Below are 113,195 nucleotides of genomic sequence, written 5' to 3'. Positions count from 1 at the left end.
ACATCAGTAAAGCATCCCTGTGGTTCAAAGATTATACAGAAAGAGACGCTGGAGCATCTTGAAAACACGAGACCTTGTGGGGATCATTAAAAGAAAAACAAAAAATAAAACACATGATTCTTTTGCTTCCTGTTTCGACATCTTCTTTTACTTTACCTTCGCTGATGCAAAGGTTTTTTCCTATTATTTAGGAGTGAAGCACAGCGAGTGTGGCTCACTTCAAGCACCAGTTTAAATTGGTGACATAACAGTTAATGTGTGACGAAGCCCATACAGTGACCAAGCTTTAGTTTTTAGAGCTTCCAGCGTAGCCAATGGACTTCCTGCTGTGTCCACCGTTCATTGTTTACAATACAGAAACAGAGTCAATTGTAGTCTTTTACTCTACACGTGGAGCGTTTTCCTGTCTGCAACAAAGGTCTGCTCAAACAGTCAGTAGAACTTGGACTGCAAAGAGAAACAATTCTGCATATTTGCTTGACAAATCTGTTTCAACAGACTTGTGCTGTCTGTTGTGAGCTAACAGTTTTGAGCTAACAGCCGTTATTGTTTGATTCCCATATAGTCCTGAAACACATGGACATTAAGTAACAAAAGTCTTCCTTTATTTTTCTTCAAAGCCCTTTCACTGTTGTGACTGATGTGGAACTTTTCACAGTACTACAAAGCAATGATAACATATCTTTCACACCAGACAAACATGATGTTACCCAGTATTGACAGCTGACCTCAGAAGGTTGCGTGGTTGCTGACCTCAAAAAATGCATCCAAACATCTAAACACCACTGTGGATTTTAAAAAGATAGAATAAGTATGATTTGTGATTTCAGTTATGTAAAGTATTTACTTTTTTATCCAGTTCTGGTTGACTAAAATGAGTATGAAAGTTTAAGTTGATTAGTAAATCTGTCTTGATCGAGCATTTAACCCAATCCTACGTTTTCCTTCCCAAACAATTTAATGAATTAAAACTTTTAAACTGAACGTCACACCATCGTTTTCTTTTCTGTGAATCCCTCCCTTCTGGCCTTTCTTCACCCATTCCCATCCTCCACTTGACATTATGAACGTATCCAGTCACTGCCAGTAAAGTTTATAGGAACAAACTCTCTTTTGTGATGCCACAGAGCAACGTGAATCCACATCATCCATTTGCTTTTGTTTCTCTGTTTTTCCAGGGCTTTTCTCAGAGTGCACCACTGAAAGGTAGTCAAACCACCATCCAAGCTTCTCTATTCAGTTCAGAAAATGGCTTTGATGCTTTTGATTGGGGCGTTATTGTCCGATTCCTTTTCACTTTGACCTGCTGATTCATTTCTTTGTTGGTCTACAGAGCGTCAGCCAACAAAAACATCAGGAAGAGCTGAGATGTTAAGAACAGGGAGGGAGTTTGGACACGTTGGGAACAGGGTCATGACGTCTGGTTTGTGTCAGCAGTAAAGCTGCCTTCACCTCTAGAAGAATGAGAGTAAGAAACCTGAAACTGGATTTCAGTGGGATTAAATTCTTACAGTTCAGTAATGTGACGTGTTGTTCTTGCAAATGAAAAATTACCAGCTTAGTAGGTTAGTTTCGTTCTAACTGGTTCTTAGTATGTTTGTTCTATAGTGCCCTGGCTTCATTCACATTTTATATTTTAGGAAGCTGAAGCTTTCCTGGTAATTTTCTATCAGTGCATTCTCATTTTTTTCTTCTTCTTCATTTTAACACAAACTTATAGTCATTTCAGCAAAAGGTAAATGATCAAATTTAATGTTTAGTTACAAATATGAAATAAAAATCCTTGTTAATGGTTATTATTAACATGCAATTAATAGAAACAAGCAGTTTTGCAGTTTGCAGGACTGGTTCCTGATTATTACACATAAACTATCCCATGTGTCCAGGTAATCTTTAACAGGTTATCAACATGGAATTAGATGGAAACAGACACTTTTATATTTTGCAGCCAATTTCTGGTTGTTAAACAGAACCGAACACGTTTTCTGGTAATAAGCAACCACATTAAAGGCAATGTTTTTATTGTTAGCTTAGAGCAAAGAAAAATGTTGAGGACATAAACTAAGAGTAATTCCAGCATTATAATATGTTAACATTATACTAATATGATGTCATCATCCAGTATTACCTGGTTATTATGGGGTTATTACCAAGTCTCACTATAAAAAGACTAACGCAGAGCTATTACCATTATATTGCTAATATACTATTATGTTGTTACCATTACAACACTATACTATTATTAAATGGTTTTGCCTCATGGGTATACATTTATTTCAGTATTATTACCTCCAGTTTGTGGCCCATTATTACTATTCTTACTATACTTTGTATTTCTAATATCCTGCTCGTGTCCACCTTATTACCCCAATAATACCACAATATTACCAAGCTGTAATAGTGCATAAAGTTTAGCCATCCCGGACACACTCACAGTTTGATGGTTCAATGTCTTCCCCAAGCTAGACTTTGGCACATAGAGTTGAGGAGCCAGCAATTGATCCAGCAACCTTCCGACTGGCAGGTTCCACGTTTTCAATCCATTTCATTTCATCATATGTTTTGCTCCTTAGAAGGTGAACTAGTGGTATTATGTTCCAGGCTGTGATGTTCTGTGCCCAATCAGTGTCACTCTTTCAAAAAGCCTAGATTGCCCATGACAATGTTCATCCGCCAGTTGCTGCCATTGAAGCATAGTGTTGACGCAAGCATTTTCTCTCAACCGGATTGATACTATGCAGACTATGTTATATGTGCACTGTGCCAATAATAAAAATATCTAACTACAGTGTTATAAACAGTTCAAATTAAGTGATATTTACTGAATATTCAAATGTCATCTAATAATATGTTGGGATTTTTACTAAGAGGTTAAAACCTGCACGTGTCCCTTTGTCAAATTACAAACTGTTCCATTTGTACTTTTGTTTCTATGCAGGTTGAACAAACATGATAAAACATGTTCACTAGCAAACTTTATAGGTGCCAGTAGGCAGATTTTGATAGTTTTTTGGCGGTGTCAGTGTAGCTGATTCCTCACGTGTGTTTTTGTGTATACCCCAAGTGATTCATTCAACTCCTTTAAGACATCAGTGTTACCAATAAAAAGTGCAATGTGTACGATAATAAATTTAGTAATGAAGGTTTTTGGGGGTTTTTTTGAATTCCTATTTCTTGAAGAAGCATTATTCCTTACCAAACCAGTTTTTTGAAAACACTTTATTTACCACGTCACCTCTGCCTGCACTGGTTTATAAAGTGAGTAAGCAGATGTTCATTTCAAGTCAAGGCTGAACATCTCACATGGTTATCAGTGGACATATGCTGACCAACCACCACAGGAATCATATTGCGTGTGTGTGTGTGTGTGTGTGTGTGTGTGTGTGTCTGTGTGTGTGTGTGTGTGTGTGTGTGTGTGTGTGTGTGTGTGTGTGTGTGTGTGTCTGTGTGTGTGTGTCTGTGTGTGTGTGTATATGTGTGTGGGGGAGTGAACCACACAGAGACAAGAAGGGAGAGAAGGACTGAATGAGCTACACGAGGTCTGGGAATAACAGAGGGGAGGCAGATCCAGAGAGCAGAGTATACTGTGAGGGAGTGTGATGTGAGTAAAATGAAAGGGTAAAGCGGTCCCATTTTGCCTGGCTGTGGGAAAAGAGTCACATGACAGCTGCACCCAACAGTCAAATTCAGGGGGAAGAAAAATCTGCATTTATTGTTTTTAGGTTTTTATAAAAATGGGGATCATTTTCAAGGACAATGTGAGGCTTTATTCCTGGTGGGATTTGAGAGAAGAATGGAGACAAAAAGGGAGGGGGACAGAGAAAAAGAGAGATTGAATACCTCCTTGCGGCAGCCTCCTAATTGGTCTCATTACTGTGTAACTTCCTGGTGAGTGCAGGCCGCTCTGACCTTGGCCTTTGAAATATAGACCTATTGCATCTTAAAACTAAGGGCTCTGTGTGTGCCACTCTGCAGGCATGTATGGGATAATATGTGCGTGCTCAGAGGCACTCCTGTGTTTTCATGTATATGAGAATAAATGCCTGCAAGTGTGGGAACTAGTGGTGATTCAGCTACTGTATAACTAGACCTGTATATTTTCAAATACTGATAAAAATTTTGTATATTTATCAAAGTTACAATTTTTACAAACTTTTACAAACATGAACAGAAAGTTCTGATTTAGCTACTAACAGTGGGTCTGACTTTGTCTTTGGAAGTCTGTAAATACAGGGTATAGCTTCCCCTGAGTATAGACGATGATATGTAGGGCCTTTTCAGGTTCTTGAAGGCACCTGATAACTTTCTTTTTGTAGTTGCTTGTGAAGTCTGGTTTTAAGGCTTCATAGGTGTTGTTGTCACTGAGGAGTGTAGTAATTTTTGTGTGATAATCCGATGTGTTGAGAAGAACAGTGCACCTTCCCTTGTTGGCTGGTAATATGGTGATGTTATGGTCTTTGCTCAGTCTGTGAAGGTTGTCAGTCATCCAGGTCATCGTAATCTAAGGAGCTCAGAAAGCTGTGCAGTGGCTGAAGTCTGTGGTGTAGAGGGTGAAGAGGAAGGGGGAGAGGAGAGTCCCTTGTGGTGCCCCTGTGTTGCTGATTACCTTGTCAGACACACACTGTGGGAGACGTACATATTGTGGTCTTCCTGTCAGGTAATCAACAATCCAGGACCCAGAGAAGCATCAACCTGCATCGCTGTTAACTTATCACCCAGGAGGGTCGGCCTGATGGTGTTGAAAGCACCAGCAGTTGCTCTTAGAACTGAAGAAGCTTCTCAGATGAGAGGTGAAACGTCTTCAAGAAACTTAAAGAAGTCCAGACGCTTTTCTTTCCGAGCTTCTTAGACTACAATGACCTGGATGACCGAGAACCTTCACAGAAACTATTGACCCACTTAACTATGGATCAAAAGAGTTCATAGTAAGCATGGGCAAACTTTCAAATAATGATATCTTTTATGTACTTCCGTGAGCCAAAGACTCCAGACATCAGATTGCTCTGAATGTTTGTTTTCAGAGAGCAAATAACCTTAATATGGTAATTCAGAAGAAAGCCTGCTCAAGGGGAGATCTGTTGCTGTAAAAATGGTGTCGCTTCAGCAGTGTACCATCTCTCCCTGCTGTGCCACTTCAGTTCTCTTTAATTTGAATATATTAAATAGTCCTGCGTGTTTTAACAGATTAACTATTTCCTTCCATTGTAGACACACTTTTGTTTACTTAATTGTAAGAATTATTTGGTCTCCACCTTGCTCTGTATCTCATTACAGACACTCAGCTTGACTGGAAAAGAGCTATATAAGTACTATACCAGTCCAGACCTTAACAATGGAGTTCACAAATGCCATACTAGTACTATGATTCCCTGAGAAGAACACCCTTATTCTGTACATTTCTTCTCTCTCATTATGACATCCTGCTATTCTTTGCACCCTTCTGTTACAGAAAATGAACGTTTGCCCAGTAACTGCACTCCCAGCTGCTGCAGATGTCTCAGAGGGCCTATAGATAGACTCACTCCAGACTGTCAGACCATACTCAATACTGGAATTAGCATCTAACTACACACCGCTGAACTGCGGCACTTAGACGGCAAATATGTAGACAGATATAATTAAAAAGAAAATCACACTAAAAAAAGAATGAGAAAAAAAACATGGAGCTCTAACATTTTATTTCCCAGTCTCCAAATTCTGCAGTTAATCAACGCAGAAAGCCAGTTTTATGTTTTCATCTTCTCTTTAATAAGTATCACATTGCTACTTGGCAAGTTAAAGTTGACCTGCAGCTTCTTTAATCCATGGAAAACTTGAGTCCAAGTGACGCCTAACATCTGTTTAAACATTGTTGTCATCACTGTGTCTGTATGCTTTTCCACCTGGATCTACATGAATAACTATGTGCCTTCAAAATAGCTCATTATCACTAAGGTAAATCTAAACCTATCCTCAGGCAACCATTCCAAAAAACAAAGCAAAGCAAAACAGCACTCAAAAACATGGGGAGGATGGTGTTTATAAAAAATATATTCAGCTAGTGCGGTTTTTGAATTAGTTTGATCAGTATAGGTGGAGCACAAATAGGAGTGTACATGGGTCTAGAGGTCAGATGGTGGGAGTGAGAAGCAGGTTAACAGATGACCTACGGTGTATCTGTCTCTCAAAGAGGCCTTATTGATGTGTTGTGAAGCGTAGTTGCAGATAAACAACTGGCGACATTCTCTTATTCTGACATGTCACAGCTTGGTAGACAGTGTACTGTATGTCCGCCCCTATGCATTATTCTGTCCTCACTCCCCAATTACACAACCCGCCCAAAGCTTCAATGTAATGTTCTGTTCATCACACACACGCACACTGCAGCAAACAATGAGCTGATTGACAGCAACTCTGGCACACAACCCACAAACTTATGCAGACAAAAGCCAAAGCGATGTACATACTGTACTCAGACATTTATCCAGTAACAGCACTCACAGCTGCTACGGACCCCACTGACAGTAGAGTGAATCAGACCCTAGAAACACCCAGTCACATAAATATAGTAAGATAAACAGACTTGACAAGCTGCTAAATGAGGCTGCTGAGTTATATAAAGCCAGTGGCCTATTTAAGACACCATGTCTAATGCAAATGCAATCTCATTCCTTCACCTGAAATTAGACATGCAAGCATAGCTAAGAAAAAGTAGCACGAAAGAATGTGTAGAAAAGCAGTGAGAACAGCTTGGTGACATTTTGTGTGTCCGTGAGCTGATGGAAAGTGGGCAGGATGGAAAGGCTTCTGTTTTATGGCCTGGTGATTGACAGAAGGCCTGAGGCTGCAGACAGAGGAGATGACATAACTGTGTGTGGTGGTGGGGTGGGGGGTAGAAAAGATAGTGATGGACAGAATAGTGCAACTCTTGGCAAGATATTGAGGAGGCAAGTTTTGAGGAGGAAAAAAAAGGTTGTATAGAAAGGAGACATGGGAGGATACAGGGGGAGGGAGCACACAAGAAGGGTCAGAGGAAAGAGATAAGGAGAAGGGAGGTGAGACTGAAAGGCGTGTGGAAAAGTTGAGTAAAAAGTGTTCAAAAGAATAAAAGGAGTGGTGGAAAGATATTGTAAATCTTTTGCTAGAGGCCGGCTATAAAATCTGTCTCCAGGATTAATTGCTGTGAAATTTACACCTCGGCTTTGTCAGTCTTTCTGCAGCGTTGACGTCAGTCACTCAGTCAGAGGGAGAACAGCTAAGAATAAAGAGCAGCTTTGAAAAAGATCACCTGCTTGCCATAAACGCTGCCGCGAAAGGGACATTTACTGGAAGTTAGGCACACACACACACACACTCTCGCTGTCTCTTTGAAGGATTGCTATGGTAAAACTAGTGAACTTTGCTCTGCCATGGAATAGAGCGAGGCTCTTCTAGCAATATAGATAAGAGCCTATGTGAAAGGCCTATGTGTCAGTGTGATCATGTGACCATGTATTAAAAACAGGTCTGGAACAGTTTCAGATGTTCATTTATTCTTTAAGGTCACTCTCATACACACACTGCACCACAGAGCAATCTTATAAGAATTTTTTGCTGACATTTAGTTTGTCTTAGGTCAAATAAATCAATAAGCAAGAACAACATTCCCACTGACCCTAGATAGAGTTAAAGGTCTCTGTGTGCAGACGCCGGCATACTGGAACTGACGCACTGCAGGGAACACAAGTATAGTCAGACGTAACTCCCACAACCCTGAACTAGATAAGTGTTTAAGAAAATGAATGGACGGATGGACTCTCTGTTTGATCTCCATGCTTTGAGGTTTCACAGACCTTTTCACGTATTTTTCGTTATGTAGCAAAGTGTCAAGAGTTTCACGCTGTTGGTACAGTGGGGGAAATAATAATTTGATCCCCTGCTGAATTTGTAAGTTTACGCACTTAACCAGATATTTTAGAGAAACAGAATATCAACCAAAATCCAGAAAAAACACATTATGTAAAAATTACAAATGGATTTGCATGTGTGAAAAAAGTACTTGATTCTCAACCAAAACATGACTTGGGTCTTGGGGGAGAAACCCTTGTTGTCAAGCACAGCAGTAAGATGTTTGTATACATCTCAGGAGGGATTTTGGCCCGCGCCTCTTTACAGAAGCTTTTTAAATCCTTTAGGTTTCTTGGCTACGGCTTGGTAACTCAAAGCTTCAGCTCCCTCCAAAGATTTTCTATTGGATCGAGGTCTGGACACTAGCAAGGTCATGCCATGACTTTAATGTGACTTCCTCCAAACATTTCTTCATAAGTCATCAAACTTAGAAATTCAGCAGGGGATCAAATTATTATTTCCCCCACTGCATACTGGCAGACATTGGATAACTTGATATTATTCCATGGTTTTCCAAGTGTATTAACCCTTTATACCACCTGACAGTGTGGTTCAAGCATGAAAATAATGTTTTCATAAAGTCTCTGTTGAAATGGCAAACATACCATTTGCTGACTTTGGTCGGCAAATAAGAGAACCTGAGAATCTTGTTGTCAGGCAACTGATCGGGCACACAATACAAACCTTATTTAAGCTCATTAATACTGAGTGAAGATGTGCTCAGGAATTGGTGGTGATGTCACTATTTAATGATGACTCAAAGTTACCCTAAACAAAACAGAAATGAGACACCCAACCAGGAAAGAGGAGATTCCTCATGTAAACAGTGGTGACTGATGATTGTGCTGGTTGCTGTTCAAACAGCAAAAGCTTCTCTTTTTTCCAACATTTTTTTCCAGTGACAACACCTATGAGATTTCTTTCATGCTAGTCAGTGAGATTGCAGATTAGCTCACACACAGACTTGTGTTTAAACAGAGAGAAAAAAGTAACTTAATTTCAACCACATTTTATACATAATTTACTTTATGATCATTACTCTTGTGCATTTCATGAGCAGCTCCCTTGAGAGGAGGACACTGGAGTCGATGATAGCTAGAGCATGCAGCGAGATTACACTCCCCTGCTGGGACACATAAAGGGACATGTCACTCCGCTGAGAGGAGAGCCTCTTTAAGCCCAATCTCAGGGGTTTATCCTAAAGCTCTGGGCTTTAAACCACATGTAAGTCATAATGCTGAATTTCAGATTTAAGGATGTGGTATGCATAATACTGATCACATTTTTAATGTTTTTGGTTCGATAATGTCTCTCTTTATGGAACTGAAATATCTTCGCAGTGGCTACTAAATGAAGTCACATCAACATCCTCTGGTAATTTGGAAATGTTCGTACATTAAGACAAACGTGTTCCTGTTTTTTGTTTATTAAATAGCAGCTCTCTAATATTCCCTATGCCCCACATAGCCTTCAGTCTGTTTGGCATAAACACTGGCACGTGCTAGATTTGATCCAAAACAACCTCTTTGTTCAAATATGGTTTGAGTTCATTCAGTGCAAATAGGAGACACGAAGGCGCAGCGTTTCCGAGTTTGAAATCGTTACAGTATTTAGGATGGCATTTTGTTTCAGCTCTTCCACCGTCTGCCACACTGTCTCCATTATCCCTTCAAAGCAAATAATCTCAGCAGGCAAATTATTTGCCCTGCCACAGCAGCGTGTTTGGAAAATAAAGATTTCGTCAGCACCTTCCTGTTTGCAACGTGACCTCCTTATGCAGGACGCAGAGGCTTTGCATTTCAATCAAACACAGGCACGTGCTGACTGCTACAGATGCACACAAACAGGAAAAGACAGAAAGAAACAAATGCCTGTGTGTCGCTTTGATAGTCAACCAGCACGATCAGTACACCGTGAATCAGCATTGTTGCCGCTGCGACTAAACATCACCTACTGTCACCTTTATCCAAAGTGTTTCCAACTCTCCATCTTTTCAATATTCTCCTCTGTTATTATCACGAAGCATCATCTGGTTCAGATTTCTGACATTTCGCACATGAAGAGACAAGTGCGCTGACTATTCTTTTGCAAGCTAGTTGCAACAGATTCAGGGCAGGAAGGCTCAAACTAAAGGATGATCAATCTTTCCTCCTCCTCACATTTAGTGTGGGAATCCCCTGACAAATGGTTATCTGTGTTAGGAATCTGCCCTGTACACTATCATGTGTCACACATATACGCAGCACGCATAACATATACACATATATGACAAAACACACACATGCTATGGCCCACAGCTGCTGTGGGTCACTTGTTTTTGTCAATGTGGCCCATGTCTTCTGTCGCTTGAGTGAAAACCAAAGCTTGTCTCAGGTTACTCTCAAACATCTGTCACTCTTGACTCACATGTTTCCATTATTGTCTTTGTCACTCACAACCGAGCAAATAGTCTCAGTTTGTCTCAATCAACTTTCCATTGATAGGAATGGGATTTTCAGAGCGTCTCATCTGTAAAACCACATGTGCCACCTTTAGAGTATTAAATCTAGGAATAGTCATAACTTACCAAAGCAAAAGTAAAGAAGTACTCAGGAAATTGTTTTCTAAAAGACAATGCATCTTCATAACTGCTAAGCATGTCATTCTAAACAGTTATAATAGTTAGTATTCTGCCTTTGCACCATGGTGCAGATCTTGTAATCATGTTTTTTTGTTTTTTTTTTAACCTGTCCCGTTTGGTTCTTTTGCCATCAGAATTATTGTCTAAAGGCGAAGAAAGATGCCCAACGGATTTACTTTATCAAATTGACCATCCCAGCCTTGCTGTAATGGTCCATTTGATTCACCTTTTATTGTTTATTTTATTTTCACTTGCTGAATACGGGACAGACTTGACTGGGGGAAGGAAAGGGGAGAAAGAAAGAGGGAAAGAAAAACAGCGGGGAAGAGGGACGGGGGAAAAAGGGCAAAAAACCAAAAACCAACAGAATAAGCAGACAAAAAATACATATATCGATCACCTGGATCACCTGTTGAGAAAGAAAGAAGAAAGCAAGCAGAAGAAAACGAGAGTAATAAACAAGATCACAATGATCTATGGGAATATGACAGTAAATACTAAATATTAAACATTATTGTGCAGCACGTAAGATCGACAGCGCACAGTGTGCTTTGAGGTAAGAGCCAAAAAGGGTGTAGTTTGTGTGTGATCACCTGTGTGTACACCTGTGAGCATGGACGCGCTTGTTTTTTTTAGAAGGTTCCTTCATGTAATGATCTGCTAGAGGGTGTGGGGGGCCACTGCCCCGTCCTCCAGGGCATGACGCAGGTATGGAGGAGATCAAAACTCCAGACGTCCAGAGGCCCCCAGAACACAAGAGACCAAGGAAGACCAACAGAGGGGCAGCTGCGTCACTATCCCAGAAAGAGCTGAGGAGAGTCCCAGATGAGGGGTCACTCAGCAGCCGCGGAGCAGAAGCCAGGGGGGTTGCAGTGACGTGCCCGTGAGCTCCGCCGGCAGCCAGCTGTGCCTGAGTGACCGAGCCCCGGGCCGAGAGGCCGAGGGCACCCCGCCTCCGAAGTGGCCCAAGTGAGCCCCAGGCTCCAGGCCCCGATAAGCAGCCGCCAAGGAGTGAGCCGGTGTGTACCTGGGTGCCCACCCCCGGACACAGAGAACCACCAACGCACCGATGTCTGAGGGCGTCCGCCACCGGCAGGGGAAGTGGTGGGGGGAGATAGGCCTCCAAACCTTGGAGGGCCTGAGATGTCCCCAGAGAGGTGGCGTCTGATACCCAACCTGACATATAGACACAGACATACAGGCACACACAGATACAAACATCCATTCCCACCCTCATGCTCTCATAAACAATTATTCCACACTCAACCAACGTGGAGACAGACATAAAGAGACGCTGTACACACAATCACTCTCCCCAAGCGTACTCTAAGAACCGGGTCTGGGTACCCTTGCCCCTGGAGGGGGAAACTGCACCCAGACCCAGGTGGTGTTACCCTTTTCCCTGCGGTGGGGAGAAGCAGACCGCAGACAGATCTTGTAATCATGTTGAATGTACATGTTTGAAATAAAAATTAACTGAACTGAACTGAACAGATTATACTGTCACAAGAGCACGCAGCGTGGCTGCTCAGGTATTGGATAAAGCTAAGGAGATGGTTCTTCCACACAAAACCAGCAAAACTGTTGCATTCGGGCCTTCACTTTATACTCTGAAGTACCGTCATGTACATTTGCATCAGTGTCGACATCGTTATGGCCTTATCATTTGTGCCATATGTATATATTTCCATAGTTGAGATATTTATCACACAGAATGCGAGTGTCAAATTTTCCATATGCAAATGTTATGTCAAGTTTTTTGCATGATGTTTCCCATTACTGCTTTCTGTGTTTAAGGATCCATCCTGAATTGGATACATGGAAGAAAGTGGTAACATCTAGTAGAGATTGTGTGTTTTAAGCATTTAATATATACTACTGTAGGATTTCATCTACAGCAGGGATGAAACTCATTCTAGCTTATGGGTGACAGACCAGTTTGACCTTAAATGAGCCAGACTAGTAAAAACAATGGAATGATTAAAAAAAAACTTAAAGTGAGAACATTTGAAAACCCTTTAATGAACAAAAAAAGAAGAAAAAGAGCAAAAAGATGATGATAAACAGTCTGAAAACAGTTTTTAGAAAAATAACTCCACTTTCAACAATAAGCTCAGTTAAAATAACACATCACACTGGATCTTTACAGGCAAAAAAAATGAGCTTTTCAAACTACACAACTGCAGGGTTTCGAATGTCAATATCTAGACGTGCTTTTAACGTATTGTATAGTTGCACTGCTGCACCGGTAATATCAGCACATGTTGTTGAACAGCTGAATATATTAACGACTTCACTGCAGTTTACACACATTTTAAAACCATCCAGTTGGCCAAACTGGACCTTTTGGCAGGAAGCTTATGGCCCCCAGGCCAGATGTTTGACACCTCAGATCTTCAGAGATCGACCATAGTAATAAGATTATCACATGATTAGTATGTAAATATCATCATTTGCAGAGTTACTAAAGCTAAACATTGTGTAGCAGAGATAACCATATGAAATGCAATAGAAGTGTAAAACAGCAAAAGGGGACATGTACAAATGTCTCATATCTTAAGTCATGTATTTGTCTTTTTTGTTGTTGTGAGTATGAAACTGTAGCTCTCCATTTTACTTTGTGTTGGACAGAGAGTTTATTAAAGCAGGTCACGAGGGGATAAAATATTTGTTCAGAGGGATTTAAAGACTTGGTATATTTGCATTGTGCCTGCTCTCTTTATATAAGGATATCTAAAACAACAGTGAAAATATTGGGAACACAATATCTCTCTAGTATCAGACTGTTCACCAAAACCCTCTTTGTTTCTTCAAGAAATTCCCCATTGCGCTGATTCCAAAAAAACCATCCCCGCTGCTCTCCTTAATTTGCTAAAACCACTTTTTTTGCACGTGAAGGCAAACAATGTACACCTACGACGTTTGTAGGTGATAATGAGCTGCTCATCCTCACACGACCTTTTCACATGTGATGAAAGAGCAGCTCATTTAAGATACAATAATATAATAGGATTGTTTTATCTGAAGTTTGAAAAACACACAGGAAGTGCAAACACCGATACTCAGTTTAGAGTGCAACTGACCATAGTCTCAAAGATTTCCTCTTTTGCTTATCTTTGCATCAATTGATCAATGGCTCACGTCTTTTGCAGACATGCTCACACACACATACACACATTCCTGTGCTGATATGAATGGGATCCATTGATAAGTCTCCCTTTGAGGCCTGCTTCCAGCATCAGTGTTGTGCTGAGCAGGTAAGTGGTGGTGGGTAAACTGATCTACCCCCGGGCTCTGCTGCACCCCACCTCCTCATTCAACTGCACAGACACACACGCGCACGCTAAGACACACACACACCACTGCTATTGTTCCCCCCTCCATGTTTTCCCACATCTCCTTACTTCCTGGGCCCCAGTGCTACCTGCCGGCAAATTCCTCCCCGGGTCCTGTCAAACCCTTTTGTGTTCACTCTCTTTGTTCTTCTGCTTCCTCTGTCACTCTTTCTTTATTACCTTATTTGCCTGTTTCCTCTCTTCGCCGGTGTTCCCTTTGTTTGTGTTATGTCTTACATGCCACACTCCAACAAATAAAAATGAAGACTGGGACAAAAAGCATCTTTATAGACTATTAAATGATAAAGCACATAGTATTCAGTTCTTTTAAAAGCGCTGGAGATATCTAATAAAAACACCAAACACAGCTTGTACATTTTTCCTACAGCTGGAGCTCATCATGGGTCATTTTCACAGAGTGACATATTCTTTCATTACTATAAACAGTCATTGTAATTTATTTTGACTCAGTCCCACATGCAACTGCTCCTCTGAATTCTGATTAAATTTAAAAAATGTGTATTAATCCATATTTACACTTAAAATAGTGCTCCCCAAAATCCACCTTTTCCTCATGCTTGAATAACTCTTTGCTAAAAAGTACTGTGCTGGCTTTTCAAGAAAATTACATTTGTAAGACAAAGTTACAAAGGAAGAAATGTGAAGTTTCTTGCATGAAATATTTGCTGTCTTTCGTTCACTATATTTTAATTTTCAGATGCCGAGAAAATACCACGACATCAGAGTGCATCAATAGCAAAACATGAGGTTTTAAAGCCTGATGATGTCCTACCACACTCTTGGAGCTTTATTAATGCACTTCCCCGTCTAAGCAACGCCCTACGCTCATTATTTAGTAGGCGATAAAAAGAGGTTTACAGCACAGGCACGGAGTCAGTCTATCTTCGCTTCATCGGTCATGCTCACTCCTACACTGACATAATCACTGAATCCTCTAGCAACAGCTGACTTCAATCGATGCGCCTTTTAATCTCTTGGATACAGAGTTACAAAATCACACAAATCAAGACTCCGCCCTCAGGTGTGGTAAGAGAAATAAAAGAACAGAACAAGCTTTCTTTTTTCCCCCCCGAATGTCATGACAGTGTTTAGTCTTTCTTTGTCTCCAGTCATATAATGAAGCACTTAGTGACTGCAACACCCATTCACAAAGTTTAAAGCCCCCGTCACCCCCTCCCCCTTTCACTGCCCCCCCATCCTCCGCTGGGTTCAAACTCCTCCACCACCAACTAATATGTCTCTCTGATCTTCTTCCCCTTTTCCTAACCTGCCATAATGCCGTCCCCTCAAGCCTTAGCCCCACACCCCTCTGCCATCCCATCCCCAGGGGGCCCCCGAAGAGTCTGACTGGGTGGTCCCCCACCCCAGTCCAATCCAACCCCCTCTCTTTAGGGTCAAAAGTCAGAGGTGAACCCCAACAGTGTGTGGGAAACGTGCTCTGCCATGCGCTGGCTGGGCCAGCCTAGAAAGAGAGGAAGGAGTTCAGGCTGCTTTATTTCCTCTCTGGGCCCTGCTAGAACTACTTAATGGGGCTTTGGGGTCAGTGGGACAGAGAAACACAGGAGTTGTGTTGGTGTTGGTTACAGTTTTGATTTATTGGAACAATTTCTTCTCCAAACGTGAGCTTGTTTGGGTTGAAAGGGAGACAGAGGAGACAGGATGAGGGGATCAAGAGAGACGCCGTAGAGGATGATGGGGGAGATTGTGTGTGTACTTGTCTCTGTTCATGTGGTTAAGTGCAGAAATGTGTCTACTGTCTGTATATGTGTGTGGCAACCAAGATCCGTTGCTGAGTGTGTGTTAACTTGAAGCATTTATTAGAGACTGTCTAGCCAGTGCAGTGTCTAAGGAGCTTAAAGTGATTTATTTGTAGGGCTATAGAAGCTGGTTATTTTACTGGCAAATTGTTGTGTATTTTGGGAAATGATGGCCTTGATTCTGTCCAGCAAAGGATAACAAGCCCGACTGGCAAGCAATACCTGGCTGTGCTATAATTAAAGTTCTGGAGGACATACTGTTCAGTGTTTTATTGTGCTGTTTAAATATTGACAAAAGGTTCATTCTGTGGATTTTGACTGAAAGTTTTGGATTCAAAATCATGCAACACATTAAAACATGCATAGATAAATACACCAGCAGCGGAACCGCTTGCATAATTCACCCTTGTTGGAATACTATAAGACTCACAAACAAGGAAATATTTACAATGTGACTTTCAAGTACTGAATGGTTTTTCAATCTAGCACTAGTCCAGAAAAGGCCTGCTATATACACATATACTGTACATCAAGCACAGACAACTGGGACAATTTTATTCAAAGGTTTAGTTTGGAAATGGTTTTATAGCCAGACAAACACAACCTTTGCTACAGATATTATATTGTATAAGCCTTCACATATGTGATTGCAGATATACCAAGTAAACATAACTAAAGTTATGTTGTGTAAAATGTAAATTATTTAAAAAATGAAAGTGGTTCAAAGACAACATATCAGATGCTGACGCAGATAATTTTGAAACATTTTAAATAAATGCTTAAATGAACTTTGATGCCAACAAGGCATTTCAAAGAAGTTGGATTAAGAGCATGTTTACTGGTGTCTGACATTACCTCTTATTTTAATGACACTCTACTGTGCACTTAGTACACTTGTAATTCACCTTGCCCATGTTCTGCCAGCTTTATTGGCGTCTATACACACTGTGCTTCAGTTTAACATAGCATAGTGAAAGTAATCTAACCCCCATAACGAGTCTTCATAAGAAACTCAACTTAAATAAAATTTCTTGAGTCTTTTTCACGCTTTGTCTTTGGAAAGTGTTGGGAAGCTACAGACATTCTCCCAGATATTCCACTGTGTAGCAGAAGATAGTCGATGTCAGATCTAATTTCGCTATTAGAAATATTTGGTGAGGTTTTGGAGAAGGATGGCACCAACTGTAGATGCACAGTGGCGGGATGTACAAAGGAAACTCTCTCGCTGTGAATTTACCAGAAGTTACCTGCCCTATTCACACATGGGAGTAATTGGATATTGGACACCGAGTTGTGCTGGTGGTGTGGCTGTTTAAAATCTGTTAAAAGTCCCCAAATGGCCAATTTGGACATTTATGTTCTCATTTTCAGCTCTGTTGATCTCCAGAAAAGTTCAGGTCTGCTCTGTATGTGTGGCTGTGGCTCATGAGGTAGAGCAGGTCATCTGCTAATCTGAAGTGTGATGGCTGGAACCCTGGCTGCTCCAGTACTTATGCTAAAGCAAGATGCTGAACCCCAAATTGCTCTCGATGCATTCATCGGACCGTCTATGTGTAATGAATGTCAGAAATAACTTAGACATAGAAAAAAGTGCTTGTGTGAATGGGAGAAAAAGAAATTTTGTATAAAGGATTTTGAGTGCTCCAAAAGAAAAATGCCATATAAGATCCGGACCTTTTATTTAAGAAACATGGCTGCCATGGCTCCTTTTTTTGTTTAGTTACATATCAGTGAATGAAGTGGTTTGTAAACTTTAAAAGGCTCTGCTGGCCTTCCACTGTCTCTTATTTCTTGCGGCGGATTGTCCTGTCGAGCTACATCACAATAAAACCTTGGAGTAGAATACAATGAGTGGAAGCTCAAAGTAAACTTCCTGAGTTTCTCCTACTATGTTCTTTGTTTCTATTTAAGCATCCAACAAAAAACATCTAAAAATAGAAAGACATGTGAGGCTCTCCTCACTCACACTGCTCTCTTCCCGCACGTGTGGTGATGATGTTGTTGTCTTGTGTAGTTTGAATGTATGTGTATTTTAATTACCAGCTGGCTGTGATCTTTACCTTTGAAATCCTATCTCTGATCTCAAAGCCGTGATCAATATCAGTAGACAAGAGGACAGTTTTATAGTTTTGTATGTATGAACTAGGTATTTGTGTGCATGTGTGGTGGGGGGTTTCTGAGAGGGGAAGTGACATCATGGAAAGTGACTGCTGTGCAAACAGAGGCTGCAGCCCCCAGGTGGGCTCTATGATTAAGAGATTAGTGAGGAAATGAAAGGGCTTCAGTCACACACATATGCAGACTTACATACACATGCAATAACGAATCCAGTCTTTAGTGTGGATGTATATCTATAAATTAGCCGTGCGTGTGTGTGTGTGTGTGTGTGTGTGTGTGTGTGTGTGTGTGTGTGTGTGTGTGTGTGTGTGTGTGCGTGTGCGTGTGCATGAGTCAGTATGTCTCTAGAAAGTAAAGGAAGTTAGCTCACAGTGGTTGCCTGTCCTGGCTGGCAATCGCTTGCAGCTCTGATTCAAGAACAGAACAGAGCTGATTCAGCATGGCTGCAGGCAAACAAACTCCAAATAAGCCTCCTCCGACATCCATTCATCAGCACGTCGTGAAACTTTCCTAATACTTTAATTTCATTCCTCATGCTTGACATTTAAAATTCACCTGAGAACACCACCCACATCTGACATTTTCCACCTGAGCGACTCTTTTTTCCCCCCGTTGTTTGATGATTTATTGGCCCCGTGTGCTGTGTACTCCTGTTGCTGGTTACATGTGTGGTGATCAAAGAGAAGATCTTACGTACTTTCCACTGCAATCACAACATCAGAGCAGAATTTTGCTTGGCTTCTAATCAATGCCACGTTTACATGAGAGAACAATTGTGCTTTTTATTGAAAACTTTTGCACAAGGGATGAAGAAGCAAGCATCTTGGGAGGTACAGGCCACATGGTGCCCATATGCTCTCGTATTGTTTACTGTAAGGTAAAGTCGCACCTTAAGCAGAAAAACACCAAAAGGTTCTCATCCAATCAGCTGCTGGACACGGGAAAGTGATCGGCAGCTCTGCACTGCTGAAGCGTCCTGCTGGGGAGATCCCACGAGAGGTTATTTGTTTCTGCCCCAAGGGGCATGAGTAGGTGCTCTGGGTGAGCGGAGGGGAGGGGCGGTGCCCTGTAAAGAAGCTGTCATAGCCTAAACGATGTGCTTTTGAATCCGGAGATGAGCAGGTTAATCAGAAACTAACCGTGTGAAATGAAGAAAAGTGTCTGAAAGTAGTTCAAAGTGGTAAAAATCATAGCAGGATTGAGTGGATTAAACCCTGATGCGTGTTTACACTTGTGTGTGTAAGAGGGACAGTGTTGTCATAGTGACTAAAGAAGGGATCGACTAAATTGCCACTTTCCCAGGTGAGCTCAAAAGAACTTCTGAGCCCCCTCAAAATGTGTCACATCCACAAAAGCTAATCCTTTTGCTCCATTGTGTCCTGTTCTGCCACCAGTCAGGGCCCTGGAGGCTTACCACTCAGTGCAGTGTGGCCAGCTAATCTAATCTCAGCCTTCTAAAAGCCTACTGTTGGAAAACGATTTAACTTTATTAATTGAGAGCCCTTTGAAGAATTTAAGTCACCCTTCAAGGAAATGAGCCTTTATGAATTCATCCTGCAAAATGGTGACAGAGAGGATAAAGGCAGAGGGAGGGGGCAAGGGGGGTGGCCACGTTTGGCCACGTTTACCCTTTTAATTAAACCAAGGTGACAAGTCTGCGGCTAATGTTTGAAGTGGGCACACAAGACCGAGATTAGATGATGAAAAGTTAAAGCAAACACACGGAGAACCACGCTTCTTCTGGAAATGAGAGTCAGTTTTGTTTGTGCATACCCTGTGATTTGAGGTAAGTAGCAATGACAAGTGAGAGGAAGTAAGGACAGAGCTGCAGCTGGACTCCTTCAAACTCAAAAGATAAACTTATCATCATCACTTCACCACAATAAGGTGTTTTGTTTTTGGTTTGGGGGATTTTTTTTATCCTTAGCTGACCTCGGAAAGATGGCCTGTGTTATTATGCTTGCGATTTTGTTTAGACTGTCCTGCACGTGAATCTCAGTCAAAGCAGTTGCAAAAACACACCAAAGCTCAGTCTAAATAAAATAAACAAAGGTCAAATATAGATATTGTATCTAAAGTTTTAGTATTTTGCAGTATTTACATTTCAGTTTAAAGTAAAAATCCATATTTAAATATTAACAGTCTGTTTTTTGGACAACTTGTGTGACGGTTGATTTCACTTGTTCATTGTGACTTTTTGCTCACTGCTTTGCTTTCTCTGCCACATTTTGTGTGCTGTTTTATTGCCCAGAGTTAACTGCTCTGATGACAGGGGCAGTTAGTGACTAGCTTGTAAACATAAAGAAGCATTTAGACACATAGGAGTGCTCTATAAATCTCCTCATTTCTGCAAAACCACAGTAATTGGATTTCAAAAAGGTATTGATCATGAAATTCATTATTTTGTTAAAATAATCCCAAATATGAATTCCTGTGTCTCAGCAAGGTTCTTAATCTTGTGAGGCTGCTTATTTGGAGTGAAGCATGAATGCAAAATAATGTTATTTGTGTGAAGAATTTAAAAAATACACTTTTTATATACCTTTAACTTTCATGAACCATCATTTGGTAAGTAATTAAACATCATCCAGTCTTATACACGAGCTACACACTGACACATTAAAGATTCCTCTGCAAAAAAGGAAAGAGTGGAATAAAGAGAACGGCAACATGAGGAGGAGCAGAGGTTGTGTTTGGGGCTTTTTGAGAGGATGTGGGATGAGAACACAATTAGAGGAGCTTAAAGGAGGACAGCAGGGAGGAAGCCAGCGAGGGAATGAGGGTGAAACACACACTCACCTGCACAGGCGTCCAAACCAAAGCACAGGTGTTGCACACCTGGCCTTTTGGATTTCCCCACAAGCCATAGATTAACCCACTTAGTGAGGTCAATGACCCTCTCTCCTGTTACTAATAGGGGAAGATTTTGTGAGGTGGAATTAGGACATATTAGCAGGCTTATGTGGTGGAGTGTAGTCCACTTCCTTTAATTTTATATATAATGTGTAGAGCAGCTAATGATCAGTTTAATCAAAATAGTCTTATTTTCTAATCATTCATTTATTATTTTTACTTGCTCATAATATTAAATATTCAAGAATACTCATATTTCATGCTGAAAGCAGCAAATTATCAGACTTATAAAAGACTGAGGTTTTCCATTTCATTCTGCACTAATTGCATAAGAAATGGATCAAACCTCACTTTGTTTTGTTAATTTCAGCCAATTCAAACACTGTATGTCAGTGTTATCCATATTATTTGAGCTCTGCAAAATTAATCAATTAAAAATAGCCAAACCTGAATATTTTTTGCAATGAGTCACTAGCGAAATGATTCTATCCTCTTGAGAAACAAAAAAGATGTGCACAGGCATATCTCTGCTTTGTGGATATATGGGTGTTATGGTCAATGATGTCATCTATCATAGCCCCTGACATCATCCTTTTGGGGCGAGTGTTTTCTCTCACTGACACATTGCTACGGGCCGGCCAAGGGCGTGCACGAACTTGCAAGAACATACAAATGAACACCATGACTCGGACGGAGTGTCTTCTTCACATCCACACTTTTGGATTTCATTAGTCATTGACCTACATTGTACCTGTTCTCCTGGGATATTTGGGGGTGTGTTTTTTTAGATGTGTTTTAGCAACAGACTCTTGTCATAAATTAAAGAAAAACCTGAACCACTGACCCTTAAAGTGAGATGGCTCTGTTTCACTTGGGGGGGGGGGCTCAGTGTAATTCAACAGAAAGTTGGTGATCGCTTTTGTCCAGAGATTTACTTTGTGGGAATTGTCTCTTGGGGATGATAATCCATAGGAAACAGGTCTCAGTGAATGGTTTAATGCATATTTCTTTTACAGGCACCAGATCTCATCCCTGAATACCTGTGTGGAGATTTTGGACTCATCTGTTAGCCATCATCCTCAACCACTGTAATTAATCTGTGAATAAGGGATTGTCCTTTGAATGAATCAGTAATTTCGGCAGAATTACTGAAACTACTGTTGAGCCATCAGCTCAAGAGTAGTGGTTTACTAAGACACTTTATGTCTGTCTTTCCTTTCATTTATACCTCATGTGTAGATGTATAACAATTTAACAATTCACTACATAATTAACCTTCAAGGCAGGGATTTGTCTGACACATGTATTCATTTCAGGTAATACACAACCCTAGGCTAGAGCAGGAAACGCAAGTTTTCTTCACACAACAAAGTGCCATAATCAAATAATTAAGGGATTATATCTGTGTGGAGGAGATAAATTCCCATGCTTTTTGACACATGTGAGAGGAAGGGGGTGGTGCAGAGAGGAGGCTGATGTGTGTGCGCCTCAGGCAGGGATATGAGACTGCTGGGCCTGTGTGAGAACGTGAGAGATAACCCCTAAGATGGGTGAGCTAGTGGCAAAAAAGAGATTAGGTAATTAATTAGTATGTAACCTTATCGAAGTTGCTTTTGTTCTCCGAAAATAATACATGTGCACTTTGGAGTGTCAGATTATAGAGATCGAGGCTTTGTGTGTAGTGGGGATTTCCTCCTCTTTACAGACAGAGCTCTCCTATGTAGAGTCTTTCACTCTCAGAATGCATCATTTTTTTTCTGCGACATTGTTCTGCGCACTTTTACTGCCTTTGCGCATTTGCCTTGACGACCCGTTACATAACGTGCTAGTTCACTTTATCATAAACCGATCCGAAACAGCAGTTTTCACTCATTCAGGCATAATTAACCCACAAACGCTTCACACTAATCCAGATCTCAATCTTTGTGCACGTCCGCAGGCACTCGTGACTTTCTGTTGTTTGTTTGTTTGTTCGTTGGGGGGGTCATTGGCAAACTGTTTAATATAATTAGTTTGCAGTTATTGACGAATATAATCTACGCATCCATCTGATGCGTGCCTAAAAATGACGAATTATTAATGACGACGTATTATTTAACAGACTACAGTAGCAGCAAGGGTGACTTCATCTAGTGGGGGACTTGGGGAGGAGGGGGGGTGCAGGAGGGAAATTGGGCCCGCGTGCAGGCTACGTGCAGTTTGGCATGTTCACGCTTGGCAGTTTATGGACCTTTCAGTAACAATCACATTGGCAGAACATTCCTATATGAAGAGACGCTGGTTCTCGTTGTTTGTGGTGCAGGATAGAAAAAAACAGAAAAACACTGAGAGTCTCGTTCAGAGGTGCGCAGGCATGCCACCTCTAGCAACTCTTTAACTTTTTACCTGGAGGACCTGAAAGATGATCTTATGAATCAGATCTGTATGAATTCCACACATCGCGAATGACATCATGCAAAGATTCCTCAACAAGTTTCATCCAGCAGGCACGCACGCTGTCACTGTGACTGCTTATTTTAATGAAGCCAAGAAGAAGACAAGGAACAAATCAGGACATGTTGCTAATTAAAATATCAGTTGTTAATGGGTTTTCCCCCACCCCCACCTCCCCTTTTTTGTGATTTCAGCAATGACTTTTGGCCAGTGATCTGAAACTTTATTTTTGCAACATGTGAAAAATAAGATGTTAATGTTAAACTCTGGGTAAACCTCCAAAAAGAAAGCATGTTTTGAGCTACAGGAAACATGGTGAGGAAAACGGGGTCTTATTGTTGTCTTTCATGCTACATTCACTCACTATTCCTCTTTCCTCCCCAACAAAAGAACATCTCATCACTCCAAGGAATACTGAGCACTTTCTTTTACTTTCAAATGTTATTTCTGCATTATGCAAGGAAAAGTTTGACTACTTTTAAATATTTTTTAATAAAGCTTTTTGAGAGTGGGAATTATCTTTTTGTTGTTGTTGTTGGGGGGTTTTCTAACTTTTTTTTTTTTTTTTACATTGCGTGTTTTACGCCTACAGCCAGATGGAGAAATATGAGCTGTTCTTAGCTTTGAATATCTTTCTTTAAATGAAAAAAAATGATGTTGTGACTGAAATAGAAACAGCATGAATTTTTTTTGCTTTCCCAAAACACCTGCCCACAAACAACCATTTGCTCCTCTCCTGTTCCTCCAGGTTGGGGTGTGACAGTGTGAAAAGTGGAAGGAGAGCAAAACGGGTGATGTGGAGGTCATGAGAGGTGAATTTCTGCACTGAGAGAAGAAGATTTATGCGAAAGCTGCTGCTGTTTGAGAGAGACATAACACAGCAAACCCTGCCTCTGCTCTTAACCCTTGACAACATGACCTTACGCTCTTTCCAGCTGACAGCTCTTTAAAACAGATTTTATGTAAACTGAAATGAACCTCGTAACAGCAGATTGGTTTTAATTATATACCCCTTAAACTGACAACAGGGTGGATTTCAGAAACACATTTATGTTTCTGACACTCAAAGAACTTTTAGTTTAGTCGTTGTGAACTCTTTAAAATCTTCTTTATGTTTTTATTTTCTGCATCATTCATTTACTCAGAATTAAAGGGATCGTAAATCCTCAGCATAGTCAGCCAACTCATGTGGAATGGATTTAGTGTACTATGCAAATACTGAATATGTGCAGAGTTAATATTTGGCGTCTCAGCTCCAGACTCGTTATTTTCCCAGAAATACAAAAACAAACTCATAAGAACAAATGATTAGAAATAGGTCCAAATCCAGAGACCGAGTCACAATAGTCATGCAAGTCCAAGTAACAAAATCTGGGCTTTTTTTGCAATGATCAGTGATACTAACCTTTGGAAAGTAAAAGAAGAGTCACCTCCAACACAAGCTGCGAGCAGACAGAAAACGTCTGCTTTCAGTTACAAGTGGCAAACACCGTATATGAAGGCTACAAACAAGCTTATACCAAAAGCTGCCCTGAAGTAACATGATCAACTAGTTCACTGGTCACTGAAAGAATCCAGGCTTGTTACTGTTTTGGGTTTACTTGTCCCTGAACTCCAAGACATTCTTGGTTTCTTTTGACACTCATTCCTTACCTCAGTACATGTACATGGCCACCTGCAGAGTGAAATTAGACAGAGTTCAGGTTAAAAATAGTACAGACATACTTACATGTCCATTACATTAGCCACCAGCAGCTGTTGTCTACAATGAAGTCTTTATAATGATCATACTGGGACTTCAGTATAGGTAACTGCAAAATTCTCAGTCCTTATTTCAAGTAAAATGTATCTTTAATTTTATTTTAAGCTAACAAGTGCCACAAACTGTAAATCTTCAAAGGTCTTGGTTATTTTAGTCCAAACTTACAGTAGCCTATTAATGGAAAGAGCCTTACAACTGCTTTATTTCAAAAGGCCAATAAGCGGTAAGGTCACTAACGACTGCAAAAACATAAAAGTCTGACTGCATTGACAACTGCTTTCGAAAATGTTAAGGAGGGCATTCATTTGGGAACTTTAACTGTATTTCCATAGGTTTTGCATTAGCTTTTCCTAATGACCTCCCCCATGGCCACTGATACTACACCAAAGTAACTGAGAAGCAGATTGACAGAAAAGTTCCAGTTTTTTATCTACCATAGAAACAAAATTTTACAGGACAGTCTGGGCAATGAACTTTTTCTGCAATTTTCCACATTTATTTCATGAGTCCAAATACTCTTTAATATGTAGAAAAAGAGACATGCTGTTAAAATTGCACTTCTTTTTCTCATATTAAAATATCTGAGGGATTAAATGACAAAAACTTCTTTACACCAACAGAAGGGGGCATGTGACTGGCATGCCCCACTTAAGATCAAAGTGGGCTTTATGTGGCCCATAATGTAATATGAGTTGAACATTCCTGCATTAAAAGATACAATTTATCATCTGTTACTGATCACCTGTTTAAGACCTGCTCCAACACAGTCTCCATGTACTGCTACTGCCCTAATCACAGAGAAATGGATGGGCATTCGGCAAAGCAATCTGGGAAACTCAAATATGCAGATCCACTCAAAAATAACTTTTATTGAAATATCATTTGTAGGGTTTCTTCCCACAAACAATATCGATAGAAGGAATTCAGCAACACAAAACTGTTTTAGGTTTCTCTGTTCCTACTCACCTGTCCACAGCCCCCTGTCTGCTGTGGCATCTAAGAAGGCTGATTCTAACTTATTATGAGGTACATTGTATTTATGCATATAAGACAGAAGTAAATTCAACTAGATTAAAGGTGTTTAGTAATCTCCAGTGTATCCACTCTTGTTTTTGTAACTGCACTGATTCAGTCAGCGTTATCGAGCCTTTTTAAATATCTTAGCAAAACCCAAATACAAAGGGTGCATGACAGAAGCTAGTCATTGTGGTTTTATTTTCATTGTCAAAATGCAGTGCTGTAAGCTGTTATCTATTTTTAGCTGAATGTAGGGGACCCACAGCGTTACATCTCTTTTGATGATGGGAAGATGAAAGGGACATGAAGTATGACCAGCTTAAAGGAAGCTGATATTTATGATATGAGAGACTGCTCTCCTTTATGTGTAGCCCTCAGTTTGACTGTAAAAGATGCTCTCTTTTTCTTCTCACTCGTTTCAAACACTGCAGCCCTCTTCTGTAAATGTGTCACTCCCGTTCCCTTTACTTACTGTGATTCTGATAGCCCGGGGCTTCTGCTCTCATCCTCTTGTGTGGATTTAAACAGAGCGACGTGAAGTAGAAGCTGAAGTGAATGCCCTGGTGTGCAAACAAACAGTTGCACAAGGACTACTGTGCAGAGCAGGTATGCACATAAATACACCCCCTTAGTGGGAAGCAGAGCTGTACTAGTCATTCTCCAAACTAGCACACACACAACAGTCTGCCTGTTATGTTTTTAACAGCTGGGTTTTAGTTTTTCAGACTTTAAGTTCTGCATAGGTGAAGTATGTCATCACGAATCCTTGCACGTGTTTCACTCATTAATGCATTCACACCTTTCATCAATTTACAACACCTTGTGTTTTAATAGCCCTGACTTCATAAACTTAATGCCTTTGTTTTCTTTCTAAAACAGCAAGAATCCATCTGTTTTACTGTGTGCTATGACTCATGTGACAGACACCTTTATATTTACAGTGATGCCAGCCAAATACAGAGCTCACCTGTCTCCAACTATGCCCTGGAACATGACTCATTGTTTGCTGTAAACATTGTAAATGTTGTATGGTTTATGTGGGGATTCCCTAATGAACGCATTTGTTTTGATCTGGGATTGAGACTGTCTGGATTGGGGCACGAAGAAGTCTTATTTCTGCACCGTTTCCCTCCCTTTGTGTTTCTGCTTTCTGAACGGCATGTGAATCCAGCAGGCAACTTTTCTATTTGTCTGAACTGCGTCAGCACAGCCCAAGGTCAAAACTCCCAAACATCCCACACACAGATATTGCAAACACCTTGTTTGTCCTGCAACCCAACAAATATCAGCTCTAGTGATGATACTGCAGTGAACAAAAGGACAAGGAAAAGGACAAGAGAGACAAAGATACAATGAGCATTGGGACACCCATAAAGGAAAAGCGCCTAACGGAAGCACACCCACCTGCCCACCTCCCCCCTTTTCTTTCAGCCTGCTGCACACCTTTGAGGCCAGTCTTTCTGTAGCCCACCTTAGGAAAACATCCGTGCCCCCACACGATGTTGAGCCTTGTGTTTCCTTCTGTCTTTAATCTTAGTGAAAAGAGCTTTTAACAAGGCCAGGGAGGATGAGTGGATCTGCCAAAGAAGAACAAAGGCAGGGAGGGACTTGGAGAGATAGTAGCAAAGTGGAAGGCTCTGTAATCTATCACCTGTTGCCCTTGGGCAGCCCTGTACTCCCTGGGCCCTGGGCTTGCTGTGAGTTCATCTGTGTATGTACGTATATCCAGGTATGGTAAGGTGATGAATAAATAAGCAAAGAACAAGAACAAAACAGATATTCTGGATTCTTTCAAAACCTCAGATTGCTTCAAGTAATTTTCTTCACAAGGAAGCAGTTCTCTGCTTGCCAACCACTCCACACTTATACCAAACTCCCATATCACAGACATATTTTGACATAGCGTATTTATGTGCTGTTTGTTTGTTTGTTTTTTTGGTCAAGATAATGGGATTAATGGAGCAATATATCAGTCTCCATAGTGCACATATGAAGAAAAAGTGCAAAATTAATTTACAGTAGCATTTAAATTAGAAAAAGTATGCAAAAGTAATTATGAAATACATCAAAATAGTCACATCACCTGAGGTTATACTCAAACTCTAGTGTTGTTAGAGGGATCTATTTGGGTTTTGCTACATTTTGCTGCCTCTTAAAAACTCAGTTCTCAAGTTCCACTATCTTTGTCTGCCATCTTGTGGCTTCCTGTTGCACGTACCGTAATATAGCCTATATCCTGTACAACATACTATATGGCCAAAAAAGTATACGATGGCTTCCCTCTGCTCAGGAAGAGGACATTAATTCTGTGAGAGGCAATGCACAAGCTCACTCTACTTCTTATTTCCACACTATACTGTACAATATTGTAGCAATATTTCGATGTCGTGTCATATTACATTTATATTACATTTACTCGTATTATTTATTTATTTAGTTCCATCTACCTCATGTCTATTTCGTGGTGTGTTTGTAATTGATGACAATGTGTTGCTGGAACACTGTGATTCATAAATAAACTATCTGTAAAAACTATAAAGGAAAAAATCTGGTCTTGATCTGTCTTAAAACAACGCGCTTTGCTTTTAAGCTTAGTTAAAGTTGGCTAGGCTTCACGCTTCTCTAACTGAGCATCATTTTATGTACTAGTCGTTCGTTCATTAGTTTAAAAGTACAAATGAGAACTGTCTATTCGTATAATTCACTCAGTTTCTGTGCGATGCCAGTGTCCGTGTCCTTTCAGCGTGTTCGTCTCTTCTCTTAAAATTCCAACGTGGCCAATAACACATGAACGCAACACCACTAGATAACTAATGACGTAGCGCGTAGCTGCCGTACTGGTTGTGGTCGAAGCAGAGGAAGCTGGGAAAGGATCAAGGAAACCTCTAGCATCGTAGATAAACACCGTAAAGAGGTGTGAAGCCAGCGGGCACACGGCTGTCACAGTACTAAAAGAACAGTAAAAGAGTCCGACTGAGTCCTCCATACAGCGAGGGTCAACATGTCTGAGACATACGGTATGTTTGTGTGGAGTAGGCGGTCATTTAATGCTTGCTAGCGGTTATGTATGACTGCTTCGTGTTCTAATGTGACAGACTGGCAGCGTTGCTATCAGCAAACTGTAAGATTAGCTTAGCTTAGCCGCAGGCTAAGTTGCCACCTCACCGTGTCTGTGGATTTTAATAGTGATAATTAACATTCAGTGCTGACACTTAGGTCAGTTAAAGTGCTTTGGTTGGATTTCTTCGTGTGTATTAACTGACACCCCTGTCGTATGATGGCAGCGTGCAGTGCTTCACGAGCAGTAAGGAGAAAAAGATGGTGAGACATATCAACGAGTAAAAGTTGGCCGAACTTTAAACAAAAGCCATTAATAGCATGTGTAGAGACGTTGAGTTAACGTGAACTTGGGGAGATTCAGGCAAATTGTGTGACCTTGCGACAGGAAAGGTTGCTGCGATTTGATGTATATTTTTACTTTTAACTGTTAGCTACAAGGCCTGTAAGAGGAAGTTTGATAGCGATGGTTGATCATGCATCGGTTACCTGCAAGGCAGACGCTGCTTGGTGTCTCACTTGTGTAATACATCTGCTTCCATGCTTATTTAAAGTAACTCCACTCTTGCGCTTGACACAGATACTTTACAAATGAATCCTGACAGCATGAATGCTGCCTGCACTTGTCCATGATCATTCACATAATGAGCAGATACAGAGATGTATTCATGGTCTCATAAATTCATTAAACAGTACTCTGTCTGATAGTCAGTCAGTAAGCCTGACACTGCAGAGCCATTTGTTATGAAATGGCACACCATCATCCTCTCCTGTTGCACTCCCAGATACACTCTCTCCCTCTGTTTATACTTGTACCCTGTCTCTCTCTTTCCTCATATGAAACTTTATCCAAGAGGGGAACATTTATGGGAGAGTGCCAGCACTAATGGGAGCTGTAAAAGACTTTTATTGATTTTTTTTTTTTTTTTCCTTCTCTCTCTCTGTCTCCTCAACTGTCTCATCTGGAGGATCAGAAGTCGACAAAAAAGCATTATGAATTCAATAAAGGCCTGTTACGTGTTTTAAAATACATAGTTTTCACTTATAATTTGAGTAATTTCAATATCAACATAAGAATCATTCATTAGTTTATGTTGGTCTTACAGAATTTGGCACATGTAGCAGGGGGAGAAGGAAAATATTGTAGTAGTACTCCTTTCATTTAACTTTTTTGCTGTTAGTTTTTATTCATCATTACTTTTTATATCGAGGGATCTCTCACCCCCCTCAAAAAAACAAAAACAAAAAAAAAAAATCCCTGTTGAAGTTGTCAGAGATGGGAGGGCTCACCCATCACACTGTAAGCGAATGCAGATAATTGTTGTTCTCCTCCCTGGGGGGGTATTTAATATTGATGGGTGAAGAATAAAGTAGCCTGAGAGGCTTCTCTTGAGGGGGCAGTGCTGCAGTCCATTCTCCCTGTTTTTGACATTATTGATGGCTTGATTGTTGTCCACATCTCACACAGGAGTATACAATGTCTGAGAAAATGCAGAAAGGCTTGGGCAAGCTTTTAAAACTGAGCTGTCTGTCTCTGATTTTTGTCAGCACTGTCACAGCCACTGAAGTGTGGTTGAGATGTTACACTGACTGCTATTACACAGAAAAATAAGCGGGTGTCGACACCCTCTCTTTGTTGCAGCTACTCTGTTACTGAGACTTTGACCTCTGGCTTGTGTTGCTTAAGAAAACACCCGCTTCAACAAAGGTGCACCATGAACTGAGCTGGCGGAGGTGTGTGTCAGTAAATGAAGGTGGCTCATGGAGCAATGACATAATTGGTTTAAATGTCACCCAGAGAGTAAAGATTAATCTCATTCTTTGCTTTACTGTTTCTGTTGACTTTGTGTGAAGCTGGTGATATCAACAGCAGCCAGTAATCACTTGCCAGGCTTTGTGCTTTCAGAACCTGTGTTTGAGCTCAAAGTGAAATTGAAAATTTACTTTAAATTCAACCTGAACAGGTTCTCAGAAGGGAAGCTGTAGTTTGGCATCATGGTTAACTTTCACATATTTAGGAGCACACTATCACTTCTGCATGTCTTGCATTTCATTTACTACCTCTCTAATTATTTATTATCTTTTACTTAACCGGTTAAATGTCTGTCTTTTATGCGTTTATATATAGAGAGATACCAGGCTAAGATAGCTGGATAGATCGAAAGTTGCAAGATAAAGCTTGTGAAGCCTTTGGAATTACCTGGATTACTCACTGATTGCTCATGCAGGCTGGTCTTTATGTAAATCACAAGTATAGCCAGATGAGACTTGACTAATCTAACATACAAAGACTTTGATTCACTTAAGCACTAACCTTTCATGTCTTGTTTCATCCCACTCAGGAAGTGAAATTTTCTGTTAGCAGTTTGTCTCAGAGTGCCGTATCATGCCTTTGAAAATGATAGCATGGTAGAGGTAGCATCATGGTTTTGGGCTGCCCTTGGGATCTGGATGGCCTGTAGCCATTAAGAGAACATTTAATTTAAAATTATATCAAAAAATGTTCTCAGTGTAAGAACAGAGGAGCAGTTCATGACCCAGAGCTTGAAGAAGTTGGGTCACGCAGCCAGACAGTGACTCAAAGCAAAAGTAAAACAACAGAGTGGTTCAGAAAGAAGATTTTTGGGGAGTGATGGCCAAACCGCAGTCCTGACCTAGTTGAAATTATGTGGCCTGACCTCAAAAGGGAGCAAACAAATATTTATGAACTGAAACGGTTCTCTTGGGAGGAATTCTGCATCATTCCTCCCAATCACTGTGTTGTGCTAGTCCCACAAGCTGTACGTGAAACACATGGTCAGGTCTTTACTGCTACTGCTTAGGTGATTAAGAAATTCTGAAATCCTGGTAATTCCAAAGCCTTTTTTTTTTTTTTCTTGCAACTTGGTTTTCATAGCTCATCAGCATAAATTCACACACATGCAGCCACTTTTCATACCTAACTCTCCTTATCAGATCTTCCAGAATACCGGTCAGAACTGCAGTTCAGCGTACATCCAGTATGCAAACACCCCTCTATGTTATCTTTGGCCACAGCACACAACGGCTATCTGTACTCTGAATGGGTTTGCATGTCAAGGGATCAAGTCATTATGGATCATTTGCGTTGGCTGGATTGAGCCCTTCAAAGAAAAGACCCACTTTCCACAACATCTGTGCAAAAGCCTGCCTTTGGTTATTCAACCCGCGTGCAAGTCTGTTACCCTAAGCTGTGGTTAATAATGCTAAAGCTCTAACCTTGCTCTAATGACATGTGTTATTAAGTGTTGGTGCTTTTCTAAGGCTTCAGATACTCATTTTCAACCTCAGACAAACAAGTGTATTAAATTAGAATCGTAAGTGGCAAGTTAAACTGATTACATGCTAGGTGCTTTGTGATTAGTAGGCTAATTTGGGTTTGGCAGGATACTATGAAAGTAGTAGCTCAATGGGATTAAGAGGAAGGATTGTCCCTGAGGATGGAAGTGCAAAGAGTAGCAGGTTCTCCATTGATGTTGGCATTGCATTGATCTCTACCTCCTTTTTTGTGCTTGCAGACTTCCTGTTTAAGTTCCTGGTGATTGGCAGTGCTGGGACGGGGAAATCCTGTCTCCTCCACCAGTTCATTGAGAACAAGTGTAAGTTCTAAAACGCTGCATTTCTAAAGCTTAATACTGCGCAGACACATAAATCGACACGTTCACGAAATTATTGTAGTCATTTTCACGAGTTGCATATTGACTAAACAGTTAGTCTGCTGATGATCTGGAGAAAATTTTTCATTGACTGGTATGAGTCAGAGTACAATGACAGGATGATGTGGGCATTTGTTGACCCAGAATAAAACCAATCACCACAGTTCTTTGCCTCACACTGTCCTTCAGAAAGAGAAAATTTTCTGTGTGGTTAAATGGGGAAAAATTACAGTTCCTGTAGACTTTCTCTGGCTAACAATGGCCAAGTTTACACAGAGCTTGAGGCTCTCATTATATTGTGTTAAAATGCTCCATATGAAACTTTAATTAGTTTAAAATGCAAATTGAAACGTCAATTCAGTTTCAAAGGGGTGGTTTAAAAAAAAAACAAAACATGTCAACACTCCTCCATGTACAGAGTCACGCTCATGATTACATTTAATTTGATTAAGATATCTCAGGGGTCCCTGTGGATAGAGAAAGAGAGGCTGGGCAACTTGGCACTGTTAATCTAATCTGCAACTCCCTGTAGCTTATAATGTGGATATGAGCTATTTGAAAACAGTAGCAGAGGTCTTTTAAACAAGCCAAACACCAAGTATTACACATGTAGATTCTGATGTAGTTTCTATTATAGCAGTGGATCCCTAGCTTTGCATGGGATAAGTACATAATTGCGTAATTACAAAGACTGCACTGTAGTTTTTTCATTTGTTTTCCTGCTCCTTTAGGTATATTTCACATTCTCCCTTTTTTTACACTGTTTTCTGTTTGTTCCTGCCGCAGTTAAACAGGACTCCAACCACACCATCGGTGTGGAGTTTGGGTCTAGAGTGGTCAACGTTGGAGGAAAGACAGTCAAACTGCAGATCTGGGATACTGCTGGGCAGGAGCGATTTCGGTATCTACCTTCACAATTTGCCTAAAGTCACAAGTCCCAGCTCCACTGGGATAATAAAGTGTCTGACTGATGATAACCGTTAAAACGATTGGACAGTTTCTCCTGTCAAATCTCACCATCTGATCTTTTAAAGGAGCCTTTCCCCCCCCCCTCCATTTTCTCCGCAGCTCTGTTACACGCAGCTACTACAGAGGAGCAGCTGGAGCACTTCTTGTCTACGATATTACCAGGTAAAACAACCACTGACTTCACACTCCCACTTCCTTTTCACAAGTTTCTCTAACAAAGTGAGCTTTTTGTTTGCTGTGATAATGGGATGTAGATACTACAGTTGTACCTTCATTTTCCCAGAATAAAAACTAAATGTTTACTAAGACTCCCAGAAGCAACAAAATGTAAGGTTGTATTTGGTGTGGGCACTGGCATCTGTGATTAATTCAATATTTTAAATGTGGCTACAATTGAAATGAAATTTTAGACTTAACTGGAAGCTTAGTTTATTTTTGAGTGCTCATATTGCTTGTAGTCCATATAGCAACTAACAAAAGGAGTCACATTGTGCCTGTACAGCCTCCAGAAATCGTGCTGTTTAATGACAGACCACTCACATTACTGTATTTCATAAACTCTGGGTTGTAAAATCAAGATGGACTGAATGCAGTAGTTTGCTTTTAAGAAAGTATGGGCTTTTGTTGAGGGGAGGTGGAGTGCGGACTGTCAAGAGCTGTAATATAGAGGCATCCTCTGTCAGGTAGCGGCTGTAGAGGAAAGCAGAAGTCCATCACAGATGGTGTCACCTGACACACACTCACACAGTGAAACAGACAAGTGTATACAATGAAACTAGAGCTACAGCCTCATGCTGAAAACAAACTGCAACAAAAAATTGGGTAAATAACATGAATAAAACATAATGTCTTACAGTCGAGAGACATACAATGCCCTGACTAACTGGCTGACAGATGCACGGACACTGGCGAGTCCCAACATTGTTATTATCCTATGTGGCAACAAGAAAGACCTGGATGCAGACAGAGAGGTGACCTTCCTTGAAGCTTCACGCTTCGCTCAGGAGAATGGTAACTAATGATAAATCTGTACATTGATGCATTTCAAATCCTTTTCCCCCACTCTTACAAGTATTTTTGTTCTCCCACACACAGAGCTGATGTTTCTAGAGACAAGCGCGCTAACAGGTGAAAATGTCGAGGAGGGTTTCTTGAAGTGCGCTCGCACCATTCTCAACAAGATAGATTCAGGTACACATTGTTTTTCTTTGTTGCAGAAGTGTATCTGAGTTGGATGTTTTCTGTTAGAATTTAGTGGCTTTTCCATGTTGTTTTTTTTTTTTTTTTTTTTTGTTTGTTTGTTTTTTTTGTTTGTTTGTTTGTTTTTATTTAATGCTTTTAGAGCTTGAGCGCATGAAGTCATATGGATCTGACATTTTTAGAGTATACATGTCTGTATCACTGATGTTTCTCATTGTGCTTCACTCAAAGGCGAGTTGGACCCAGAGAGGATGGGTTCAGGTATTCAGTATGGAGATGCTTCGTTGAGGCAGCTGCGACAGCCCAGAGGCACCACAACACAGAATAAGCAGCAGTGTAATTGCTAGGGGTCGGGACCCACCCTCACCCCAGCCCACAGGTCCACACAGACAGAACTCCCCCTACAGGTCAGTAACTTATTAACTCATGTGACCAGTGGGACTTGTAAACTAACAGGTTTTATCTGTGTTAGCGTTGATGTGGGCGTGTCGGTGCTTACTTTGTTTCCTGTTCTCAAACATCTCGGCTCCAGGTGTTTTTTGGTGTGTGATCGTCCTTCCCCCTCTCCTTCAGTTCCACACACCTTGGATCACCTTGGGTCGTGGAGATCACTGCAACCTATGACCCTTGACCTCTGGTAAGAGTCTCTACGGCTTACCTGAGTGGGTCGGTTTTGCCCTTGCGTTTGGACAGCATAACCCCTTGGTGTGAGCAAAGTGGAAATGTAAAAAGACATCCTCCACCATGGTCTCTGTTACTTACCAGACAAGGACAAAGTCAAGGGTTGTGTGTTTGGGCTGCCCTACTGTTGTGTGGTGTTCTCTCTCTTTTTTTTTTTTTTTTTTTTTTTTCCCCCCTCTCTTGCTCTTTGCTTTTTCATTCTGGTTTTAGCAATCCCAGAAATACTTTCAGCGTAAACATATCATTGCTTGTAAATTATTATTGTTAAACTCTTTTGTGCATTCAACCTGTCCCTGTGTGGGTCATTAGTTGTTTTTTTTTCTTCCTAGTTTTAGCATTCATAAAGACATCCCTTACTGTTTTTTTTTTTTTGTTTGTTTGTTTGTTTTTTAAATCATGCATCATTAACTATACTTCTCATAAATTATCAGTAATGGAAAACAAATGATAAACATCACATATTTTGGGGTACAATTTACACTAGGTGTGATGCAAATCCTTTCAACTTTGTCCTGTTATTTTAATTTTTTGTAATACTACTTATTTAAAGTGAATGTTGAATCTTGGCTGACCTTGAGTTTTCAAGCCAGTATAGTGTTTGAGTCCTAAATTAAAAACTTTTGGGTTGCACTGTAGAGTGTTGGCCTTTGTAGTAGACCAGATGGGGGAATGATCCTATCACTTTGTTCTACACCCAAATAGGCAAGCCTGTGGGTCAGGTTGAAAGCACAAAAAGAACTTTTGGTCTTTATTTAAACCAAAAGTCCACCAGTCTGTAAATTGAGCTTTATCAGATTCACACCATGTTTAAATTCACATGTCCAGTTATAGTGATAAATTGGCATTATAATGTTTTTGACTCCTGCTGGGCTTTTCTCCATGACATCTCTTAGATTCATACATGCACATACTGTATAAGACGTCACAGGAAACCACAGTTGGCTTTTGCTTGTTTTCTTTGGGAAACTTTGGTGCCGCCCAACCAGCCCCGTCATTGAGGTTTGACCTCAAAAATCATGCCAGGTTGTACGTTCACTTCTACAGGATTCTGTTTTTAACCTTCCAAGTAATCACTTCTCTTTAAGCTCTGGATATCAGAGGGGGGAAAAAGACAACACAGTTATTATTAGACCATGTACTCCCAAATCATCTTCATTGTGATCTGGCATTGATTGTACAAGTGGAGCTGTATTGGACGGATAGATACTTCCTCATTTAACATCTTAACATGCTAGTCAAAATCTTCCATATGTGCTCGTTTGAGCTGTGGTATATGATTTGTATTATTTTATTTTTTTATAGTCGGAACAATAATCCCAGGTGCTCTATTGATAGGGCCATTCTCACCCTAGAAAACACCACCCCCATCAATTTTCTGCCTAAGATGAAGTTGTTGTTTTTTTGTTTGTTTGTTTTTTTTGGCTATCGGTGACCCTGACCTTCTAAAAGGAAAAGTGGAACTGATCCATGCCAGCAAAGTGGCCCTCTCAGTATAACTGAGACACCACATCTCCTCAATGTATGGGTCAAATTCCAGGTTTTTCCCTTTAATATCTCCCTCTGCAGCTCTGCTGCAAAATGTCAGTTTTGTTGCACCACTGAACTGACCCAGATGTTTTCTCTTTAGAACAGACCTTGTATTACTCTAGAGAGAAACAGGGGAATTTCCACAGAAACACAGTTTCCTCTCTGCTTGTAACACTGACAACATGGTTTGTGGTGCTGCTGGAGGAAAATGAGGTTGCAAGTTAATGGCTTAGAAAATCCAAAGCCCCTGCTCTGCTGTTTAATCAAAGGCACCGCTTCTGTCTGAATCACTGTCTGAGAGCAGGTCATACAAACCAAGCCAAGAGGAGCTCAAAAACAAAGTGTGCGCAAACGTATTTCTCAAGCTTCTGTGTTGGCATATGTTCTCCCAGACAAACCATATGTGTTTAAGCTCAACTGAGCCAGCACACTGAAAGGGCAAACATGAGATCATATAGGACATCAAGAGACAGATGGTCAAAACGCGTCGCTTTCATAAAATATTTGCATAGCATGATAGTTTGTCTCCTTCTGCAAGTGCACTTTTACTTTTGAATCTGTGTTTGTTTTGTTTATATGCTGTAACTATAGAATTGTACATTTTATTTTACTTGAACTGTATAATGTAATAAATATATTAATTTTAGATGTTATCTTTTTTTTCTTTTTACTAAATGACAACTGAGATTCTTCATATGGTTTCATTTTTTTCTGATGCTGTCAGGCAGCAACAAAAAATGGCGTAATAGTTTGATCTCATGCTGTGTGAGATTTGATTGGTTTATTGCTCCCTGCTGACGTGGAGGTAATGATGGAAGGGTGTTGACTTTGTGAGCTGTAGGTGGCCATCAGCAGCAATTCTGATCACTCGTTCACAGGCTGTCATCTATGCCCAGTTACTGAGTCAACTGTTGAATTGTTAGCTTGCATTCATCTGTATGTATTCGCTGTACAGTTCATAAAGATAATCAGAATAGCTATATGAACATTATTTTCTCATTTGTTCCAGTATAGACTCAATAATGTGATGAACGCAATCCAACTCAGTTGTTGCTTAGTAATGTTATATAATCTAACCTAAATACTACTGTACATCTCAAGTAACCTATCCTGTAAATAAGATTTGTCTATTGTCTATTAAGGGTGAGTGTTGCTCATTGATTGTAATGATTATGCAATTCCCAGTAAACTGCTTGTTTTTCATTTAACTCTTTTCACTGGCTTCCTGATTGTTACTGCTATCAGGGTTTTTCTTTTTGGCATTAAGCCACTGTATGCACTCGGTTATTGCTCAAGGGCGTTGAAGTGCATCGGATCCTGAATGTTGGTAACCCCACCCCTCGTGCACAGCAACGCAAGCAGCATTTACAAATCAGATTTATAGCTAGCTGACTTAACAGACCTTGAAATTTAACAATGGGTCCTACTAGGTACATGATTCATTTACCTTTGCCTGCCATTCTTCTGTCAAGTCATTTCTCTCAAAGGCAGTCAGGTTGGGGTTAGGATATCAGAGGACTCATATGATGAAGAGTAAATGCCCTCTGTCACAATTGTCTGGATTTATGCTGTTGGGTCGATGGAGTAATGGCCAGAGCGGTTTAATGTAGCTCAAGTGGATATATTGAATGATTTATTGATTTTTAGACAGGCTATCAAGATGACCTCATAACCACATTGCAAATTCACCGAGGGAAAGGATTGGTTTACCGCTAGATGGCGCTGACGCATTAGAGGTTTAAATCTGAATTTTAAAGACTTGTTTTTACATGTTTCGTCAGTAGCTTTCAGTGTTGTTTTATATGAAATCAGCCCAACAGTTTTAACAGTGTAGCATGACTACACGTTTTAAGACATCAGGAAAAAGTCAAGATCTACACCTAATAAAATCCCCTCTTCCCAGAATATTAGGTCAGATACTGAAACCTTTGCATTACTTCATCTGTTTATTATTTACACAAAGAGGGAGATACTGGCATAAGTGAACGGGAGACAGTACTACACTCATCACTTTCATCAACAAACTCACAGGTGGACAAGAAGGGAAGCAGTACATATTTCACTAATTTAAAAAAAAAAAAAAAATTCAAAACTTGAATACATGAAATCAACTTTGAGACCTGTGAATAGATATGGTTAAAATTAGATTATGACCATGTCAAAGATTTAGGCTGAGCAAAGGGATGTGAGTAAAAGCTTTTTTTCTGACTAAGAGGATTTTAAGTGGAATTTAAAATTCAACTCATTTTATGCAATGCCAAAGGAATGTATGGAAATACTGTGAGCAGGAACTACTTGTGTTCACAATATTCAACACAGGCTACACTGTATGTACACACCGTACAAAGCAATTTTCACATTACTGATTTATGTAAAATATACCTTCTGTATCTAGGGATAGTTAAGTGTTCTTAAGAGTAACCAACCAGCACCATTTGATGTAACGAGCTGCATTAAATGATGAAGATCATTTCAAAAGCAACAGAAATCATCACAACATACCAGTGTGCAACCATTGGATGTAACATGACCTATACTATTGACCACCATCAACCATGAGGACGTCTGGACAGCACAGGTTGCCATAACAAACTGTCAGAACGGCACTCGTTCTAAGCACACTCCATTCAATTGAACTAGCTGTGCTGGGTCAACTGGTCTGAAGAGGTTTCTATTTGTAGTTTGCCTATACTCCAATCCAGATATAAATTGCACAGCAGCCATGATGAATATCCTAAAACTTCCAAGATCCTGCATAACATTACTTATAGAAAAGGCTGCGAGGCAATCATAAGTTCTCAATGCACACGGGTCATTATAGGCAGTCTCTATGGTGCTTGTTAGTCACAGTAGTGCCATTAAATAAATGTTTAGGTTAATGAGAGGTGGACATAAGGAGGGCAGAAGAGAGCAGCGTGACACTTGTTTCCACACTGCACAGAGATAAATGCAATTACTTTGTCGTTACTACAGGAATAATTCATTTCTGTGGCCACTGGCTTGTGGAAGAAGAAAAACAGAATATAGCTGAGTGTAACTAAGGCAGTATATGAAATGTTAACATGTTGAAATGTGCTGTATAGCCTTCAAGACATCCTGACCAGTAAGACGGGTGCAGAATATTGCAACATATAGACTTGTGACAAAAGATTAATTGGACTCATATCCATATGTAAACAATATTAATCTTCTTTACTAAACACCCCCTCCCCCTTTTTCCCTTGAAGTCCCAGTAAATGTTGGCTCTGCAGAGACAGGAACATGACAAATGTCCATTTCAGACTGATACAAAAAAAGGAGCAAGATGTTTTGGGTGCCAGGGCAGCAGATTAGTATCCAGGTAAGATAGATGGTTATTGACTTTTTTTTTTCTTCTTCTTTTTTACTCGAGTGACTGGAGCATGAGGAGCTGCTTGAGGACCTTTGTCTGACTGGTCTCCCTGATCTCCCCCGCCAGGAACATCTCATCCACCACCGTGTACACCTTGAAACACAGTTCAGAGGACAGTGAGAGCCCAACACTGTGATGAAACTGAGGATATTAAGACGATTCAAAACAGAGTACAAATATCACAAAGTAGTCATCTAGCCTGCTATTTGTCATCGTAGTGTAAAAATAGCCAGAGTGACAAAGAAATTAACCTGACAAGATGAGTCACTCTTCTTTCCATCACCTGCTTTTCTCAGGTGTGTTGTAGTTTGTGAAAGAGGTTGTAGTTGTCAACAGCTGAATTACCTTATTTGTTGGTTTCTGGCCATGTCATACATGAGCGGTGTTAGAGTAAAGCATGTGGGCGGATGTTCACATGCTAGGTAATTAGCAATTAACACTAGCGGCAGGTGGGGGAAGGGAGTTTAAGCATTTATGGAAAGAAAAAAAAAAAATCCACCCCCACTACAATAATTAAGATAAAAAAGAAAAAACCTAGCTGTGATTATTATATCAGTTACCATGGCACTATACTAAAAGAAGCACTTTCAGAGCTCTCTTTTGTCCTCCTCTGTTCAAGGTCTTTTTGATTGGATATTAAGACTCTTAAAAACAAAAGGGAAGAATTCATTTCTCAATATGCTTACCTTGTAGAAGTTGAACACAAGGTCCAGCTCACACACATTGTGGAAATACTCATTGAGCACCTTCAAAGAAGCAAAGGAGCAATTGAAAATACAGACCTTCAATTCAATCAGATAAGAGTCCAAACAGACTACTGTTAGTAAGACACACACACACACACACATATCTTAATGTGATGCACTAGTGCAGAAATTATGTGATGCTGTAGCAGCAGCAGAATCCACTTGAAAACCATGTAATACACTTATATCTACTACATCTAAAATGTGGCCATTTAAAATTAATGTGAGTCTGGCCTCATCTCGTTTCCACAGGAGATCATTTCGAGCAGTGATATGGTTTCATTTACAAAGCCAGAATTACTGACCCCTTGTTAAGTATTTGCTACAATGAATGTTAAAACCAGCCTGTGAGCAAATCCTGCTGTGAGCTAATGGTAAGTGTGGCATGGTATCTTTTATGAGAATATTTTCACTGACTGAAATAATAATAATTAAAAAAAAATCCTTCACTGGTTTTTAGATGGGGGCTTTATGTAATAACAAGCTTGCCAGCTAGAAAGTAAGACTGCTCATTTTGGAAATACCGTAATGTGCATTCCTTCACAGTCAAACATTACATCAAATGACCTTCACTCCCGGGTGCTCTGGACAGAATATGGTCTGCTGTTTGTCTTAGCTTGTGGCAAACACTAGATTGTACTTTAAGCTCACAATTTCAGTTGCTACCACATGATTTAAAGACTAAATGATTAGAAAAATAAAGAGATGTTAAACTTAGCTTTAGAAGAAAGCACACTCAAGCTGACTAATGTGTCCAGACAATCACCATGATCTACCTATGCTCTATAAATCACTGATTAAACTAAATGCAATAACTTGATAACAAAGAGTTCAACCATTTTAAAAATAACACCAACTATCCCATATCAACTGTTGATTAAAGTCCATGAAGGCAGCATAACTTGTCTCGAACCTGATGCACCACTGAAGACTAGGTGGTTAAAGCGACATTGAATTTTGGAGGGAATTGTGAGAGCAGTTTGAGGGCATTCACTAGCTATGGCCTTGTGTTTGTAGCAGTTAGGTCTTTTCTTGAGTTGGCATGTGGTATTTAGTTATGTCTATGTGTGAACATACCGTTTTTAACCTAATGATAAGGTGAGTGTTTTGTGGTTCGACCTTTAATGTTGTGGAGAAGTTGGTCAGTTTCATTTGGATCACTTGTAATTGTTGCTGGCCAGGTAATGATGGTAACTGTGGTGTAAATGCACAATTGTTGATGTGATCAACGTGGGGAGCGATACTGAATTTTGTGGCTATAGTAACCTTCTGTGGTATAGAACCACTTGGTATGTGACCATTTATGTTGTGTGGACAACAAATCGCTTCTGGTTGGGATTATTGGTTACTACTATTGGTTTCAGTGGCAAAGATTTTTTTGAGTAATCATTTTGGTTTGCGGGTGTTATACTCCAATTTGGGTTGATCGCATGTTACTATCGTGTATGCAGTGTAGCGATTTGTGTTATCTTCATAATGATTAAATCCATTTAAATTATTTTAGAAGGACCAAGTTTTGCTGTGTAGTGGTCAGACAGTAGCTGTCTTTAAATGGGAGTGGCTGCAGCTCAGGAGGTAGAGCAAGTCATCTACTGATCGGAAGGTTGGTGACTGGTTCGATCCCTGGCCCCTCCAGTATGCATGCCAAATCCACCCCAAGTTGCTCTCCCATGCAGCCACCTGAGTATGAATGTGTGTGATTGGTAGATAAAAAGCACTTACGCACAGAAGAAAGTGCTTGTGTGAATGGGTGAATGAGGCATCTATACAGCGCTTTGAGTGTTCGGGGAGATTTTTGCTGGCTTAATCTTCTTTCCATGGTTGATTTTGCTTGATTGGAATAAATTTGCCACCGTTGCAAGGCACACGTGTTGTCCTGCTTTCCCTATTTGTATTTCAGATCTAGGATATCAAGAACCAGAAGACTCCAGAGGGGTATTTCTTTATTTGGGGATCTTGGAGGAACCTTTTTGAGTAGGGGAGGTGGTACACCCATCTGCAACCTCTACTTCTCTTGCAGTGACAGTGGCCAACTGTCTACACCTGACGAGATTGGATAAAGCCATGCCTGAGGTTGGCTTAGGAGGATGGCACTTCTTGTCTTTATGCTCTCTGGCCTTTCATTTTTCGCTGAAATTTTAAGTACTTTAAAATAAAACCAGTGTTTTTAGAAACTGTGGTATCAGTCTTCATGCTGTGACTTTTGAGCCAAGTCATAAAATAGTGTAATGCTGCCTTTTGGCACTGCAGTGTATCTATGTGGCAAGGCGTTATCAAATCTATCAATATTTTAACGATAACATTTTTTTCCAGCATGGCATAACACTAACACTAGTCAAAAATGATACACCCAAGACTGTAAAATGAATGTGACGTAAACATAGCTTTAATGGGTTCTGGAATTTGTACTGAAATACAGTCATGCTAAAAGATTAAACTATAGATACAAGCTGTGGTATGAGCTTCAGCTAAATCAGATTTATAGAAAATAATCTGACTTCACTAAAAACTATGAATAAGTTAGACTTTTAAAAATGCAGAAATTCAGGTAGCACTTTATTCTGAATTTAAAGCATCGTTTATACCTGAGTTATTTGAAATCCAAAATGGCGTTCACAATTGGAAAACAATATTATAATAATGTAAACTAAATGATGTGCTCTTCAGAAAGGAACAGATAAAAAAGAAAACATATCATCTTTTAAAATTGGACATATGTATGCCATGGAAGAAAGGGTTTATATCTGCATAACTACATTTGATCTTTCAGTTTGAATTTCACAGGTTAAATTATTTTATAGATACGTGCCTACTGGGAATATGCTTCAAAAATAGGGCATTCTATAGTATAATGTTGTAGTTCTATAGTCTTATACAGATTTTATCAGCAGGAAGTCAGATCACAGCATAATGGATCTCTGCTACCGATTCAGTTTTTACAATTGTCCTCTATTAAGTGGAAGGTAAATACTTGAATAACAGTATCATTATGTGGGCAGGGGAAATATATCAAAATAAAGATATTTTTAAGAATAAATGGCAGAATTGACTAGCTGAATATGGGATGCTTTGAGCCAGGGTGAAAACTGTGAATACCAGTGGAGACTGATGAAAGAGGCAATAGGGGAGTTTGTTTTTCTTCCTGTTCTCTCTGTTATGTAAAGATGAAAAAATAATATTGAAATACATGTGCATTTAGCTATAAATGCACATATATTTCAATATAGGTTGGTAACTAATATGTGGATTGTGTTTAGCTGTACAGAATAATGCTTAAGTAATTTATTTTCTTTCTTTTCTTTTCCTCTGCTTCTTTGTAATCCAGCTTTTATTTTATTATTTTTTTTTACTTTTTCACTTCAACTTCAAGATTTTTTACTACATATAATTTTACTGCAATCCTTACAACCCAGAGAAGTTCTAAAGGAGCTCCACGCCAGTGAAGAATGATAGCCTCTGAACAAAATCATTGAGAGATATTCTTGAAAACCATCAGACCATGACAACTAAATTATCATAGCTCACTTACTAGGTCTATATACTGTGTGTTTCATTTACCTCTACGAAGTTGTGGATTCCCTCGAGGTATGCCAAGTTATTATCAGTCACGTCCACACAAATACAGAAGTACAGACCAGCATAACGTCTGTAAATGATCTTGAAGTTCCTGAACTGTGAGAACAACAGAAAAATCCTCTTAAGAGCTTAATCTCGCATATTGTGACAACAGCAGCAGATTTACCAGGGCTGAAGCTCCCACGGTAAGGTAAAACACACCCAGCATGCATACATTCATACTGATTTTTTTTTTAATAGCATTAAAAACCTGATCCACAAAACGGGTTCTCTTTTCTTTTGATGTTGTATTCCACTAGAATTTCATTCAGTTATGCATATAACATTAAAAAAAAAAAAACATGCTAAGAGATAATGCCTGCAATATCTATACACCGAAGGAGCTGAGCCAGCTGTGTCATTATACAGGATTAGAGAAAAGAGGTTGTTGCTGTTCTAGCATGTCAAAGAATCATTTTAAAAAAGAAAATGTGGGTACATGTGGCACTGCCAAATCCCATACCTCCACAAAGTTGGTGTGCTTGGCATCTCTGACAGTAACGACAGCATGCACTTCTTCAATCAACTTCTGTTTCTCATCATCATCAAACTGCATGTACCATTTGGCCAGTCGTGTCTTTCCCGCTCGGTTCTGGATGAGGATAAAGCGGATCTGTAAGAAACAAGACAAAAAAAATAAATAAATGAGGCATTCTTTACTTGTCCTGAACAAGTAAGCAGTTTGATACTGACAGAATTATGAAACTCCCAAAAATGACTCACTAGCAACACACAATATAATCTTACTTTGCCTATTAGTAGCTGTCGTACACATGATAACTTTGGAGATACTTACCATTTAGGCATCCAACTATTTTAATATGTAAGAGAAATTACAAGTAACTGTAGCTACCCTTAGCTTATCTACAGCTTATCGACAGTTAAACATAGTGTTAGCTAAACCACACCCATTCATTTTGACAGCATCATTTTTCGGAGAACTCGGCAAGGTAAAAACGATCTATTTCAGTAAACTGATAGTTGATCTGTTTGGTAAAACATCTTGATTTTAAATTGTTGGCGTCCCAGTTAGCTTATCGTTTTCTACTCACTGAATGGAATAGCCGATCTGGCGAACTCTCAGATGCTAGCAACCAAACGACAAATGTTCCTGACATGAGAAGAAAATACAACATAGTTCGTTTGAGACATATTTACCATTTTCGCCTCCCAAATATGGACCTTAGAGACTCCAAAGCAGCAGGTTCCCAAGCAAGTGTGCAATAATTTTCACATTAATACATCGATATTTTATGACCGCTCGTCCGCTATCTTCTCCAAGCTAATAGGAAGTGGCAAAACTATGGCTGCGTCACGTTGCATGATGGGATTGTAGTTTTTGTTGTTACATTTAGAAGCAATGGGTTTTAATATAGAACTACAACAACCAACATCACTGTGTGGCGTCTCGTATTGAGTCGTGCAGTGGATCACATGAGAAGCAAAGAGCCCATCTCTCTAAATATTTTTGTCGTTTTTCGTGTTTGTTTCAGGTTTTATTCTTTTCTGAAAGAACTACCGGAAGCACTTCCTGTGGAATAATTTCATAAGTATTGCATTCCACTTGTTATCTATTTTTATAGTATCCTAATACTATAAACTTGATTAAAAAAATATGTCACTCTTCTCTTGGGCAATTTCCTGTCAGTTCTTAGACTGGTTAACACTTCTTCTTCTTTTGGCTGCTCCCTTTAAGGGTCGCCATAGTGAATCAATTTCCCTTCATCTCCTATCTCCCTTGCCTAGCATACTCCTCTGTCACACCAGTCCTCTGTATGTCCTCCTTTACTACATCCATTAACCTTCTCGATGATCTTCCTGTTGTCTGCCTACCTGGCAGCTTCATATTTAACAACCTTTCTTGAATATATCAGCTATCCCTCCGCCTCACATGTCCAAAACATCACAGCCTTGGCTCTCTAACTTTGTCTCCAAAGCACTTCACCTGAGCTGTCCCTCTGATATACTGATTTCCTATCCTGTTCCTCCTGGTCCCACTCCCAGTGAAAATCTGAGGATGTTCAACTCTAACTCCTGTCTTTTTGTAAGGGCCACCATCTCTAAACCATACATCTATATCTTCCCTTTCACTCTTGCCGCTATCCATCTGTGAGAAATCACCCCTGGCACTCGTCTTCACCCACTCCACCCTGCCTGCACTCTCTTCTTCTTCTCTATTGTGCAATGTCTGTCACCTTCACTGTTAAATCGGTCTCCGTCTCATTCACACGTCTATTCTGTCTGGCTTCTATTGACTTTCATTCCTCTTCTCTACAGAGGATACCTCCACTTCTCCAGGCTCTCTTCCACGTGCTGCCTGATCTCACTACAGATCACATCATCATAGTCCAAAGAGACTTTTGTCTGCTCTATTTGTTTATACACATGGTGAAAATTGCTCACATACAGACTTACTAAATGTAAAAAAGTCCCCAAACATGATAGTGTATTTGTCACATACACAGTTAATCAAACTGATAGTTTTATTTATATCCACTTAATTATATTAGATTATTGCGTATAATTAGCATAAAGACGTATGAACAAAAAGGAAGATTTGTAGAATACAAAAGATTTATACCGAAACTCATTACAGGCTGAAAAGCAGCAATAGCCTATATAACTTATTTGCAGCCCCTTGAGGTTACATTATTTTTGGAGGTTGTTTTCTGCAGAGTCAGAGTTTGTTTACTGGTGTGCTTGGGCAGCCAGTTCACCGCAGAACATTGCCCAGACAGCTTGGACAGCTTGCCTCTGTTCTGGGTGTTTAGGGAGTCAGAGGTGGGGGGGATGGGGGACTGTGATTGTCAGGGATTGCACAACTGTGAGTGGAGGAATGCGCTGCCCTTGGGACTGAGACATATTTTAGCTGCAGATACAACGAGGACTGAAAGTGGGATGGAAAAAATAATAATAAAATGAAAGAGGAAACAAACCAGTGATTAAACAAAAAGTGCAGTGTTTTTCTTCCGTATAATGCTTGCAGCTGTGTTTTGATACTGCCGCGTATTTTAGAGTAAAATAAAAATAAAATTTGCCATGGTGGTTATATAAGAATTATACGCATAAACAGCACTGCATAGCAATGTTTTGTGATAGTCGCAAGACCTTGGCCTGTTTTAAAAACAAGTGGAGGTAGGCGAAAGGGATGTAAAACAGAGGCACATTATTCAACACACACTTTGACCCCAGCTAATCTTGGTTTGTGTGATTGGGGTCATGCAAATATTGCTGAGAACCTAGTGAGTAATGCAATGGGACAGAAGCGTGTGGACTTACTCAAACAGAGGACAGTGCACCTTGAACCCTGTTTGACTGTGTATTTAATGGTGGGTCACAATTCAAGCTTGTCAGAACACACATAGTGCACATTATGTACTTCAATTTAATAACTTATGTAAGAACAACATAATTTCTTTCCTATTTTTTTTTTATTACAAATGATTTTCTGCTATGTTTTGATTCTGCTATCCAACACTCCAGGAGGTTGAATACAGTAATAAACCTTTAAACACGATGGCTCTATTGTTTACAATGGTTTAGTCTTAAATATCCCCTAAAGTGCCAAATTCCAGTTCAAAACAATAAATTGAGTTCTACGGCCACACAAACTATTTGTTTTCATATCACACAGAGTTTAGATTACCAGATCGGAATTGCATGTTCTTGAGAGTTCAAGGAAGGACTAACAGGGAGAGAGAGGAAGCGAGTGAATGAGAGAGAGAGAGAGAAAGAATTTCAAGAGAGGGTCTCACTGCTAGACACTAAACATCTGTTTGAGCTATTAGTACAGGCTGTTGTCTTGTACAACACTGCAGATATTTCTCCAATGTATCTCAACTCTCTGCCTTAAAAGCGTAATTTTTTAAATGGCTTTAATCAAAGTAGAAAACACTTCGCAATAACTCTTGACGAGCACATAACTCAGTGAACAACACTTATAATTAGGACTAACCTTTAAGATGATTAATTTTTCTCAGGAAAGGCATTAAACATTTCCTCTCTCTGCTGTTCAATAACAGTTTAGGTGGAAGTCCTTGGGTGAATGCACAACAAATCTATCACAAATGATTCAGCCATTAACTATTTAAATCTATTAAGCAACAGTTCTGTGCAAAAGTCCTCAGCCAATCATCAATGCTAAGTGAACCACTTAGTATTGACCTATGAATCATTCAACCATAAAAAAGGAACCTAACTCAAAAGATGAACCACACCTGGTTTTCTACACATAGCAGATATCAGAAAAATTAACAAAGAGACTAATTAAATTTGTTTCTTTAGACACTTTTGTTACTAGCAGTCTGTCACAATCAAATCATTTTGTAATTAGTTCCTCTCTTGATAAGGTGGCTGTCAAGAAGCCATTCCTAAGGAAAGGGAACAAGAAGAAAAGATCAGTGGCAACAGGAGTGACGGATCCACATTTGAAGTTTTTCTCAGTTGAAATCATCATCAGTATGTGTAGAGGAGATCAGGGCAGGGGTAAAACAGGGAGTGTCTAGAGTCATCAGCAAAACATGGTAGAGTGTTTGCCATGGTTTGGGTCTGCAGTTCAGCGGCAGTGGTGTGAGGGATCTGATGGGAACTGATGAAATCCTGAATACAGAAATATAGAGTCAAATTTTGATCCATCATCAAAATACCATCCCATTAGCATCAGCTTCATTTTAAAGCATGACTATGACCTCAAACACACTTCCAGTGCAGTCAAAGGATACCTAAATTAAAAAAACACATATGGGAACTTTACTGACGTAGCTCATTAGAATAGTTCAAACTTTGTTTTTGCCTTATATACTGTATTTTCACATATCCTTACAGATGTTTCAATAAATCGCTGCACCTATTTCCATTTTCCTGGGAAAATATAAAGAAACGAATGGGTTATTCAAGACCTTTGCATAGTGTTGTATAACTAATGCTTGAATCTGTCCGGGGAAATGGTGGTCAGTTTTGCAAGGAAGTGGTATGGGAGCCGTGGGGGCCATGAACGCAAATGGGCCAAAATAAAATAAATTAATCACAGTCATGATAACATAAACACATTTCTTTTTTTATGCTTAGAAATAATAAATAACAGTTTCATGTTTAACAGTAACCCAAGATGAGGCATTAAAGACATTAGCCCCACTTTGATACAACTCACAAATAAGTCCATGTTGTACAACGGAGCTAGTTTGCTGTTCTTCAATTTAAAATAAAAGAAAGAGCTATAAAGAAACGAAACTGGAAAGTAATAGAAATAGTTAAAGTAACTAGAAGTAGCTGGTTGCTAGCTAAAGCATAGTCACCCTTTGTTTGCATGTGTGTGTTTTTTGTTGTTTCGAATATTTTCAAATATTTCTTTTTAATTTCTAATGTATTCAGCATGTTATATGCCAACTATTTTCTTTTAGTTTAAATATACATACGTATGGAAGAGTATTATGATGGCTCATTTGAAATAAATTCACTGTTGTTCTCGGCTTACTAGTCACCATTAGCTACGCCTTAATAGTGTGGCGGTGAGCAGCGTATCATAAACAGTCTGCGTTTGTTGTAATTGTGTATATTTACCGCTGGGCGAGAGTGTCTCTCTGTGAAGAGCATGCCGCCATTACTGGGAAGCTGGGGGAAAAAATAGACTTAAACACAACGTCACACATTTATCCTGCAAGGGGCTTAACATCAGAAAGGGAAAAAAACACACACACACACACAAGGCTTTCGTACGAACTGTTGTACTCTTCCAACAGCGGCGCTTTTTTGTAAATCAAGGCTGATCCTTGTGGTCGCGTTTCCTGCGGACTCTTTTTTTTTGTAAATTTTTGACACAACAAAGGAAATAATAATTGGTCAAAACAACGTGGTGGTGAACCAAGAAGGGAAAACACACCGAAACAGCGCTTTCCAACGCCGGCCCCCCTTTTCTCCTCCTCGCAAGACGTTTCCAGCCGTGGTGAAAAAAACTGAAGTTGAGCAGGATTTTTTTTTCCTGCCCTTTTCGCTACTAGAATTTACTTGTATTTTTTCCAGACTGGGAGAAAAGACAAACCATCTATGTATCTCGTGTCTGAAAACTTCAGACTGATGTAAGTGAACACCCTATGTGGGAAGCAATGGACAGACAGCCTGTTTACTGAAAAGGCGGAAAATAATCGATGTGAGAGCTTGTAGGGAGTGTTTTTGTCTGGTTTTTAAAGTATTTCCCCGGCTGCGGGTCGCAGAGGAGCACGGAGAGGAAGAAAGGAGCGGACAAGAGCAGGACAGAAACGGGAATGATATGGTATGTAGACTGTAGCTTTTCGGCCACGATTGTGTGTGTGTGAGTCAGTGTGAATAAGCAGTTTTTAGACCTAACTAGTATTGGCAAAAGGCATTTTAAGGCGTTCACCTGATTTTACTTCTCCTAACATTGCAGCTTGGGTTGCAGTGAAGTGCTGCGAGTAACAAGAAACTGGGAGTTAACCCCAGTCCCCCTCCCCTCCACGGGGGCTGGCTTGATTTGAAGCCCGTTAATAGTAATCATAATGACTGCGTGATGATACGTGTGTGTATTAAAATAAAAGGCGTTCTTATGCAGGTTAGGGGTTAGCGTGTGCTTGTTTAAATGGGACGTTTACATAGGAGAAAGGGACTGAGGGGGGTGGGGGTCTTAAAAATGGATCCTGTCCAAACCTTACAATTGTTTGGACAACAACACCTGGAATGCATTGGTCTGTCAGACCTGGAGAAACTCCAGGCTATGTCTGAATGTAAGGGGCAAACAGGACTTGAAATCGGGGTAGAGCAGATAGGATGTTTGGGGTAGGCTGAAGATTGTTAAACAGTTGTGTCACAGCATGTTTGCATGTTCAGTTTATTTCTTACTATGCTCTGCTTTAAAAAAATGACTTTGTTTTAAAAAAGCTTTGTTTATTGTAACTTCTTACATTTAAGTCGTATGTAAGGTCTTAATATACTACGTTTTCTTCAAGCAAAGATATTTTAGCCTTTATCGAATGTATCATTAACTTTGTAAATGCCAAAGCTGCACAGGGCTGTCTATTTCATATAGTTGGCTAATGCCTGAGGGTACCTGTACTAACTTCCTCATTTCCTTTACCCAGCCTGTCACACAAAAGGCTGTGTTCTTCCTAGAAAGCATATAAAACATGTCAAGTTATTTCTCACCAATCTCAGGTGAGAATATTTATGTTGGCTCGCTGAATGTGGAATGTCCACCCATTTGTCCTTTGGTTCTGGGCTGGTTAGGGTGACCTAATGGAGACAATTAACACTATTAATCTTTTTTTATGCCAGGACTAGTCACCAGTGTGTCACAGCCTAATCCTGCAGCAAAGTGGTCATTGCCCTGGAAGCCACTCCCTTTTCTTTCTTTCTGTTTCTTTCTTTAATTTTTTTTTTTTTTTTTCCTGTGAGCCCTTCCACTGGACTTTGGTGCTTTTAATTCAAAGAGTGATCCTTCTACATGAGGCATTTAAGACTGACTGACAATGGCTGATTTTAAAGCATGAGATCTCTGTGTAGCTTTATGACGTTGCCTTAAAACAGAGTATCCATTGGTTTGATCTGTGCTGCTGTGTCATTGCCAGTTAAAGGAGACATTTTAAAACAGGAACCTTGATAATGGGTATGTGCCTTTGGTGTTGTGCATCCTTTTCAAGCAAGTAGGTTGAAGCACACATTTACTAGCTGTGCTTGGATATGTGCTTTTTGATGAGTTTTCCTCCCTTTGATCTTAATCAGCCTTGTCAGGAAGACCATACTGAGGAGGAGAAGCACACAGACTCGTATGCAAACTTTTCTTAGTAAGATGGTCTCTTTGCGCTCAGGTAAATGCATTAACAGCTGTCAGCACTTCTGTTCTGTGCTTGATTGGGCCCTTTGCAGTGCAGTCACACCTCTCCAGGAAGCCTCTTCTTCCCCTAATAGCCGTGCCATTTGCCCAGGCAGCAGGCTAGCTACCAGCATACCCACTCACCCCTGTCAGTCTGTCTCTGGGATCATGTTGTGAGTCCTGGGCTTGAACATGTTCCCGAGATTAGAGGAGAACAGGCTTTGTTTGTCAGCATGTAGGCCAGAGATGAGAATGCATCCTTTGATGAGGACACTGTTCTGTCCCGTATTATGTGAACAGATAAATCCCGGGTTTTTCATGCTTTGCAATAGAAGCAGCATAGGAGCACTTACTCCTTGCAGCAAATCTAAGATGTCAGCTCACTTGTTTTCTCAACAGTGGACCAGTGGGGAAAAAAACGAGGAAAGGTAATTAGAAATTACCTGAGCCCTGTAGTGTGAAACATTACTGAATTCACTAAGCCAAGCAGTGATTAGTTTATTTCAATAGGGCGAAAGTGTCTCGGGCTTGTAACACAGCACGGGCCGCTTTGCAGTGTCGACCCAGACGCTTAGATTTCTACTGTGCTGGCTGAATTAAATGGTGGACTTGCACCTGCTCCAGTTTTACTGCTTGCATACCTGTCAGAGTGAAGTTACTCCACCTGCCAAGCATGGAAAATTTTTTCCTACTCATCAGAAAACGCGTCGTTCGCTAAATCTCGTTCCTCTTGTATTACAAGAGAGGTTTGCTTGCGAGTCACTGTAAGTCTGTGTTTGATGGAGAAAGGAGCTAATTATAGCGGGCAGCTTTGGAGTTTGGTGGACCAGATTACAGTCACTCTCCTCTCAATGGCTGCCTTGTTCTAGTGGCTGATTATTAGGCAGAGAGAAGTGCATTCTGGGATGATTGTATCTGAATTTCCATTAGAAAGTGTGCCTGCCTCAGTTGAACTGAGGTTCTCTTCTCTCCCCACTGTTTCGGCTCTCTTGCTCATTACAGATTTGCAGATGGGCACAGGCTGATATAAAGGCCTCTGTACTGTGGCCCTGTTCTGTTCCAGAGCCAGTTTAGCTCTGTACCCTGATTGACCAATTTATTTACGAGGGAAATGACCCTGTTTTGAGGGAACAAAAAGATTAGAAAGTATTACTAATATTCCTATTCATTGGCCCTTTTTAACAAATTTGTGATCTGAGAATATTAAGTTCAACACAAATCCATCATTGTTGTACATTTCTAGATAAAAATAAGGGCTTTGGATATGAACAGTGGTTTGAATGGTGGCTGTACGGTTCTATTGAGGTACTTTAAAATAGCATTAATGTTTAAAAAAATACAGTGCTGACAATGTTTGAAATTACTGTGACCGTCGAGATAAAGGACCACAGAGGAATGGTGACCTCTGGACACGAACAGCCCTGTTTTGTCTTTTGCAAATGTGATTACACAACAGAAGGACGAGAGCTGAACATGAAGGAAGATCTTTAGGAACGAGGAAAAGTGAGAGAGTGACGCCACAAAGTGGGTTTTCAGTTTTTGGGTGGGGGGGGCCGCTACAAGGATGTTTGAGTAAAGTAAAGTGTGAACAAACTGCTGCCAGTTTCTGCTTCAGGCTGTGTTCCTGGTATGTGCCCTTTCAGCTTTGTGCTCAGGGATCAACCAATCAATGGCAGCCATAAGTAACCCTGCTGCTTGGCTATTGGACACAGCTGAATTCCATGACTCAGCACGGCCGTAGATAAGATGTTATGATTGAGGCTCTGCCAATAAAACGAGGCCACTGCCCGGAGTTCAATAGGTTGGACTTCTGCTTCTATGATTGCACGCACAAAGTTTGCACCACCTACACACACTGCCAACATGGTTCTTATCCTTAAAGTTCTCTGAGGTTTATGGACTATGCAGGGCACAAGCTTAAAATGAGAGATTTGTCATGCATAAATACACGCTCCATTACATTATCATGTTAAGGGTATAATGGCCTCTGATGGTTTTTTGGATGAGTCATTGTTTATACGGACTGTTGAAAGCCTGTAGACATTTGAAACCTCTCTCACTCAAAAAAAAAGGCAACAAAAAGACTGCTCTGAAATCCACCTACATAAGTATTAAAGGATAACTCTGAGCATGTTTGCAATCTGTGGATGCATACACGCTCACACGCTCACACTCATTTCCCACACTAAAGCAACACTTGGTTTTCATTTTTGTCTTAACCTGTCGTGCTGACCTAGCCCTCATCTCATTCGCAAGTCCTAATGCGTTATTGCCAAAATTGGGCTGGAGTGAGCAGGAGAAGTCTGTGTTTGTCATTGTTTGACTTTTTTTTTTCTGGAGCTTCTCCCCCCGATGTTGGTCCTGAATTTCCTGAAGGAAGTCCACTCACGATGCCTGGTCATGTGTTTATGCAAGGGGGATGGGGATGGAAGGCCAAAAGGAGTGGATAGGGTGGAGAAGAGGAGAGCTGAGGGTCAAAGGTGAGGGTAGGAGTTAGAAAGTGGCAACAATGGAGCCAGTTTTGTTCTTCTTTTAAGGAAGAATGGTGGCAAAATGAGAAGAAAGATTGGCTGTCTGTTAGAAAAATCCAGCATGGTAGCAGAAAAAAAAGATCAAATCCTGACCAATCAGCTGTCATGACTGTTCTGGAAAGATATAGACAAGTTTTAACACAGACCCTCCCTTTGAACTAGTACTACCAAAAAGCCAAATTAGAATTGAGCCTCACTCAGTAGTACTTAAAACGTTAGTGCTCCAAGCACAAAGACAGTAGCATGTGTACATGTATTATTAAAAAAAAATCTACTAACTTAAATATTTAATCCATATATTCAGCGTAAAATAGTTTTAGTGAAAGATTGTCTGTCTTTTTTGAGTTAAACAAAGTCATTTTGATTAACTGGAACTGTTTTGCAGACTTGGCTCACTCCAGTTATTCTTATTGTTTCAATATGAGTCTGACGTCATCATGTTAGTGGTCGTGTTAAAGCAGGCTGGACGAGAGCAACCGCAGATTGTACCAAATATGATCATGAAAAGCAACTACCAGCCAGCACCTGCTTGTCAGGTTTAGTCTGCACTGGACAGTCCCAAGAGGGAGTGTCTGAAATGTTCTTGAGAAGTAAATTAGTTAAACTTTCTTTTCTTTTTTTTGAGGTTGTGGTAACCTCATTTGATGAAAGAGATAAATGAAAAATATGTGTAAGTATAAGTGGGTGTATAGTGTGGTGGTTAACACGTTCTCCTAACATGTGAAAGGTCCCCGGTTCAGTGCTGGGAGGAGACACAAATCCCTGGGAGGGCTGCTTCAGGAAGGGCATCCAGCCAAAGCAAACATGTCAATCCATCCGCTGTGGTGACTCCTTGCAAATAAAGGAGCAGCTAAAGGAAGCTACTTAAACTATAATCACAAGATCTAAACTGTACTTTCACTATTAAGTATATCATCAAGAGGCGTTATCTGTTTTTTTTCTAGCTCTGTTTGCTTATGAGTTTTAAAACTTTCTGCTTGTACTTGCTGTCCTAAGTCGTGGCATGTGCTGTGGGTGGTATATGTGTTTTTAAGTGAAGCAATAGTTTTGTGTATTCTGATACAACTTGTTGTATGTCCATCTTTTGTGAAAGTAGAGAGCGTTAGAGGGCTGGATTTTTCGAACATTTCATTTTAACGGCATGTTTCTCTCTGCAATCTTATTGTTTAGCGGTGGAGCCCTCGGAGCATCACCAGTTGGATTAAATTCACTGGGAAAGAAGGGGGGAAAAAAAAGAGGTTTGTGTAACAGCAACTTGTGTATTTCAAAGAAACTTTGAGGTTGGGCTGTTATCTGTGAAGACTGGCTGGAAGCTCTTTCTGTCAGCCATAATATTGCAACTCAAAACACAAAGCAATAACTAGAATCCGCACCTCAGCTTCTCACCTCAGCTGTTTGCTTTTCATTTCATTTTAACTCATTATTAGCAATAATTAGATTGGGTGGCTAGTTGAATGTGGTGCAGAAATTATTTTAGTGTTTGGCAGTGTACAAACAGGAGACTGTGTGCAGAGGTAGGAAATGAGATGGTGGTGCTGTAATTGGGTTTAGATTTGTGTGTGAGCAAAAAAACCCCCCCAAAAACACCTGCTTTAGGTTTGTTAATTCTCTTAGATAATGATGTTGACGCTGCTACAACATGAGGTTTAGTTTGCATTATCCCGACTTGATGTCTGTTTATCGTGACGTCTCTTACATGCTGCTTCTGCCTGGAGTCCTGACAACTTTATTGGAGGTGTCGGCATACACCTGCGATGCTCAGACAGAGGAGAGGTGGAGAGTGGGAGGCTGAGAAGTGTTCTGTTTCTGAAATATTCTAATTAAGGTTGGCAGCTTTAATCACAGACTGATAAGCATTGGAGAAAAAAGAGAGGGACAGGAGTTGAGAGGAGGGCTTGCAGACCCAGACAACCAGATGTCTCAAAAAGAGGTTCACTGGAAGTTTTTCATTTATGAGTTGTGTAGATTGCTTATGCTGCCCCTTTGCGTCCTCTTTTCTCTCCTGTTTTTTTTATTTTTTTATTTTTTACAGAATGTTTTTGTTTATTTCTGTTCCCATGGCGCCCTCCATCACTGGTTTTTCTTGCCCTTGGAGAGCAGCGCAGTGGTCGTCTGAGCCGCGGTTAAGGACACAGGAAGGGCACCACCTTGTCACTAGACGTTTGCTTCAGATGCCACTTCAGGGGGATCTGGGCAGCACTGTGGCGGCCTTTGGCATCTCCACAGTGAATACGTGCTGACGCTGTCTCTCTCCTGCACATACATGGCTGCACAAAAAAGCCTTGTATCTGGAGAGGGGACATGTTTTACAATGTTGTGATTAGGTATTCTGAAGTTGTATCTTGCCAAAGGCATTTTAACATGTGCAAATCATTACCTGGCTGTTAGTGGTTAGTATTCGTGTTTGATCCAGCTCGACTCAAAATGTTTCAGAACTGGTTGTTTTGAGTAATAAGGGCACTGAAACTGTGTGGGGAAAAGAAACATGTACACTACTTTCTGTACACCCAATGAGAGCAACAGCAGCTGACCTTTCCTCACGCTCATAACATAACTGTCAGTTAACTGTGGTTCTGGCCATTCGGCAGCTATGTGACAACGGACATCATATCCTTTTTAAGGTGAGAAGATAAGGTGGCTGTTCATAGCCATTTGTTATCACAGGCAGTGAGCCCCTGACACCTCCACATCCCTTATCTGGCTTTGTCCCAGTTTTTGGCCCAAGCCTGGGCTCATGCGTGCCCAAGGCTGATGAGTAAGCACTGCTCAGCCTGCGGATGGCTGTGCCTGCCGTTATCGATCGCAGCGGCACCGCCTGTCATCCAGCCACCACTTAGCTAATGATGCCCATGCTATTGTCTCACGGTTTGGAAAACTGCCATTAAACAGAAAGTGGCGGCTGATGGCGGCGTCAGTGAAAATTTATTTTAATAATAGAGGAGACACACCTAAAGCGGGATCCACTGTAGCGTGCTTGTGTCCATCTGTGTAGGTATTTGACTTCACAGAGTGGAAGGATTTGGGGATTTTCAGCCTACACCGATGTCCATGTGCACAGGCCGCCAATAAAAAGCAGTGTTTGAAAAGTGGGTTTAAGCAGGAAAGAAGGGAACTGCGAAAGGGAGACGTTAGAAATTATACCAAAGATCAAAAAAAGCAACAAGAGAAGCACAGACAGTGGCTCCGGTGGACTGTTTTGTTTTTCACGCTGCTCCCACAGATGCAGCATATAGACAAAGCTGTGAATAGGCTCTCTCTAGGTCCAACCCACAGCCATACCACTTGTTTAAAGGAACATAGGCTGACCGATACTCTGTTATGCTGTCCTTATCACAGGCTGTGCTTTCTTTCTGCCCACTCCCTGTCTTTCTGTTGTTGGCTGTCTTTGTTGTGACGCTGGTTGGTTCATCTGCATGAAAGACAGACCATGATTTCCACCAGTCTGCAACACTTTGTGCTGACCTGGTTTTGACCGTGCTACTCCGACTGTTACTGTTGTTAGGCAAACACACATACACGTGTGCTTAATAAAAAAACCCCTGTGATGAATCACGTGAAATGCTTTAATCTAGAGGATATCCGTGACGCGCAGTACTCTTTAAAACTTCTAGACATTTTAGTTGCATCCGTCAGGCAGTCCCAGCAAAGGAAGTTGACTTATCTGTGCCAAATTTAATCTGAAGGGTGAAACCATCCAACCATACAGAGTCACAGATTTTCAGTATTGACACTTATGTTGTAGGCCTCACAGTATCTGGAGCTCAACACAATGGAGTTACTCTAGGATTACATGATGTGGCTGAAGCTACTGAGACAGGATTAACCACAGAAGAAATGCTTGAAGTTTCCCAAGACACTTGGAAAAATTGACCCTGCAACCTTCAAACGCTACATACAAGTATACCAAGGAGAAACTGCGCTGTTTAAAAGTAAAGAGTAGTCGGACTAAATACTGATTTGATTTCGTTTGTTTTTGTGTTTACTCCTCTTTGTGCTTCTGAAAGCAGCCTCGCTTAACAGTCATTAATATAGCTACTGTGCCATTTTAGAGGATTGCACATGGATTGCACATGGATTTCTCTGAGTTGGGGTTTCCTGGTGGTGACATGGGTCATTTCTCTTCTCAGTGCCATAATTTCCCAGGATGCAGTAGAGGCCCCAAGGTCCATAGCTCTTATGTCAGAGTTCATTTCCTGTTGGAGTGCTCCAGCAGCTCCTGATCCACCATTTTCTAACATTCCTGACAAGAACTGGAGTAATCCGTGTCACTTCCCCATCAGTTATTTAAAATGGGTTTTTTCTTGTTTTCGTTTTTTAGAATCAGCTGAGGGAGTTGCGGGGAATTTCCCACAAATTACCCAAAAATTTGAAACCATGTTGAAGTCAGTTTACAGTGAATAAACGAAGTGTAGTTGAAGTGAAACTATGCTTGAAACAGCAGTGTGAAATCATGCATCTAGTTTAAGATTAACCTACTGACGTTAACTTTATGAATCACAGAAGGGAGAGAGTGCAGTGGTTTAAAAAGGAAAGCGTCTCCTTTCACTTCTGTGAATGATTACAAACCACAAACATAACTCGTGCATCTTCATTTGTTGCTTTCCTGACTTGCATGGATATTGTGATGATAAAGGTAAAGAAAACATGGGTGAAGAATGTAAACATTTTGTTTGTTCGAAATTGCTGTTTTTGGTTCGAAGGTTATTCGGAGAGAAAGATGGCCTCACCGAAGCGCAGCTTACATCCGTCAAGGAGAAGACACTGCAGACCTTTGTGGGAAAATGTTGCTGTGAATGCAGTTTGTTGTTGACGGGTTGATTTCCTGTAGCTTAAATCCATGTGATTTCCCAAAAAAACTCCAAAACATAGTTTTGGTGGAAAAGATGAATACAAGACGTTGGCATTTGAGTGGGAAAAGGAGAGAATAATGCATTTATACTGAAAAGAAGAGATGCAGCATTTAGATTTGGCTGAATATCGTAATTGTCACCATTTGCACAGGTGTATGTGACCTTTCAAATCAAATGCAATTGAAATTCGGCATTTACAAACGATTGCATCCATTAAAGAAGAACTCCAGGTATTTAGCGTCTACTTCAAGGGTTTCAGATTTCTGAGAACTTGTGCAACAGTGAAACTGGCTTTTGCATTTGTAGTTTAGTCGGTGTGGATCTTGCATTTCAAGTGTTCAAGCCCAACTGAGTCATTTTCCCTGAATTGGCTAAGCCTTGCCAGAGCCACACACAACTGTTTTTCCACGCACTGTGTAGACCGCAACTAGTAAAAGGACGTTTACATGTGCCCTTAACAATGAATTAAAGATTAACACTTACTAAATGTTTAAAAAGGCGTTTCGAGAACACTGATTGTGTGAATGTGTAACTGAACTGTTGAGGTTTCCAATGCGGTGCAGAAATACAGGATCATATCATATCATATTAATATAGTATTTCAGTATTTGTGAATTTTCTGTGGCTTATAACTCAATTTTACAATGATCCCAAGAAAGAGCGAAGGTGCCTCGCAAGCTTATGTGTCGCTACCGTTACTCCTGCACAAAAAAACCAAAACAGTTTATTCATGTTTATTCATGCAGGCTCTTATGCTTTAAGTCCTGCAGTCACACCACAAGGCAAAGCAGTTAATCACTAACGACTCTGAATGACTAATGGCGTGCTCATCCACCAGCGATTGTGGATTCGGTTTTAAAAATTTCATTTGTTCTCAGTTGTTTTCTGTATTTGGTCATCAAGAGCACATCGATTCAAAACAGCAGGGATTGTGGATAAGAATTCTTAATTTCTGACATGAAAGTTGTGTAAATTACATTTAGGAAATGATTTTAATGTGTTGTATTTATTGCATTACTATGTTAGAGCTAACAAATCTTAAGTCACAGTTCTGCTTCCTCCATAAAACACACCTGTGACACTTTAAGCATTACAAACGCTGATGGGCACTTTTAGAGTTACAATTTTCAGCTCACAAATGCTCTATCTATGTAAGCACTTTGTGGGCATGCCAACAGTAAGGCTTTAGGTTAACCAGAAGGTAACATTAGTGGTATGTCCATGTTGAGACTTTAAGACTACAACAGAATAGAAACAGCATCTGTTAGATTACGCAATAGCGTTTTACACCATGTGCTACAGTTTTGTGCACATACCACATGACTCAAAGTAAGACTTTTTATTTAGAGCACAATATTTTAATTTTTTAAATTATTATTATTTCACCCACAGTTACAGTCCAGCGCTAACTGCATAGTTTCAGCATGAGTTGAGCTTATATTTCCTTCCCATATTCACCGTAGTCACGCCTCATTCCAGGTTTTGGGTTACAACACTTTTTGTGACAGAAAGAAGCAGGGAGCAGATCCTGATTTACTCAAAGGTGCAGTGTAACAGTTAATAATTTTAAACAGACCCAGAAAGGTTTCTGGTCATGTCGAGAAGTTTTGTCACCACAAAAAAACAGTGAAAAATTATTCAAAAAAGTTCCTCGAGCAGCTCTATCACCTGCTCTTTGTGTGTGTGTGAAAATATGCGTGTGCTTTAGAGAGATCTAGAGTCACAAAGAAGTGATTTGGAACTTGAAATAACAAGACTAAGAGAATGATTGTACAAGGAGAAGATCCAAAGTGTATTATATCCATTAGCTTAGGAGTTGACGTAACATGTCAGATTCTTTCATTCTTACATGTTTTGATTGCAGTTCTTGTTTTGAAGCTCTTTGGAAAGATGGATCAAACCAGTGCCCAAGACTAGTTTAACCTGCCCTTAAACAATGATTCGAGGTGTTCCACATGAGCAAGTTTAGGCCCTAAGCAACCCTATTTCAGTAAGAGTCCCATCCACAACTTTTCAGTTTTCGCTTAACAACTTTGTGAATACATCTTCTCTCTGTCTGAGGTCTCCCGGTGTTTGAACATCGTGATTTAGGCTGTAGGAAATTTTGCCGCTCTGACTGTTCACATGCAGCTTTTAGACTGCAAAGCTGAGCTTCCATTTAAGGCCTTGCCTTTTCCTCTCTTCCTTTCAGTCGTGCCTGCTCCTTCAGAGGTTATAGTTGACAGGAGACATGGGTGGGTGATGTCAGCCCTTTCCTTAGGGAATTCAGGGGTCCTCAGGGGTCCTGTGAGGTTGGGCAGCAGCTCCAGACGGGAAACGGTGATGGTAGAGAGGGGAAGGAACAGCTCGCTTTTGTTTTGCTTTGTTTTGTTTTGATCACGTCCGTGCTAAAGAGGGAGACACAGGATGTCGATGGTAATGGCTCTATTGCCAAGAGGGGCTCAGTCATGAGCATTTGTGCATATACATATGTTGGAGCTGTTGGAAATACTTGGCACACCACCAGTTTTCCAGATTTAAGTTTAAATCGCAGTTTTGCTTCCTTTTGCATTCATTTTTTTGAGAATTTCTTTGTTTTTGCTACAAGCGTGTAAAAGAAGTTTGTGTTTCTTGCAGCAGGAGTTTTCCCAGCTTTTCATGCAGAGATTGCATTCGTTAATGCTGGGTCGCTGACTTGTTCAGAAGGTGTATAATATTTAACATCATGTGCTAAACACTTGAGCGGTGGTTGTGAGAGCTCTGCTAGCGCGTGGGGTGTTGCTCCTGGGTCTCACTGATGATGTACCATTGTAAACAGTTCCCACTGCTTGCACAGCTGGGGCACACTTGACAACCTCTGCAGTGCATGTGAAGTGGGATGGGGAGGAGGCAGTCGGAGAGAGCTGGGTTAGCGCTGGGCGGCGAGTGACTGGACTGATACAGCAGCGGAATGCTTCGAGGGCCTTTGGGGCACGATACGAACTGCAAAAAGGAAAAGTGAGTTCAGGGGAAACAAGAGCATAAAACTGATTATAAATGACAAATCCCCAGCTCTTGCAAGCAAACGGTGTTACCTGCTCTATTCCGAGGATGGTAAAATGCAATCACAACAGCTCTGAGCCCAATTCAATCTCCTGTATGTATTCTGCGTGCATGTGTTGTGAGTACCATTGTGTTTGTGGCCTCTCCGATTTCGACAGTGACAGGAAATTTTGCCCCTCCTCTTCACTGTCCTCCCTTCATCCTCTACCCTCTGCTCGCTGCCTGGCGCTGATTGGCTGGAGGGAAAGCGAGGGATGAGGTTTTGTCGTCTAATCTGCCAGCAGATCGCCTCTGATGGGTCTCTGTAGAATGGCTTTAGTAAATTACTGTTCCAGGGAAGGGCAAATCCCTTCTATCAGATAGCAGCTCTCTCTTCATCTCTCCCTCTATTCCAAGTCCCACACTCTTTCTCTTCAGTACGTCAGTCAGGCTCTGACTTTATCTTTTTATCGCCATCTAACTCTCCTGTTCCCTTCACAGTTGTCCACTACTTGTGTTTTTTCTTCTCTTCTCTTCTCCTCTTTTCTTTTCCCTCTCGCTTTTTTAAACTTGAACGCCTCCCGATGCACACCTGTTTGTGCGTCTGCACATTACACCTGATTTTCTGTGCCGATGGGCCTCACACCTGGAGTGAATTAGATGAGCTGGTGTCAGAAAGAGACGCGCTGTGAGTTTTGCTCCGAGGCTACTCATTGACATCGGCACATTACAGTCCCTGTGAACAGTTTCCCCTATTCCCTGGTGTGTTCATGCGTGTTAACAAGATGGACCAGTTTTGAGAGCAGCCATCTTGCCTCTCAGTGTGTGTGAAATTGCACAAGATAATACAGTACATCCTGAAGAAGGGTGTTTGCGGATTAGAGGGGAACTGTTTTATGCATATGGATTTAGTTTTGCATACCTGTGTCACAAAAGATATCGCAGGAATAAAGAAGATTAGGGAGGGAGAAGGATATTGAAAAAAACAAGGGAGTGTTTTTGTCTACCTGTAACTTGCTGTGTGGGTGCACTTTTGCCTGAGGTGGGGAATGTTGCTTGGCATGAAAAGCTGAGTGAAGCCAAACTCCAAGTGACCTCCTGTGTTTTGTTACAGCTCAGTCTAACTCCTCCTCAGTTGTGTGAAACTGCCAGCATTCTTCTGCTCTGTAGTGACATATGGTAGCCAGGCATGTCTGATGTCACAAAGTACCATAGTTTCTGTGATGATTCTCTGTCTTGACAATTTGCAGGTGGCGTATGGTGAAAGGTGGAGACGCCACACGCGAGCACATTTCAATTTAAAAGGGAGATTTGTAGAAAATGCTGCCATGGGAGAGATCACTGTTGTTTCTGTTGAATATCTCTGAGCTACTGAAGCCACTTCAGTATTATACATGCATTATTTGTGTTTTAATACTCACTCATAGGGTGCTTAAATCACTGTCAAAGACACTGAGAGGCACTGTCATAGCATAGAAATGATCCAAAATGCACTGCAGGATAGGCTACATGATCTCAGCTTGCTTTGGGGACCAGGCCTCAGTGTCTCTTAATGCCGGTGGCTGTGACGTCATAAGCGAGGAAGCATAAGTGCAGCTAGAAAGAATAATGGTCTGTGCTGTGGCTAAAAACAAATGGCCATCCTGCTTTCTAATTGTCGCTTGCCAAGAGCTTCTGCCATTGTTTTGTTTACTGTTTATACTTCTATATTTCCTCTTATGTCATACGGAAGGCAAACTGTATGCTGCAGTGACTCATCCCATCTTGGTACAAAGTACTACCTAACCAGCTAGTGCTGGTTTTTACCCTTATATAATACCATATTTTGCCATTAGTAGAAATATATTACAAATATTTCTTGAACAGAATGCCATACCTGTACGTTTTAATTTTGGAATGTTTAAAACTCCCTCTTTTATGATGAGATTTTTTTCTTGGCTATACTGTTACCATGATGTGTTTCACTAAACACGATTCACATAACCCAACCCACTGTTTTGTAACTGTTTTATGAGTGTTTGCGGTTAAAGTAGAAGTTTTGAATCATACACTGGCTTTGATCATTTGCAAGATAAGCGCTTTACAAGAAATGCCAAAACTCTAATCATCTGAAGGAATTTGTCTTTGGCGCCTTTGTGTTGGGGGTAAACACACATTTCTTGACGTGTGGACCTTGCTGTTGCACAAACAATTGTACTTGGTCACCAGTTGAGTCCAAGATAAGGGCGAGAGCACAGTTAACATTGCAGATGCATTATTGCTGCAATAAATAATTCTTATCATTTACTCAATTTTCTCCTGGAACTTCTCCTGACTCGGCCAAAGTTTACATAAATTTGGTGGCAATGATCAAGAGGAAGGATTGTTGTTGACTTTGTCTGTCTACAGATTTAACTGATGCATTCAAGTCAATATTACTCCGACTGGAAGGATATAAGAAACAGTAATGATAAAAGTATATGCACAGTACTGGGCAAACGTGTTGAGTTGCCTGTCATATTTATATATATTTTTAAATATGTATTTTGCTTCCAGGAGCGGTATTGAGCAATAGTTATCCAGGCGTTCAAGATAGAAAACAGGTGCAGAATTATTGAAATATGTTCAAACATACACACAAATTCAGAATATAAGGCAAAAAGAGTTTTCACAATTCTAAAAGAGTGTGTAAGTTGATATTTGGTATGATGGTAATATGATTTGTATAGCGCTTTTCTAGTCCCTAAGGACCCCAAAGCGCTTTACACAACCAGTCATCCACCTATTCACACACTGCTGATGGCAAGCTACATTGTAGCCACAGCCACCCTGGGGCGCACTGACAGAGGCGAGGCTGCCGGACACTGGCGCCACCGGGCCCTCTGACCACCACCAGTAGGCAACGGGTGAAGTGTCTTGCCCAAGGACACAACGACTGAGACTGTCCAAGCCAGGGCTCGAACCGGCAACCTTCCGATTACAAGGCGAACTCCCAACTCTTGAGCCACGATCGCCACATTTATTCTTCAACACAGCCTGAACTCTCTTAGGCAGCTGTCTTGTAATTTCTTTAAGTAGTCTTTAATATTTCTCCAGGCTTCTTGAAGAAGAACCATGAACTTGAAATCTTATGATGCTGGCTACACCTTCCATTTTCTGTCAACATGAACGCACACTGCTTTAATAGTGTTGAAGTCCAGGCTGTTGGGTGACTGTTACTGTTCCATTGTGGGGGTGGGTTGTGTCTATGCTTTTACTGCATTGCCAGTGTGTTTGGGATCATTTCTATGAATCTGGGAAATTATTCTGTTGCCAAGCTGATGCTTTCTAGATGGTATTGCATGGTGGATCAAAATCTGATGGCACCCTAAGTGGCTGAAATGCAACCTCAAATGATGACAGACCCTCTGCTGTGTTTTACAGACTAGCTGCTGTAACGCTCTCCTGAACTTCTCCGCCAAAAAATTCCAATTTAAATTCATCACTCTATAAAACCTGTTTGGAATCATTTTACTTCCAGTTTTTGTGTAATTTGGCATACTTTAGACTTTTCACCCTGTTTTCTTTTCCACACTTCCACTGAAACAATTTCTGGTGAGGCTTTGGCAAAACATTCCTCCATTTGGTGAAACAATTCTCTGATAATAGTCAGGTACAAAGACTGGACTGAAAATAATTGAAAAAGACCTTCCAAAGCCCAAAGAACCGTTGTTCAAGGCCATTTTTAAAAATTGCAAGAAAGTCTGATTCCTTAGAAGCAAAATATAAAATAAAATGAGGGGTGGCAGAAGACCTTTGCAGAGCATTGTGTATATTAATGTTAAGCTACACCTGGATTGTTTATGCCCATAGCTTCTAGTCAGTATTGCTGCTTGTGAAAGTGGATAATGGTAATGTTAATTCTTTGACCTTAACACAGAATGTTTGATTCTTCAGTCCAGATTAATTTTCCAAAGTATTTTGAAAGACTCGAAGGGCTCGTGAGATGCAAAGACAGGGTCAGGAAGAAAAAGCTATAGCTAATGAGAGGAGAAGAGGAGCACACCAGCCAATATGCCGCTGCTAGGGAGCAACCAGATTAGATTAACTGCATATCATAAATATGTATGTCCATCTAAATGTTATATTTTCAAATTATTGTTAGTTTATAAGTGTGTTGATATATTGTGTATCATATACATTTTTATGCTTTATGCTTTGACTTTTTTTGTTAATTTAAACTTGTCAGTCAAGAAGCCAGAGTTGAACTACCCACCCTACAGCTCACATCTGCTACCACAAATAGATTATTGTTTTATATAAGGCTGTTGCAGGGAACATATCTATGCTCTCGAAGCAAAAGATAAGTAATAAGTGTGCATTTTGTAGGCAATGTTGCTCTTTTTGCCTTATGCAGTAAGGCAACAAGTCACCTGTAATTTTAGGGTGTTGCCTGGACTACACTTGCAGGGTAATAGTTATGTCTTATTACACCCTAATAGTGTGCAGACTGGCTTAATTCTTACTGGAGTACCAACATAGATTAGAATGACAGGACTCAGGATGACTCCTGTTCGCTGAACCCCACCCTTTTTATCGACTGTCTCTCCCCACAGTCTGAAAGGAAGCATCTGCCTGCCCCTCTGTCTCCCCGCTCCTCACCACACAAGCTCTCTCCCTGTTTCCACAGCCCACACTGCTATCGCTGCAGCTGTTAGCTATCCAGCTCGCACCGATGTTGGAGCCTCTAATCTCTCTAGCATAAAGGCCATGCAAAGAGAATTTATGTTAGCCTGCCACGGGAATGAAAGGAGAAGCGGAGAATCGTTTGAGCAGGTTGACAGATAAGGCTCTTGTGCTTTCTGTGTGGTGCTTTTTAAGCCATGTTAAGCTGCTTAATTAGACATAATCTACAGACCCCAGACTGAGGCGGAACTAATGAAGTTAAAAGACTCAAATCCCATCCTGCCATCACACTCTCCACTGCTCCACACCATCACCCGTGCTTCTCCGTCTCATCACTGCGCCGTCCTATCTGCTGCCTACCATCGTCCTTCCTCCTCCTCTTCGCAGCACACTCTGCTCTCTCTTCCTCCCTACCATCCCACTCTTTCCTTTTAACACTTCAATCCCACCCAAACATTCTGCCTACGGGACAACCTTAAACCTTGAACACAAATAACTTGCCCATCATCAGCATAGTTTCTTTGGAGCACTGAATTGTTCCCATCTAGCATCAGCAGGATATCCTCAGAAGAAATAAAAAGGTCACATGGTGAACCTCAGAAAGAAATGTTATAAATGGATATTAACCCCCTCCTAAATTCATCTATATACTTATATTTCAATATCGCAAACCAACCATTGGAGTTGTTTGAGCGGATACTTTTTCTGTACATCCAATTGGCAAATCTCATGTACGCACACTGTTTAAGCTGCTTTAGCCGCTTTAGCAGCTTTACCCTGTCATATGTGTTTTCACTGATGCCTGCTCTTTTTTTGGGCTCAGTCTTGTGGCTCCTCTTTCCATCTATACCTAGGCTACTGTTGGGATAGATAATACACTTTAAAAAGCCTATACACCAAAGCATTGTTTTTTCTTTTTAAGGCCGCCATTCTGCATTTTTACAAGATGCTAAAACATCAGAAGTGTGACGAAGCACTGAGTGTCTTTTCCGTGGTGAGCACTGCATGTCTTTCCTATCCAAATGGAAGGCTGAACCATTCACAGGTCAACACCTCCACGGGGCTAAAAGAAAGTCAAACTCTGGGTAGAACGCACCACTTGTTACAATCACTTTTTACCTGGCCTCACAGTACAGGAGGGGTGGGACAAAGTGTACACAACCAACTATTAGGCCCTACTTCTAAGCACTTAACAGCATTCGAGGAGAAGTTACTGCTGCTGGTCTGTCTGTACCAAATGACATCCCCAAACTGCTGCAATTGTGTTATGAAAAATAATGCTTGGAGGAACAGGTTGTTCATTTTGTTCCGTGGGTCTTCCAGTTAAGCAGCATTCAGGTAGAAACGGGTACTTGCAACATATTTCTTCTTTAGACATTTTTGTATCATAGCAATTAAGGCATCACAGCTTCCAGAGTGCTCTCAAATGCTCCCAGCAGGGTGTTTTCAGAAGAGTGTCAGGCGTTTTCATCTGGCTTATTTGTGGTTTATCGAGCTTGTGCTTGTCCTGCCTACATCTTGGAAGGGAAGTTTTGCAAATGCGTACGTGTCTTTGACGTGTGCTACATACTCTATAGTATTAGCTGCTACATGAAGAGAAATCAGCAATCAGCTGTGTAGTAGCCTTTGGGTGTACTTTTCCAGGATAGGTTTCCTCGTTGCAGTAAGTCAAGATGAGAGGAGGATAATGTGACAGTTTACAGCAGCTACAAGGCTGGTGAGATTCTTCTGTGAATGGTAATAAAACACAAATGGTGACTATAGTATCCTCTGCTTTGAGGAATACTGAATAGTAAAGACAGTTCAGGGCCTAAGAACTCTATTCCTATCCATGCAAACGAGCTTCTTATCTAAATTGACAGATGTGCGATAAAGTTCATAAAGAACAAGGTGCATAAACCAGAAAATGTCATGAGGCAGTAATTGTTGCTTTGTCTAAAAATAGAAAAGTGATCGAACTTGGCAGGTGTGGCAAGGGCTTTAACAAGTTAGGCTTCTTTTAATTTTCGACCCATGCAGCACTTTCAAACAGCCTGCCCTTGTTTTTCTGTCCCCCTCCAGTAAAAAGAGGATGTTTTCATGTTAATGACAACACTTCTCTTCCGTAATCCCACCATGGGAAGAGAGTCTGCTCTTCAATATATGTGAACATTTATCTGTAGCTATGTGAGTGATCCCTCATCCACCCATCCACATAGCTTTAAATAGGCTTCGTTAATACATCAGCTTTTGATGCAGCGTCTAGTCGCTGCTTTGGCATGTTTACATATTTCTCCTATCTTCATATCTTGCAGTACCAGCTTCTTTATTTTTACTGAAGCTGAACAGCAGTTGTTCCCTCCACCACCACACACCCTCCCACAGAGGAGTGGCTGCCGTGCTAGCTTGTAAACGCTCATCCTCTGTCCAGGAGGAGATTGCAGCTGACCATTGTTGGGTTTCATCATCGTCATGAATGCTCTGCTTCACTGTCGATGACCTGTCAGAGAATTTTCCTCACCCCATTATCTTTCTGCCTCTCCTCCATATCCTCCTTTAGCCCTCCTTCCCACCTCATCTTACCTCATCTTAACCTATAATGCTCATGGTCATTTGCACTGTCAAACTCATTCTCTTCACTCTCTCTTATGGGTGCTGGAGTATATTTGCATTCATTTAGATGAAGCAAAGGCAAACACTGCCAAATCCTTTAGGATCGAAATTACTTTCAGCTCTGTAAAAATGTAACAGACGACATTAACATTATTGTCCCTGTGCATCCTCCTTCATCTCCTCCTGATGAGGTAAACCTGTCTTCTCCCTCCCCCTGAATTGGCCTCTTTGCCGGCCGGTATCATGGTACTGTTGAGTGGATCTGAGGGCTGCTGCATTCTGTTTTGCTTGATTAGCCAGTGTGTGATGCTGTAGGCAGCTTTGTTTTGTTGCTGAATGGACTGTTCCACTGAGAGCGCAGCAGACGACAAGGAGCAGAGGAAGGAGGGGATGGAGAGGAGAAGGGTGGAGTGGAAAAGGAAAAGCAGGAAAATGCTGAAAAAAGATAAAGGCTATGAGGGAAGGATGTAAAAAGAGAGGTGGGGAGTAGATAAATGAGTCAGGAGAAACGGCTGGAGCAAAGGGGAAAAGCAGAAATGAGGAAAGGAGTGTGATGCAGAGGAGAAAAGAAGAAAGAAATGACCTCTTCTCCTGTGGAGAGGGAAGATAACTGAGTGTTTAGAAATGCTGAGGTGGACAGAAGCCATATCTTCCACCAACACAGCACCTGCTAGTCTGCCTGCCTCCTCCCATTCACTGACCGACTTTCTATTGTGGGTATTTGTGCGCTTATGAGTGTCTTTCTGCGCGTGGAAGTGTGTGTATCTGTGAATACACGTTATTATTCATACAGTTGCCGTGCCATTTTTGTTTCTACCCATAAGCAGACTGAGATTTTGTGCTCAAATATGACAAATCCCAGAATCCCTGCACTGCACCACTTTAATACATGCGTGATGGGCTTTAATAGCTTTTCATGTAAAATATGGAAAGCGGTCTCTTTCCATAGGTTTCACCTTTAATGACTGCACAAATTCAGAATCTGTATGAACCCGTGGGACCTGCAGCTGTGCATCCTTTATAAGTTGGGGTTGAACGCTCTGATCGTTGCACTGCTGGTCAATATGATCATAGGCGTGGTCTTTGAAATGGCACCACAACAGAGGAGCGACCAGGCTGTATCAGCTGAATGATTTAAATAATTAAAAAAAAAAGATAAATATAAGATCCAGATTCCCTGGCGAATAATGTGGTTGCAGTACTTCTGCAAAATAGCGCTGCGCTTCTGCAGCGTGCTGACTGTGATAAACTTTAGAAAGAGATATCTATTTGAAAGTTTAACAAAGACATTCTGTTTGGCAGCCGGCTGTAATTTGCCCAGAAATGTAACAAATTGTGTAAAATGACTTCTTATTGCAGGAGAATTTTTAACATTAACATTTTTAACATTAAGTAGTACCTACATTTGCCAATAGTTGCTTTTGTAACCGCTTCAATGAACAGTTGGGGGTGGGGTTAAATGTTTAACATCTTAATTATCCAAGGTTCACAATTTTAGCCCCACCATATTTTCCTTAGTGGTCCTTGCTCATTCCTACCAGCTTTTTTACAGATACAAATACACCTGTGAATATGGAGGTGGAGCAGCTTCAGTAGTGCTTTCAAATCCCCACCTGTTCCCTTACCGCACCTCATCCCACTTCTCCACCTGCCGCCTGTTTGACGACAACACTGTGTTCATCCAGGTGCAGACAGATGGTGGATGATAAGAGAGCCCAGAAATTTTGGGTTATCTTTTCATTTCAGTATGAAAAAGGATGATTTTTTTTGCTTTCATGCCTTTTTTCCTGTTTTTGTTTTTTGTATGGGTATAATTCATTGTGCTTGTGCCAGCATGCATGTTTGGTTTTGTGGAAGCTGACTGCGCTGTAGATGAAATAAAGCCCACTGTGAGTGCCGACAGGATTGGCTTGTTAGCGCTGATGGGGTGGATGAATGCTGAGTACCGTGGGCTAGGATGGGATGGCAAAATATACTGTGTTTTCTTCGGCTGTACTTGTCTGATTCCTGCAAATCTCTGCAAAAATTCAAGGATGTATACGATAAAATGAAAATATGACAACGATAAGCCCCCTTGAGCTCCCTCTTTGCCATCTCCAAGCCTCGCTTTCTCTTTCATTTCCTTCCTGTTCCTATATTCTCTTATTCCTCTGTCTATTAAGTGATTTTTCTGTTATTGCCTCATCTTGTTGTTCCTTGTCCCAGAAACCATTTTGCTCCCCTGTTATCTCTATATGTTTCCACTTCTCCCTTTTGTAAATGGTCTGTTTAATAGACGATTGGAAGAACACGTATGCATGCTTGCATGCATTCACACACAGGCGAAAGGCTGAAATAAAGAAGCCCCTTATCTTTGCTAGCAGAGACACTTTCATGTGCTCGCATGCAGATGAATAATATATGTGGATACACACACACACACACACACACACACACACACACACACACACGTAACCCTATTCGATTGGGTGTGATGCTGACATGGGCCGTTGTACGGTGTGCGTGTGTGTGTACTTGGATGACTGCTGGCACTGTGAAGGGATGTGGAGTCTCTAGGGGCCTGGTGATGAATGGGAGTGTTGTCACTAGTCAGGTCCAGCTGCCTTTGTGCTGTCTTTATGCTGCGTGTTCTCCTATTATACCACAAGCGCTGCATGTTTGGTGCACAGAGAGACAGTGTGGGCGAGCTTTGTTGTTAATGTGGATTGAATGAAACAATCCTTATACGAGAAGGGTGTTAAGATGTTTACGTGCTGTATGTGTGAGAATAAGCGCTAACACTTTTGATTAATGTCTTTAAGCTGTGCGTGGAACATCTAGACATTCACCCATGTGTACATCTGACTACACACACACCAGAAAAAATGGCTTCTCTCTCTTCATTTGCCTGGATAATTACGTGAGCGTTTGTGTAGTTGGTTTGGAATCGGTTTGAAAGGGTGTCTCCTGTGCCGGCATGTAGATTTTTTTGTTCTTTTTTTTCTTCAGCATGTGAGAAGTGAGCTCTGCGAAAATGCTGTCAAAGCAGAAGCTGGATAATTTGCCTACAGACACATTCATGATACAGTGACGTGTGTGTCCATAAATTTGCCTTCCAGAAGACTAGCTGAATGGTTCACATGGTTTGTGTGTATAAAGACGACTCATATCTCAGTGCAATGGTCAGAGTATGATCACTGTGCACACTTACGTGGAGGGTTATAGATAATAAACCCCAGCTTCTCTGCTGTGCATAGATGAATCAAGTTATGGTTTGTGTTCAGTGGGTGGCACAAAGGTTGTTGTGGGATGCAAAAAAAAAGTTTACATGCTTTATGATAAGGCAGTCAGAGCTGTTATATTGATAAACCTCACCAATAATTTCCATGGATGCTGATTCATGTGCAGACAGTCGATGTAGGAACCTGTGCTCCGGTTGTGTGGTCTGATTTCTGGGTGAGTCAACGAATCTAGCATGACTGTGCATAAATTGCTGCGTTCCCCATCTGGCAGGCATCGCTCTGGGTGCAGTGGTGGTATGTTGTTGCACTGTAGACTGGCTGCTCATGAGGTTCAGCAAGATTACTTATCACTGGAGATTCATGCCCTATCAAGCTTGGCTTACAGCATTTTCCAAATATTATTTGTTCTGCTTTCCGTCCGGCTGTGATGGAAATGTTACTAGTGTAATCTTGGAAAGTGAGGATGTTTGCAAATGAGGATGCAGAGCTTCTGAGCTCTGATAAAGAGTCACACCTTCCTCCTTGTGATGCAGACTTTTCTGCTTAGGTAAAATCACATTTAATGTTTTGCAGGCCTAAAACTAGCTTTGATACATGTGTAGTGGGATAATTTGACACCTATGTGTATGCTCCAGACCTACTATATTAGAGTACAGCATACTTGTCATATTATTCCATTAAACAGCTACTGTTTTTATCATCCAGACAATTTTGTTCATTATATTTCAAGTGATAATACTCTAAAAAAACAGGCGTCAGGCTAAACTAACTCACCTTGCTGTTTATTATGAAAAGCATTTAGTGGTGCAGGTGATAATGACAAAATTACAACTAGCCTCTCTGTTATTGTTAGATGCACACTCACACACACTCTCTCACCTCCCTCTGCATCTTCGGGGATCTAAATGGGAATCTGACTGGAGGTAAACATGTCATTGTGTAGAGCAGCCAACAAACAGACAGCCTGACAGACCAGTTAATGGGGAGATGAAGGGATAGGGTTTAATAAGCAGTGTAGTGGATTTTTTTAAACGGGGCAATATTTACCAGTCTGGACAATGTCTGATTGACTTTAAATTGACCTCGCGGTATCTCACCACATCGTTTGTGTTTAAATTCTACTTATTTAGTTCTTTTCATTCATTATCATTTTCCCCTGATTGTGTCAAGCCCTTGATTTAGCTCCCAGCGTAGGTTGTTTCTACTGAGGGAAGAGCCACACTTGGAAAAACTAAACATCGAAGTGGACTGTGGGACTGAGGCCAGGAGCAGTTTGTTGCCATTGCCGTGCGACAAGGATTTTAAAGATTATTGTACAATAGGAGCTTATAATAGTAATGTAGTCTATAAATTGAAGGAGGAAGATTCTGGCTGTAACATGCTTCAGGTTGTGGCTCAGCTCTTCATTTTTGCCTTCTTTCACTTTCACTGACTTGCTTATGCCTAAATTATGCTTCGGCGGGAAATCTACGTCATAACTTAACCGGAAACCCCTCGTAACCCTGTGCTGTAACCTTCCACGTAACCTGACATAAGGTCAACAAAACCCACAACAACTTAGGGGTAAGCGTGGTTTCTAGTTACGACGTAAATTTCCCGTAGAAGTCTAAATCGGGCTTTCTCTCCCTTTGTACCTTTTCTTCTACCATGGCAGCAACTCTCTAGAGTGCAATAGAAACAAGTCTTTATCTGGCTTAATTCGTTTATTCCTTTCTTTCCGGCCTTTTATCACCCTCCCTCGCACTAGATTTTATCACTAGTAGATGTTTAGCCATAACCCACTGCTATGTAGCTTGACTTTATGAATGAGCTCACTGAAGGTCATTTGGTCACTGTGCGTGACGAAGCTTTGCTCACGCAGCTCACACATATTTCTCTTATCTCTCGGTATGAAGGGGGGGGAAGAAAGTTGTTGAGTGGCTCACGCCTTCTCACCTAATTCCTCCCTCCCCTCCCCGGCTCTCTGGGTGCAAATCCCCATGGAGACAAGAAGGGAAGGAAAAAAGAAAGTACGCTGGAGAGATTGCTAGAGAAACAGAGAGATAAAGAGGAAAAAAAGAGAACTTTAAGTCCCCTGATGTGTGTTGAGTGGCCGGTGGCAAAATAATCCCTCCTTACCTTCACACAACAATCACACTAATGACCTTGCCTGCGCTCATCAGTAGACAGACCAGCATCTTCAGGGAGAGACAGATGGAGTGTGTGAGACGGTGAGTGTGTGAGTGGCCCCCTCCTTTGTTTGAGAGGGGGGGGGTACTCACACATCAAGGATTAGAAAGGCTTAAAGATGCTACGCCTTGGCGGATGTGCGCATTTGTGCATCTTTTGTGAGGTGAGCGTTATCTCAAATGACGTCATCACTAATAGAGAGTGGTGTTGCATTTGAAACACAGTCAGGTACAGAGGCTGCAGGAATACTGGCCCGCTGCTGTTATGAATGGGCAGTTTAAGAGACGGGAGCATGTTCCTTTGGTTCATTTCTGTGTGTCATAATGGTCTAGTGTCGGGCCAGTGCGACCTTCTGTAAACAATAGCAACTCATTACGATAACAATCTTAAGGTTCTCTGCATTTCTTCCGGGCTGTCTGCAACCTCTTGTGGCTTTCGTCGGTGTATGGAGTATGCTCAGTTATGAATAAATATTTTTACATGTAACCAATGTGATCTATACAATCTGTTTGTATAGTTGTTCTTGTAATCCTAAAAAAAAACATATGAAGGTTTATTGTCTGTGGTTCTTTTGACTTTGACTGCCAACTGGACAAAACTAAACATCTGGTGACATCATTCCATGCTTTAAGAACATTGTTAAAAGATATTTTTTTACCGCTATTTCCTGATATAAGTTCGTGCATAGCAAGCAATTCAATTCAGACAATAAGAATTTTCAGGTGATCCTTTCTCATAACTTCTACTGCATCATAGCTTGCTGTGGTGAGTCATAAGCCATGTGAGTTTTCCTTTTTTTTGTAATTATTTTGTTAAAGTGTTACCAGAATGTTCAAGTTTAACCTGTATCTTTTTAATAAGAGGAGTGATGTGAAGAAAACGCAGCTTGAAGGACTGCATTTTTTTTCTTTCTTTTTTTTTTTTTACCCTATGGCAGGAATCCAGAGAGAATTTGGACCCTTATCAGCCACTGTGATTGGCCAGTGGGTTCATATGAGAACCCTGGGACATGAGGTAGTGTGAAGCAACAGTGCCAATCAGAGGGAAGAGATGGAATGGGTGGAGAGAGGAGGGGAAAAGTGAAAAGGGAGTCTTGGCATCATTGCTTAGAACGGGAATTTAATGGTGTGTGCGTGCTTGTGTGTAGGTGTGTGTTAGTTTTCATAAGAATGGAAGAGATGGGAGGGGTGAACACTTGGATTAGGTCCAGGAGAACTGTTGTAAAATCCAACCTGGTTCTTTTCCTGTTTCGCCAGAGAGGATGGTCTAATTCTCACCGCTGCCTTTTCCTGACTTTTTCTTCCTCCGGGCCTGGAGAGAGAACAGCAGACAATGCACAGAAACTAGTTTGAAGAAGATTGAATTCTATAGTAGAAGTGTAACTTCTACAAATGAAGAGGAGGATGAGGTCAACAGGGGTCACGATTGATTATTTATGGCTGCAGCTGTGTTTACGGACTGCCATTGTGTTTGGTGAGCTTTAACAATTGTGCAGCATCGCAGAGTTAAACTTCACCCTTTACTCCTGGTCTCACAGCCTTGAAGCCTCCAAGGCTGTTTTAAAAGATCCAGACTTTGACCTCCAGGTTTTCTGTAAACACAGGGAAGTAAATCTAGACCCAGTCAGATCATCTCTTGCCAAGGAAGTAACAAATACTGACTTAGATGACCACAAAATATGCTCATGTGACTTTTAGCTATTTTTATCTTGGTCCTATAAAACTGTGTATGGTGCAGTTTTACTGTTTAAAATCAATCTGTCTATAGTATATGTGGATTTATGCACCCCGCTAACCACTTAACAAATCAGGTGCATAGGTGAGACTTGCTGGAGTGCTACACTAGTTTGTCTTATGCATCGTTCTCATTCAAAACTGATATTATTATTAAGTTTAACAAAAAAAGGAACAAGCTAACATGTAGGTGAAGTAGATGCGCAGTGAAAGGAACTATTAATTGCGTGCTCAAATGCTACCGCTCAAGGACAATCCCTATTACAGCATCACCACCTATTGCATACATCCATTGGCAGTGTGATTACTGTTGCTTTTGAGTTTATACTGACACTATTCCACTTTCAATAGAATTGCCATAGACCTATTGAGAATATTAGAAAGGATGGCAGTGAATTAATCACAATTTTCTTTTTGTGGTTGTATGTGTAAAATACAAAATGATCCTACTCCTACAAAAATGTTAATCTGTAATTTTAAAAAGTTGACTCTTAGCCTGAAAAACTGCATCCATTTGAGTGTAATGTAGACACGACCAATTAGTTAGCGGAGGCTTCTTAGCGAGCCTCGTCAGGCAAAGGTTGGCCTTGGGCCTTAATACTGCTGCAGCTGCAGACAGCTCAGTGCAGAGTAGCAAAGTCTTGAGCTGTAATGGCGCACCAGTGTCTGTCTGTAGACTGCTTTAAAATGGATGACCAAGCACAACCCCCGTAACCTCTGGACTTGCTGCCCCAGAGCCTGCCAGCTTCCTCCATTCAGACTACAGGAGGAACTCAGGGGTGGTACTCCCACATACAGGCGCATAAGCACAGCTAGAAGAGTTCCAAAAGGTGATAGATTAACATATTCATGTGCTGCTAGAGCTTACAGGCTACATATGGCTAAACACTGTGTTCTATATATTGTAGTTTGTTGTGTTCACTGTTTTTATATTAAACAACTTCTAGTTCTTGCCATAAAGGAGAAAAAGCACAGATAAAGTTTAATTTGACAGATTTACCAGTGAACCAGTGTTATCAGATGATATTGGTCTATTGGTGCGATATGCGCTGAACACATTCCACAACATGGTGCAGAAGGACGGTGGGGTGTTTTCGATATTGGTGTGCTCACCTAGTTTGTCCATTATAGCAGCTCAAGGTCACTTTTATGCACAGCATTGCCAGAAGTTTGTGTAACAGTCAAGCTGTTTGTGAGATGCACTGTTGCAAAGTTAATAAACAAGAACCCTGTCATTTCCCTTTTTTTGATATAACATGTTTTATATACTGTATATAATATCAAACGTGCATTGGTGTCAACCCCCAAAATCAGTATGAGCCGGGCTCCGATCTCTTTGGCTTTCTATTATCTGTGCATGATTTGCAGTTTGGTGAGGCAGGCAGGAGGGCAGAAAAAGAGAGTGAATCTGGTGGAAAAAATGAAAGTGATAAAGACAGAGAGGGAGTGAAAGAACACTGAAAAGAGGGAAAAAAAACCTCTGTAACCATCTGCCTTTGTGCCAATAGTTGGTTACTGTAGCAACCAGTAAAAAGTCATTATCTTTAATTGACATGGAGGCAGGTTCAGGTGTTTTCAATTGTATCTTTTTTTTCCTTTCTTTCTGCAGTGACCCCACCTATCCCCCAGTTTTTCTGTGTGTGTGTTTTATAGAGAGACCATCAAGCCGTTTTCTTCTGTTACTCGGGCTTGATGCTTCTGGGTGTTCAGGTGGTTTAAAGCTGCATACACACTGGAAGCGATTCACTCATCGCACATCGCTTTGAAGCTGAACGACATTCCAGGCTCTGGTTGCCTAGGTGACCCACTAATGTATTTACTACTAGCTCATATGCCAATCATTGGTATTCTTCCCTCTCATTGGTTGTTGCTTCAGTTGCTTGCCTGGAAATTTAGAAAAGTTTGTCTTTTGCCTACTTCCTCTCAGCGGTTATTTCTCCTGTAGTTGCTTGAAGTCGTGGAAAGTCTCTGAGTTGATGATTGAACAGATGTCATAAGTGATCGGAGAGCAATTTAAAGATGAAAAATGTCATGAAGATTAAAAGTGAATGGCAGTAGAGACAGGAGACGGTGGTTGGTAAGGCTGAGGACACAAGAGCATTGAAGGTGGTTGTCTGTGATTTTTATGTTGAGGCTTGTTAGGGCAGCGGTAAGAGGTACAGATGAGCGATGAAGTAGTCCTGTCTGTGGACCATTAGCCAACTGCAAGTTCTAAGCACTTACCAGAAGCTCCTTGTGTTAACTCCCTGCCGCGGCACCAAGTCCTACTTTCTCTTCTGTTTGTTTAGTTGGAAACTCTTCTTGTTGCTCCCTAATATTTCTTATTACTTCATTTGTGATTTCGCACACACCTACGCCTCACAATACATTCACTTCGAGCAAACTTTCATTTTCTTTGGCTCATTTCTTTTTCTTTTATAATGTGGTATACCCAAGTTCTTGGAAGGTTGTATTTACCAATGGAAAATAATTTTTCTTTTTCTTTGAAACACTCGAAATGAAAAACACAATTTAACTCTGGCGTCAATATAAGCTTTCACAAACCATTTGTACTTTTCAAATCAATTTTTCCATTTTGTACAATGAGCCGTTTCTCACCATCCCTAACTCAGCCGATCAGTATAAGAGTACAAAAAAAAAAAGCATCCAATTCAACAAAAAAATAATTACACAAACAAAGCCTGTGTTGGGGTGTTCTGTCTCCAACTATTGTTTGAATCTGGGTTGTGCCTTTAATTCTAGGGAGCCTGTCAAAAGCAGTTGGCAGTGCTTTGTCCAGGCGCACCTTTTTATTACTACTGTCTGCTTTATTAGCCTTCCACAGAGCAGGAGAGGACAGAGAGAATTGACTAGAGATGCGAATGAAGGTGGCAACTATTGACTAGTTTGTCTTGTCTTGCTTCTGGCAGGGTGCAATGGTGCTACAAGGACGCCGCTGTCCAGGCTAGCCCATTAGCACCTAGACTCCACACATGACAACATGACAAGAACAGACCAGACCACATGCAATGTGGCATTCGCAGGCTTGCTGCACCGCTTTCACAGCCACCACTTTGCTTCAGCAGCCTTCTGTAGAAATAGCTTTAAATCATCTTCCACTTCCCCCTCAGTCCCCCTTTTTTTTCGTTTCTGTCATTTTCCTTTTTAATTGGTCTCAAGATTCAGCAGTGCATGAACATTTTTGTAGCAAAGAGGAGTGTGGGGGGGAAAAAAGTTTATTTAAATGTTCAGTGTGTAAGCAGGGAGCATGTGAGTTAGAGGGCTTGTGTATATTGTTAGATGTGAACGTGCCGTATCTATGTTGGAGCATATGCTGTAGGTGTAAGTGGCTGTTTTTGTGTGCGTGAAGACCATCTGTCACCTAGTAACGGTTTGGGTGATCTCTGGCTGATGTAAGAGCTCCCTGTAGGGATCATAGAGCATAATTATATACAAAGCCTGCAGGTCACAAGTACAGATGGAAAGAGTTTAGCAGCATTGCGCTTATACTCTCTGCGATTTGAGAAAAATTATTGTATTTCTTTAATGTCAAAGTGAAAAATGTTCACATGTAAAAGCCTTGGCAGCTGCAATTTTCTGAATGGCGTGTCTTTAATGTATCAGCAGTTTAATAACGTCTCTCTCTTTGATGATATCCTGCATAGAGGCTAACTGTAAAATGTATATATATTTTTTTTCTTTTCAGGTTTGTGTTTAGAAAGTCAATTAAAGAACCTTTCAAGCTCCTACCACATCTCAAGGAAATCTAAATGAAAAATAGATATACTTTGAATAATTTGGCTTTAGGTTTGTGACGTTAAATCAGCCACCAGACCTGTTTGGTCTGTTCTTGCTTTCCTCTAACAGTCCAAAGCAGGAAGCAGGGAATGCAGAGGATACACACATGTGCACTACTTATATGCTGCACAATCGAAACTTTCCTTCGTATTAGGACAAAACAATTGAAGCTGTATCAGTACCGCCAAAAAAACAAAAAATGTTGCAATCAAGCCTTTGCCCCTGAGTTTATTCTGACTGTCAAAATCTTTGCAGCGGCTGATAAAGTAATAAAAATTAAGCTCCGGTGGCAGCGGCATCGCTCCGTGAGTGCACACAGCTTTCCTGTCTTGTGCACCATCTGGAAAACACACCCAGCACATCTATTAAGCACTTACTCCAGCTAAGGACGAGCGCTCTGCTGAAAATGGGTTAATAATGACAATTAAATTGAAGGTAATGTCAGCAGTTGATCTGCCACTCACAAATCATATTATTTTATGTGAATAGCTTTCTGTGCCTAGGAGTGGAATTGCAGTTTTGAATAAGTGTGAGTCACTGAGCCGAGCTATTGAAAATCTACAAAATTGCATTATTTTGTTTTATCAAGACACTCTCTTACTACATGAAGACTTTCCACCCAGAGGCCAGAGCGCAGAGTCGGCTGTGTTCTATTATTTAGGATGTAAAGGATAGAAAGTTCTGCTTGGCTCTGCCGTTCTTTCAGACGCATCAGATGCATATGACTTCTTTCCTAGTTTATGCACTTTTTTTTTTTTTTTTTTTAATTGAGGAACTCTATTTGGTGTGGTGTTATTTTATTACATTCATAGTTTATCATAGTGCAATGGCACATGGACGTGTTTATTAACAAAGACAAATGCAGGCACATGATATCCACCTGTCAGTGCTGAGAGATGGAGGTCATCCCTAGTGCTAAAATGAGGCGTACACACACACACCATCAAACCAATTACACTAGTAATTAGAACTGGAAGCTCATTCAGGTGGAAGATTGCCAGCTGAGTTTAAAAACCCACCTGCTAACCGCTCTCTGCAAAATGCTGTCAGATTTAGGCATAAAACTGCCGCGTACGTCCATGTTTTTGTTTACTTTCTGAAAGCCTGCCCCCGTGTCTGCGTTTAATGCTCTGCGTCCTGCCTTGTGCATTGGATATATTTGCGTACTTTCTATATCCGTGTTTGTCGGTTTTTGTTTGTGCTGTTGCATCACGTTTGGCTAGGAGGACAGGGCGGCTGTATTGGATGTCTGAATGTGTGTATACAGTTGTGCTGATGCTGACAAGCCTTCTAGCAGGGGAGCAGGGATCAGATGTATGCTAATATCACCAGCAGACAGTCTGCTAGTCTGACAGAGGCCCGGCTGCAAGGTTAGGCACTGCTGCGGGAGAAAAAACTGAGAGACAGAGAGGGAGACATGATAAGAAATGAAGAGAGGGGGATAGAAAGAAAAGAACGAAGGTAAAATTACACAAGGGTCCAAGGGCATTAAAAGAAGTAAGTACGCCAGTTCATGTCAGGCTGAGGGAATTAAGAAGCAGGGAGAGCGAAGGTCCACAGATAAAGTTTTGTGCCAAAGGAAAACACAGGCCATCTGTCCTTCTGACCTTGCATGCAAAGCACCAGTTGTTGTTGTTGTTGTTGTTTATGTTGTACAGCCTGTTGAACAGGGAATTTCTAGGGCAAATGTAAAAGAGTGTGTCTTAAAAGTGCAGTGCTTTCAGTTGGCTCCATCACACATCTGGACTTCAGCCAATTGATCATTTTCAGTTCATATTTTCATTCATCCTGTAGATTAATGTGTTTATCAGGCAAATAGTCTCGCTGTTAACCCTGAAGTGAGCGTTACTTTTTTTCTGCTTCAATAACAGTCCGATACACAAAAATATTTTAAATGCAATGATTATTCGAACTTGTCCTTTTTCATGCCACTTAAACCTTGCTCTTTCCTGGTTTTTAGCTCCTCCAAATCTTTAGTCTTGAAATTCAGATTGGACTGTGAATGCAGTCTTCTTTGCTCTGGCTATTTTGGATTCTCAGTAGTTTTTGTTTATTGCCTCCTCCTGTTTGTCCAGCAGCATTGTCTCCTCGGGGGTCCATCAGAGGGAATAGCTGCATGGGAGTGACTTACTAATAATGCTCAGGAGTCTTCTGAGAATATAGCTGCAATTAATGTTAAGGTGTATTGTAATTAAAATGATGGTGTTTTAGAATGTATGGCAGTATTAATCATTTTTTAGAGGTATTATATTCCCATTAGTGTGTTTCAGTGCGCATGAGGAATGCAAATATGTACTGAGACAGAGAGGCTGTGGGGGGTATGATATTTGCCTTTTTATATCACTGTTCCATCAGATCATGCTAATGCACAAAGGATCCTGCAAATGGAAACATGCGACTAGCTGAAGCTATTCCACAGAGTGACCATAATCTGAGTCACAGCTAACAAGCGCTTCTGAATCGGGACCTGGCTATGTGATGGTTTGGTTGCTGCGTTAATATTTCTGGTTGTTGGCATCAAAATATCTTTTTGATGGGTTTATGGGAATTAAACTTACTATTTTTTAATTTTTAAAAAACTTACTATGAAATATGAGAGCTATAGGTCGATTAATTCAGCCTGTGCAAAAGTATTTTTGTAGGAATCATTTATTACAGTTGGGTGTACTTGTGCGGTTGTTTGCCTGGCCACATGTGAAATATGTTAGCAGTGGTGTGATTGCAGTGTTTGCCTTCTGTTGATGCATGCACACAATGGATGGAAAGAGTGAGGGTATTTGTATTTCCTGTTTGGTGTGTGTGATTGATGGATATGCTGCATATGTGGAAAAGGCCTTCTGTTTAAGTGGTTACGCTGAATGCACTGCGCCACAGAGCACTTCGTGTAAAGGGCAGTGAATGTGAAGTGCGGAGGCATTCACATATAGATGCATATACATTATATATTTGAGTCACTGTAAGACCCACGTCTGTGTGCATCGCTGGTTAAGTGATGTTTAAAATGAGTTGTTTCTGACTCAGCATTCAGCATTCATATCAATTAATTCCTTTCCACTGCGAGCCGACCCACCCTGAACAGGAAGCAGCATCAGTGGAAGGACTGTCGACACCCACACACAGCCCCAATGCGTTGGCCACGACCCTAGTATCTTACTAATGGACAGCAAGTCTCCAGAGGAGGGGCAAAATGGGAGCGGGCGAGGGAGAAGGGATTCTTGACAGATGGGAATCGGAAATCTATATGATGATGGTAATGTTCTGGGTGAGACAAGAGAAGTACAACTAGCTGCAGACCTAATTCATACAAGTGGGGGTAAGGGGGGGGCACGTTGTGGACGAAGACAAAGGAAGGGTCATTCACTCTTGAATCTTCGAGAATACAGGAGAGGGATTTTTTCCCTGCTGCCTCTCTGTCGTCATCATAATCCACATCACCACCCTGCACACTTCATGACTATTTCATGACCTTTGTTTCTGTCAACTCCCAGCCTTTCCTGAGTGTGTATTACTCTACAACCAGAAGGTATTCTGGGAAACTCGGCTTCCTAGTTTGTCCTTGCTTAGCACTGTTCACACTGTACTGTGTGAGATTCTCTGAGGCATATCTGATGATTTTGGCAGCAACTTAAGAAAAGTGATAAAGTACTCCTTCTTTTATCAGAAATATTATTTATACTATACTATTCTTTCACTCTATATCTATAAAATACTTGACCTTTACTAACAGTGTTGCACTTCAACTCAACATTTATTTCCATCACAACTATTTTTCTGTCTCTGACTTTAAAATTCTTTCTCCGTAGATATAGCTTTCAGTCATGGTCATCCCATTCAATCCATATGGACTCTCTCTTGTCCAACATTTCCAGTCTGTAAGGATTTCTGTGTGTATCAAAACAGGCCTGGCTGTCATCCTCCCTTGCTAACTGTTGTAACTCTGTAATGAAAGGAATGCAGCCAACTCTTGAAAGCTGCATGGCCTCACGGGCAGTGAACAGTCTCTCCCTTGCTGCCCTTTGTAGCACGTGTTATTCTGAACTTCACGCCCTGACGCCCCAGCATTACCTTAAGGCTGAACTCCAGTACCTTACAGACACATCATATCTTCCTCTACTTTGTCCTTGAGGGAGAGCGGGTGTCCTAAAAAGGGCTGGTTCGGTCAAGGCAAGATTGCTGTATCTTTCCTGCTTTTAAACAGTTTGAAAGGAGGGAATGAAATAATCAGGCAAATGGAGATGTGGTATTTGGGTAGACCATGCTTATAATGCTATTTGCGATTACACAGGGGGGTGAGTGATGGGATGGGTCGGACTTTGACCCTTGTATCCTCCGCGCCTCACCACGCCCTGCCCCTTCTCCCTCAGGGAATTCCAATCTGCAACTCACATGACCAAGGTTGCTGACCTCTCTCCCCTTCCTCTTGTACCCCTTCTCGTTAGTGCACATGGAGAGGATGGGGGTACAAACTTCACACCCTCCTTTGCCTCCCTACAGTGCCTTGCCCTCCTTTCCATCTCCTGTCATTCTGCCTACTGTCACGTTTCAGGGTCCAAGGCAGATACAACACAGGCCTTTAAACCAGCCCAGGGCCTCGAGATGGTGGTATGCGGCTGGACATGCGCAGCAGACACCAGGCCTCAGGGTGAACTGGGAAACTGTCTGCCTGACTACTCTGCACCTGGACTGCTGCACTGAGACTGGCTAAGCACAAGCAGTGGTGTCTTTATGGGAAAGAGGAAATGTATTCCCCTAATGACTAGATCTATTGTGTGAAATGCTGCACTTATGCTGCCAGCAGACGTGCTGTAGAAACAAGCTGAATTGTGCAGTTGCAGTTTAATATAAATTCTGTGTTTCTGTCAGTGACTTTGGTGCAGCCGTCACTCAGCGAGACATTTCATTTTTCTCTATTATTCGCTGTGTTAGAAACTATTGCGTCCTCACAACAGACCAGCAAAAATAACATCAACACTTTTTTTTGTTGCTACTTTTTTCTTTTTAAGCCTATCTCCTTGTCATACACACGCGCACACATTAACTTGCACTCTGCTCTAGTGAATATGTGGGCTGACTGTCACAAAATCTATATGAACTTGGAGGTCCATGTACACCTTGCACACACATGGGAACATAATTAGAAAAAGATAGGTAGGGTCAGCAGAGCAGATGCTAGCAGGGCATCTGTAAGAGTGCTGAGCCTGGCCAGCCGCCAGGTCCATATAGACTTTCGGAGTGCTTGACTGCACTTAATCCAGACCCTCACTGCTGGTCGCAAACATGACCTATTTCACACATGAAGTGATCATCACCAGGATCTTGATTACATAGGATACATTCTGGGTCATCTTTATGTGCACGCATGTGCAAGCTCAGATGAAACATTCATGCTAATGTGGTTCTGCACTAGGGTTTCCTTACTTATCTGTAAAGGTAATACCCCCTCTCAGCTCATGCAGTAGACAGCTACTTCAAGCATGTCACAACAGTTTACGCTACAGAGATAAGTTTTACAACCTAGCAATGCAAAAATAGAGCCCACAGACCTACCAGAAATCCCTTTTGGTTTACTCTGGGGGAATAAAAAGAAATGCAGTATATGCAATTTATAATAAGTGATATTGCTGTACAGACTAGCAGTAGCTGTAAAATTAAAGGTTACCACGTATGAAGGATCCACTAATAATATGGCAGCTACAAATATGTATTGTAGTATGTATTGTATTTATTGATGGTCTTGAGTACCATGCAGCTTTTTAATTTCATGTCTGTGAAGGATGTCTGTATACAGCACAGCAAAGGATCATGTAGACACTGTATATTAAGAAATTATTATTATTATGCTGAATAGATGTTCAATTAAGTCAGTGGACCATGTCCAGGGGCAGCAGGTCTCTTTTTTTTTTCTGGTGGATGCAGTTGAGGTATCTGCTGAGGTCATCTGTGTAATGCGAACATAATTAGGTCAGTGAACAGGTTTGTTATTAACCCACAGACTACCTCGATAAATACCACAGTGCAGTCCTTCCCACCCAGTTAAAGTGGTGTGTGTGTGTGTGTGTGTGTGTGTGTGTGTGTGTGTGTGTGTGTGGTGGTCATCTATAATGTGTACATTCATATACTATCAAGCAAGTAGACACACACAGCGAGAGAAGGAGATGAATTAATCATAATTCCTAGGTCATATTCGTATTTGATCCTATCGACCATCAAGTCAGGCTGTACACAGTGTACAATGCATGTTGTTATTATAGGGATTTGGTCCACCTCTGTGAGCTTTGATGCATTTTTCATGCATGTTTCCTCTATAAATATCAAAACACGAGGTATTCTATTTGATATGGATTCCTTTTCCTGCTGGTGCTGGGTCATACACCTGGTTAAGCACGGGGGCACTCTTGTCTCTGTAATTTTAATCCACAGCCTGAGTGGAATTTACTTTTAGCAAAACGCTAGGCTTCAGCTTTGAACTTTGATTAGTGGCACTCCCTTTCAAATAAAACTCAGAAATGCAGTATATAAAATATGTAGTAGTCATTACATAGCAGGTTGGGTGTAGCTTGTTTTTTGTCAGATCTGTGTTGCCTGACAAACTCGATTCAAAAATAATGAAGGCTTTGGCTGCTTTTGTGTTCTCTGTCAAAAGAGCTGTTCATGATTAATAGTGGTTTTAATGTCTGTTTTAATGTCTGTTTTTACTACATAAATGACTCAGTTATGACATGGAGGGGGTGGTCTCCATCATTTTGAAATGCAGTGCGTGCTATCTGTCTGAGAGCTTAACAAGATTTTTGTTCCATACAAATTGTGTTGTAACACCCTTTCATGCCTCAGCCTTTCCCTTTTCTTAACTTATTTTTAGGCCTAATCTACCAGTCGAATAAATAATACTGAGATGAGCAACTAAGCATCTCTATATGGTCTTATGTGTTTTTGCCTTTTTCTTACTTGCAATGCAGCCATTTCTTGCTTCTGATTTAGGTAAATATGCATGACATTAATGATGGTACAGGAGCCAACTCTTATCTGTTTGGTTATAAACATAGGGAAACATGTTTTTGATGGAAACAAGTCAGCCAACAGGCAATGCAGCCTTTTAAAATGCAGATGGCTTTCCCTAGTTGGCCAATTAGTAACTTTAGCTCTGGAACACTTATCTGCTTTCATCTTCCTGTGTGTGTCTTTCATTTAGGGTGCCGAGAGCTTGGTGTGCCTTTTTCTACAAGTGTGTCGTGCTACTTGTGTGCATATGTTTGCGTGCACAGTCGTTTGTTTGTTTGCTGCAGTAGTGAAAGAGCTACATTACTTTCCTCTAATGTTGCTGTGAGTGAGGCAAACCAACCAGACTGTTAGAAGCCAGATAATAAGCCAAAACACACATTGCGTTGCAATGAACATGAGAATGAAATGTGGAAGGCACCACTGTTAGCACTGCAGTCCTGGCAGCATTAAAATTAAATGAGTTAAACTGGGGAAAAATTGCCTTTAACTGAGCTACAGCTGGGTTAAGTAATGTGCAGCATTCCAACAGCTTTACCACTGACCTCAATCTTTTCAGGAAATATTCAGTGGAGAAATAGGATCACAGATTAACAATTGTTAACAGAACACAGGCACATAGTAGGAATTTAGATGTGAGACATTAGCTAAAGGTTGTCATTAGAATATTGGAATATTTTTTTTGTATATCTCTAGATTAAATCTCACTTTTGTCTCTCTCTTTCTATCATGCAGGACCATACCTCAGACCAGTGAGCTTCTCTTGCATGGAAACCCTGCTTCCTTGGCAGCCTGCTCCTCTCTCTAGAGCTCACGGCCAGCATGGCAGGATGAGCGTCTGCCAGCGACGATGATGGCCAAAAAGCAAGATCCGCGGCCACCCACCTACAACCTGGTTGTGCTTGGGCTGTCCGGCACAGAGAAGGAGAAAGGGCAATGCGGTGTGGGCAAGTCCTGCCTGTGTAACCGCTTTGTCCGGCCAAGTGCAGATGACTTCTACCTAGATCACACCTCTGTTCTCAGTACCAGTGACTTTGGAGGACGTGTAGTGAACAATGACCACTTCTTATACTGGGGAGAGGCTGTAAGGACAATGGAGGAGGGGTCAGAATGCCGTATAAATGTGGTGGAGCAGACTGAGTTCATTGATGATCAGACATTTCAGCCACACCGAAGCACGGCACTGCAGCCTTACATCAAGAGGGCAGCTTCCACCAAGATGGCTTCAGCTGAAAAGCTGATGTACTTTTGCACAGATCAGCTGGGGCTAGAACAAGACTTTGAGCAGAAACAGATGCCTGAAGGCAAGCTTATGGTGGATGGCTTCTTACTCTCTGTAGATGTTAGCAGGGGTATGAACCGTAGCTTTGAGGATCAGATGAAGTTTGTTACCAACTTATATAACCAGTTAGCAAAGACAAAAAAGCCTGTGGTTCTGGTCCTCACCAAATGTGATGAAGGTGTTGAGCGGTATATTAAAGACTCACACACTTTTGCCCTAACTAAGAAGAATCTACAGGTGGTAGAAACCTCAGCACGTTCCAATGTCAATGTTGACCTAGCCTTTCTTACACTGGTTCAATTAATAGACAAGAGTAGGGGAAAGCCCAAGATTATCCCCTACTTTGAGGCACTGAAACAGCAGAGTCAACAGATTGCCTCAGCCAAAGACCGCTATGAGTGGCTGGTCAACCGAATTGTAAAGAACTACAATGAGACATGGCCTGTTGTCAGTCGGCGCATGCAGACTGCCCCCGAGTACAAGGACTATGTTTTTCTTGAGGGCACTGCTAAAGCTAAGAAGCTCTTCCAGCAGCATGTCCATAGACTTAAACAAGAACACATAGAGAAACTTAGGAAGCTCTATCTAAGTACTCTGCCACAGGCACTGTCTACACTCTTACCACAGTTGGATGAGATAGACCACTTGAGCTGGTCTGGAGTTCAGAAAGTCCTGGAGACAAAAAGAGATTTCTCTCAGTGGTTTGTTGTGTTAGATGATACACCTTGGGAGACCACAGCACACATTGATAACACGGAAGATGATCGCATCCCACAAGACCTACTGGAGACCCCTGCAGCTGAAGCCATCTATGAGTCCCATCTGGAGCAGCTAAGGAATGAGCGGAAACGGGCTGAAATGAGATGGGAGTTCAAGGAGCAGTTAAGTGTCTCTTCTTTTATCAAACCAGGGAAGCCATGGGAGGAGGCCAGAAGCTTCATTATGAATGAAGAGTTCTACCGGTGGCTGGATGAAGCTGAATATCTGGATATCTACAATAAGCACCAGAAAGAAATCATCGACCGGGCCAAAGAAGACTTTCAAGAATTGCTCCTTGAATATTCTGAGCTCTTTTATGAGTTAGAGTTGGATGCAAAACCGAGTAAAGAGAAAATGGGAGCCATTCAAGAAGTGCTGGGGGAGGAGCAAAGATTTAAGGCCCTTCAGAAGCTGCAGGCAGAAAGGGATGCTCTTGTACTGAAACATATCCACTTTATCTATCACCCCACAAAGGAATCCTGTCCCAACAATCCGCACTGTGTGGATACTAAGATAGAGCAAATACTGGCCTCCAGATTCCCAACTCGGTACCCTTCATCAGACTCTGCAAGACTGGAAGGGGGGAGAGCTGAACGGATAAATCTTGTAATTCTAGGAAAAGATGGGCTAGCCAGAGAGATGGCCAATGAGATAAGAGCCTTGTGCACCAGTGACGACCGGTACGTGCTAGATGGAAGGCTGTATGAGCTGACCCTCCGTCCCATAGAGGGCAATGTACGTCTGCCAGTTAATTCCTTCTACACACCAACCTTTACACCGCATGGTTGCCTATGTTTGTACAATTCAAAGGAATCTCTCTCCTATGTTGTCGAGAGTATAGAGAAACTTAGAGAGTCGACTATTAGCAGACGGGAAAGGGAAAACAGCTTTGCTCAACTGCCACTGTCCCTCCTTCTGGTCACCAAGAGGGGGGTGGGGTCCATAGGGGATATTGGAGGGGAGACAGCTCAAACTCTCATACAACAAGGGCAGCAGGTAGCTGCAAAGCTACAGAGTGCTTACCTAGACCCTGCCTCTCCAGGCATGGGTTATGGCCGCAATGTCAGCGAGAAGCAGATCACTCAGATGTTGAAAGGACTCTTAGAAATACGTAGAAACATAGGGAGCAGCTCCCCTCCACTACCTCCTCCATCCTCTACCTTCAGAGACTCTCAGTCCCAGTCAATGCTCGAGGCTGACCTGAGGATAGTCATGTGCCTGATGTGCGGAGACACCTACGACCTAGACCAACTCCTTGCTCCCTTCCTTTTGCCCCAGCATTGTCGTCCTTCCTCGAGTCTCGGTGGTGGCACCTCTGTTATGCTGGATCTTAGTATAGGAGGTCAGAAGCAGAATATCGAGCTGTCATTGCTCTCCTTCCATTCCTCATTAGCCCTTCGCAAGACTGGGCTCGTCCATGGCTACATTGCTGTTTACTCTACTCGCCGCAAGGCCTCTATGGAGACATTATGTGCTTTTCTGTGTGAGGTACAAGACATCATCCCAATCCAGTTATTAGCAGTAGGGGAGAGCCAGATGGAGCTGTCAGATTCAGACTCTGCTAAGAAACAAGTTATTCAGGGGGAAGAATTGGCTCATGAAATAGAGGCAAGATTTAGCACGATAATATGTGGACATGGTGGCGTAGTAGGTGGTCTTCATAAGATAGATCTCTTCCAGCCTTTCTTAAAAGAGGTGATGGAGAAGCGCACCATTGTTGAGGCCACACACATGTATGACAATGTAGCAGAGGCATGCACCAATGAGAGCGTCAGCCCTCGTGGTGGCTCTCCCAGCCCAGTTACACTTTTGGACTCAGAAGATGATATTGATCCATCATCTCCTTACCCTACCCTGAGGGAGGATACTCTCAGCTCCCAACTGGGAAGCTTCAAGCTGTCAGAAATGGATTCAGATGATCCCTTCTCTTTCATTTCCGAGCTTAGCTCTTTTGAGAGTAAGGTGAACAACAAAGTTCCTCCACAAGTGAAGCCCAAGCCAGTCCTTAAGGTTAATCTTGGCCCTTACATGGACCAACAGGGAGGCACCAACCGCCGCTCTTTGCCCCAAGCTGTCACCTGGGCCCGAGGTAGTGATGGTGGCTATGACCCCTCAGACTATGCTGAGCCAATGGATGCTGTGAGCAAACCTAGACACACAGAAGAGGAAAATATTTACTCTGTCCCACATGACAGCACACAGGGCAAGATTATCACCATCCGCAATGCCAACAAGGGTCATTCAAATGGGAGTGCTGGGGGGAATGGGTCAGACAGTGAAGCTGATAGCAGTTCACTGGAGCGCAGAAGAAAATTGTCTGCTATTGGCATAAAGCCTAAGCTTTACAGAGACAGATCCAAACGGCTTGGAAAGTTCAGCAATTTTAGGACGAGCTTTTCTATCGGCAGCGATGATGAGATGGGGAGTTCACTCAAGGCAAGCCAGGATGACGAAGGACTTAAGAAGGACAACTCCAATGAGGATAGTGAGGATCCTAAAAAAAGAAATATTCTCAAAAGTCTGCGCAGAAATCCAAAGGTTAGTGTTCATGCAACTATCTGCTTAAGTTAAATATGAGTGCCATTTGGTTAAAAAAATTCTATAATTTAACTCATAAATTCAGAACACTTTCTTTTTCTTAGTTTAGCAGTTTCCAACACAACAGTTACCAAGCTTTATTGCCAAATGTTCAGTATTTATTATTGAACCAATCGCCCACTCAAGTGCATTTTAAACTGTAAAATTTTCTTAAAAACCTCCTCACTCCCTTTAATTGTTTTGGCAGGTTAAAGTGTCTAATGCTAAAGTAAGGTAAAATTATTTTTTTAAGCAAAAGAAGAAAACATTTGTGTCAATTAAACTGGTTATTTTTACATATTCAAAACATGTCAGGTTTACTTTTTTAATATATTTGCCTCACATATAATTATAATGTATACAAAATCTGTATGAAAATATATAGTTTATATCAATTCATCTATATACATATAGAAAAAAAACACATAAAATATCCATAATCTCCAATATGATTAGTTCTTGTTTGAGATTGAACAGCTGTTTGCTTTTGTGATTAAATGTGTTTCTAACTAAACTCAAGGAATTTCTAATGAGTTGAGAAAGATCTGTCTTCTCTGAAGCTTAGCCCACTGATAACATGACATACTGTAGGGGGGTTTGTATAAAAGGATGTCTGCAATATTTTTTCACTGACCGCTCTGTGGGATCCCTCTAAACTAGCCAGATCATCAGAGATAATGGAGGCAAACTCTGGTCAGTAAACCTCTATACCAGAAAGCAGAAACTCTTAATGAATAGGGACAGAGCCGTGGTATAGACTGTGCTATTTCATCTGTCTGTGTCCATCTCTATCTGGTATCTTCAGGTTTCCCATATATGAGAGCTAGAGGAATAATGTTAGACATTAATCTTTTGCAAGGTTATTAAAAGTCTTTCTATACTGGCACATAAAACAGATTAAAACAGATACTAAATCACTGCAAATTTTTAGTAAACTAGGTGCGAACATCCCTGCTAATAGCACTAACAAGCAAAAAAAACAGAATAAGAATATAAGGAAAGTAATCTTTGTTTCAAATTAAAACCTTCCTTTTTAGATTTATCTACAGTATGTGAAGTCTATATGTAACAGCAGAGTCACTATATGTAGTGTAAGGTGTAAGTTAGGGCCATGTTTTTTTTTTTTTTTTACTGTAGTAAAATTCATACTGCTTCTCACATTCCTGTCACTTTTTTTCTCTCCCCCCATTATATTCTTGTCTTTTGGACACGCATATCTCCTACTTTACTTGATTTCTGTCTCCCCATTTCTTTTCCTTCCTGTGCTTGTCTCTCACCCACATGCAGTGACCTTACAGTGTTAGGATTATCAGCTTGGTATGCTGTTCATTCACACACGTGGTGCGGTATAGAAGTGCCAACTGAACAGCAGTTACATCTGTGTATGTTGTGCTTCTGTGTCTGTGATAATTACCATGGCTGTCAGCAGAGAGGAACAGGAGGGGGATGATTAATGTTTTCACACACTCAGATGTGATGTCCAAGTACCTGAATAGAAGCTGTCCTCCCGGATAGTTCAACTGCTAAGACCGCATTCTCTAGCACTTGTTGCCATTTATCCCACTGCAAAAAAAAAATATGTGAGAACCATTAAAACACAAGGTAGCAGGATTTGTGAGCAGACTAGTTCAAGTAGTACACTCACTGGCCACTCTATTATGTACTTGCTAGTATTGAGTTAGATCCTTTTGCCTTCAGAACGGTCTTAATTCTTTGTGGAATGGATTCAACAGGGTGCTGGAAATGTTCCTCAGAGCTTTGGGGCTATATTAACATGACAGCATCACACAGTCGCTGCACAGTTGTCACCTGCACATCCATAATGTGAATCTCCTGTTCCACCAAATCCCAAAAGTGCTTTATTGGATCAAGATCAGGTGACTGTGTAGGCTGTTTGAGTACAGCGAGCTCACTGTTATGTTCAAGAAGTCAGTTTGAGATGCTGTGAGCTTTGTGGCATGCTGTTATTCTGCTGGAAGCAGCCATCAGAAGATGGGTACGCTGTGGTCACATGGTCAGCAACAGTACTCAGGTAAACTGTGGCCTTTAAACAATACCTTTAAAAAGCCCCAAAATGTGGCAAGAAAATGTCCTCCACAATGTTATACCATCACCAGAAACCTGAACCGATATACAAGGCAGGATGGATGCATGCTTTCATGTTCATCCCAAATTCTAAACGTTGCAGCTGACACCAGCCATGCCACATTCAGAGTCACTTAGATTTTCACTTAAAACTTCTGCAGATCATATTAACGATGTATGCATGCCTAAATGCATTAAATTTCCATGTGATTGGCTTGCATTAAAAAGCAGTTGAGCATGTACCCAACAAGGTGGCCAGTGACTGTATGTTAGCAAGTGCAAAAGTTGTAATAGCTGTGATTTTTACACAACCATATGCTTTGACCCTCTCTATGTAAAGGGGCAGAGCAAAAGTGGATCCATAAAGTGCATGATATGAACTTTGAATGCCACTATATTGGTGAACGGACAAAACTAACAGTCTCATTCTTTTTAAAGGGTTTAAAGGTAGTTTATGATTCATTGCCAGGAGCATATTGCACAGGGACCTGTAATGACTGCACACCCTTCGTTCTTATCATTCTAATTATATGGCATAAAAAATAATAAAATACAGATATTGACATTACACAAGTAATTCAATAATAACGATAAGTGGGGCACACGGTAATTTGTGAACTACATACAGTTTGTTGCACCAGTAATTTTACATTTGAAATGCATCTTGGGTAATGATTTTTATATTTTATATACTGACAGTAGAATTTGCCGATGTATACCTTTTATGAAGGGTCATTTGTTTAGAAATCGCACTAATGATTATACTGTGTAACCAGGCAAAAGCTTTAAAATAAATAAATGGATAAAAACACTGTGATTTAAATTTTCAGTCATACCACCCAGTAGTACATGACACATTTTAAACCCACACATTTCCAACGGAAAAAAAAAAGCCAACAGAAGGTAGGCCAGTGTCAGCATCATTAGTTATATCAGTGCCCATGATTTGTGCCCTACGGCATGTCTTGGGATCTGGATATCCACATTACAAGCCATTATGGCTTAATTGTGGTTGTAACAAAGTGATCAAGTTCCATCACCTATTTTCTAAGCAGCTGTCTGAAAGATAAGTGTCCATTTTCAGTCTGCTGCAGCCTGAAATCCCTTCAGGAAGACATTTTATTGAGTTATTTGGTCATTTCAGGGAGATGTATTGTGGCAGTGCCTCTCGATTGGCAAACAACCAGCCATTCCTATTGTTGGCTGGTCGGGGTTAACTCAGCCTGTTTTTCAGTTGTCTTTTACGTGACCGTTTGGTGTTATGCAGTGTAAACATTTTCTTGGAGGGAGCCTTAGGGCGCTGTCTACCAATCTGAGTCATGACGTCTAGGAACAAATAATGGAAGCTATACTCTTAGCCCATTTTAAAGCCCTCTTTACCTCAGGCGCTGACCAACTGTGTCTGTCCTGATCACCCTCCCTCAGCGAGAGGCCGGAAACGTTTCCTCTCTCTTTCGTCTGCACCTTTTTTTTTCCCCCTAACTTACTCAGCCAGAAAGAAAAGTGTTTGAAATTCCTCAGTCACCCAGTTTGTCTACTGACTTCATGCAGGAAATAAAAGGCAGGGAGACAGTCAAACAAAAGGCTCAGAAACAGCCATGGAAAGAAAATGGAGATGAGAGGAAAAAGAGTTATGATAAAACTTTTGAGCGGCTTTGCGTTTCAGTGTCCTACAGTGTGTGTAAATGCTCACTGTGGTGTCTGCGTGTTATTGTTGAGGATCTGTTGTGTTTTGATTTTGTGGTAGAGGTCTGTTTTGTCTCCTCAGCGCTGGCAACATATCCTGTCTCAGTCAGCAACTGAAAGGAGTGGCCAGAAGGCAAAACTGCAGGGGGAGAAGACAGTAAGAGAGGAGAGTGGATGCAGGAGGAGGGGGTGGGCGTATAGAGACAGTCTGCTAAACTGAGATAGGGCACAGATATACAACACGCTCAGTGTGATAGGACACAAATAAATTATGAGCTGCAACATGGAGCTCGAAACCAAACTGGCAGCGAGTTATAACAACAATAGTTCTCTGCTGTTCCTAAAATTCAATTAAAGCCTTACGTTAGTGTTTTGTGAACGCATGAATACAGGGTTCAAATCTACAGTGTGTGTATAAGTGTGCCACCCCGGTCCCATGGACGTCCCAGGGAGTGTCAGAGAGGCAGTGGAGGAGGTAGCTGGGGAGTGATAAGTGAAGGAATTCCACTTAGGAATCTGCTCATGTGGGGTTATGATGGACAGATAACTGGGAAGCTGCAACTGACTGGCTGAGAACCTGCAGGTATTTAACATGTATCTCTTAGTGCAAGTCCAGACCTTAACGGGATTCTTGAAGGAGGTGCAGACTCTTCTTGGAATACATTGTTATACTCTTATCGTTTGACATTTAGGGGGTTTTTTCACTTGAACTTTTTTTGTCAACCGAAGCGCTGACAATGTTCTTTTTTCTAAAGGCTGTCATAGAGGAGCGTCTTGAGGCCGATGCAAATACTTGGATGCGAAATATATTCTTATGTATTTGTTTGCTAACTAAGCATTGCCTGATATTTTAGCAGTTAATAAGATTTAAGAAGGAAAAATCACAGTGAGTGCACTAATGACTTTTGAAGAGTGAAACTCATTGGCCTATGTAAAATTGAAGCTCTTGAGACAATGTCATAAAATGAAACTACAGTTAAAGGTAAGACACATACAGACATAACTCTAGCCTACAGTTATGTGCTAATAATGGCCTTATAGATAGAAGGCTAATGAAAAATATCTTGCCATGGCGATGGGGAAAAACTCCAGGTGAGCCTTTGTTAATCTGCCCGGTCTTAATGAATCTATCACCACTTGTTCCCTCGAGTACCACTGAGAGTGAGTGTGAATATATGTGCAATCGAAAATGTTTGGCAGAGTGCAGCGAGGCCAGTATCTGGAGCAGAGGGCACGCCGTGCTTCTTCCCTCTAATGAGCACTCCTCTGCTCCTTTTCTTGTGTCTGTCAGGCCTGCACTGCACCAGCAGTCTGTGTGTCCAGCCAACCATGCATCTCTGGCTCGACACCCAGCCTGCCAGGCCAGAGCCTCAGGGGGCTGACAGACATACTAGAGATCCAGGGCTCAGAGGCCTTCAAAACATCCCTGCTGAACACCATTAAGGCACAGCACAATTACTGCTGACGCCTCAGCCATACGGAGTGGCAGGCAAAAATGTTGCAAGAGTGTATCACAACTCCCATAACAGTAGTAAGAAAGTATTTAAACAATGAATAGGGGAGTTTGATTATCTGTTAACAGCAGTGCGCGTGCAGTAGCAGAGAGAGAAACAGAAACAGAATGCCATACAAAAGAAGGAAGAGATCAAGTGATGAAATAAGTGATGCATATCTCTCAGGTAGATGCACAGAACAGGGCTTAAGGCAGCCATATAGGAGTGCTTGTAAGTTTAACCTTTTAAGGAATGTGCGGGATAGGTGCATACACGTCTCGTCTCTCACAGTTGCTAACATAACAACGATTAAATAAGGTCATGGCCATTTCAAGACCAGTGCCACCAGGAAATGTTGATGTTCTTCCTTTGATTGCTACCAACGTTCTGATTTATCTTTTTTTTTCCTTTTATTTTTCCTAGAAACCACGTTCCAAACCCAGGCATTCCATCTCAAAACCTGGCTACTTTGGTATGCCACTATCCACTGTGGTCACTCCTGAGAGACCAATCCCAGTCTTCATCGAGAAGTGCATCTATTTCATTGAAACAACGGGTAAGGATCTGTACGGACACTTAATGGCATCCAGTGCAATGCATCGCAGGTTCTTGTGTTTCAGTCGTTCAGCTAACAACTTTTATAAAATGACTGTGTGAGCCGTTGTGGCCCTGCATGTACTATAGCTGCTTCCATAAATCTGAATCGTTTCTTTTCTGGTGGATATTTTCCTTATCCGTCCTCTCTTCTCTGGTCGGTTTACATTTACATTCACGCATTTTCTTTGTCTATATTGTTCTTTGCTCAGGTTTATTTGATGATTGTGCCTAAGCCTGTAGGTACGCTATACAGGAGAACATCTACAACCCACTTTTTAATAAGGAAAAGAAAATGAATTGAATTTGAAATCATTCACATAAATATTAAAGGGTTCATGTGGCATGTTGCAAGTGGTTCATGTAAAAGCATCAAAGAAAACATGACCGTGGTTATAGTGACAGTATTTTGTTACCTTAGAGACAAAATCATTGATTTTAAGCAGCATAATTTTTTTTTAATATGGAGTATGTTAGAATATTAGTATGACTGAAATATTCTCATCTGCTCTGTGTTATGTGAATTTTGCAGTTGTGTTTCGCTGACAGGTCTTTAGTCTGTTGCCTGGCCTCTTGTCTCCTCTCTGCAAGCACAGACACATGCGCTCCGAGAGCTTCCTCTAACCTTGCTACCCTGTTGCCGTGCTCCTCAGCTGCCCCACTGCCTTAGGATTGCCAGCTTGCTTCTCACTCTGTTACCAGCTGTTACATTAAACCAGAAGCAAAGTCTTGCGTGGTCAGTGCGCGTGTGAAGACATCGCACGCCTCTCCCTCTTCTCGGCTGGATCCATAAAAAGGATTTTAGCTACTCAAGGCGTCAGTTAATAAAAAAAAAATGTGCACACATTAACTTCATAATGGGAGTTGCATTTGGCCAAGCTTACTGACATGCCAGTGCATTCCACTGTAATCTCTGTCCTGATTAAAGACTCAGTATTTGTGGATTACTGCGGCCTTACAAAACATCCGCCTTCCTCTGTGCAGGAGCGTAGAGGCAAAGCTCTCGATAACAAAGCGTCATGATAGGTTTCACCTCGCCCTGTTCAGATGTTAACTGGAAGTGGCTACAGCAGTTGCACCTGGTTAAAGTAGAAAAACTGGTTGTATATGCATTCAAGTACGCACAAGAGTGAATTCCAGGCTCCTCAGGAGGTATTTTCCACCTATTATCCTCACTCGCTTCTTTGTAGTATTTCTCCTAATGCGCTGTTTCCTTTCCCCTCGTCTCTTTCTGTGTCCTTGTTTCTCAACTTCTTTCTCCTGATCCGCTCCTCCTCCTCCCTCCATCTCTCCAAGTACCTACACTTGTCACATTTGATTTCCTTCATCTTCTTCCTAGCACACATTTCTTTTTCTTTCCCTGTCCTGTTGTCACCCTTGTCTAGTCATCATATTTTTTCCCTACTGTTCTCAAATCCTGTGTTTCCTCTTTCATTGCTTTCTGTCCTTCCCCCACACCTTTTGTTTGCATGCGGTTGGGTGTGTTTTAGTCACACCATTTAAAAGAAGTAGCTCCTCCTGTCAGAACAACATCGCAGGGTTAAGTTTCTTTTGTGTTTGGCTTGTTCGGGTTTTACCTATGAGTATAGGCATGTGTAAGCAGTATAACTTCACACATCTTATTAACCAACAGTGTGTATGTGTGTATATATATCTATATATCTAGATAGATAGATAGATAGATAGATAGATAGATAGATAGATATATATCGATAGAGATAGATAGATAGATATATATCGATAGATATAGATAGATAGATATATATCGATAGATATATATCGATAGATATATATCTATATATCGATAGATATATATCTATATATCGATAGATATATATCTATATCTATATATATAACAAATATGGGACAGAATTCTGTGACTGGAAGGGGAAATGAGCTACAATGTGCTATTTAGTTTTGATTGCAGCTGCTGTAAAGTCAGACTTTACTTATCCTCCTATCTGCATCCGTAATCTCTGGGTATAATCACACTCTCGGGAAATTACTTTACAGCGCTGACACTATGTTTGTCACTACAGTGTGAGCTGGTAATGAGTGACGTTGTCAAGCTGACCTTGGACCTGCTGCTTCAACCTACATCCTTCCCTATTCCTTTTACCTCGAACAAAAACACTTAGCCCGAACTTGAAGGAAGAGTTCAGCCCCAAATCAAATAAACATGTTTTTCCTCCAGTTTGTCCATCAAATTCGATTTGGTGTGAGTTACCCAGGTTTGGAGATACTGGATGCAGAGATGTATGCCTTCTCTTGAATATAATAGAAATTGCCTTAGCTCATCTTGCATTGCTTAAAAAGAAAAATACATCTGAGAAACTCTGTGAAAGTGTCTCTTTCCTAACGTCATGACCCAGTTACTTAAACTACTTTATACCAAACTATATTCACCAGCCAAATTACGCTTGCAGTTAGCTTTCAGCTCAGGTAGAGTGATGGTTGGATGGCATATTTCACCCTTCTCGTGCTATTATGTTCCAACATAAGCCAAATATCTCTACAGTCAATATCTCAAAAACTAGAACTTCAGTAAAAGAGATCATCAATATTTTGTTTTATAGTAAAGTCTCGCTTCAAACCCTGTCCCTGCTTTTTATGCAGCTGTGTAAATATGAAAGGTAATCCTCCAGTCCTTAATATATACATAAAAAGCCCCACAAATGTTCATAATCATATTTTTTTCTGGTTGTGAATAAAACACTTTTTTTGTCTCTTCTTGTAGTTTCGATCCTAAAGTCTTCTGTTGCTTCTTTTATTCGTGCTTCATTGCTCACTCTCTTTGTCCTTGAGAATAATAGGAGTGGATGTGGTATTTTGTGTTATTTTCATGCATTCTGAGCTTGTAGAAAAGCAGCTATATAAAATCAATCCACAGCGACTGCTGTTATCTCTTCTCAGCTCCGGCTTTCTCAGCGTGGTAGTCGCAGTGTGCTCTGCTCATGGGTACTGAGGTGATGAATGTGTCTTAGCGTGTGCAGGCATATCTGCCGGCCGTACAAGCCTCCATAGCGACGAAAAGGGCAGCACCCAGCGACCGCTCGTCTCCATGGTGAACTATGAAATCAGCCTCTGGGCTGCTGAACCCTGAGAGAGACTGGGATCTGGGCTGATGTGGGATCAGCTGGAGTGGTGTCAGATAGTAACACTCTGCAGAATCGCAGCCTCTAACGCGGCGGGAACATTTATCGCACTCTCGGTTTGTGTGATTGCAGGCCCACAGGCATTTTGGACCATTTGATTGCTCCTGGAAGCTAACAAGTCACCACAGATTAGTGTAGTTTAAGTTTTTATTCTGGTTTAAAATGTGTGTGCAGTGCTTAAAGGCATATGCACCAAAAGCTGACAATAATTCATTTGTCTGAATATGCACTGTTTTATGAATTGGAAAAGCCTTAAAAAGGTTATTACTATATAAGAAAATGTCTGAGGGGGCAGAAAAGAACTTGTTTGTCATAGGGAAATTTTTATTTTTGCCGACCCCCTGGAAGTGATTTTATCAGGAGGACAAGGAATTTTTATTTTTTCTACCTTCTAAAGCCACTAGCTTCTTCTCATTGTCCTCTAACCTCCCTCAGTAGTGTGTTTTGGAGTTTTCCATCCCTCTGGTTAGCCCTCCTTATCTTAATCCCTTTATTTTTTCTCATTCTCTCTTTCATCAGTCTTGACTATGCATCCTCACACTCCCCCAGTGGCCATCCCATCCTCGGGTGCTTTTTCTATTTTGCACCTATCTCTCTCTCTCCCTCACCACACCACTACTACACTGCTCCCTCTCCGTATCTGTCCTCCCATCCCTGTTTTCCTAGCGTCTGGCTCGAAAAGCTTTTGTGGATAATTGATTGGTAGGAGGGGAGGAGATCGATGTTGTATGCCTTGTATGCCTTGACTGAGAGCTCTCTCATTTCCTCCCTGCCTGTTCCTTTCAGGCCCCATTTTTTTTCTGCCACTCCCCATCTCCTTTACTCCCTCTGGATTGCTCTTTGTCTTCTTAGATTGCCACCAATGTGTCAGCGAAGAGAGGATTTTAAGGATGTAGATTTGGGGGGAAAAAACTATATTAATTAACCAAAATGAAGTGCACATTCATTATGCTGGCAAACCATGTGGCTTTCTGTCCCACTTTGGCTTGCTTGCAGTTTTTCTAATTTGTTCATTAGGTGTGTGTGTTTTGGACTACTAGCAAACTTTCTAATATGTAAGGAAAATGTTTGCCATAGTTGATATAAAAAATCAGTGCATTTGTCAAAAGTTAGACTAGGTTATATTAGAATAGATTATTGCTGTAAACAGATTATAAAATCCAACAGCCTGACATAATAAGCATTTAATTGGCTACCTCAATCATGTTGCATTAGTGCGCACCTGCTGTGAGCCATTAAAAGTCTGGAAAAACACAAATTTAAACAGAAGGCAAGAGGAGCAGTAAGGCTTGTAGGAAAAGTAGCACTCATTCCTGTTCTTTTGTCTTGTGTTCATGGTTTGAGATCTCATGTTTGAGGGATTCATATTTGCTACAATTCTTTATCGGTCTGTTCAGAATGTCAAATCATGACTTGGAATTTTAGCTGGATTTCATTGCTTTTCTTACAAAGTACATATTATTGTGGTTGAGGTTAAATAAGAGTGTTTTTGCCGCCCCTTTAGTAAACATATACATAATCTGACTTTTCGGTATTTAACCCTCTCGAGACAGGCGTTGCCGATTTGCAACAGTTAAAAACTAACAACCTGATTACCCCACATACATATTTTATGAGGGTTTTTTTTTTATATAATTTTCCCCAAATATCAGATTTTTCCTGTAACTAAAACTTAATTTGAGCCTGAGAGGGTTAAAGAAAAAGCTGCAAATTGACTTTAAGTTGGAGAGAAAAAGCACATGAAAAACAAATTACACTTTTTGTGTGGCACTAAGGTAGCCTGAATTTCTCACAATGGACCAATGGGCTATTAGCAGACCTGCAGGAGTGCTTTATGGGCTTAATAAATTGTGCTAATAGTGTGTTTAGATTGAAGGAGACATAGGCAATAAGCACAGCCTTCAGTAGCTGTACTTTTTCTCACTTCTGAGTGCATTTATGCACTCCACAATTCTATGTTATTTCAGCAGCTCCCATGTATAGTTGACACTTGTTGCAAATTAAACATATGAAAATAACTGTGAGCTAATACCAATTTTTTCTTTCTTTCTCTTTCCACCAGGCCTGAACACAGAGGGCATCTACAGGGTCTGCGGGAACAAGGCAGATATGGAGAGCATGCAGCGGCAATTTGAGCAAGGTGTGTTACTTTGTGCCTACTGTACTCACACGTACATGTGCACATATGCCTCAGATGCACACCTACGGGTGTGTGTATGTCTGCTTCTATCTGTTACAATCTTGTATCACCTTAATTAACCTTGGAGCATTAATTCTTCTGAGGGAATTGGCCTTCACTTCCTCTTAGATTACTGCCTCCTCCATCGTCTACCTGCTTCTCTGCGCGCTTGCAGCTTCACTTGGTACAAGAGCCCTCGATGTGTGTCTCCATGCGTGTGGCTGTCTGGTGTGGGCAGTTAATTGCCTGCAGATTGGTTTGGTTAATGAAGCTTGCAGCTGCCGAGATAGATGGCGCAGAAAGATGGCTCGTGTGTGTGTATGCATGCGTCCACGGCTGGTTGAGGTTAAATCCTACTCTGGTAATCAGAGTTGAAACCCAGTGTTGAATCATTCTGAGCCTCAGGCTGATGGGACAAGACAATTACAGGTGAAGCTACAGAGCAGGTGTCTCATAGCAGTGCTGAAGATGGCACTTCGTCACGTCAATGAAGATTCAGATAACTCATCACAGGTGAAGCAGCATCAGAAGCTCTGTGCTTGGAAACTCTAAAAGTGGGAGCTCAAATCAGACTTTCAAGAACTTGTTAAAGACTTGTCTGTCTTGCCTCTTTTTTCTGCACATACTACCTTTGTAAAGTAAAAAGTTATCAGAAAATGGCTTTTTTAATTAAGTCTAACACACACACACACTCTCTGGGAGAGTGGTGCTCTATTGGTTTTGCTCTCTGGGCTTTTTCTTTGCTCAAATTAACTTTACAATTGTCTGTCGTTGATTGTTCTATTTAACTACGTTTATTAACTAAAATGATTTGTGGTACATCAACAGAGATGCTGTTTGATATATATTTATATCAAGTAAACTATGAAGTGAGAAGTCTGTTTGGCCAGCCTTGTCTCTAAGATGTGTGCACACTGGAAGCATCTAGAAAAATTAGCATTATGAAGACCTAGCAAATTGAAGTACATCATCACATTAATGCAAAAATTATTTATATAAACTCCATTATTTCTACAAGTGCTGTTAATGGGAATATATCTCGGAAAGTCTGAAAGGATGGCTAAGGTTTACAAGATGATACTGAAACCTGCTATGATCTATGGTTTGGACAGGAGGTGGAACTGCAGGTGGCTGGTTTAACAGGCTAAGATTTTTACTGGGAGTGACCAGGAAGGACAAGATTAATAATGAGTACATCAGAGAATCAGCTCAGCAAGAATGATCTGGTTTGGACAAGTGCAGAGGAGGGATGGTGAATATATTGGACAAAGGATGTTAAAGATGGAGCTGCCAGGCAGGAAGAAAATAGGAAGACCACAGAGAAGTTTATGAATGTAGTGATATCGTGATATTAAGAGGCTTGGTGTGACAGAAGGAGATGCTAGTGATTGGGTGAGACGAAGATGGACCCCTAAAAGGAGCAGCCATAAAAAAACGAATAAGCCTCCACCACACAAAGTTTTAAAAAACTTAAGATTGCATGATGTCATATGCTGCTGTATTGAATTTATGTAGTTTTATTTTCAAAGGTGAGTACAGTGAGCAAAGAAAAAAAATAGTAGCACAGAATGAAAAGTTAATTGGTTCCATGGATGCAAAGAAGTATTGATCAAACGTACTGACTGATTGGCCAAAAAGATAACACTGATAATCACACAACAGTGTCATCAGTTCGGTGAATGAATTTTGCACTGGCTAGGCTATATCTTCAAAGACGGCACAAAGAGCCGAAAGACAGTTCAGCTATTTTTCATAATAGAGATTACTCTCTTTCCCTGCAGCAGAGGGGGACTAAATAATGAGGAAAACGATAAATATTTATGCATCCCTACGTGGTACCATTTTGTTCACTGTCCTCAAATGTATTAAACTGCCTTCTTTTTCTTGTGTGGTCCAGGGATAAAGCATTGATCTCATGATTTTCTTATATATTCTGTGCATGCACAGTTGTGATGCATATATTTGGCGTACATCTGTCTTGTATTTAAAATGTCGCATTTCCATTTCATTTTTTTTCCTCAGACCACAGCCTCGATCTGGTGGAGAAAGACTTCACCATCAACACAGTGGCAGGCGCCATGAAGGCCTTCTTCTCTGAGCTACCTGACCCTCTGGTGCCCTACAGCATGCAGACAGAGCTGGTGGATGCCTTCAGTAAGTCCTGGGGCTGTGGGGACGGCGAGGTTGAGGCATGTGGGGGGAATTCTGCACTAAAACCCGAGGATGGATTGGATTTTGCCTGAAATCCTTTCCCCTTCATTGTAACTTTTCTTTAACCTAACAAGCAATACTCCTGCAATCCAAATCCACCCATGGGGAGAATTGGATTTGCCACTTGGTAAAGGGCTGGAAACGGGAGGAGGAGAAATGGATGGAGGGGAGAATATTTAAGGCTTTGAGAAGGAGGATGCGGGGCTGATTGCGCAGCGTGATGAGGGATGCAGGAGCACTAGGGTCTGGATGAAGTCATGAGAAAATATGTTAGATAAACGAGAGTGCCCCTGCCCTCTCCACCGCCTCGCTTTTTCTCTTTGTGTCCTGTAATCTGTCAGAATGGAGATTTAAAGCATAGCTTAGTCTTGCATCACGCCAGAGAGATTTAACCCTGGGCCGTGAGGCTGCTGTCACTCACCGAGCTCTGCATCCCATGTCTTTGAGTGTGTGTGTGTTTGTTTTCTAACGCCCCCAGCGTGACCTTTCAGCCGTGACAGAGACCCGATAAAGCTCCTGCAGTCTGTGCCACAATAGAGGAAAAGAAGTGAGGGTGAAAGAAGAAGAAAAATTATGGTAGAGTTGGAGATGAGAAAGGCGTCATTTGAGGAAAATAGCAAATTGGGGTTAGCAGAGAGGTGGAGAAAAAGGAGACGGAGAGAAAAGCTGGTGGGTGGATTTTTGGTGGATATTGTCATGGTGACATTACTTTAAATAAGCTGTAAGGAACTTGAGTTAAGTTTTGATCGCTCGTGATGGATGTAGAGCGGGAGGAAACTGTGACTGTGTAAAGTCGTTCGGTCCCAAATCTGTTTTTGATCCGCACTGACCTCATTGTGGGAATACAAACTCAGATTGTGCGATTGTAAATCATGTTTGTGATGTGCAGGAGAACATCTGCTGTTTCTCGCTGCTGCTCTCTGCCTCACTCGCGCGCACACACACACACAAACTCCCGCACTCTCAATGGACTGTGTTAGCCGGTGACGTCAGTTTGTCTGACTCACTCCTCACTGCCATCAGGCTTAACACACCCTGAGTGTGTGTCAGTGCGCGAGTGTGTGTGTGTTGCTGTAAGCTGCAGGACACTGTAATGGGTGTATGCATGGTGTATTTCTCCTGCAGTGTGTGTGGTCCTTGTCCAATGTTGTTTTTTTTAATATTATTTTTATGAATCTAGTCTGGAGTCCGTTCAAATATTTTTGTTTTTTGTCAGGGAGAAAATTTTATATTAGGATGAAATCAATGTGTCCTGCACAGACTCTGCTTTTAGAGCTGAAACTACCTCCCCTATGCTCTTCAAGCTCTCTGCTATTCAATTGTGCTCTCCCCATCCCTTCCTAATCTTTCTTTACTCTCCACTCGCACTCCCCTGACATCTTCTCCTCAGATTCCTCTAATCTTGTCTTTCAGCCACTTTTCTCCCTCCTGCTAACCTCTCGTCTCTCTTTGCCACCATTCAGAGATCAACGACAGGGAGCAGCGCTTCCAGACGATGAAGGATGTTCTGCGCCGCTTCCCTAAGGAGAATTATGAGGTCTTCAAATATGTCATCAGCCACTTGAACAAGTGAGTGAACGGTGGGGGTCGGAGATGGCTGCTGGCGACTGTGCTGACTACACCACTGGTCAGACAGTCAAGTGACCCAAGGGTGATATCACTGTGATGAGCTTACTGATGAACAGAGGTTTTACTCAGTCTGACAAATGATCTTCGTTAATGCCGTGGTCACTTTATCTCTATTTTTAAATGGATGGTAGTGTATGTTACATTTTAATTAATGTAGAAAATTAATAATTCTGTTATCAGCATGTGTCAGGAAAACTGAAACCTGAATTCAAAAGTGGATATAAAATAGTGGCCATCGACCTGAGGGCCTAATCCCCTCGAAAGGTGACAGGATGATTAAAGAAAAGGGGCATATCAGTTATTAAAAAAATCCTGATCCTGGGCCAATTCAAGATGTAAGACATAGAATAAAACACTGATTTTGATTAGGTACATGTGCATATCCAATGTCACCTTGTTCCTGTTGACATTGGTGTGATGATGTTGATGCAACCTAGCTAAGTGAAGCAATGTCATTCCTTTACATAAACAAATAATAATGTGTGCAATCTGTTCACTGGACCTGTGTTGGTTTGTTTTTATGTATGATTTTATATTTGCAAAACAATGAGAGTTTTTTTTCTAGAAACTTTGAGTTTTATCAAAAATGACATATAGGCAAAAATGTTTCCTGCAGATATTTGTGGGGGAAAAGAAATAGCCTACCGGCAATGATCATATAATTTCACTTCTTTCGTTCTGTTTTCCAGGGTGAGCCAGAATAACAAGATGAACTTGATGACCAGTGAGAACTTGTCCATCTGTTTCTGGCCCACGCTCATGAGACCAGACTTCACCACCATGGATGCCCTGACTGCTACCCGCACCTACCAGACAATCATCGAGAGCTTCATCCAACAGTGTGCATACTTCTTCTACAATCAGCCTCTGGCTGACGGCCTCCCTGGCTCCCCCACATCTACGCTCTCCGGAGGAGGAACCTCTGCCTACTCCTGCATGGCTGGAGGCTACTCATCCTCACCAGCTCCGTCCCCAACTCCCTACGTCCTCCCTGCCACTCCACCTGTTATTCCTCACTATGGTCCTCCTGTCCACCATCATTCCCATCAGCATCAGTCCCCATCCCATTCCCCGCCTCCTACTCCCCAGTCGCCGCTGCCAACCCTGCTGCCGCCCTCCCTGCACCCCCATCACCCCCCGACAGAGCAACACACGCTGTGAATCAGGGATCAAGGGAAAGAGGAGGCTGAAAAAAGCAGAAAGATAACAAGATTCAGTTTAACGGTTTCAGAATGAGAGATTTTGAAGTTTTGGGAACGAACTGAAGGAGATGAATTGAAGTAGGAAGTTGGAGAGAGAGCGAGTGAGATGCAGTATGTACAGGGAGAAGAAGGGGGGCATTTATTTCAGCCTTCAGTGCTTTCAGAAAAACGGACACACAGAAGCCAGGAAGGAGAAACACTGAGGAGCCTTTGAACTGGCAGTATGATCTTTCTCCCTCCCTGCCACTTTATCCCTTTTTTGTCTCTCAGTCTCACTTCATCTAGATCTGCCCTCCTTGCCTTATAGCAAATCTACAGACAAACAGGCAAATGAAGAGTCAGATGTATCAGTAGTTGTTAAAGGGACTCAGGGAGGGACTAAGAAGTAAATTACAAGGGTGAATGTGTAGTCCTTTATGTTGGGATTGCTTCAGCATACACACAACCATGCACTCAGTGCAAACACCCAGTGGCCAGTGTGCCTCCAACAGCCATTCTCCTCAGTCCCTTAGCTTCTGATTGTGCTGGGAAATTTGGTGGCCTGCACACGTTTGGGTTTTTTTTTCTTTTTTTTTTTCTGCAAATCAATCCACTTGCTGTATGTAATTGGAGGCTGCATCTGGGACAAAGTGGATCAGAGAGCCTGAACACACACATTTGTTTCTTTCACCACTGTACAGACGACTTGAGCAAGAGACATGAGTTGCTGCTCACCCAACAGGATGTTCTCCTCGATCACAAATTCCTATTTGTCAACCCTTTACTCGGCCACATACACACACAGACGAAATCAGTTTTAGTTGAGGCAGTACGCCAAGCACATTACAAAAAAAAAAAAAAAAAAAAAATCTCACCCGACTGGATCTACTGGGCAGCAATTAGAGCAAAGGATTGTGGGCACTGTGCTGTCTATGCATTTTGGGGAAGGCTCCTCCCACTCTCCTGTTTGGTCTCTCTGTCACTTTGAACTTCATCCTCATGCTCTGTTCTTGTAAACACATAAGCAAACAGCTTAAAATGTGATTATTTTATTTTATTTGGTGAAAGCCTTCAGTCGACGTTCCCATTACCACTGTCCCCATTTGTTTTTATTATGTTGTTCATTTAAGAAAAATCCCAGCCGAACTGGCAACTAGTGTAATGTGTGGCTGGCTGGCTGGCTGCTTCTCTGAGCACACCTGTATCCCTGACATTTTGTTTTAAGTGAAATTCCCTGCATTAGACAGAGAGTGGAAATAATTCCAGGTTTGGATCCTTGCCTGTCATGTTTCTTCTTTCACGCTGTGGTGGATTCACGAGCGAGCTGGTGCTGCAGTTTTCATACCAAGGACCTTGTTCATAAAGCACTTTTCTGAGCACTTTTAAGGCACATTTTAAATCGGAGCTGCCATGACATGACAGCCACTGTTCACTTTATTGTCAGTCCACCCTACTGTCTCTTTCCGGGAGCACACCACTGACATCTAGAGGAAGAAATGGGTATTGCAGTTGCTTCCACTGCTGCATGGGCGTAGCATCCTTCCCGTACTGTGGTTTGTGTTGCTTCAGATTCTCTCTTAGGTGCAATTGTCAAGAATAATCTGTCAAGTAGGATTAACTTAAGTGTAAAATGATAAATTAAGCAACTGTGGCAGTTTTAAATCTGGTAAAAATCAGTTGAGATTACATAGATCCTGACAGTGGAACCGCAAAGCATGTGGCCACATTGCAGTTGGTTAAGCATGCAGTGAATGAAATTGCCTTTGTGTCTTTAGTTGTTAGTCCCCTGTGGGCACCGACTCAACATTCAGCCCTTTGTAAAGGAGTTCATTCCACTACCCAGAAGTTAATTTAGAGAAGGAATATGAAGACTTAGAGACTGAGGCACAATGTAGCATTACAGGCGAGAAATAAGAGCTGGAAGTAAGGCTCAAGCCTTGAGAGGTGGGAGGCTTTTTATCCTTGGAAATAATTGGTAACCGCTGCTCTAGGCCCCAGCGTGTTGTCCTCTCATGAGACAGTGTTTAGAGACATGTCTCTAAAACGAAGATTAAAACCTGCTCTTGGTGGACGCGAAATGTAATTTGCAAGAGTGCAACCACTACGCCAAACTCCCTCCATCGTGACCGTTATGCCGCCGCTTCCCCTCGTCATTCGCTGTCCAAGAGAGACAGTTGGGTCCGGGAGAGACGGCAGACAGAACAGACAGTCCATTCATCCGTCTGCATGACTCGAATGGAGCATCACAAAATTCCTCTGCTCACAGCCTGCTGTTACCGTAGAAACCAGCAAGATGGGGCTCGAGGAGAATTGCTGAGCCCCGATCGAAGCAGGTTTTGCAGTGCGTGTGCATTCTTGCACATGTGTGTCTGCGTGGGGAGTTTTTCGAGCTTGAGTAAGAATGTGAAGTTATGCGTGTTAATGTTAAGCAGATGCTCACTGAGGTCACCTGCTCTGTTTGACACTAAATTGCATCTTTGCGCGTTTCTCTCTCTGCCCAAAGAAATAAGAAAAAACCTTTCAGCCAATAACTGAACTCTTAAAGGAGCTTTTATCAGTCCACACTACCTATTTACTGCGTGTGTGTGTGTGAGTGTATGTACAGTTTGTGTGTAAGAGTGTGTGTTTGAGCAGGTCGGAGCTAACATGCTAGCAAGCGTTGCTTGGCAAATGGCCAGACACCAGTGTGATCCCACCAAACGTGAAGGAGAGGAATGCAGCTCCTCTCGCGGTCATTACCCCACTGTGTAACCCTGTTAGCTCGTCCAGATTACACACACTGATCCTCAGTGAAAGTGTGAGAGAGAATGGGGAGGGGGGAGCGAGAGGGAGGGAAGACAGACAGCAAACTGGTGAATGGGATCTTTATTTGGGAGACGGAGGGAAGGAGGGGTGACCACTGGTACTTGTGTGTGAACGCCGGCCAGTGGCGTTCCCTGTGTATATCAATGTGTTAATACTGAACTGACTGTGAGGCAGCCAAAGACTGTGGAGGAAAAAAAAAAAAAGGGTTGAGTGAGAGATGGGAAGCAAAAGTGACAGTTTAGGAGAACATTGGATAATTAAAAAAATTAAAATGTGACTTTGGTTGAGCGATAATTTGTGGCTGCATTGCTTTCCTTTTTCTTTGTTCTTTTTTTTCTCTTTTTTTTTCTTTTTTGCAACAATGGTGACAGATGTCTGTTAAGTTAAATTCAGAAACAAGCAAAACTATATTCAAATGGTTGTTTATTGGTATGTTAGGGGGTCTAACACTTTTCCCTTTAGTCAGTGGTGATAGAGAAAGTTTCTTTTTATGTTTTATTTTATTAATTAAAAAAAAAAAGAAGCATTTTTAACAATTTCTTGATGAACGATTGAGAGACCAGCCCAGTATAGTGCATGATTTCTTCCGCACCAAGGAAGTGGGCTCCACCACTCTCACTATTTAAGAGATAATAAAAAAAAATATTAAGAAATGATGGGGGATGGGGTGGGGTGGAAATGATACAAAAATAAATAAATGAAGTACTGTAAACTGAAATGATAACATCAAACAAAAAAAACTGTCATTATTTACTGAGTATGGTAATTTGTCTCAATGGGAATGGTGTATACAGCAAGGCCTTATGTGATCTGTATCATAGTTAATAAATCAAATCTTGTAAAACTCTCGTCTCTTGTGTCTCTTTATCGGTTTAGTTACGTCATGTGAGGCACTTTAGGAAACCCCAAGCTACCATAACAGCCCAGATATTTCAACTAGTGAATCCTCTCTTAATAAAGCTTTGTCGTAAGAAATAAAACAAATAAAAACTGTGTCATAGAAATTAATTCTATTAACTTCAGACTGTGGTAAATATTTACAATCATTAATAGTTCTCAGTGACCAAAAAGGTGTGTGATTGGTCAAATGCAGTTATGGGTGTACTTGTGTCCAGATGGTGTTTGGGTTATTTCTGTCAACATTTTAAAGCCTTAAAGTGGTAAAACTGACCATTAGTTTATTCACATAACAACATAGGGATAAATCATAAGAAATTCCGATCTAAAATAATGTCATTCAGTTTGAAACAGAGGTAATGCTGACGTTTCATCTATTTTTGTAGGCTGTTGGATAATTATGGTGGGGATCAACAAAAATGCTGCTTTATTTAAATGGGGTATTTGAACAAAGCTGTAGTTAAGGGAGGAAGGAAGGAAGCTGACGACTAAACCAGTGGATATTAAGTGAGCTGGTAGTTTACCTGTCTATGTCTGCAAGTGTTGTGATTTGGCAGTAATGTAGAGGACACTTGTACTTACAAAATGCCGTGAAGGAAAGCAGTACATTTTATATAGACACTGGCAAAACTTCAGAACACTTTGAATTGTAAAAAGCCTTTAAAAGAGTTTTTTTTTTTTTTTT

The 113,195-nt window shown here is 41.2% G+C and overlaps 3 protein-coding genes and 1 long non-coding RNA gene across 6 annotated transcripts; 2 read left to right on the top strand and 2 right to left on the bottom strand.

Annotated features, from left to right (window-relative positions):
• Positions 1–28,611: 28,611 nt before the first annotated feature.
• rab4b (RAB4B, member RAS oncogene family) lies at positions 28,612–40,146 on the top strand. 2 transcript variants are annotated; one of them, XM_005455762.4, is made up of 8 exons: positions 28,612–28,799; positions 32,376–32,456; positions 33,300–33,414; positions 33,582–33,644; positions 34,339–34,493; positions 34,578–34,673; positions 34,914–35,089; positions 35,256–40,146. In XM_005455762.4, the coding sequence occupies exons 1-7, from the start codon at positions 28,784–28,786 to the stop codon at positions 35,027–35,029; spliced, it is 642 nt and encodes a 213-aa protein (XP_005455819.1). In that variant the 5' UTR covers positions 28,612–28,783; the 3' UTR covers positions 35,030–35,089; positions 35,256–40,146. The 2 variants fall into 2 exon arrangements, with proteins under 2 accessions (XP_005455819.1, XP_003450856.1); XM_003450808.5 differs by having other exon boundaries at positions 28,613–28,799; positions 35,215–40,146.
• ap2s1 (adaptor related protein complex 2 subunit sigma 1) lies at positions 38,824–45,964 on the bottom strand. Its single transcript, XM_003450809.5, has 5 exons — positions 45,801–45,964; positions 45,106–45,255; positions 44,586–44,699; positions 40,968–41,027; positions 38,824–40,374 (listed from the first exon to the last, which is right to left on the bottom strand). Exons 1-5 carry the CDS (start codon positions 45,801–45,803, stop codon positions 40,273–40,275), a joined length of 429 nt encoding a protein of 142 aa, XP_003450857.1. The 5' UTR covers positions 45,804–45,964; the 3' UTR covers positions 38,824–40,272.
• A 1,983-nt stretch (positions 45,965–47,947) lies between these two features.
• LOC102083042 (uncharacterized) lies at positions 47,948–50,659 on the bottom strand. 2 transcript variants are annotated; one of them, XR_003213851.1, is made up of 3 exons: positions 50,521–50,659; positions 50,202–50,252; positions 47,948–49,241 (listed from the first exon to the last, which is right to left on the bottom strand). It is a non-coding gene; the product is annotated as an uncharacterized LOC102083042 (long non-coding RNA). The 2 variants fall into 2 exon arrangements; XR_002064582.2 differs by lacking the exon at positions 50,521–50,659 and adding an exon at positions 50,339–50,469.
• Positions 50,249–112,457, top strand: arhgap35a (Rho GTPase activating protein 35a). The gene is made up of 7 exons (XM_005455763.4): positions 50,249–50,910; positions 88,713–92,556; positions 98,283–98,415; positions 103,671–103,748; positions 105,810–105,941; positions 107,462–107,567; positions 108,317–112,457. The coding sequence occupies exons 2-7, from the start codon at positions 88,828–88,830 to the stop codon at positions 108,786–108,788; spliced, it is 4,650 nt and encodes a 1,549-aa protein (XP_005455820.1). The 5' UTR covers positions 50,249–50,910; positions 88,713–88,827; the 3' UTR covers positions 108,789–112,457.
• Positions 112,458–113,195: the final 738 nt, after the last annotated feature.

The sequence above is a fragment of the Oreochromis niloticus genome, linkage group LG14, assembly GCF_001858045.2.
Source record: "Oreochromis niloticus isolate F11D_XX linkage group LG14, O_niloticus_UMD_NMBU, whole genome shotgun sequence".
In the NCBI taxonomy this organism is placed as follows: Eukaryota; Metazoa; Chordata; class Actinopteri; order Cichliformes; family Cichlidae; genus Oreochromis; species Oreochromis niloticus.
The sequence above is the reverse complement of the archived record's forward strand: the minus strand, read 5'-3'. Positions and strand labels throughout refer to the sequence as shown.

Coding starts and splice junctions, on each gene's coding strand:
- rab4b (XM_005455762.4), top strand. Junction 33,645..34,338: donor CTTGTCTACGATATTACCAG/GTAAAACAACCA, acceptor AATGTCTTACAG/TCGAGAGACATACAATGCCC. Junction 34,494..34,577: donor ACGCTTCGCTCAGGAGAATG/GTAACTAATGAT, acceptor TCCCACACACAG/AGCTGATGTTTCTAGAGACA.
- ap2s1 (XM_003450809.5), bottom strand. Junction 44,700..45,105: donor AGCACACCAACTTTGTGGAG/GTATGGGATTTG, acceptor TTGTTCTCACAG/TTCAGGAACTTCAAGATCAT. Junction 40,375..40,967: donor TTGTGTTCAACTTCTACAAG/GTAAGCATATTG, acceptor CTGTGTTTCAAG/GTGTACACGGTGGTGGATGA.
- arhgap35a (XM_005455763.4), top strand. CDS start 88,828: ATGATGGCCAAAAAGCAAGATCCGCGGCCACCCACCTACAACCTGGTT. Junction 92,557..98,282: donor GTCTGCGCAGAAATCCAAAG/GTTAGTGTTCAT, acceptor TATTTTTCCTAG/AAACCACGTTCCAAACCCAG. Junction 107,568..108,316: donor GTCATCAGCCACTTGAACAA/GTGAGTGAACGG, acceptor TCTGTTTTCCAG/GGTGAGCCAGAATAACAAGA.